The sequence below is a fragment of the Myxocyprinus asiaticus genome, chromosome 12 (genome assembly GCF_019703515.2).
Source record: "Myxocyprinus asiaticus isolate MX2 ecotype Aquarium Trade chromosome 12, UBuf_Myxa_2, whole genome shotgun sequence".
Classification (NCBI taxonomy): domain Eukaryota; kingdom Metazoa; phylum Chordata; class Actinopteri; order Cypriniformes; family Catostomidae; genus Myxocyprinus; species Myxocyprinus asiaticus.
In genome coordinates this window covers 47,628,815-47,772,993 of record NC_059355.1, presented here as the reverse complement: position 1 = coordinate 47,772,993, position 144,179 = coordinate 47,628,815, and the positions used below count along the sequence as shown (strand labels likewise).

At 37.0% G+C, this 144,179-nt stretch overlaps 5 protein-coding genes across 8 annotated transcripts in view; 3 read left to right on the top strand and 2 right to left on the bottom strand.

The window, feature by feature from the left end:
* Positions 1-2,426, top strand: part of LOC127448979 (U1 small nuclear ribonucleoprotein C) — a 4,182-nt gene extending 1,756 nt beyond the window's left edge. Inside the window, exons 5-6 of the mRNA XM_051712002.1 lie at positions 1,574-1,678; positions 1,896-2,426. Of these exons, the coding sequence (XP_051567962.1) occupies positions 1,574-1,678; positions 1,896-2,020 (230 nt within the window). The 3' untranslated portion in view covers positions 2,021-2,426. The remainder of the gene's footprint in view (positions 1-1,573; positions 1,679-1,895) is intronic.
* A 735-nt stretch (positions 2,427-3,161) lies between these two features.
* LOC127448957 (ankyrin repeat and SAM domain-containing protein 1A-like) lies at positions 3,162-48,154 on the bottom strand. The gene is made up of 15 exons (XM_051711956.1): positions 48,037-48,154; positions 47,733-47,945; positions 29,201-29,267; positions 24,573-24,688; positions 24,222-24,320; positions 23,511-23,657; positions 22,973-23,152; positions 22,719-22,889; positions 20,494-20,625; positions 19,827-19,898; positions 16,753-16,836; positions 16,515-16,652; positions 13,321-13,500; positions 6,938-7,065; positions 3,162-6,215 (listed from the first exon to the last, which is right to left on the bottom strand). The coding sequence occupies exons 1-15, from the start codon at positions 48,040-48,042 to the stop codon at positions 6,200-6,202; spliced, it is 1,749 nt and encodes a 582-aa protein (XP_051567916.1). The 5' UTR covers positions 48,043-48,154; the 3' UTR covers positions 3,162-6,199.
* A 3,878-nt stretch (positions 48,155-52,032) lies between these two features.
* On the top strand, positions 52,033-69,107 carry LOC127448971 (protein ILRUN-like). 2 transcript variants are annotated; one of them, XM_051711990.1, is made up of 5 exons: positions 52,033-52,313; positions 53,559-53,713; positions 53,949-54,146; positions 54,676-54,980; positions 68,956-69,107. In XM_051711990.1, the coding sequence occupies exons 1-5, from the start codon at positions 52,156-52,158 to the stop codon at positions 69,022-69,024; spliced, it is 885 nt and encodes a 294-aa protein (XP_051567950.1). In that variant the 5' UTR covers positions 52,033-52,155; the 3' UTR covers positions 69,025-69,107. The 2 variants fall into 2 exon arrangements, with proteins under 2 accessions (XP_051567950.1, XP_051567951.1); XM_051711991.1 differs by having other exon boundaries at positions 66,256-69,107.
* Positions 69,108-80,036: 10,929 nt separating this feature from the next.
* Positions 80,037-100,519, top strand: LOC127448969 (SAM pointed domain-containing Ets transcription factor-like). Its single transcript, XM_051711987.1, has 6 exons — positions 80,037-80,318; positions 90,608-91,070; positions 93,885-94,082; positions 94,207-94,254; positions 97,663-97,797; positions 98,665-100,519. Exons 2-6 carry the CDS (start codon positions 90,614-90,616, stop codon positions 98,841-98,843), a joined length of 1,017 nt encoding a protein of 338 aa, XP_051567947.1. The 5' UTR covers positions 80,037-80,318; positions 90,608-90,613; the 3' UTR covers positions 98,844-100,519.
* A 3,086-nt stretch (positions 100,520-103,605) lies between these two features.
* On the bottom strand, positions 103,606-142,791 carry LOC127448964 (protein kinase C and casein kinase substrate in neurons protein 1-like). 3 transcript variants are annotated; one of them, XM_051711972.1, is made up of 10 exons: positions 142,714-142,791; positions 115,758-115,880; positions 114,822-114,978; positions 112,880-113,115; positions 112,159-112,314; positions 109,610-109,785; positions 109,199-109,319; positions 107,738-107,865; positions 106,896-107,086; positions 103,606-105,524 (listed from the first exon to the last, which is right to left on the bottom strand). In XM_051711972.1, exons 2-10 carry the CDS (start codon positions 115,788-115,790, stop codon positions 105,415-105,417), a joined length of 1,308 nt encoding a protein of 435 aa, XP_051567932.1. In that variant the 5' UTR covers positions 115,791-115,880; positions 142,714-142,791; the 3' UTR covers positions 103,606-105,414. The 3 variants fall into 3 exon arrangements, with proteins under 3 accessions (XP_051567932.1, XP_051567933.1, XP_051567934.1); XM_051711973.1 differs by lacking the exon at positions 142,714-142,791 and adding an exon at positions 119,291-119,311; XM_051711974.1 differs by lacking the exon at positions 142,714-142,791 and adding an exon at positions 118,882-118,907.
* Positions 142,792-144,179: the final 1,388 nt, after the last annotated feature.

Below are 144,179 nucleotides of genomic sequence, written 5' to 3'. Positions count from 1 at the left end.
TTAGTTATACATATCTTTAAATGAGTTGGTTTAATTTAATAGGTGACAGTACAAGACTTAATTATCAGCCAGATTGATTAAGCGGCTGATATTTGGCCTTTTTTAACAATTCACATTGATCAACCACTAGGAACAGCCTATCACGTTACTCAAATTGACATTTTTTTTCGTTAAAGAATTGGATACATTTTAGTATTTTTTCAGGTCTTTTAAATTATTAAATAATACATAGAAAATGCGTTTCACACAACAAGACATGTCTATGAAGAATATGCTTTCAATTTCTGAGTTATAAGTAATTTTGATTTTTTTTTTCTTTTTTTCTGGGGCTTAAAGTCATAAATGTCATTTGTTAGCGTCTGGGCGGGGGGGGATCAGTGTCATTTAAAGCTGAAATTCTTAAAGCTAAATGTTTGTGTGAGTAGTGCTGAATAATCTGTCATTAGATATGTATATTGTGTGTGTGTGTGTGTGTGTGTGTATATATATATATATATATATATATATATATATATATATATATATATATATATATATATATAATTTTTTTAAATATATATATATAATATAAAATAATATTATTATTTTTTATTTATTTTTATAAATAAGCAGGGAAGCAATTTTATTTTTAAATTATTAATATAAGAAAAACTTTTGTCCACCAATTCAAAGTCATGTGGTGTAAAGAATATAAGCAGCCATTTTTTTTGTCATGTGTTGCTGTTTGTGAATTAATAATAATAATAATAATTTGGCGTCTTTTTTTTATTTTTTATTTTTATTTTTTTAAAGGAACATTTTGTTTAGGTCATATGGCGTAACCCGAAGAAAACGTCGTTATATTCTTTATTAAAAAATTCATGATATTTGTAAAAAATAATAATAATAATAATAATAATTTGAAAACTTAGTTTGAAAAGTTGTGTACACGTGTATTCAAGGTGCAAGGAAAGTGTTTTAATACCTTTTTCTTGGTGGTTACACCACATTAAATTTTTAGTCTTTTTTTTTTTTTTTAACGAAAATGCTGTAAATGGTTTTCAAAAATTGTGAAACCAACATGGGCTCGATTACATTCCTTCAAACTTGACACTTTTAAAACTAAAGTTTTTATCTTGTTTTTATCATCTTGGGCAACCTTATTTGTCAATGACCGATTTACCAGGATCAGAATTTAGCAGAGGCTATAGGGGTGAAAAAGCCTCTGCAGTTCAAAATGTGGGAGCAAAAAAAAAAAAAACACATCTTGGATATTTACTAATATTTTATTCTAGGCCAAGAAGAATTTTTCCAAGAAATGTTTATGTATATTTATGCCATACCAGTAATTCTGGATGTCAATTAGAGTAAATGGGCAAAAAGCCTTTTCACATATTTATGCATTTAAATATCAAACTCTATATGCGTGCCAAACGGTAGTTGTTTTGATTTTTAGCCAGTGTTGTAAAACCGAACCTCCCTCACAGTTGCAGTATAGTTATGCACTGCTGAAGACAACAGATCACTAATGTGTTGACGCATTTATTATGCTGTTGTTTTTAACTAACTTTATTTTCCCCATTTTAACCTGAAGCTGGACCTCCGAGACCTGGCATGTTACCAGCTCCACCAATGGGTGGCCCTCCGATGATGCCCATGATGGGTCCACCACCTCACGGCATGATCCCAGGAGGACCCGGTAAGTTTGCTTCTGATTGCTCAATCGCTGCACTCCACGGTTTAATATTTTTGTGTAATATCTGTACATCTGCAAATCAACATTTCATGTGCATTTTATATATTTGGTAAGTAACTAATACGTGGGATAATATACAGTCAGCCACTCAATATTGCAATGGACTTTTCCATATTGAAAACAATCTGGATTTAACGCTCTGTCCTCTTGCTTCTATAAGGCCCAGGTATGCGTCCGCCAATGGGTGGACCTATGCAAATGATGCCCGGGCCACATATGATGCGACCTCCCGCTCGGCCAATGATGCTGACTGTTAGACCTGGTATGGTGCGACCTGATCGATAAAACCACAGTGCCAAGATTTCACATCTACTCCTTTGAAATTCACCGGTCAAAGACTCGGCCAAATAACTACACTGGTTTTACAGTAGATTTAAAAGTTTTATTGCCCACTTTTTTTTTTCATTTTTTTTTTTTATAATGACGTGTGTGTCTGAAAATACACTTATGTCAGACCTTTGCTTCAAGATCATTTTATTTCCCCCCTCCCAAACTACATGAAAAATGGTTAAACTTAACCATAAATCTTCCATTGGCCTAGACAACATATTTATGACTGTGAGGGTGTTATGTAATGAATTTGTGTATAATGTGCATTTATTACAAGCAGGTGGTTTTTTAATTTTAATTTGCATTGGGATTGTTTGTCAGCATTTTCTCTTTTTTTGAGAAAATAAAATGATTCATTTTGGCTCATTTTGCTTTGGCCTGTTTGTACAACATTTTAAATAAAATGTATTCCCAAAACAATGTAATCAAACCAATTACAAAGCCAGCTGCTGGTGTAATTCATAAAATAAGATAGAAATATTGAATTGAATGAAAACCAAACATAGACAAATAAGCAGAGCAAAAATTCTATTTAAATTTATTGGGTCAGTGGCATTTAGATAAAATGATTGTTGCTTAGGTAATTGGAATGAACATACGGAATAGTATGAACATTCAGGGATAATAAAAGTAAATTGAATAGACATCTTTTAATCATAATTACTTTACCTTCTACATAGGCCAACAGTGGTAGTTTAACATGTGTTGTCAAGTGCAAGCATTCAGCCCTGATCCTGGTTTATTTCTGACATCCTCAAATACCCAACCAGGAAAAAATGAGGATAGTAATGATATTCATGTTAAATCATTTGTCAGTATTTGCCCAAACTATGGGAAGCTTAAAAGAAATTCAAGTGAAGTCCTGGGGAGAAGTGTTCCCAGAGGACTTTGTGGTTTTTTTTTTTTTTTTTTTTTTTAGCATATGTGCCAATATTCTTTTCAAACAACCTATGTGTAGAACTAAAATAATGTGATGATTAGACAGTTTGGCAATGCGATAGGTGAACAGAAAGTCACATTAAATCCAGCGTTTTGCTTCATATTGCAAATCAATAGCCTAAATATGCTACGTCTTTGCTATTTCACAGTATGATCATTGCATCAACCACTGATTTGATTTTAATTTTGCTTCATTCTTCACATACAGATATAAAATATTTTGGCTGATTTACATGAGAGTATCTCTTCTCAACCATAATGCCTCCATGTCTGTCCCATTTCTCTACCCCTTTTGTGTTAAACACCATAAAACTTCAAGCAATTCTAAAATCTACACAGAGCTCAAAAAAGATCAACCAACTTTCCTGTTTTTTTTTTTGTGGGGTGGGGGACATTGAACACGAAAATGTTACAATGTTCACACAGTGCTCAGTTTTCCATTTCTTCAGAAATTCGACAGTTCAGTTTTTTGCCTTTGGAAGTTAAACAACTTTGCTATTCAAAGCTATAAATGGGTGATTCTCACGAGAAATATATTTCACCCCAAAATCATTAGGAAAAGAATATTTTGCATAAAGAACAAAAGAGTCCTATTTGAAGGACCATTAAGATTTTTTGCATAGCCATTATTTTAATGAAAAGTAATTATTTCTCAGTACCATAATGCGTTAATGAATAATAATAATGGTATATTTATATTTATATATATATTTCTGGTCCTAAAATAGGTTTCTTTTATTTAGCAAAATATTTATTTTTTTCCTTTTGATTTTTGACTTGTGAAATATGACACATTTCTTCATGAGATTTACTCAAATTGACCATTAAGCTGATTCTGATTTTATATTTGATGTGTTTTGTTCATTTCCATATCACCGGTAAATCACTTTATCCGTTAAGTCATGTCTGGTCTTCAAGTTTTTTTTTTGTGTTTTTTTTTTGGACAGTCTGTCATTCGGCTGTTAAGTGCTAATTTAACATCTCTTCCTTTCCCACATACTCACTCCATTTCTTCCTCATTTGGACTCACAAATAAAGTTTCGCCTGATTCCCCTTCAACTCAAACCTTGGTGTCCGGAAACTTGAAAGGTGGAGTCAGCTACACAAGGAAAAATATACTCAAATTCAGAAATGGATGTTCTAAAATCCAAATCAAACTATTATATCGTCTGAGCCCAGATGGTACAGTGCTATAAAAATCATTTTTGAATATTGTTAAAATTTCAGATACATGAACACAGTGTCAAAAATACACAAAATTCATGTTACAGTATGCGATGGTTCAAGTGAAATGGAGATTGAGTTGGCCTCTTTGGCAATTTTCAGTAAGGAAATGTTGCAAAACAATGGCAAACAATGAGTTATTCATGAATGAAGATGCTTGATCGTGATGTTTGGATGCTGAGAATGTGCAACACAGTCACAGAGAAATTACCATAATTTTAACGATTAAATTTAGACCAGGACATGAGAGACAAACAGTAGCTCAAGAGTGAAAAACAACCAGAATCCAGTAAAAACCGAAACAGTCTTTTCTACACTGTGAGAAAAAAAAAAAAAACTGGCCACATACACACTGCATAGTTTCAGAGTGACAACCGCATTAAATTTAGAAGTGAATCCTCTAAATTATCATTCTATGTGTGTGCGGAATTTATGAGTCACTCCTGAACTCGCAATAGCTGACATAGTATTAACCATAGAAACGTTTTGGTGTTGCACGGCTGTAAACAAGAAATAAGATACTAACAGTTTGATGTTAGCTATTTTTTCCTGTATAAGTTCAGACAGGAAACTCTGAATAGCGCAAGCTTGTAGGTTTTTTGACCTTGTTATCTGTTAGCCAATCAGCTCAATCACATTGTTTAAGCTGATGAGTCCTTTGATGTGTAATTGGGTAGCCAATCAACTTGCGTACTCTCTCTTTGCCTAACATTTAAATTTGCTCAGTTTTGCAGATCAGCCAGTTTCACTGCAGCATGCTGCGAGAGTTTTCTCTATAAAAAGCTATTTGCTCAGGTGGTTACTGGGGCTTTGTCTTCTATTAGCTTGCACAGTAAGGTCTGCTTTTGGCCATGACACCTAGAAGTGTGTATTTATCAAAAGTAAGCCATAACGAAATCAGGCACTGGCACACACTCTCTTAGGTCATTAGTTTAAATAAATCCACACATAGCTAGGCTAAGCCACTAGTTAAATAGGCTCTGGGTGTTTCTGGTCCAGATACACATTATAAGTCAGGTCACTAGCCGTTAAAGCTTTTCGCCCAGGCTGGCCAAGGCACACCTAGGTTGCATAAACTGAGTGCACATGGCTCCTCAGAGCAGCAGCAGTACACAAGTCTTGGTGGTAGATCTGCTTGTTTGGGGTGTTGTGTCTTATGTTATACATTTGTGCAGCTTCCCTGCTTTGTTGGGGGATTGTATTTACGTCTACTTGTGCAGCAGCATGTCTTGTGTTTTTCTAACTGTGCAGCAGTAGCAGCATGACCACATGCTTCACATGTCTATGTATGCTCTAACAGTAGCAAGTCTCCATACTTGCTTTGCAGCACAGCAGATCTAGTCTGCCAAGAGTCCAAGAACAATATCCTATCAATATGTCATAGCCACATTAATATGCAAACTCTTTCTGAAAGTTGTCATGACTGAAATATTAGCATAAACAATATTTGTGGCTGGTGGAAGCAGATACAGTGGAGAGACGTTTGCGAATGAGTCAAGACACGTACACATGTTCTAGAACTAGATAAATGAACTAGTTGTTCAGTTCGATTTCATACACATTACATGGTTTTAATTTAATTTCAATTGACACTACTGAAATTCAATTTGACTCCTGTAAATAACTGAACCTCGTGTGAACAGTATGACAAGTGATCAGAAGTGGAGTGAAAGTTGAATTTAGCTGCAGTGCGTACACGGCCAATGAGACAAGACAAATAGAAACTTTCAAGAATGTAAATCGACTTTTAGCCAAAGTAAAACAGCAAATGTTGCATACAAAAATGTCTATCTTCTAATACACTGAATTAAAATATAATCAAATTCCTTCCCAAAACAATGAGAAAACAGGATAGGAATCTTGTTTTGGATATTCAATTTTCTTGTGGCTATATTCTAATTTGTAAATTGTATGCATTTGAAATCCCAGCGTACATTCGCTCTAAACAGACATGGTTTTCTTCTGCTGCCTTCAGATCTGCAAACGCCTGGTAAGACAAAAGGAAGCACTGGTTGAAATTTCAAAACCGATTCTTTTGAAAAGGACTGCAGTGGGAAAATGGGTTAAGCTAAGATCCAACTACAGGACAAAAGTGATCTAGTGCTACAGGGTTTGAGGAGTGCCAATGGAAAGTTATGTTGCATTCATGATCGTGAATGTATGTAAACATGAAAAACAGTATTGCTGTTGCAGTCAGAAAGTTCTTGAAATTACTAATTTCTAACAAAGTTCCGCCACTCGGATGAGGAGCTGTAGAAATGCTACAAGTGTCCAAGCTACTTGGTAGGACTTGGTGTATACACATCGGTTAGAGTTCAGAGGTTTTCTGACAGAGAGCCCTCTGATACGAGGGACTTGACCGTAAACATTCAGCGTAATGTATAAAAGAGGGAAGCTTTCTGAGGCGAGATCATCAAATCATGACGGAAGAGTTTGAGGAGGCTGGTTAGACAGCAAATCCGGGAATTCCATGAAAGCGCTCATCACTTAAGACGACAAGGAATGTGGATGGATTCTGCTCTCCGAGAGGGCAATGTAGGCAAGGACCAGGGTTGGGACTGGTGTGGGAAGTAGTCTTGCCCTGAGGAAGGCTACAAATCACAGTGAGAAGGCACAGGGCACTAGTTCTTGGGGTGTGGGGTTAAAACGGGGCAGCAGGCGGGATTGGACAAGGGCAGTGCGCTGCTTCAGAATATGGTGGTCTCATACTTGGTGCTACTTGAAGGTCTGGAGGAGTCCTGTGGTTCATAAAGCCAACTGGTGCTGCCCAGGGACTGCAGGTCCGTGTCCGGTTCCAGCGAGTCGATGTGTCGGGGAAGTAGTAGTGGAGAATGAGGCTGCAGGAGAGAAGGGTTGCCAACCCACATCACATAAGTGTTGAGATTGGTGTTGATCACCATGTAGGAGAAATCACCGAAGACAACAAAACAAACAACAAACCTAGTGGCTAGACCTGATTTTGGTTCTGCATGTAGCTATCCTACTGAGAAAAAAAAACCCATCTTCAACAAGCTGGTCTAGCTGGTCTCCCAGTCTGACCAGCAAACAAGTGCACCATTACCTCTAAATTCATCATATCAGACAAGACTGACCAAGCTAGGAGACCAGCTAAGACCAGCAAACCTGCTTAGGCTGTTTTTTAGCACAACTGCTGGCTAGTGCATTTAAAGACCCCATGAAATCAATCTGTCTCAATATGCTTGTGTAATCCTAAAAGTTTTAGCAGGTATACACATTTAAAATGTAGGAAAACTGACCAAAATGATTGATGACTCATCTTTTCCCAGGGGCATATAATAAAATGCCCTCTAATCAGAATGTCCCTCCCCCTAAATTTTAAATACCTCCTGTCTTGCCTAGCAATAGCAATTAGCTAATCATGGTTTAAGTCATTGGTTGCACTAGCATTGATAGTTTATTTCCGTTACCAACCATTAATTGGTTGCAAATAAAGTGTATGGAATTTATTTATTTTTAATGTGTCTTCATTACTTTGGTTTGTGGTACAAGCTGTAGAGGTCTTCTCGAGCCCAACAGGATCTGGCAAACAATCGGGTTTCGTGCCGGGCTCAGGTGAACTTTTCCAAGAATAACTTGGGTTTCGGGCTGAGTTTGGGTTTGTAATTAATACAAAAAATATATTATTATTATTATTTTAAATAATATATATTATATAAATAAATTACTATTTATATTATTATTATTAATTATAATAATTATATAAAAAAATGAAAATATATGTATCTAATATAATATAGGCTAAATTTATTTAATATATAATATTACAGTTTTATCACTTTAACGTAACTTGTTTCAGACTCAATCTCAATCAATCACAGATATGTGATGTAAATGTAAAAACAAAATTCCAATGTAAACACACGCTGGACAGATGTCTTTAACAATTGGACCACATCTTGCTGGGTTTTCAGATTATTACGCAGGAGCAGCATGTTTTTCTAGACACTGTGTCAAATTAAAAAGAACTTCAATTTTTTTTTTGTACAAGAACGTTGTAGGTCTGAAGGGCACCTTATAGTCAGAGTTTAGCAGAGCTGTGCACATGATTGTCACACAGATTCAACGTTCTGAAGAAGTTCAGGTTGCAAAGTGGACATGATGTGAATGTTACACGGTTACACATGATTCTAGATTGTTCTTTACCTACAGTAGCAACGTTTCAGTGTTTTTTTGCCTTTTGCTCTGGTGTGCAGAGGGGCCGCCATGTCTTTGTACGTTTTACTTTTACGAATGTTGCCTACAGTATGATGCTTAAATAAAATACAGCCTTTTCCAACAAATTTATTTGCTTGGAGAAGAAATTATAAAAAGTAAGTGATTTCAGGTTCGGGCTTAAAATTTGATGTTACCAGCAGGGTGGGCTCTAAAAAGCGATACTTTATTTATTTTTTTAATTCCTCTCAGTTACATTGTTAGGTGACACAAACTTTACTTTCCACTATATGTGAGAAGTTGTGTTCTAACACACTTGCAAAGACATCGCTCTAGGCAAGGCGAACCCTGCGTTGAAGAACCGTGTAACGATCCATGAAGTATAACTGTGGTCTGCTAACATATCAAGCACATCCTGCGGCCAAAACAAGAATTAAATAATGAACAACATCTCCTTTTCCTTGAATTACCCAGGATTGCAACCTTGAATGTTGAAATATCCTCCTGAATCTAACTGATTAGGCATATTTTTAAATTGTGACCTGTTGCTAATGTCAACAAAAAATGTGCATGGGGGGAAAAATAGGTGGATAACAGTGAAAGGAAAACGTAACAGGAAAATTAGTAAAGTGAATAAGTGGCAGGGAGGAGAAAGCTAAAGACGTAGCAGGACGAGAGTGCTGGAGAATGTGAGGAAGATAGAGAGAAGGAGAGTGCAGAACCTGAACTCCAGGGCTGACAGAGGGCAGCGGGAGGTAGGAGGGGCGGTGGGCGGAGCACGTGTGACAGTAACAGCAGCGGCATTCAAGCACAGGTTCACCCTGGGAAACGGGACCAGGCAAAAGTACAAAGACACAGATTACAGGCTTACAGCAGTAAACTAAACGCATACAGTTTTCTATCTACCAGGACTGGAGATGACATCTCTAAATCAACCTGATCTCATGAAAATTTTATGACTGTGGTGATATTTTTGCAAAATGATCTTACATGGTTCCTTACACGTATTGCGGCAGTTCTGAGGTGAAATGTCCACTGTGTGGCGCTAAAAGCGAGTTGAACAGATGAGGTTTTTAAGGTTAATGCTCTTTTAAATCAACAAAACCTACCTTCCTACCCTAAACCTTAAACCTAATTGATTGTATCAGAAAAAGCATAATGTGACATAAAAAGTACAATCGCTGAAGCAACAATGTCATTTTGTGGTGCTTCTATGACACTTTCGGCTCATGTTTCGACTAGCATGGTCTTCAGGACTCGTATTCCGGTCCTTTGCGTCATAAGTGCAATGCTCTATCGCACTTGAACAAGCTTATAAAAGTAGTTGTTTATGAATTGCAAACCTTAAAATGTATTGCCTTACAACAAGTCGTGTACTTTAGCAAAATTGTTTAGATGTCATAACATTGCTTTGTGTGCAGAACAGGGTGAAAAATAAACGTTTATGAACAGATAATCTGCCGTTTTACTTGTGACTTTTTCTGACACTATTGGTTAAGTCTAGGTTTAAGGTTTAGGGTAGGAAGGTAGGTTTTGTTAATTTCAGATCAGATCAGATCACTTTTCTTGTCACACAACCATATACACAAGTGCAATAGTGTGTGAAATTCTTGGGTGCAGTTCCGAGCAACATAGCAGTTGTGACAGTGATGAGACATATACCAATTTACAGTAAACTTCATATATACACAACACAATTTAAAATCTAATATACACATAATTACACACAACACAATATACAAATAATAATATACAATGTACATTATACAATACACACAATATAGAATACACATTATACAATAAAAAATCATATATATAGTATATATCAAATGTACAGTAGGTTGTATTGTACTGTAGTCAGTTGCCAGTGTGTTGTTAAGAGAGATAAAATTATGACAGTCCAGTGTGAGATAATAAGATTAATAAAGTGCAGTGCTGATGTATATTGATCGTGAGAGATCAAGAGTTCTAAAGTCTGATTGTTTGGGGGAAGAAGCTGTCATGTAGTCGGCTGGTACGGGTCCTGATGCTGCGATACCGCTTGCCTGATGGTAGCAGTGAGAGCAGCCCATGGCTCTGGTGGCTGGAGTCTTGATGATCCTCCAAGATTTTTTCACACACCACCTGGTATATATGTCCTGGAGGGAGGGAAGCTCACCTCCGATGATGTGTCTGGCAGTTCACATCACCCTTTGCAGGGCTTTGTGGTTGTGGGCTGTGCTATTGCCATACCAGGCGGAGATGCAGCCAGTCAGGATGCTCTCTGCAGTGCTGGTGTAGAACCGTGTGAGGATGTGGTGGTTCATTCCAAACTTCCTCAGCCATCTCAGGAAGAAGAGGCACTGATGAGCCTTCTTCACAACGGCCTCAGTGTGGACAGACCATGTGAGTTCCTCAGTGATGTGGACACCCAGGAATTTGAAGCTACTGACTCTCTCCACTGGTGCTCCATTGATGGTGATGGGGCTGTGTTCTCTTTCTCTTCTCCTGAAGTCCACCACAAGCTCCTTTGTCTTACTGATGTTGAAGGGAGAGCTTGTGCTCCTGACACCAGTGCATCAGATTGTGCATCTCCTCTCTGTAGGCTGGTTCATCATTGTCAGTGATCAGACCTACCACCGTCGTATCATCAGCAAACTTAATGATGGCATTGGAGCTGTGTGTTGCCACACAGTCATGTGTGTACAGGGAGTACAGGAGTGGGCTGAGAACACAGCCCTATGGGGCTCCAGTGTTGAGGGTCAGTGATGAGATGTTACTGCCCATTCTAACCACCTGGCGTCTGCTTGACAGGAAGTCCAGGATCCAGCTGCACAGTGAGCTGTTTAATCCCAGAGCCCGGAGTTTCACATAAAGCTTGGAGGGCACTATGGTGTTGAATGCTGAGCTGTAGTCTACAAACAGTATTCTCACATAAGTGTTCAATTTTTCCAGGTGGGAGAGAGCAATGTGTATTGTAGATGCAATGGCATCATCAGTGGAGCGGTTTTTGCAGTAAGCAAACTGCAATGGGTCCAGTGAGGGAGGCAGCACAGAGCAGATGTAATCTCTGATTAGTCTCTCAAAGCATTTGCTGATGATGGAGGTCAGAGCAACAGGACGCCAGTCATTTAAGCAAGTGATTTTGGATTGCTTTGGTACAGGCACAATGGTGGATGTTTTAAAGCATGTGGGGACTACAGACAAAGAGAGGGAAAGGTTGAAAATATCCGTAAAAACACCAGCCCGTTGGACCCGCGGTTTACGGATATTCACCCGTCGGAAGGATCGGGTTACATCCGCTACAGTGACGGAGAGTGAACTAACCTCTGTAGCTTCGGCCGCAAGAGCTCTCTCCGCGGGTTTCGGAGTGCATAATTGGCTTGTTTATGCTCCTCCGCTTTCCCGGAATTAAAAGCGGAGGTCCACGCATTAAGTGCCGCACGAACATCGCTATTAATCCAAGGTTTCTGGTTCGGGTAGAGCCGTATTGTTTTGGACAGAACAACATCCTCTACGCACTTTCAGATGAAACGTGACGCTATCAGCGTAAAGCTCAATGTCGTCATCAGAGGCAGACCAGAACATCTTCCGGTCCACGTGATGAAAATAGTCTTGTAGCGTAGAGTCTGATTGGTCCTACCAGCACTGAATCGTTCTGAGGGTGGGTGCTTCCTGTTTCAGTTTCTGCCTGTAAGCGGGCAGAAGCAGAATGGAAGAGTGGTCTGATTTGCCAATTGGTGGGTGGGGGAGGGATTTGTAGCCATCCTGGAAGGGAGAGTAGCAATTGTCCAAAACCCAGTTCCTTCGTGTGTTAAAACTGATGTGTTGGTGGTATTTTGGTGCGATTGATTTGAGATTGGCTTTGTTTAAGTCCCCGGTCACAATGAACGTGGCCTCAGGGTGCGCGGTTTCCTGCTTGCTTATAATCCCATACAGTTCCTTGAGTGCCCGGTCTGTGTCGGCTTGTGGTGGGATGTACACAGCTGTTATAATGACCGCTGTGAATTCCCTTGGTAGCCAGAATGGTCGACACAGAAACATGAGAAATTCCAGATCAGGAGAGCAGAAAGACTTGATAAAATGAACGTTCCTCTGATCACACCAGAATTTGTTGATCATAAAACATACACCACCGCCTCCGCTTTTATCTGAGAGGTCTTTCGCTCTGTCCACTCGGTGCATGGAGAACCAGGTGGGTTAGATGGCTGAATCTGGAATCTCAGCAGACATCCAAGTTTCTGTTAGGCAGATAATGCAGTCCCTCGTCTCTCGTTGGAAAGAGATCCGCGTTCACAGCTCGCAGAGCTTGTTGTCCAGAGACTGAACATTTGCCAGTAGAATACTGGGTAGCAGGGGTCAATTTGCATGACGTCTTACTCTGATGAGAACGGCGGCTCTGTTTCCCCTTTTCCTTCTGCGTTTCCGTGGCCGGGCTGCCCAGACAAAGGGCTCCGCTTGCGTGTTTGTAAACAGCAGGTCGGCACTGAGGAATTTGAAGTCCGGTTTACGGTGTGTAATTGCAGAACCAATGTCCAAAAGTGTTTGTCTGTTGTAGACAATAAGGCAGACAACATCCAAGACAAAAAACATAAGAATTGTAAACAAAACAAACCAAAAACTACAATGTTGTGTCGGAGCTCGCAAAGCAGCAGCCATACTCGGTGCCATCTTGAGTATTCATTTAAAAAGAGCATTAACATTAAAAACCTCATCTGTTTGGGAGAAAATGTAACTTGCTTTTAGCCCCACACAGTGGACATTTCACCTCGGAACTGCCGCGATATGCGTAATGAACCATGTAATATTATTTTACAAAAATGTCGCCACAGTCATGTAATTTTCATGAGACTGATTTCTGAATGTATGCATTAATGCATTTGTATTCCTCACTGATGGCAAGCTGACCACTTCTGTCTGTGTGATTAACTCATACTCACTGCAGAGCGACGTGCGCTGATGCGCGACTGTGACGTGGGTCTGCTGGTCTTGATTTCTATGTTTTCTGAGGCTTGACCTGCATATGAACTGTGACGACGGGCCTTCTGTGCCTGGAGAGCCATTTGATAGGCTACTTCAAATGCTTGTCCCAGAGTCAGGATGATCTCATAAGTCTGTGTCTGTACAGAGAACAGCCATTGGTTTATTAAACTGCTACACAATATGCATTTGTGAGGCTAGGAAAGCTATATAAAAGCAAAAAGGGACAGTTGCAACTACGTTGGACCGGACAGATAATCTACAAGCGTTCTTACTCATTTCAAATGTGAGAGGCTAGCCAGTTATAACAGAGACTAACATTCACATGTTAAATTCTTAAAGGTACAGTATTAAAACAGCCTTTTTAATACAGTTTTAATAGAAGATAACATTTACAGCATAACCATCGACAGCAGTTGTGACATTATGTTACAGCTAAATTAATTTCGACTCGTTTATAAAAAATAAAAAAGTAGTTACAATTAGGCACTTACAAAGAAAGTAAATGGGGCGAGTTGATAAACATTAAAATACACACTTCAAAAGTTTCAAATTAATTTCAAAGTATATTAGTATATTAAAAGTTTCAAAAGTATAGCCACAAGACATAAACATTATACATGTTAACATGACTTTAGTGTGATAAAATCGGTAACTAACTTTTCGGGTTAAAGTTATATCTAATGTTGCTTCTTCGTTGCCATTACGTTGCAATGGCGGTAAACACTGTAAGTGATTCAGTCAAACTAAAATAATGAGGAACAAAGATTTTATCACACTAACATCATGTTAACGTGTTGCTATACTTTTGAAACTGTCAAGGGCGTAGATTTGGCTTGAATCTTGGGGGGGCTGGGTTGGTTGCAATGTGAAGCATTTACATGTTTCCATTGATCGTGATATAAATATTGGGGGGTTGTACATGCTTGTTTTGATTATTGGGGGGGGGGGGGGGTTACCTCCTCTCATCCCCCCTGGAACCTACACCCCTGGAAACAGTGTGTTTAATGTTTATAAACTGGCCCTTTCACTTTCATTGTGTCTACTGTAACCACGTTGTTTGCTTTTTTTATGTAAATGAACAAGGGATGAGTCAAAATAATTTTTTGTGGTTATCAACATTATGCTACAAATGCTTTCGAGTTTCGATTGAGATACACTTGTTTTGAAACAGGAACATTCCTTTAATTGAAAAGGTTAGAGTGATGGTGGAAAATAGCCGTGAAAAATGTAATTGCAACCACTTATGTTAATTAATAAAAACCTTAAACTAAAAAACTAAAATCAGCATATGTTTACAATAAGGGGAAAATGTGGTGATAACAGATATAGGCCCTTTAAAGTCAATGTGAAATCAAAATTGATCCTATAACATTTATCTTGTTGAATATTGTTTCACTCTTTGTATATACAGTAAGTTTCATTCAAAAAATAATTGAAATATGGAAATATAAAAATATAAAATCCCATTTCACATTGACTAAATATTACATCCAAAATTCTGTTTGCTGGTAAATATGACTTATTTTTAGCCAGTGCTTGAAGTGGAAGAATAACAGTGCAGGTACTCTCCGTGTTAGTATTAAATTATATATATATATTATTTATTTTTTTGGTAAATGATATTCGGAGACCACTTTCGTTCACAACATATGTTTATTTAAAAATACATAAATAAATTTGGGGGTTATACGACAGGGCTCTTTAAATACTTTATAGATTATCCTAATGAATACTCAATGGGGGCCAAACATTTTTCCATATTTTTCTTACCTTACACTTTCATTGTAACTAACATGTTAACGTGAAAAACAAAACACTGTTTATAATGTGTGTTTGTTTACATTAAAATTGTCAGGGGTATTTAATTAATATTTTATTTTAAGGTCTGGCCATAAATTCCTTTTTAAGATCTGGCTAAAGAACAAAACTGACCTAACACCTTCAAATAACCAGTAGGTTTTGATTAACTTTACTTTTAAAATAAAAACATACAATGTAGGGTTATAGTTTATGAAAACAGAGGAAGAACATTTAGATCTGCTGAAGTCTGTATATCTTTGTCAATATTAACCCACATAAGAAAACAATGGCAATCTATCATAGAACTGTCTTTTTAGATAAAATAATGACAAAAATGCAATGCCTGTTCTTCCTTTTTCTCTCTTATCCTCCCATTTAGGAGGGAAAAATGAGCCTTTCCTAGTCCTGCACATATGGTGAATTTCTGCAGGAGACAGATATTTGTGCAGATAATTGGTAAGTGGAAAACAAACTGATTTGATGATGTTCGTGATTGAGAACTCTGACACACGTCTGATTATAGAACCGTACACAATCAGGATATATGCATGTATGCAGGTTTAATGACGCTTCACGTTATCACTTTTAACGAGCACAACTGACCCTGAACAGATGAAACACACCCGTTTAACACTTGAAGAGTTAAGGGGAAAAAAGCAAACGTTTATGTGTATTTTCTTTAAAGGTTCAGTTTTCATCATCGATTTATCTTTTGTTGAAAAATTTTGTGCATATGAACTGACATCACTTATTAACTGACACAGTATTTTTTAAGTCTGTAGTTTTTACTGCACCTGCTAGCTAAGCAATTTTCATAAATACATTTTAATTTAATAAGATGCAATAAAATGTGCTCACCTAAAAGTAGCTGGTTCATGTTTTCAAGAGCAGTGTAAATGAAGCCCAGACAAGCTTAAACATGTACGCTCCGCTGATGCTGTTGCATGTGCTGCCGAGTGTTGTAAACTCACTGCTGAGTTTTGCGCAGAGAGTGCTCAGATGTTTAGACTGTGACACTATTTTATCAAAATCCGTCAGAGGGTCAGAAAAATTGGCGAGCCGCATCAAATCATCCACTGTATTACTTTAAATAAAGAAATTACATCATGCCGGGAGACTCTGAGAAGTGGTGGTATGCAAGAATAACTGCTGGTACTCTGTTGACTAAATTAGAGAAGTGCATGTACTGCTTACTGGTGAGTACCCGCCCACTTCAAGCACTGTTTTTAGCATGATATTTCTCATAATTGTGTTTTTCCATCTCCAACAAGCTTAGAAGTTCAAACAACCGTACTCTGTTAACCGGTCTTGAACCGTTCCTCAACAAACGAGCAGAGAAAACATAACCTACCACTTCTACTGTGGTGAAGACATGGCAGAAGTGGTAACCAGACTTCAGGTCTTTTGTGATGTATGCAAACGTGCAAAGATCATCAGGATCCTGAGCTGCACACGAGATGTTCTGGATCTCATGCTCTGCAACTATTCCCTGCAAAGAGAGACAAAAAACTTAAAGAAAAACTCAGTTCTCCTGGTCCAATGTGTGTCCAATGTGTGTCCAAAATGGAGGGGGGGGGGGGGGCTCTTACCTTGGTGGCTGCATCAACAAACTTGACTCCTCTGTAGGTGATATTCAGGATTATTACAGGACCTTTTCTGTGATCCTTTGATTTCTGATGAACAGTAGAAGGGAGAAAAATTGCTTAGCCCTCCTGTTATGTTCGGGTCATTTTTGACCCGTTTAAGAGTTAAAAACAGTGAAAAACTAGACTTAATCTTAAATTTGGTCAAAATGCTTTTGCGTTATCCTCAACATTGACAAAATGAATATGTAAAAAAAAAAAGGTTTTTAAGTTTATATAATATTTGTTTATATTTATGGAATGTAAAACTTTTTGCCTACGCCTATTATGTTCGGGTCAAATCTGACCTGGGGGTAAATAATGCTGGTTTTTAATGCAGCTGTGAAGCTTCTTTTGAGTGAAGGGTGTCATAAGATCTCAATCTATCTATCTATCTCTCTCTCTCTCTCTCTCTCTCTCTCTCTCTCTCTCTTTCTCTTAAAGAGTTTATAAACATTGTTACTTTTAATTTGTCAAAAGCAGCAAAGATTTCACCTAAAAAGAACATGTGAATAAAAATATGAAGGCGATCATTTAGGCGACCATTTTTCAAGGTCTTCTACTTCCAGAAGTACAGAAACTTTTACCAGGTGGCAGTAGACATCTAATAAATTGCATACAAGAGGGTTTCAGCAAAGTATTTATCATGTTGATGATGTAGAGTTTTTAGAAAATCATTTATGAAATATGATACGCAGAGCTTTATAGAGTTAATATTTGTAGATATTATACACAGACCTACACATACTGCCAAAACTGTGTGTAGTGCACACACACACACACACACACACACACACACACACACATAGTTATTTGTAGATGTTCAACTGCATAATGTTGATCTGACAATGCTGGCAATGGATTTGCTGTACATTATAATGTTCTTTTTATTTTTTTCAATATTCCTATGGTTGTAATGTTGCAGATTATAAATCATGATTATGTTTTTCTTTTAGACTCATTCAATTTGTAAGTAATATGAGTATCAGCTTATTTTAATACTGCATTATTTTACTAATCCTTACAGTAAAGCTAAAGATTTACTGTATATCTTATTGTACATATGTAGTACCACGAATCACAAATAGGTGGCGCTCTTTCCAGTTCAAATGCTACTATAGAAGCCTTTATTCAGTGTGAAAACTTGTAGGTAAGCCAATGCCAATTTTCATGTTCATTATTTATAGATACTGTAAGTGGGCTGTAAATTTACTGAAAATCTACTGAACTCTATACGGGTCATTTTTGACCCGAACATCACGAGTGTCATTATTTTTAAACATAACAGAAAGGTTAGCAGACCAATGCACAGCCAGCGAGTTCAATAAACTACTGTACTGAATTTATAAATATATGGGTGTTTCTTCAACTTCGGGCACTTTTAGCACTGTGGACTTCTAGAGATCTCATTAAAACGTTTTTCACACTCTCTCTAGTTAATTCATTTTGTCTACTAATGTCCAACAGTTTAAGTACATGTATCACAGGAGATTTGTCTTTTTATTATTATTATTATTATTAAAAACAAGTAAATGAACTGTCATTTCCACAACTTCTCAAAATCTGTATTGTATTTAATAGAATTATGTTGTGGAATTGCCATTTTTTTTAATGTTTTTGAAATAAAATGGCTGAATCCTTTGTCTAGCTACAAGTTAATTGAATTGCTAAAATGTATGTATACTAAATACACACAATTAAATAACATTTTTAGAATGGTAATTTGGCAGAATTACATCTTGATTGAAAATGATGCCTAATAAAAATATTCTTAGAACAGTAACTTAAAAAAAATACAATAAAAAAAAGGTGGAAATGATGCCACAACTGTGGGACAGTCGTAATTTTTGAAAAAAGTATATAAATCATTTTATACAAAAAATACTGAAAGTGTTTCTTTTTATTTAATTATTTGTTAAAGGAATGTTCTGGGTTCAATACAAGTTAGGCTCAATCGACAGCATTTGTGGCATAATATTGATTAGCCCCAAAATGTATTTCGACTCGTCCCTCCTTTTCTTTAACAAAGCAAAAATTTGTTACAGTGAGGCACATACAATGGAAGTGAATGGGGCCAATTTTTGAACATTAAAATACTCACTGTTTCAAAAGTATAGCCACTAGACATAAACATTATGCATGTAAACATGATTTTAGTGTGATAAAATCACTTTTCTGATAAATAACCTTTTCTGTGTAAAATTATAGCCAATTTTACAACTTCGTTACCATGATGTTGTAATGTCAAAAAACCCTAAAACCCTAAAATGACTGTAGAAATGATGATTTAAACAACTGTGCAGCTCAAATAAGATGCTTTTGTAAAATTATAAGATTCACATTTCTGTCTTTAATCCCTCCAAGATTGGGTCCCATTCACTTCCATTGTAAAAGCCTCACTGTAACCTCGATTTTTGCATTTTTTTTTTTTTTTTTTAAAGAAAAGGAGGGATGAGTCGAAATTCATTTTTGTGGTAATCAACATTATGCCACAAATGCTGTCGACTGAGCTTAACTTGTATTGAACCCAGAATATTCCTTTAAAGTTATGATAGCTTTAAACATGTAATAATCTTTATTTTTATAATGTATTTTTATAGTTTAATATTGAAAGTCTGGGGCAAGGCTAAAACAGTCAAATCTGTACTTTAAAAGTGCCAAATATAAATGATGAAGGCCTGGTAAAAAGTTTCCAATTCAGTTTTAATGTGATCTTCATATAAAAAATAAAAAAAAGTTGAAATTTTTAAGAAAAATCAACCACTGGGACATGAAAGTGCCAGAAGTTGAAGAAACATCCATAAACTGAGTTACTTAAAGAGATAGTTCACTCAGAAATAAACACGATTTCAAGTCACTTAAAAGTATTTTTCGTGCAACACAAAAGGAGTTATCTAGCAGAATGTCCAGGTCTGTTTTCTATTCTCCAAAATGCCTGACAATAAAATGATGACAGAATTTAATTTCTGGGTGAACTACTCCATTAGTAATGATTAAAGGCAAGGAATAAATTACAGTTACGTATATTTACTAATACATACCCTTATTCTAGCGCACGCCTCCTGTGTAGACTCAATCCCCCGTAGGTCTCTAATGATCACAGAACCCAAATACTGGAGAAGAAAGATTGCAACAACATCATATAAATCCACTGGAAACAACATAATTCATAGATTGGTTACAAAAACAGAAATCAAACTTCCACATTTATATGAACATTTATTCATTTAGTGTACAGTTCTATCCAAAGCCATTTAACATAAGTTAGATCTGTGAGATGTAAACACAGACACAAATCATACTGATAAAAACAAATAACATCAGACTGATTCCATCAAAATGGACTGCTGTGACTGAATTGATTGTGCATAGCATCCTCTTGGTTTCATTCCAGGATTCACATTTTAAAAATAACAATGATGAATCAAAAGAGCTCTTTAATATTTAATGAGGTGTTAATTATTGGATCTGTCTTTGTGGTTTTGAATATTTATGACTTGAACCACAATCCTTTCAAAAACTATTCAGAGTTGGAGCCGTGGCCCATTGGTTGAGCCGTGGTGCTCATGGGGACACCATGAATTCGATTCGGACTCGTGCCATTTTTCCCGATTCCATTCCCTCATCATATCCTGTCATTCCTCTGCAATCCCTATCAATAAAAGTGGCTACTAAATACAATAACCAAGCCTCACATGAAAGACTTACTCTGGCCTCATAAATACAGGACTCTGTGATGAGCTTCTCAGGGTGATGGTGCCAGGTGGAGACAGTGGTGTATGTGGCAGAGTGGCTCGATGGACGAACATTTAGACGAGAATGCCGATCTGCATGACGATCCTAAAGGAAACACAACAAGTGAAATCTGTGACTCACAAACTGTGTATTGTTTAAAAATGCATGATATTATATTTTGGCACCAATTTTGGTGAATCATCAGAAAGCATAGCTGAGTTCTAATGTAACATGACAGAATATATACGTTTATTTATATGAAATACTTGATTCTGGTCAATTCAGTTCTTGAGTGTTTGGTTACATCCTTGTTTACAGCAAATGGGTGATTCCACTGTAATTTTTCCAAAGCAGCTGAGAAAAATGTGTAAAAAGAAAGCTTTGAGATTTGAGTTACATTTAAAGAAACTACATTTTTGCAGCATTTTACTATTCTTCAACACATTTCAGAGCGCAATGAGATTTAAATGATTAAAAATGCATAAAAATACTGTTTAGACAAGTTATAAATGATTTAAGTGTTTTGTGTTTTTAGACAGTTGTGTAATGCTGGTTACATCAAAAACATTAACACCAGAAACATGAGTGTAAACATTTATGACAAATTCATAAAGTCAAAGTCATATTTAATGTGCATACATTTTTATTTATAAATTATGAGTAAACTTTAATATTTAATAGTAAAATATTTTCAGCATTATTTTGGCCCAAAAAGTCCTGTGGAATTAAAATTTGTGTGATTAAATTAAGTTACTCCAAAGGTGTGGTTGATCTGTTAACATTAAACGCATAATTATATTACATTTTTAAAATATTATTCTTTATTGTCTTTTAATGATATTTTAATCAGATTTCAGACAAAAACATCTATCAGACCCTTCAAGGGCATTGAAGTTTCCTGTTAATTTGTATAACCTCTCCAAACAGAAAACAGATTTAAAGCTCTTTCTGATTATTTTTAAAGAGATGATATATCGTGTTACACCACGGACACTGAATTGTTGGACGAATTTAAAATTTAAGGGAATAATGTTTCTACTCTTTTAAAGATATTAATGAAATAAGTGTCCTGAGATATCTCACCGGTCTCTGTGACAGCTGTAGACTTTGTAAACAGCAAACAAAAATGTGTCCACGGACTGCGGACATTGGCGTTTTTCACCTGTCAATCATTTTGCTCGTTCTCATAGTGTTGTATTTGAAGCGGATCAGTGAGGATATGATTCATAATGTTTGTCAGTTGAGGGCGCTATTGTGCCACTGTTGAATTTGACAGCCTCAGGAACAATCAATGCTGCTCTTTTGCTCAGTTTTGGTCTCAAAATTATCTTTGGAGGGCGGGGTTTTAGAATGAGGGGGCGTGGCTAATTAAACGGCTCAGTCACGTGAAAGATTCAGAACGCTAAAATCGCTTACAGCACCTTTTAATAATAACATACGGTATAGGGGCACCACTGAAGCATGTTTATTGTATTTATTTTGAGTCCCTAACCCTACCCTTAAACCTAACCCTAACCCTAACCTCACCTTACAAAAATAAACCATGGTTTTACTACAGTAACAATAGTATCATCATGATATTTTGTAGTAAAATCATAGAGACCACAAAATTAAACATGGTTACAATATAAACACCATATTACTGTAGTAACACCATAATTAATTGCATTAAAACTATGGATTCTGCCTAAAAACATGGTTACAACAATATTACTATTGTAAAACCATGGTTAATTTTACCCAGATCAAGCTGTTCTCTCAACTCCTCGACTGTCACCATGACCAAATTACTGTGAGGGAATCAACCTTTATATTCATTTTTATTTTTTATTATACATATTATTAAAGGAACTATTAAGAGTGGAGACAGGAAACAGGATGGGAAAAAGTGGGACAAAAGGGGGAATCAAACACGGCTCATCAGCATGTATAAAAGCACATACACACAGTTTTTTTACACTCTACGCCACTGCAGCGACACTACGTTTGTTTTCAATTTCTGTGTTTCCAATGGACTATTGGAGTGCAAAAAGCCACGCTGTGTGGGAGGTGCTATTTACCCTAGTGCAAATAGTCACTCCATATATTTGAGTTTTCATTTATAAAATGTGGAATTGCTCGGCCATGCTTCCCAGCACATACTGAATGACCTAAATATTATGGATTGTTATGGAGTTATGTCACAGTTTATTCCTCACATGTGAACGTGATCTTTCACCAAAGGAGCGGAGGGAGATACTGCCGTCCTGGTCCAGCGCTCTGCTCTTCCTGCCCAATTCTCCCAGCGGTAGCAACATGTCCATTGAGCGACTGGTGTACGGATCCATATAACTGAGTGGTGAAGTGTTCTGAGACAACAGGTCCTGAATCTGTTAAACAAAAACATTGTTTATGGAACTTTAGAAATTTTGTATGCATGTTGTATCTTATTATTGAAATTTGCATTTATTACATTGATTGGGCAGATGGATATTGAGCTGTCTTGTGCTGTTTTCTGTTCTGCTAAATAAATCATGTCCGTCACCTTGAGTTGGGAAAATCGGTTGGATTTTGAAGGTGCTTCATCGTACGGTCTCTCTGCTATTGAGGCTATGATCCTTTTTCTGTGACCAAGAAGGCCAATTTTTAATACCTGCATAGAGAAGATATGATTAATCAATGTATGATTACATGAAGTACAACAATCACAGTGTCCTGCACTTAACAATTATCAATATACACATTAAAACTAGTAACACTAGAGTAAATTAATGTAGTCAACACTGGAAAAAATAAATTTTCTTAATCAGTATTTTTGTCTTGTTTTCCAGTAAAAAACAAAACAAAAATATTATATATTGTGCTATATAATATAATATAACAATTTTGGTTGTATATTTTTCTCATTTATCTTTAAAAAAAAAAAAAAAAAAAAAAAAAAAAAAATTGATAAATATAATGATTAAGAAAAATATTTTTGCATTGTTAATGAAGGCTAGAAACATAATTACATTGACAATTTCAAGCTCCCACAGGTTCTTCACACATTCCAGGGTGCGGTAGCCGCTGGACAGGAAGTTGTGCAGATACTCTCCAAGACCCAGAGTTTCTAACCATGAGGCCAGAGAGGTGCTGCCATCACATCCCAGAGCTTTTACCTGAAAGACGAGCACAACTCTAATGCTCTCTCAAAATAAACTGCAAAACAGTTTTATATAGCTTATATAATTCACTTGAGAAAAGCCCAGTGAGTTGTTTGGTCACCACTCTAAGAAATGTTCACTGCTAAATAAAGAAAACCATAGGAGAAGTGGTAAGCGAAAAATATTTGGACATTTAAGCCAAACGTAATAATGCGTGATTGAATTAAAATGTCATTGCATTAGATAATAAAATATAAAACTAATTGTCATCTCTGCTCAAATGCAGCTTGAGCTTTTCTCTGAGCTAACTTCACTTTTCTGAGCCAGTTTTTCAGTGGCGTTTATATAACTTATAAGTTAAATATAACGCATCTATATCTCTATATATCACACAGTATATTGTGTATATGTCAGTATATCTATTGTTTTATAATTTCAAACCTAACAAACTTCTGCCAATTGGTTTTTTATATTTAGTTGTATAATACAAAGACATTCATACATTTTAAGTGAGGCTTAAGTGTCCAAATACTTCTTGGAGCCACTGTATATTACTACTGGAGGAAAAAAGAGCATTACCTTCGGAAGGCTTTTTGCTGCATGAAGGATTTTCTTCCTGTGGCCTGGGTCTGTGATGCCAATTTCTTGAAGGTCCTCATCTTCCATTACATTACTCCCCTGAATGTATGTATGCAAATACACATGATTTACTAATTCAGAGACAGACAGACAGACTGACTGACTTTCAGACAGACAGACAGACTGACTAGCAGACAGACAAACAGACAGACTGGCAGACAGACATACAGAAAGTCAGAAAGACAGACAGACAGACAGATAAATAAACAGACAGACAGAAAACTCTCCCCAACTCTGAATAACTGCTGTGCCAATCAATGACCCCCTATCCGACATATAAAAGTCACTCACCATGAAGCGCAGGTCATCGAAGCCGTTGAGCACCAGTTTGCTCTCGTACTGAGGGAAGCCCACGTGTTCCAGCCACTCCCCCACCGACTGCTCCAGCACACGGCTCCCTGCTGCATCTGCCGACAAAGCATGCCGTTTGAGCAGTGAAAAACCGTTCAGCCTATAGCAGCGGCACTCGGAGGCCGAGATGTGGCATTGCCACATCATCTTTGGCCAGCAGAGTTGAGGGCAACAGCAGCAACAACAAGGCAGTGTTCAGGCTTGAGCAACGGGCCTCCACTAGAAGCAGCGGCCCAGAAATACAGACTAAACTAATGATGGAGATACCTCCACAAGCCCTCAGTGTTGCGGGGATGAGGGCCAAGGCTGAATGGGGTATGGAGGTAGACCTTGGCAGGTAGTCCTTTGAAGTATAGCGTCAAGTAAAAAAGTCCTGTTAATTGGGACAATTTGGCGTTACTCTTCAAGACGGGCAAAAAAATGAAGCAACAGTTTTCTTGTATTTAGGAAGATCTTATAAGTTCAACAAGAGCTTTTGGCTCACAGGAAAGTATCGATATACACAAAATGCTACTAGGAAGTTGCAGAAAAGTGAGCTTTGCATGCTTTGCCCCTACGAAACACAGTTTCCAACACAATGCAAGTCCTTAAAATGGGCAGCAAGACCCTTTTTTGAAGCCCTAAGAATTGTTTGGAAAATAAGAATAATGACAATGAGTTCACTATGAGTCAATGACCCTTAAACCCAACGACCCAACTCATTAATCAACGCTCCACCACAATGCCAGTTCTTCAACTTCAGAAGACTTGCGTGACGCCAACTCATCCTTTGAAATATCTTCATGGCACATTCACCCATTCCTTCTTTCTTCTGCTTCCAACTTGTTGATCAAGAATCCTTCCTACGATTCAAGAGTAGTCCAGCGTTCTGGTCACAGTAATCTAAGGATTGCTGGTATTTCCATGGCGCGTGCCATCAAAGCAAGGTAAAGCCAAGCCTTGATCCAGCGGAAATAATGTGAGCACGAGCAATGAACATATAACCCAATAAGAAAGCCCCTTTGATGGCTCAGTCTCTTTTCTTGCAGCTCAGCCCCCTATTCTGGTCACTCTGTTTCTCTAGCAAACGTTAATAAGGATCTTGCGGCCCCTGATCATGCAGCGTTCCAGTCACTGTAAACCAAGGACTGCTGGTCCTTCCGAGCTTCGATGCACCTCGCTGGGCTAGCATGCCAGAACAGAGTGCCCCATTAAAGCGAGGTAAAGCCAAGCCTTAATCCAGCGTAAATAAGGTGAGCTACAACAATGGACAGATAACCCCATAAGAATGCCCTGTTGGCGGCTATGTCTCACTTCTTGCAGCCAAGCCCCCTGTTCTGGTCGCTCCGTTCCTCTAGCAGATGTTCCTAAGGGTCTTGCGCTCGGGGGCAAGGTTTGCTTCATCCCTGATCCAGGAATGCTCAGTCACAGCCGTAGCTGCATTCAGCGCTCACAAAGCACAACATCCAGATGACATACTGTTTCTCCAGAAAGCCATCGGTAATGCATTGCTTTTATGGTTGCAGCTGGTAATCACCTTAAACATATCTTTCTCCTTCAGTTTTGCTTGGCATCATCTCTTTCTACTCTTCCTCTCTCTTTTTCCTCACTCACTTGCTTTCTATTCTTGATCTCATTGACAGAGTCCTCTCTATAAGCTCTGCAGGGCTGCCATATGCTGTCTGTTGCCGAGACCCGCTGCACGGCATATACGCTCTGCTCATTCTTCAATCCCCCTCCCTCCCCGTCTCTCTCTGCCTCTCTTTCTCTATCTGTCTCATATACACACACACTCTCTATTTGTGGCCATCAATCCCCCCTTTCTCTCTGCCTCTCTCTGTCTCTCTCTCTCTACCCCTCTATCTTTTCCCCACTCCCCGTACTGATTAAAATTGCACGCAGACTCTCTGATCTTGTTGGTGCAGAAAGGACACCATCAGAAGCAAAGTGACAAACCCAAATTTCATACTACTGTGCCAGGATCAGTCAGAGGAGGAATGAAGAGAGAAAACGTACAGGTTCCACTGTCCATCCCCCCCCATCCCCACCCCATATCCTCACCGCACTTAAGTGCTTCCAAAGCCTCTGCACTCTCACTATGAACAATTAAATCGCAGCCAAGCCACATACTACGGTAAATCATCAGAGGAATTAAATTTATTAACGTGTCACTGTACCATTTGGGGGGGGGGGGGGGGGGACAGGGGCTGCATGTTAAACGTTATGTCAGCGAAATGCACCGTGCACATGCTGCATTTAATGTAATCCCACCCGTTTCCCACCTTCACATTGGACACATACGAGTTGAATTGTCAACATTTGTGAGCTTTGCCAGATGTGATCAAGACCATTTTCATACGTTTGTGTCTTCCATACAGATGGTGTCATCTGCATTTCCATAACATAGAATGGCCTAATTCAGTGTCACACATGAGTGCTGCTGCATGCATGCATGGAAGGCATTTTCTGCATGCAGCTGAGAGCAGGGGAATCATATGGACTGTCAGCCTGCCAGGGCGTTATTGCAATTGCAAACACCCGCAGACTCGAAAGGACACTAACCTCTATAGGAGGGATAACTATCAGGACATCACAAACTTGTTAAGCACTGAGACTGAGAAAAGATTGTAGAGTTGGTGACTCACCTTGCTATTAATATCACTGATAAAAAGTGGTGTTACCATGGTTTTGTGCACATTTACATTTACATTTTTATTTGCAGATGGTTGTATTGAAAGCAACTTACAAAATGAGAAAAATACAAGCAATTTATCAAAAAGGAGCCAACAATGTTAGCAGTGCTGCAATATTGTCATTTTTTGGACATGGCACCATGGAAATACCCACGCAAAAAGTACTATGATGGTACTATGGTCACTTGACGTCACTTACAAAAAAGTACCCTCACAGTACCAAAAATACCATGGTACATGTCAAAGAAACCATGGTACTATTTTTTTTTTTTTTTGTAAGTGTGGTACTGAAAATCATGTATTTGCATGGTGTTTCAGGGTACTACTAAGGGTACTGCCATGATACATGTCCAAATAATCCATAAAAGTACCATGATACTAAAATGGATTAACACTTACCCTCATGGTATCACAGGCACCCTTCCAGTACTAAAAATACCATGGTCTACCATAGTATATATCCAAGAAACCATGGTACTACCAAGGTATTTTTATACTTCGAGAGTATTTTTTTGTAAGTGCCTTCTTCCAAAGTTCTTCTGTACACACCATTGTACTACTATGGTACATGTCCAGATAATGGCACTTTTTGGTACTTTTTTGTAACGCTTACAAAAAAGCACCCTCACAGTACTAAAAATGCAATGGTAGTACCGTGTTTTTGTATCATGGTAGTTGTTGTAAGAATCATGGTAGTTCAGTACTACCACAATTCTTACAACAAAAGTATCCTCACACTAAAAAAATACCATGGTACTACTATGATTCTTACATGCTATGATTCTTACTACTGTGCTAGCACCATGGTATTTTTGAACTGTGAGGGTCTTTTTATTGTAAGAATATTTAAGAATATTCTATTCTTATAATATCATATTACATTATATTTTAAATGTATTAAATTATTAATATTTATCATTATGAACTTATTCATATTTCTTATCTACTTCTTTTCTTTTGCCATGTAAAAGGATGACCCTAATTCCAAATGTTTGTCTGACTCCAGAATTTATCTTAAGAGCTCTCCAACTTTTTCAGTAAATGCATGATAATATTGTCTCTCAAGAAACACTGGCAATTTTCATTAACAAAAGCCAACAACTCAAGGAACATTTTTTATTACATACAGACTCCTGAGAGAATTTTGGGGACACTGGCTCACAGAACAATGTCTCCATCTGTTCTTTTGATGCGATTCTCTGCTGTACAATTTCTAAATGACTGTATCTCTCATGGCAAACGTACATTAAAACATAGTGATGTTCCTCCATATATAGCTATAACCTTGGGAGGCACTTTGCAAGAAGAGATAAATATCAAGTCCTAATTACTGAGTATCTGTGTCATGGCCACGGTAAATGGATCCTGATCTCATCTATTTAAAGTAGGTCCTCAGGGCCCACTGTGTACCAGAGGATGTCTGTGTCAAAATATCAGGTACAGAACATCAGACACAGACCAAATTGGGGTGGAAAGAGAGACTATGTGGTGAAGAGAGAGAATAGTTGGTTGTTAAAGATAGTGAAGTAGTTCTGACTCAAGGGATGATTCAACCAAAGCAATGCTTTTTTTGGAAATACACCATCACTCTTAATGGGCTGTCACAGTGGCTACTGCTAAAGGCATTGTTCTCCTAAAAATGAAATTCCTAATTCCTAACATCTCCTTTCGTGGTCCACAGAAGAAAGAACATCATAGGGATTTGGATTAAGATGAGGCCAACATGATGATGATGACAGAATTTTTAGGTGAACTATCCCTTTAACTTTGGCAGCCATACTTTAAAAACCACTTTACATTCAGCAGTTTCTTTTACTATCATTCATTGCTCTTATCGTACACAGCTGGAGAGAGACAGCCCATCTCTCCTCATTCATGTGCTGTTGTCATATTTACCTTCTAACGCTGGCTGATGCTCCTCAGAGATCTCGATTCTGGCAATTAGAGTCATAATCCTTTCAATCTAAGACACAACAACAAGAACAGAAGGGTTATAAAATGCAATAAAATATTTAATTTAACTGTAATCTGCCATGACAGGTTACCCTCCATCGGACTTCGTTAGAACTGATTTAAATTCATAATTCATATCTGTTGTTTGCCAAGACACACTTTTTGAATTCAGAACAACTGAAATGTAGAAAAGCAGAAAATGTTTAGGCTACAATACAACTCTTACTATTTCTACAGTATATAGAATGCATACTGTGCACAATATGCACATTTTCAGTATGCATGAAATACCTGGACGACCTACGACATATACCAAAAAGTGCTGAGCGCACTGTGCAGAATACTCTATCACACATTACAATGCACTCAACTTGACCTTCCATTTCCAGTGTGATGAACAAACAGGAATTAATTACAACCTCTTGAACCTCTTTTTTCTCATTATTTGATTGGATGTCCAAAAGTTAAGAAGTTTTAACACGGGAGGCCTGGGTAGCTCAGCCAGTAAAGACCCTGACTACCACACCTGGAGTCGCAAGTTCGAATCCAGGGCGTGCTGAGTGACTCCAGTCAGGCTTCCTAAGCAACCAATTGGCCCGTTTGTTAAGGTGGGTAGAGTCACATGGGGTAACCTCCTCGTGGTCGCAATAATGTGGTTCTCGCTCTCAGTGGGGCACGTGGTGAGTTGTGTGTGGATGCCACGGAGAATAGCGTGAAGCCTCCACATGCACTAGGTCTCCGCAGTAACGCACTCAACAAGCCACGTGATAAAATACGCAGATTAACGGTCTCAGATGCGGAGGCAACTGAAATTCGTCCTCTGCCACCCGGATTGAGGCGAGTCACTATGCCACCATGAGGACTTAGACCGCGTTGGGAATTGGGCATTCCAAATCGGGGAGAAAAGGGGAGAAAATCCAACAACAAAAAAAGAAGTTTTAACACAAAACTGAATAAAAAATGGAAAATTTATATATTTTTTGTCTAAGATGATAGATAACGAAACTCACATGCAATGTAAATCATTGAAATATTTATAGCACAATAACACCTATACTGTTTAATTTACTATTAAAAAAATTCCATTTTTTTACTTGCTTACTTATAAAGTAAAAAACATAGCAGCAGTGTTCAGCTTATGCTACACAGTATTCAGGAAATAGTAAGCTAGTATTGTATTCCAAACATTGCAATGAACAATTTGTTAAACATTCGCTGTGTTCGATATGAAATACTAGCTTACTAATAACATTATACTGTGCAGTGCATACTGTATAATGTTGAATTATTATTTTTTTATTGCATGTGAAATAGAACGCATTATACCAAACAATGGTTTAAACACTCGAATCCCGGTCATTGCATCGCAATTGCAACACTTGCAACACTCGGATGAGCTACACTGCAATTTGATCGTGCTCATACAATCTCATAAATGTAGAATGTTTATAATGCAAACATCAAAATGTACCACCTTACTAGTCATGCACTACAGTAAGTGTTTAGATGTCATAAGAAAGCACTGTGTGAGGAACAGGGTGAAAAGTAAATGTTTATGCACTGATAATCTGCCATTTTACTCGTGATTTATGTGAAAGGGAATAAAAGTCAATGTTGTTGTAGCACTCTAGTGTTCATTTCACCAGGAAACTGCTGTGAAACGCACAACGAGCCAAGTAAAAATAAAAACTTAGGTAATGTGATTCTATGGACCAGGTTGAAAAAAATATTAGGCAGTATGCAGCGCATAGTGCACAGAATTCAGTAAGTAGTAAGCAAGCATTACATTCTGAACACAGCCATCAACTATTTCCGGCGAAACTTTCAATCTGTGTAGGTTTAGAAGCAGCCAGAACTATAAAATAAATGGAGGCGGTATTCACATTAAAGAAATTCAATCGGATCAGTAACAGCCTAAAGGAATTTAATAACCCAGTTGCCACCAGCAATTAAAGAGCACATACTGTATATAAGAACTCCTTTCCTTTTCTGAATGAAAGCTTAGAGATTACTCGTCTCCAATCAATGAACTTTTAGGAGAGGCCTGAAATAGCAAAACGTTGGTTTTTGATGTAATATTTAAAGTCTGGAGAAGTAATCTGCTGTGTGCTTGTGGCATCAACGTGCTAGCAAGCCTCTGGATTCATTTAGCAGTCAGATGCCACGCTCCACGTGGTAGATGCCCTTTAGCGATACAGCCCTTCACTTTTTCCACTTTCAAGTAACCTACATACTAACTTACAGTGTACTACACACTCTCCATGTCAATCCATTATAGAATGCATATTACATCATCACACTCTCCCATGGTAGACCTCACAGTTCCCTGAGCTGACTATATAATGCACATTCCAGACTTCATCTGCCGTTATGTGTTCTGGAGTACAGTCAATTTATAGTTCATATGATGAATCTTAGCTCTATATAAATCTCTTGCTATATATCTAAATAAATGAATGCTGGTGGCTTGGAAACTCAAGACATTAAGTGACATTATTTATACTCAAAATTTACTGTATTGAAGACCAAAGTATACTTGGGTTTTCTGCATGCTGCTATGTCTTGCATACTGTGTGTTTTTAGTATTTTTCGTCTGTGCGAGACGTCTGCACATGCGCCTGGCATTGACTGGTGCAAAAGAGTATCACAAAGCAATTGTAGTCCACATGTGTCGAAAGCGTCCGTTCAGGCTCTCAGTCAAAAGAGTGTACTTTGAAAGGCAGATCACAGAACACATAACGACACGCCGAACAACAAAGTATACCCTAGCCTTTACTTTCTCAATACAAATTTCTGGACTAATTCATTTGTGCACGATTCATTGAGCGTTTTCCCAAAGTAAAGTAAAGTTTGTGTTTGCAATCTTCCATTGTAATGTAATAACTTGCTCCACCTCTAAAACAGCTGACATCCCTCTTATTTTTCAACCCCTCCCCTCCAACCACCTGTCCTTTAGATACAATCAAATCTCAATGGATAAAATCAAATCTACTTTCTTTTTTTTTTTTTTTTTTGCATTGATTATCCTCTTTTATTCAGAAATTCGTTGCATTACAGAAGTTACATTTGTTGCATTTGTTTATATCTTTATATGTTGGATAATTCATTTGATGTCGTTTATGTAAAAAGGCCATTACATTGTAAGACAATAGCTACTTTGTAAAAGTTACTTTAAATGTATAAAGACATATTCAGATGAGATCTAACAAGATTTTGAAATGAAATAATACATTTTATGAATAACTTTTCAAACTAACATGGACTGATGACTTCAACAGAAGCACCTACCATTGATTAATAACCTCAGAGCTCACTGTATACTGACTATAGGCTATCATTAAAGGGATATTTCACCCAAAAATGAAAATCTTTCTCCCATCATTTACTCACGCTCATGCCATCTCAGATATGTATTTGTAAATGTCTTTCTTCTACAGAACACAAATGAAGATTTTTAGAAAAACACATCAGCTCTGTAGGTCCATACAGTGCAAGTGAATGGTGGCCAGAACTTTGAAGCTCCAAAAAGCATACAAAGACATCAGAAAATTAATTCATATGACTCCAGTGGTTTAATCCATGTCTTCTGAAGCAATATGATAGGTGTCTCAATATTTAAGACCTTTTTTACTATAAATCTCCACCTTTTGACAAGCCCTGACCAGTAGGTAGCAATATGCATGAAGAATTCGAATCAACAACAACAAAAGAAGAAGAATGTGAAAGTGAAAGTTAAAGAGGAGATTTATAGTAAAAAAAAAAAAGGACTTAAAGGAATATTCCGGGTTCAATACAAGTTAAGATCAATTGACAGCATTTGTGGCATTATATTGATTACCACAAAGAATATTTTTGACTTGCCCCTCGTTTTCTAAAAAAAAGAAAAAAAAAAAAAAAGGAAAATCTGGGTTACAGTGAGGCACATACAATGGAAGTGAATGGGGGCCATTAAAATACTCATTATTTCAAAAGTATAGCCACAAGATGTAAACAATATGCGTGTAAACATGATTTTACTATGATAAAATTGCTTTCTAACCTTTTTTGTGTAAAGTTATAGCCAATTTTACAACTTCATTGCCATGACGATGTCAACAAACCATAAAACCCTAAAATGACTGTAAAATTTTAAAAAATTCAACTTTCCAGCTCAAATAATACACAAGTTTTAACAGAAAAATTAATGTAAGTGCTTTTATAAAATTATAAGCTTCACATTTCTGTTTAAACCCTACAGAAATTGGCCCCATTCACTTCCATTGTAAGTGCCTCACTGTAACCTAGATTTGTGCTTTTTTTTAAAGAAAAGGAGCTGCGGGTCTAAATACATTTTTGTGGTAATAAATGTTATGCCAGAAATGCTGTTGAGAGATTAACTTGAACTCTGAATTTTCCTTTAAATATTTATTTGTTTCTCACCCACACATCTATCATATCACTTCAGTAGACAAGGATTAAACCACTGGAGTTGTATGCACTACTTTTATGCTGCCTTTATATGATTTTTGGAAATTCAAAGTTTTGGCCACCATTCACTTGCATTGTATGGACCTACAGAGCTGAAATATTCTTCTAAAAATCTTCATTTGTGTTTGACAGAAGAAAGAAAGTCATGCACATCTGGGATGGCATGAGGGTGAGAAAACGATGAAAGAATTTTCATTTTGGGGTGAACTATCCTTTTAATAATCAATTCCTTTATGGAAAAAAAAATATGTTATTATTATTATTATTATTATTATTATTACTTCTGGAACCTGGCTGTTATGCTCTATTCTGTGACAGGACCTCATCCACAAAAACCATGAACAAATCTACACAAGGTAAAAGGAAATACAACCCAGACAGTATTGAATTACTAGCCAAGAGCATAAAGCCACAGGGAAACAAGAGACATTTATAAAGCACTACTAATAAACCCCTATTTTAAGGATATTTTTGTTTACTTTTGTGCTTTTGGTCATTTTGGTACTGTGCTGGGTCACCACTTGATGTCCGATGTAAAATCTGGGTCCTGAAGCAAAACCAGCTGATATCCACTGATCTAAAAATGTGCAGATTAGTAATATAGCTTTTGAGGAATATACTCAAGTGTAGTCTTTATATCACCACTGGAGAGACCAAGAGAGAGACAGAGAGAGTGACTAGAGTTATTGTGGTCTTCGTCTTAAGACATGGAGTTCCAGGGAAGTTCATGAAAAGTGAGCGGGTTCTTTCTACAGAGACAGCAATATGGAACATCACACAATGTCCAACCTAATGAGTGAATATGTAGAAGCCAGCGACTTGTGAGGTGGGGGATTAATGAAGATTTCATACAGCCCTGCCTCCTCCCATGTGCCAGAGTAGTAACACGATTACAGGCATCAAAGACCAGCTTCAATATACAGTGATGGAGTGATGGCAAAGACTTCAAGCCAGGACTGGAGTGAATCAGGGTGGGATAACATTGCCACCACAGTCTCAGTCTGGAGGCAACACATTTTGCCATTTACGATTCATAAGAGCTAGAATGCATAACGAAGATGTGCAAGCATCGGATACATCCAATATATTTGTGATAAATGTACTGTACATTCTGTAATACTTGAATATATACACTACTGGTCAAAAGTTTTGAAACACTTGACTGAAATGTTTCTCATGATCTTAAAAATCTTTTGATCTGAAGGCGTATGCTTAAATGTTTGAAATGAGTTTTGTAGACAAAAATATAATTGTGCCACCATATTCATTTATTTCATTATAAATCTAAAATGTAATAAATAAAAAAAAAAAAACAATGTTTTTGAAATTTATGACTTGGACCAAATAATAAAGAAAAGCAGCCAATAAGTGCCCAACATAGATGGGAACTCCTTCAATACTGTTTAAAAAGCATCCCAGGGTGATATCTCAAGAAGTTGGTTGAGAAAATGTCAAGAGTACATGTCTGCAAATTCTAGGCAAAGGGTGACTACTTTGAAGATGCTCAAATATAACACAGTTTTGATTTATTTTGGATTTTGTTTAGTCACAACATAATTCCCATAGTTCCATTTATGTTATTCCATAGTTTTGATGACTTTACTATTATTCTAAAATGTGAAAAAAATATATAATAAAGAATGAGTAAATGTTTCAAAACTTTTGAGCAGTAGTGTAGATACGGCATTTTTTTTATACATTTAGGACTATATTATATCTTGTTTGATTTTGAAAGTCCACATATATCTTGAACTATAACTATAAAACTTCTAAAGCTTTTCTTTGTCCCAGACCCAGACTTTCACTCTTAAAATATTAAAGTCCAGTACAGCAATATTAATTACTACATTTAAAAAACTATAATAATCTAACAAAGAGTGAACCTTTTCTATCCTTCTAACATTCCAATATTTATTGTGAGGATGATTTATCTTACATTTCGTACAAATTTTGACTGTGCTGCATGAAGAAAATAAATAAAAGTCAAGGTAAACATCACTGATTTGTATTGTGTGTCAATGCTGATAAAGCTATAATATTTTCAATTTATGCAAAAAGTGTGAGAATATTTCTTAGCCCAATTCTTGTATATTTAGGGTAAATAAAATGCAAGCTATGCATTAGTCTTAGTAAGACTAATGCATAGTGTCTCCCATTTTCTTCCAAAAAGTTTGAAATGTCATTTGCATCACCGGAAATATATAGCGTTTCGGAAAAAAAATCAAAATAAAAAAAAATCACAGAATTTTCCTGTGATGCATACATAGTGTATCCATTGTTTAATATAGTGTGTGCATTTTAAGAGAGTTTATCTTCTAAACTAAAAAAACAATGGCAAAAGTGCCCATAGCGGAATAAACACCCTTCTTTTTAACTCTTTCAAAAATGCAAAAACTGAACCCAAAGCTTGTAAAAACTCTAAAGCATCTAAAGCTTTTTAATACAGTTTTTATTTTCCAATAAATGTTTTTGTTGTATGCATTCATGTACTGATGCAAAGGCACGTAAAGTCTGATTTTGAGTGAAAAAGAGAACTGCCGATTGAGTGTTATTTGAAGCAGTGCTCCATGCACGTGCAGAGCTATAAGTGTTTGGAACGGGCCGTACAGTTACTGCAGCTTTCTGACAGGTGAAAGCATTTCCCACCCACTTCTTTTCCCCCGTGCACATCTTTCACTTGCCATCTGAAGACATGCTCCCCTGACATCTTCCGTTAGCGTATGAATTATGAAGAGACTTATATTCCCATCTGTGGAAGGCAGGATTGACCGCTCACTCAAACACGAAATTATTTTTAAACAGGTTTTCTGCAGAAGTGCTGAAACATTAACATGCTGAGCTATGGGGATCGTATAGGCACAGTGAATGCTTAAAATGTGCACTTCCTTTCTATTAATTCAAATATAAGCAATATTGTCATGGAATTGTTATTGACTCTTGACACTGACCAAAAGTTTGGAATAATGTACAGATTTTGCTGTTTCGGAAGGAAATTGGTACATTAATTCACCAAAGTGGCATTCAATTGATCACAAAATATACTCAGGACATTACTGATGTAAAAAACAGCGCCATCACTATTTGAAAAAAGTCATTTATGACCAAATCTAGACATCAGCCATCACTCCAACACCTTATCCTTGAGTAATCATGCTAAATTGCTAATTTGGTACTAGAAAATCACTTGCCATTATATCAAACACAGTTGAAAGCTATTTGGTTCGTTAAATGAAGCTTAACATTGTCTTTGTGTTTGTTTTGAGTTGCCACAGTATGCAATAGAATGGCATGTCTTAAGGTCAATATTAGGTCAAAAATGGCAAAAAAGGACAGAAAGAGATGTGGAAGGCCAGATGTACAGCTAAACAAGAGGATAAGTACATCAGAGTCTCTAGTTTGAGAAATAGACGCCTCACATGTCCTCAGCTGACAGCTTCATTGAATTCTACCCGCTCAACACCAGTTTCATGTACAACAGTAAAGAGAAGACTCAGGGGTGCAGGTCTTATGGGAAGAATTGCAAAGAAAAAGCCACTTTTGAAACAGAAAAACAAAAAGAAAAGGTTCGAGTGGGCAAAGAAACACAGACATTGGACAACAGATAATTGGAAAAGAGTGTTATGGATCTTAACCCCATTGAGCTTTTGTGGGATCAGCTAGACTGTAAGGTGTGTGAGAAGTGCCCGACAAGACAGTCACATCTATGGCAAGTGCTACAGGAAGTGTGGGGTGAAATGTCACCTGAGTATCTGGACAAACTGACAGCTAGAATAACAAGGATCTGCAAAGCTGTCATTGCTGTACATGGAGGATTTTTTGATGAGAACTCTCTGAAGTAGTTTAAGAAGTTCTGAACATTTTTTTCAAATTGTAATAGTAATTTTTCATGTTATTAATGTCCTGACTATACATTGCAATCAGTTGAATGCCACTTTGGTGAATAAAAGTACCAATTTCTTTCCATAAGAGCAAAATCTGTACATCTGTACATTAGTAATGAGTAAATTAATTTTGTATACCTTGGGTCCGTTAAATTAATGTAATTATTATTAAAACAGATGTGGTTTTGAAACGTCTTAGCGCAATGACCTATTTCTCATGAAAATAGCAAATTGAGCTTTGCGTTACTTCACTACCATACAATACACCCACGCCAACTTGCACTTTGCGCTGGCATGAAAATTTTGCTTAAAATTAGTGCTCACGGTCTTTGCACGCATACGAAAATAGAGCCCATTGTGTGATACCAATAAACAATCACAGAATATAAAGGTAAAATGTGTAATTTCTGAAAATATTATTTGAAACATTACAAGCTTCGCCTTTTAAGGGATGGATCACCCAAAGATGAAAGATCTGTCATCATTTACTTACCCTCATTCGAATGACTTTCACTCTTCAGTGGAACACAAAGATGATTTTCACCATTCATTTTTATTGTATGGAAAAAATATGCAATGAAAGTGAATGGTGACTGAGGCTAACATTCTGCTAAACATCTTTTGTGTTCCATGGTAGAAAAAAAGTCATACGGGTTTGGAGCAACATCAGGGTGCATAATATATGACAGAATTTTCATTTTTGGGTGAATTTTTCCTTTAATGTAAGTTCAGAAGTTACTATTGAGTCTGAGGAACGTGACCATTGGCTTATACATACGGTAAATGCTGATACAGCTGTTTTCCACCAGGATACTATATGAGTGCATACCAGCATGTTGGCTCTGTTTCACTGCACATTAGGGCCCTGCTCGGAGGTTGTTTTGTACTGGTGTGTGAACAGTAGCACCACATCATCCCCTGCCCGCCCTCCAGACAGTCATTTCTCCAGATGCTCTCCCTCACTCTCTCTTAGGCCTATAAATTTAATTCAAACATGATGGGAAATGCCATTAATGGACAAATGCAGAACAGGGTGTTCTTAAAGCGATAGTTAGCCAAAAAATGAAAATTCTGTCATCCCTCACCACTGTGTTTCACAAGAAGAAGAAAGTCATATGGGTATTCAACAACATGAGGGTGAGTAAAATATGTAAGAATTTTCATTTTTGCATGAACTATCCCTTTAAGAACAGGACACTCCACCCAGTTTGGCTTGAGCTCTGTACAGATGATCTACAGCAGTTTGGGTCTTTCCATTAAAGTGGTTTAAAGTACAGATTGAATGATGCTCCGAGATCCAATAATTGGATTATTCTATGCACTTTCTTAGACTCACAGTAGGCTACTGTTTTATAAAGCCTTGAGTATAAATGTGATCACCTCTAACATTTCCCTTTAAAAATTGGGCAGTGGTATAAAAAAGAATGTTCTGAAAGCATGAAGTGCTTCTCAAGCACTATGATGCATGCACCGTCAGCAGAGCTCACGCCAGAATCCAGCAAAAATATAAACAAACAGATATAAACTTTGATGGTGAATGCAAAGCTCTCCGGTTTCACTTTAATTTAACGATAGTGTAATAGTAAATGTTCCTGGTCATAGCAGGTTCATACACGCAGTGACACAGAGGAGACGCATGCTTACTCTATTTCTGTGGAGTGATAAAACAATGAAACGAAATCTAAAAGGTTTTGCCTCATGAGAAATAAGGGCTCCTGGGTTTAATCAGAGCATTAAAATAACATGTAAAAGTGAAGAAATTTGGACAGAAATATTTTACTATTGCATGATATAATATAATATAATATAATATAATATAATATAATATAATATTATATAATATAATATACATATTTTGTATTAATAAATAAAAAAAAGAGTTCTAAAAACAACAGTGTAAATGTAAAATTGACAAAAACTAAAGTTGACCAAAAGTGAGACCTATTTTAAGTATTTAGAATTTTTTGACATTTAAAACACAATTTCTCATGTCTTTCATATAGTTTTAAAGCCTTAAAAAGAAATCATATATCCCTATATTAACATTTGATTTATACTGCATATTTGAAGTTAATATGTAAAAGTGACTTCTTTAGCAGAACACAAACAAAGATTTTTAGAAGAATATCTCAGCTCTGTAGGTCCATACAATGGAAGTGAATGGTGATCAGACCTTTGTAGCTCCAAAAATCACATAAAGGAAACATAGAAGTAATCCATGACTCCAGTGTTTTAATCCATATCTTCAGAAGCAAGATATGTAAAACTCTTGCAAAATAATAGGTGTGGGTGAGAAACAGAACAATATTTAAGTCCTTTTTATACTCTAAATCTCCACTTTAACTTTAACTTTCAGATGTGAAAGTGAAACTAAACAGGCACTACATGTGTCAGATGTAAAAATAAAAGTGAAAGTGGAGATTTAGAGTAAAAAAGGACTTACATTTTGATCTGTTTCTCACCCACACTTATTCTATTGCTTCTGAAGACATGGATTTAAACACTGGAGTCATATGGATTACTTCTATGTTTCCTTTATGTGATTTTTGGAGCTACAAAATTCTGATCACCATTCACTTGCATTGTATGGACCTACAGAGCTGAGATATTCTTCTAAAAATCTTTGTTTGTGTTCTGCTAAAGAAAGAAAGTCATACACATCTGGGATGGCATGAGGGTGAGTAAATGATGAGAGAATTTTCATTTTTGGGTGAACTATCCCTTTAAGGTGAGTGAAGCACCTATAATGACATATGACAATTTATATGACAGTTAATTGTGAAAGCCCTAAGAGAAACAATGAATCATCATAGCCCTAAAACAGACAATTAATTGCCATAATTGCAATTGTTTGTTTGACGAATCGTCAGACAAATTTCATAATCGTGGCAGCCGCACCGGAGCATCATCTTGACATATCCCAATGGCAACATTTCGTTTTCGAAACTGTCATTATTTGCTATTACTGACATACCTTTTTTACTTTAATGTTCACAGGCATTGAATTGCTACGTTTTCTTATGTTGCCTTTTTTTTAATTTTTTTTTAATAAGCCTATTTTTTTATATAGTAATCAGTGTATTGCTGTAAATGTAAACAAGCTCAATGCCTCAGTAGTTATTTAGCCATTGGTTTACATTGACCACTAGCTGCACGACCTTAGTGACATCACCTGAAAAGTGTTTCAGATGTTTAAGAAAGATGTTTCAGAGGCGGGACAAGTTATTATATGTTGATGATAGATTATGAAGACAATATATCATCTATCTTCTTTGGAATAATGCACTGATGAATTATAAACAATAACACAACAGTAACAAGAAAGTAAATAGGGTCAAATTTGATTTAATGCTGACTTTGATGCATCAAACTTTGCTATGTTGCATATCAATCTTTAAAGGGCATGTTAATAAACTACTTGGCAAAATAACTTTTGTGTGTGTGTGTGTGTGTGTGATTATTTTATATGTTTTACTTACTTTACAGTAATTTTACCAAGCTTAAGGGGATTTTGGACAACAACAACACCCCTTAAAAGTAATGTACCGAGTTCAATACAAGTTAAGCTCAATCAACATCATTTGCTGCATAATGTTGATTACCATAAAAATGATTTAGACTTGTCCCTCTGTTATTTAAAAAACAAAAACAAATGCTGGTTACTGTGAGGCACATATGATGAAAGTGAATGGGGCCAGTTCATAAACCAATACATACTGTTTCAAAAGTACAGCCACAAGACATAAACATTATACATGTTAACATAATGTTTAGTGTAATAAAATCACTTACTAACCTTACCTGTGAAAAGTTATACCCAATATTGCAACTTTATTGTCATGACGATGTACTGTAAACCCTGTAAATCTGGTAAAACATTGTAATGCTTGTAAATACATGATTTTATTGCACTAAAATAATCTTAACACGTAAAATGTTTATATCTTGCAACTATAATTTTGAAACAGTTTGTATTTTAATGTTTATGGACTGGCCCCATTTAATTACATTGTAAGTGACTTACTGTAACCTTGATTTTTGCTTCTATTAAATAAATGAGGGAGGAGTCGAAACAAATGCATTTAATTGAGTTTAAATTGCTTTAAACCTGGAACATTCCTTTAACCAAGGTAAAATCACTGTAACAGACAGCCTTGAGTGGCCATATCACAAAAAATATTAACACATATGTCTCAAAAATAGCCTGCAAGATATCTTCACAAAAGAATCAGCTGATGGTTAGAATAAGCATGATCAATGATTTAATCAGCAAGTGTGTAATTGTCCCGAACACAAACTGCTAGTGGTGGGAAAATTAAGCTTTGTGAAGAAATGGGGGTTGCATTACAAATGTATAGAAATTGAGTCCATTACTTGAAGCTTCTGTAGACGGTTCAAATTACTGCCATCTGCTGGTCAAAAACATAAAGCGTTTATAGTTAAAAAGTTCTTTAATATTTATCTTTTTCGTACCAAAAGCAATCGTATCGTTTTAGAAGACTCATTTAACCGCTGCAATCATATGGCTGACCTTTATGCTGACTTTCTGTGATTTTTGGAGCGTCAAACGTCTGATCACCATCCACTTGCATTTTAAGGACCTACTGAGCTGAGATAGTTTTCTATTTTTCTTGAAATGTGTTCTGGTGAAGAAAGAAAGTCATACACACCTGAGATATCATGAGGGAGAGTAAATGAAGAGAGAATGTTATTTTAGGGTGAACTATCCCTTTAACTTGTATAGAATCCAGAATATTCCTTTAGGCTCCGATAAGCGCTTCAATGTGATATATGTTGTTGTTTTTTTCCACAAGCTTTGAATCTTCGATATCAAACGTCACATCACTACAAAATGCTGATTAAACATCATGAGGTGTGAAGGCAGCCGCAGCACCCATTCTGGTTATGACTAAAGCTCTCACGCACGGGGAGGGGTGCTGTTGTGTGTGCAGCGTGGGCTGACCCCTGGGAAGCTTACTGAGAAGATGCAGAGCGACAGTTCAGGCTCAATTAGCCCCATGTGCTGCAGCCAGCGTAGAGCAGCAGAAGGACTGATGGGTCTAGCCAAGCGTTCAGCCTTCAGCCACTGGCGCTAATACTGTCAAGCTCTTCCTACCTCTCTCTTCAACCTTACGTACTGCTATAGTTTCTATTCCACAACCAGTGGCAAGGAACGTTAATTTTAAAAACAAAGCACGCTATGATGTTGTGTTAAGCTGGCTCTACACTAGCAGACCCTGAACTACTCGAATTGGGTGGGAGGTTTCACACTTAATGACTGTTTTCGCTAATCTTGCCCTTCTAGTCAGTGAGCCTGTCTCATTTACCGATTAAAAAACGGAGGGAAGGTGTCACACTTAACGACTGCCTTTGACTTTGTTCTGTGCCTTATCACTGCAGCAGTAGTATAAATATTCATTACAACCTGGCTACTCATAACCGTTATTGTAGCGGTTCCTTACCATGTACATTGAGTTCAGCAGCTATCCCCGACCACTCTTTTTTCTTTTAATGGTCTGTCATGATATGACATATGAGATGTGTCATACAAACATGTGCTGACTCCAAAGAGCAATTAACTTCTCCTCCAAATGCACCGTCCATGAGCGCTTTCCAGACGGCATGCCATATACTTAATACATGAACTGCATTCATTGGTCACTGCCCTGGTGGCGTGTTCCCACCCCACCCACAGCCAGTGATAATTTCAAGCAAGCTGGATATGTATTACCAACTTTACATGAGTTGATTATAAATTAAGTATTCAACTTCACTACAGTTATTTTTCATCACAATTACAAAGTACAAAACAATACATAATATTTCTGAATATTTGGGACATTTTTTGGGAAGATGAAATCGGCAAGTTATAAGCGCTAAATCTGTTTATAAACTAAAACGCGCTGTGCGCGGCATGACGGAAGCCCGCAGGGCACAGCATAAACTGCCACCACTGTCCTCTCTTCTCTAGCTTCTCCAAGACTTTCTGCCCTGTCAATATACAAGAACTGTAATACTGTGGTTTTCTGCATATTTCATTTTATTCTGGAAAAGAGCTGTTCATTCAGGTACGAGGGAACCGTCTGAATACTTAACCACTGATCAAACTTCATTTGTTTTTAAGGTAGGCAATGTTTTAGCTGTGACAAACATTAACACAATGTTGCTACTATATGTCTAAAACAAACCTTTTAAATACCTTAGAAAGATACAATGCCAATAGTGTTTATTACATTAACGGGGCCAAAAAAAATGGAAAAACTCAAAATATGGGGGCCAAAAATGCCCACGTAACGAGTTCCTGTGTTTTATTAATAATATCTGATATAGTTACAATTACATACATTTGCGATCTTCTGTTGACTTTTCACTGAACATAATTTTTTTTCCCGCCATCTGGTTCCTCAGACACAGACAGGCTCTCCACTTCTTTCAATCACCATCAGTTCGGTATTGTACTCCAGCATTAAATTCCGTAAATATTCGCCCCTCTTGTTAAAAATAAACTGTCCTAGCGTGTAACACTCTCACTCACAGTGCTGTACTGTACTTCCCTGCCCTGTGCTGCTGTTTATCTGTCTGAAAAGCCTATCCCGCTAGAGGCCAAAAGTGTGCAAGGGATGGATGTTATATAAAGAAGGTATGAGCAATCACAAAACATAATGTAACCAAATGCTACAATTAATGAAATAATATCTCAATATGTTAAATAACCATAATGTTAATTAAGACTTTATTATTACAACTGTAATACAGTAATATATATACAGAACAACCACTTTTAGTGTTTGAATCAATCATATCTCTCACTAAACACTGTGTCAAATGTTTATTTTTGCCTTATTTTATTCAGTTGGCATGTAGTATTTGATAACAGTTTGCTTAATAATCTCATTCCATATCTGGATAATTGCTGCAGTATCATAGAGGAGAGATGTCCTCCTCTTTAATATTGCATTATATTAGTTTTGTTCAGTGTGTTAACTTAATAGCCAAAATACTTGGACATACGTGAATGAGAATAAACCTGAAATAGGAATGTGTTTCAGTCACAATGCACATTATGTAGTTTCAGGAGAAAATAGAATTTCAGGGGAAATGTGTTTCTTTTAGCCTACTGTTAAAACCAAAAATTAACTTGTAATTTCCGCATGGTATTGCAACCATTTTCAATTGTTCTAATAATAAGAACATTTTCTTGAGTACTAAATTAGCACTTTAGAATGCTTTTGTAAGAAACAGGTGACACAGTATATGTTTGCCATCACTGGTAAAGAAAAAACTATTTTTTCAAACCGTAATAATAAATTGCAATGAATGATTTTGGCAGTATTTTTGATCAATTTAATGCATCCTTGGTGAAAGGAAGCATACATTTCTTTCAAGAACAAAAATGTCTTTGTGTTCTAAAAATGGAAGCGTATATACTATATATAATTTTCATAAAGTAACTTGTAACGTAATTACTTTTTCAGCAAACTACTTATTTACTCAGTACTTCTACTTGAAATATTTCTTCAGTAGCAGTACTTTTACGTTTTTACAAAAATATTATTATTTTCTGTAGCCACGCACTGTTTGACCGACAGGCAGCCTATGTGTGTGCGCTTTGTAAGCACGTGTGAAAGTGAAAGTTTTGATGTTGCAAGATGTTGCAAGGTTAACATAGGAAATATTATATCACTTACTTACACATCTCTTCCCTAAGACGTTATTTACAGTAAAGCAGTTAAAGCACATTGTTTGTAAATATAATAAAAGCTTACACAATAATTGATACATTTTAACAAATTTAAAAGCTGACTAAGCTTAACCGGCTAGCTCATGACTGAGGAGAGCTGATATTTTGCTACTAGTTTACTAAAATACCTAATTCTACTACTGATTTGGTAACTGACCCTTCGCTAAGCCCCACCTTTAAAGCGCTTCTGACAATCCTGTCTTAGCAGCTGTCCTGGGCACTACCATCTCACAGGAACTGAAGTGGGAGACACACATTGACTCATTGTGAAAAAGGCCCAGCAGAGGTTGTACTTCCTTCGCCAGTTGAAGAAGTTCAACCTGCCACAGGCGCTGCTGATACAGTTTTACTCAGCAGTCATTGAGTCTGTCCTCTGCACTTCAATAACTGTCTGGTTTGGTTCAGCTATGAAATCAGACATCAGAAGAATACAAAAGACAGTTCTGACTGCTGAGCGGATTATTGGTTGCCCCCTGCCCTCCCTTCAAGAACTATACACTTCCAGAGTGAGGAAAAGGGCTGATAAAATCACTCTGGACCCCACTCACCCTGCCCTCTAACTTTTTTAATTGTTGCCTTCTGGCCAATTCTTCAGAGCTCTGAGCACCAGAACCGTCAGGCACAGGAACAGTTTTTTCCCTCAGGCCATCCATCTCATAAACAGTTAAAACTATACTATAATTGCATGCAATACACAGCTTAGTCTATTATATTATTTAACATATCCTACCTCTTCTGCGTTACATTCCCTTGCACTATATATAACAAATTTGTATTTGTACATACTATATGTATATTATTGTCTTATTGTGTATTTCTATATATACTTATATTTCTATTCGCTCTTTATTTTTATTCTATTTTTTTTTTTTTTCTCTCTCTGTCTTGTTGCTGTATTGTTTGTACACTGGAAGCTTCAGTCACCAAGAAAAATTCCTTGGATGTGTAAGCATACTTGGCAATAATGCTGATTCTGATTCTGAAAATGTCAGACTTGAAGTATAAATGGAACCAAATAAACCTGCCACTAAGTATGTTGATAATATTAATCAAACAACAATAACAAGAAAACAAATAAACAGTTATCTTATTGCTCTTAGCTGGGTCAATTTAGTAGCTTGAAAAAGTATTAATGGAATAAAATCAAACATTGAAGACCAATAGCTAGTCGTTTTATGTTACATTTAATTTCATTCTGATGTTTACTTGAAAACTTGATAGGCTACTGCTGTTAATTTTTTTTTTTTTAAAGCTGTTAAAAAAGCACTGTTTTCTTAATGTGAATTTTGATTGTTTTTCATTTGTTTCTATATATTGCATTTATTTCATTTTTATTCGTTTGTGTTTTGTTCATGATTACAGATTGTTGACTTGTCTTGGATAATTACTTGAGAACTTGAAACAATGCTTACATAATTAAAAAACGTAGTATTATTATTTGTTGTGGTTTTAAAACGGGCATAGAGAATCGTCAGATTTCACTACCAACTATGTCTATATTGTGTATGGTAGGTATGATAAATCTATAATAACATTATGAAATTTAAGTGTGAGCACCCCTGGTGTAGACTCGGTGTGAATTGCACAGATCATTTCAGAGACAAATCTCATTAAACAAAGTTTACTTAGTGCTTCAAAACAAAACTCTGTAGTATCAAAGACTTGATGCTACTAACCTAGAAAACTTTTGCAATCTTGTAGCTAATTAGTTCTTCCTCAAAAGTGCTAAGTGAAGCAGGCAAATAACTTGTAAACACTTTTTTTAGGTGGATTGTGCACCTTGCCGCATGGAATTTGTGTAAATCCAGCCAAACAGCAATTTTCGGCTAAAAATCCTTTTCTCCATTGACGGCCATTCAAAAGTAGCCATGTAGCGTTCTGATGATCAGATAACTCGTGAGGTTCCATGTCAGTTAGGATGCCGCCTGACACAGAAGGCAGCTGTCTATTAAGGCAGCATGGCAGCTCTCTAGGTTTTGGACCTGAACAATAGTGATCAAATGACATTTATAGTTCAAATGATTGGCTAAGGAAATCCTTTTTATATGAACTATGCACCTGATTCAAGTGAGGCAGCCACAGAAAAAAGCCTGAAATCATCACTGCTTCGAGTGTCAAGTTAATCAAGTCAGTGGAATCACTTAAACTAAAATGGTACAAAACGAGACCCCGCTCCTGTTATGCATCCACTGGCAAAGAGCTGCAATTTTTCTTGGTTTAACCAAAAAACATCAAAATAAAATACACCAATATAGCATTCACATTCATTGGATTTTAATCTACAATATTCCCTATTGGGTGTGAAAAGGGTGTTTAGATTTGGAAACCCTCCCCCAAGAACCCTCATTCCAGTCATACTCTGCCCTGTTAGTTTGTCAGTTCTTACCTCGTCCCATTCGGAGGCAAACGAGGGCATCTGCTCCATTTCCTTCCCTTCAGCTGCACAGTTGGAAAGGGATTCGCTTCGGTCAACTAGAGGCCCGTCTTCCTCACAATTAGGGGAAGCCATCAGGTCAGATTCGGATTTTGAGAGGTTGCACGTCAGCTTCAGATGCCCTGGTGTCTTCGTCCAAGCTTGGGTTGATGCTTCACTCTTAACCTGGATGCAATGGCCCGATGGGACATTCCTGGGTTAATGCTCTGGGTTTCTGTCTGGTTTCTGGACTCTGCTGTGAACCAAATCCTCTTACCTGCATTCACCAGACAGTTAGTCCACCTGGTATCAGTTAGTGTAAGCCTGTATTATCCATGGAATTAATCTCAAACTTATAGGCTCTGTTTGTCCTGATCTACAGCAGTTTTAACCACTGTTTAATGCACTCGTGGTAATATATTGTTTTAGAACTAAGTAGGGTGAGGGTGCCTAGTCATTGTCATAGCAGTCCACCCACAGTTTGTGTTCCTCTGCCCTCCCCTTGCCAAGAAACTCCACAGGGTTTTTAGAGATCATTTCCTTCCCTTCCCTCCCTGTCTGTTTCACTCACGCTCTCTGATATACGTGCCCCATTTCTGTGCTGTTAACTAAATAGCAGTTTAAAACAGCCTTAACACTAGTGAATGGGGCCAAATTATATTCAAGTAGCATGCTCTAAAATGTGCAAAATACTGCCTGAAATAACATAAGGGTTTCAAGGAGGATTCTTTAAAGGGTGTTAAAAACAAAACTAAACTAAACTAAACTAAAATAAAATAAATAAAATAAAGTAAAATCAAATAAAATTAAAGGTATATTTCAACCAAATGAAATGAAATTTAAACCTTAAAGGGATATTTCACCCAAAAATGAAAATCCTGTCATCCGTTTACTCTCCCTGTCTGAAATGAAAGTAATAGGTGTTAATAGGATGATTATATAAAGGTTTTTAATAAGGTTTGAAATAAAAATTAAATAAAATTATAAATAAACTTAAAGGTATATTTCAACCAAATTTAATTTAATTTAATTTGATTTTATTTTTAATTTCATTTAATTTCATTTAAAGAGATATTTCACCCACAAATAAAAATTCTGTCAGCCTTTACTCTTTCTGTCTTTAATAACAGTGATAGGTGTAAAATAATGACTCTATAAAGGACTTTAATCAGGTTTAAAATAAAATAAAATAAAGGGTTCATCCAAAAATGACAATTCTGTCATTATTTACTCACCCTCATGTTATTCCAAACCCTTGTGACTTATGACAGAATGACAGCCTCAGTCACCATTCATTTTCATTTTATGGGGAAAAAAACACAATGAACTTGAATGGTGACTGAGAATATTCTGCCTAACATCTTTTGTGTTTTACAAGAAGGAAAGTTTACTTACCCAACATGTGGGAATTCAATTTTGGGTGAACTATCCCTTAAAATGTTATTAACAGTTCAATGTACAATCATATCTAACAAATTTAGTTTATGCTGGAATGGTTCTTTGTGTTGGAGTTAAAGGTTCTGCTATTGTTATAGGACAAAGAACCCTATATTCGGCTATTCGGAACCATTTTTCTTAAAGAATACAAACTTAATCCAAATGTCCATCATAAAAGTTATTACATCATTGCATATTTTTGTACAAAAGTCTGTTATATGCTGTACATAGCAATGCAGTGTCTACATTAGCCCTGATCGGCAACTCTAAACCTGAATTTTAAATGTTGATTATCATAAGCAAACACACATGCATACATCTTAAGGAACTCACTTCATTGTGTCTCCTGTTGTGGTTAGTTCTCCCAATCTTCTTTATCATCTCACTCTAGCTGACACAGCGATGCTTTGGTCTTGTACCCTGGATCACAGGCCTGGCCTTATTACTAGTGACAGGCTGGCTAATCAGGTTACTGAAGCTCTCATACAGGCTGGTGGGTCTGGCTTTTCACGTTACATGAGGTTTGTCATGGGGTCAGCCTCAGTGAAAGTTTGGTCTTGTGGACAAAGTTCCTAAGCTGCCAGGTGATGCACTGCATATTGTATTGAACAGAGTGTGCAAAATGCATTTGACCAGTATCATACATATAGAACCAGGGGTGGACTGGGACTAAAAAGTGGCCCTGGACTTTCTGGCCCAGAGCGACGCACCAAACCCGGCCCGCAACACACAACACCGTAACACACCAGCTCATTGATTTCATTTTCCGGCTACATTTCAGATTTTTGTGTTAAAAAGAAAAAGACATTTCTATTGACTGCAAGTCATGACTATGGGCCCCACCAGTGCAAAAATTGTCATAACTTTAAAACATATAAAACTGGATTTTTTTTTTTTTTTAGAGAAAGCACTAAAAATTAGCACTTTATAGCTCACACAAATAACATGTCCGAAAACTTTTTTCCCAACATACAGATTCAGGTTAAAATGTACATGAAAGTGCAAGGGAAGATATGTATTTTATGTGCTGTGACATGTCAGCATTCTTCAAAGTTTTTAAAGCTCTTAATCACCTTTCAATTTTTATCTAGAAGTGCAACTAAACTAATGCCTTAGTTAATATGAGGTTGTGGAAACAACAAGTATAATAATAATACATTATATATGTACATATAGTTATAAAAGATCATAAAAGTATGTTTAAAATAGTTAGATGAAGAAAGTGTCACACAGCAGGACACTGATGACAATACTTAAAATGTAATGTAAAAATGTGTAAATGTTTATTTAAAAGAAATCAATGAAAACAAAGTTAGCAGAATATGTACATATATAATTATAAACAAATATAAATATACTGTATGTAAAAAATAAATAAAAATAAACATACCTCTTAAAGTGCAGATCTTTGCAGATATTTTGCAGATTAATTGCTCATATTTTCACTCTGTGTGAGTTTGTTGCATCTTTATATCTGCAGTTTTAATTCCTTCCACCAGATAATTCTTGAGAAAAAGTTAAAAGCTCAATGCTTTGACAAGCGCTGTTTCTGCTATCATTTAAACAAAGTAAGCCTCAAAGACTCAAATAGCTACAAAGTAATCTTATTTTCTGCATTTTTATCAGGCGTGAGCATTATTCAGCAAGCTGCACTTCAGCTCCCTGAGTTATGAATAAATTATGCAAATGACTATGCATTGCTCATATCTTTACTGTTTGCCAATTTTATTTACGCTGCTGTTATTGTATTTGTTTTAACTTGCAGTTATTTGCCATTTATACTTAATATGTTGTCTTTGGTTGTCACCATTATTGTGATTTGTATGTCAAAAAATGCGTCAGGCACAGATACAGAATTAATGCGCTCAAACAGGAATATGCTACAATGTGCATGAACTTTCCAAATAAAAGACATTGTTCCGGCTTTACCTTACAAAGGGGTCTGCATGAGCATGATGGAGCCCAGGGCGGCTGTCTATTTCATCTGTAGGACAGGCTGGTAATTGCCTAGAAACGGGCCAGCCCAAATTACCCAGCGGTCCACCGGGAAAACTCCCGGTGCTCCTGATGGCCAGTCCGCCCCTGTATAGAACAAGCGGAAAGCCATCTAATGGCCAGGGTAGGACCTACCTGTGAATAGGCATTGCATTTACAAACAACACATCTTTTTTTAAAGAAAATGAAAAAGTCCTATTTTTAATTAGTATCTTTGTCTTGTTTTCACATTAAACCTTCTAAACCTTCCCTAGCATTGTTAAAATGAATGAGATTATACATTTGAGATACATTATCTAAGTATAAAACATGCAGTTTTGCTTCTCGGGACAAGTGTACCTTTGTTTAAAGGATGCTTAGATGTTTTATTGGAAAACATGACATAGACACTAAGTGGATGAAAAAATGTAGAACTGAAAGCATATTTATACAACTTCTCACATTAACAAGGCTGTTGTTTTTTGGGGGGGATTTTTCAGCTTATTGGTATGGTAATATCATTTTGTCATGTACCATGGTAACATAATGTTATTCTTTTGGTACCCTGGCTGTAAATCCCATGGTACATGAATATTGCAATCATTAATACATATACAGTAAATAGCAGTAAATATTAAAGTACCATACCAACTGGTAAACTACAGTATATACAGTTTTGTTTTTTTTTGGGGGGGGGGGGGGTTACATCTACCATGACTATATACCATAGTACCACCACAATACTTTTTTGTAAGGGATGTAAATACCTTACTACTATTGTAGAGGGATTACACTGCAGACACACTCGAATAGCAACAGCTGACGTCGCCCCGCACCACAGTGACGTCGCGAGTGACGTCACTCCCCGCCCCGCCCGCAGCCATGCGTACTGAGCTTGTTGTCGGGTCGCTTGTTATGACTGGAGAAGGCCTCGGACTCAATTAAAACTTATACCCCGTTCCTGCCCCGGGACAGCCGTGTGCTCATGGAGGGCATGGACATAGACCTGGATCCGGAGCTCATGCAAAAATTCAGCTGCATGGGCACCACGGATAAAGATGTTCTCATTTCGGAGTTCCAGAGGCTGCTGGGCTTCCAGCTCAACCCGGCTGGCTGCGCCTTCTTCCTGGACATGACCAACTGGTGAGTCCGGGGATTGGACTGCGGCCTAGTGGGGAGTGCTGTGTCTTTTGTCAACATATAGAGTTTACTGCTGCGGTTTTCTTATTTTTAATCACTCAAATGTCAAAAAATAGCATTGAAATGACTGCTGTCGTGAGCTATGTTTAGTTTAAACGGATCTGAAGCGAAAGAGACAACAAGCTAATAGCTAGCTGAATATTTACAAAACCAGCAAATGTGCGCGTTTCGCTTAATATGAGGTATAAAAGTCATGTTTTAGATTAGTTAGCCATTTAAAAACATTCTGATAAAATATGTCGAAAATCACCTTGTTTATTTATATCAATTGATAACCATGTAGCTTCTCCGTAAAAGCAGTTAGCTACTACGTTGGCTGTGTCTCAAAACCTAGTGAGCGCCCTATCTAGGCAACATTTTTGGGCATCTTATGTCTGTTCTGCTGACTTGGAACGCGTCGTTGAGTCCCCAAAATGCTGGTTGCTTGAATCATGCTGTTTCAAAAGCGCTTACTATGCCCCAAAATGCGGTCTAGGTACAGAGTTCATTATGTTTTGAGACACGGACTTTGTCTAATGTTTTTTTAATGCCAGTGAGATGTCAATTTTATTATTAACTAACAATATTTTCAAGTGCTTAGATTGTAAGAAAAATACTTGTGTTTGTTTGCCTAAACGGTGTGTTTACTGACAAGGGGAGGGCTGTTGTAAAGTTTTTGCTCAAAGTTACGTAATACACGAGTGTACTTGCATCTCACACCAGGTCAACGCAAGTTTGTCCCTTAATAATGGAAAATGAGACGTGTACAAACTTGCTAAAAGAAGTTACATAATTAAATTCCATAAGAAATGTTTGAAAAACAAATTTGCACCCAGCCTTCCTAAAACAAAAAAGTACTGTGACGCAGGGGTGTAGATTCCAGGGGGGATGGGGGAGAGGTAACACACCCGCCCCCCTCCACCCCAATAATCAAAACAAGCAAGTACAACCCCCATTATTTTTACCATGATCAATGTAAACATGTAAATGCTTCATGCTGCAGCACCCCCAATGTTCACGCCAAATCTACGCCCTTGCTGTGATGGTGGTACCATGGTATGCATGCCATGTAACATAACCAAAAACCTTGGTACTTTGATATATGCCATGGCACTGAATGATTACCATATTCGTGCTACGGGCTTGGCACCATGCTCTTGATAATTCAATGTCATTAAACCTGCCTTGTTGATCTGTCTGTCTTATCAGGAACCTTCAAGCAGCTATTGGTGCATATTATGACTTTGAGAGTCCAAACATCAACACACCGTCGATGTCTTTTGTGGAAGATGTGACGATTGGAGAAGGGGAGTCAGTTCCTCCTAACACGCAGTTCACAAAGACATGGAGGATACAAAACACAGGTGTGTGTTTTCTAGGTGTCATCAAAAGCTGAAGTTTAACTAAGTAAAAGGTATGAGAGGCTGTGCTATATTGTTAATATAGTTATGCCTAAACGGTGTTATATTAACAGGCAAAATGAATACAGATTTTGAGAATATTGTCAAAATATGGGGTAGTACCACATCACTGCCCTGTATTTAAACTATGCTCTGCTCTGTCAAACTTTTATGTTTTTTTAATCTGTGTGCATTACAGGTACAGATTCGTGGCCGCCAGGTGTATGTCTGAAGTATGTTGGTGGGGATCAGTTTGGTCACGTGAACATGGTGATGGTGCGGTCTCTGGACCCTCAAGAGATCTCAGATGTGAGCGTGCAGATGCGCAGTCCAGCAGTACCAGGCATGTATCAGGGCCAGTGGAGAATGTGTACAGCCACCGGACTCTTCTACGGAGGTGAGGCGCTAATGATAAAAACAACAGTCAATGGGCCTTCTTCACGAATATCTTTTTAAATTTTACCTAAAAACAATTGGTGAGTGAATTGTCCCATTAAGTTGAATAGAAAGATTTGCATACTAACTCATAACAGACTAGATTATGGTCAAAATTTAATACTAGCTTTCTGCATACTGTGAGTGTATATTGTTTATTGCCTAGCACTGTATAAAAAAAATTGGATTTGAAAGAATAATTTTGCAATTTTGAATTCCATCAAATGTGATAGTTAAAAATTATGGTTGACATTATTTCCGGTTCATTCGTCACACCGGAGATACAATGGGACATGATCTCATGCAGTGTGCTGCGTTGTATGTTGTAAATTTTGGCAAAAGTAGTAGGGTATACCATGTATAATGAAAACTTCTCCACTGCGCAGAGTATTCATACTACATACTGCCAAAGTTGTATGAAATTCTGAACATACAACCATCTTTGCTGACTTGAAGGACACATTTCTCACCTAAGTCCTCCTGTTGTGCAGATGTGATCTGGGTGATTTTGAGTGTGGAGGAGGGAGGTCTGCTGGGCGTCACACAGCAGCTGTCCTCCTTCGAGACGGAGTTCAACACACAGCCACACCGCAGTCTGGAGGGAGACTTCAACCCCTTCGCCTCACCACAGAAGAACAAGCAGGACACCAATGAGGATCATCTAAAAGACCCTGGGGGCCCCTGGGTGGCCCCCCTGGACTCCATTCAGCAAGATCAAAATGGACTCAATCACAGCTCTGTAAATATTACACCAAATGGTCTCCAAAACAACTTATCAGTAGAGACTTACAGCCTGGTATGTATGCAGTTTTGAATATTTCATTGACTTGAATACCATGCATCTTGAGATATACTGTAGGTTATCATGAAAAAAAGAGAACGGGAGTGAGTAACGCTAAAAGATATATCTTAAATGTAATTTCTCAATATTTTTCAGCCTTGATATTAATTAACTCAGAAATGACTTAAAACGGTCAAATGTAATAAACTGTCAAACTCAGACAAAAATAATGTTTTAAGTATTGATTTTATATGTCTATTAGATATGATTAAACGGCAATATTTACCTACATAAAACCTTTTCTACGTGATAAATGCCTCTCTAGGACTTCCGTGAACATTTTTTGTGCGACGACTCAAAGGAATCAAATTGAATCAGTTTGACTGATTGAAGCATAACGTTTCAACTTTCAAACCCTCAAGCTTTTAAATTTCATTTGTGCTGTTGACTGTTTAACTGTTGAACTGTGAGGCAATTAAATTAAAACATCATCGCGTGACCAAGAGGGATTGTGTAGTGACCAACTCGTCTTATGATGCAGTCTTTAGCCAACCTTATGCTAACTAAAATGTTTGTTAAAATCATTGCAATGTTTGAGATGTTTCTTATTGTTATCACCAACAAAATCGTTGTTAATATTAGAGGTGTAAATTGGACATTTCATCATGATACGATCTTATATCGATTCTCTCTGCCTGCGATCCGATATTTGCCAATGCTTCAAAGTCTGCCGCGATACAATTTCGATTTGATTCAATTCAGGGCCCTACGATCGATATTCTGATATTATGTGCCTATTTTACACAATCAATTAAATTTTTTACCCTCAAATGCAACCAAAATATAATTTGATTATTTTATTGAGCTCTCTGAAAAATGCAAATGTAGTATCCACATTGGGACATCCACAACAAAATAAAGTACTTCAGATGTTGAAAAAAATTATACAGATAATAATATAAAAAATAACGTCACACACAAGTGATCATCCATCGTTTGATGACAGCTAATTTTTCAGTTTAATCCAGTTCAAAGTACTTGCATACCAATGACTTGTTTCCAACTATCCGTGCTATCTGCGGTTTTCTTGGCTACAACTCCCACAGTTGTAATGAAAAATTATGTTACAGTTACCTGGGATAAATGTAAGGAAGGGTGTTGATGTGTAGATGTGTAAAGTCTTATAACTGATGCTGGAGCTGAGCTGGTGTTTCTCTTTCCCTCGTTAGTGCTGTTCAGAATATCGGCGTTGTCAAGATGTTTCATATGGTTGAGCTGCTCCATGGTACTTTAAAATAGCAAATTCTCATGTAAAATTCAAATAGGCCGCATGTGCAACGATATCAAAAGAAGCCCGAATCACGAGAGCTCACATTTTAAGGAGCGCCCGGTTGACGCGTGCACTGATCCTGTCACTGGAGCTCGCGTTTCGCGGGAAGCTCAGTTGAGGTGCATGCACGCCGCATGGATAGCAGAGCGCAATTTGGCTTCAAAGACCCCGCACACATCCGTGTCCCACATGAAAAGCGTATTTAGCGCTCATAAAGTGAAATTAATGTAATAAGGTTGCTTCATCGCCTGACGGAAATGCGTATGGACGTGGCTGACATGAGAGTATTTAAATAAAGGTACATCTTAAAAAATGTCTATATCGATATTTGCGCGTTATATTGATAACATTGGATCGTTGGTTATTGAATCGATGAATCATTACACCCCTAGTCAATATGTAGTAAATATTCAATATATCACCTGGCCCTTGGTGGGAGCTATATTTCAGAATAATGAACAATTACTATTCACTGTCTCAACAGTCCACATTTGTTGATATGATACAAACAATTGGGCCTTTTTTTCCAAAGAAAAGTTAGGCCAAGATATGTGCCAGATTCAGTCCAGAAAACTACGTTTTTTCACCACCCTCTCAAATCTTCCTTTCATGCCAGAAGTCTACATTTGAAACCTCTCAGTGTGCTGACTACTGTGTAGTCGCACGTAGAAGGTCAAGGAAGGAAAGAAAGGCCCTTCCCTTTCCAACAACATGTCACCTTTTTGTTCCCTACCCTGTGTTTTGTGACAACTAACTTAAAAAAGCACAATGTGATGATTCACCGCATTTGGTTACACCTTTCCTCATTCCGTGCACATGTGACACAATAGCCATTTTTCATATTCCAGACCCAACCAGCTGCTTATTGTAGTACACTACCAGTCGAAAGTTTGGGTACACCTACGTATCCTTTATTAATACTGTTTTATATATTTTACTATGTACTAAGTTGATTACTAGATTTAAACATCAGCACAATTTATATTTGTCAACAAAGATCATTTCAAGCATTTCATCTTGAGCTTTTAAATCAAAAGATTTTTACGATCACGAGAAACGTAAATTAAGTCAAGTGTGTCCAAACTTTTGACAGTGGGTGTTTTTTGTTTTTTACCGGAGAATAGTGGAAACTAAGTTATGATCAGTACATTTCCATCTAGAACATTGAAAAGGTTGTATTGGCTCACTGCTTATATTATTAAACCAGCCTATATCATACAATTTGTTTTCAGAAGATATAAGCATTTGAAATCTACAGTCAGAAAAATGTATGACACAATTTACTGCAATAATTTTGTCCAGTCAAATGCTTTCTAGAACGAGAAGGCACCCTCCCCCTCGATCTGATCAGTGCGTCTAGCTGTGTTCTAACTGCCGCTGATCATGACTTTGCAGTTTACTTCAAAGGGAGCACAATCCATGCTGTAGGGTCGTTTTCCAATAAGGTTCACTTAAAAAGTACGTTGATAAATGACCGTTATCACTTTTCAGCTCTTTTGGGGCTTTTCCACTGCACGGTACGGCTCGACTCGACTCTCTGCTCGCTTTTTGGGGGTTTTCCACTGTGGATAGTACCTGGTACCTTTTTTAGTACCACCTCGGTTGAGGTTCCAAGCGAGCCGATACTACATGTGACTTCAAAACCCTGCAGATCACTGATTGGTCGAGAGAATCGTCACTACCAATGTCACTGGATTTGCGACACGGGACGTCAACCCGCTAGTTTTAAAGTTAGCAACAGCGATAGCAGTATCATTTGTTCACACAACTTTCAAATTGTAAAAAGAAATGGCTGTGCGCAAAACCACGCCGTGGTCAATAAACGAGGTGCAGACGTTCCTCTCGTTAGTAGCCGAGGAGAGGATCCAACGAGAGCTGGATGGGGTGACGCAACTATGACGATCAGCTTATAATCCCACCCATGTTGAGGCTGCACTAAACTGCAGTGGAAATGCAAGCTCAGAAAAGTAAAGCGAGCAGAGTCAAATCGAGTCGAACTGTAACGTGCAGTGGAAAAGTGCCATTAGAAGCTTTCACAGTGGAGGGTCTTTAAGGTCTGTAAAACAACAAAGGACCTCTTCACACCATTTCTGTTGCCAATATGAAATAAAATCACATGTAGAAGTAGGACTGGGTGCTGTGATATTTTCAACATATTTGCAATGATTTTGCTGGTGATATAAAATTGAAAATATAACAAAAGCCTGCACACTGTTATTCTGAAGAAGAAAAAAAAAAGAACATCCACCACTATATGTGAGAGAAATTGGCTTGGAAAACATTTTGTTCACAGATGACCTTCCTCAATGCCTGATTCTTCTTATTATTATTAATAAAATTATAATAATTATTATTATTTTTGTGATTATTTTAATAAGCTTTTTATTTGTCCATTTAAGTTTCCTAACGACATGTCATTAGATGGATTTTGCGTTCAGTTCCTGTAGGAATTACTGTAATAACGAGATGACGATTGGGAGATTGAACTCTGTGCTGTTTACGTTTTCGGGCTGAGAAATTATTTGTTTCTATGGCAAGATCCAGAATGCTAAAACGAATGCTTATGTGGCTGTGTTGTTTATGACAGAAAAATATTTACACTCTACATGAATTCATTATTTCACCTCAATATATGTTCACAATGTTTAATGGAAAAGAAAGAGCTTCAGGTAACACTGGCTATAATAAAATGGCAGATAAGAAAAAAGGGTTAACTACATTTCAGTTGAGGCCGCTAAAATATTGGCTCTTTTTACATGTTATAATGACTGTGAAGTCGAAGCTTTCAAATAATTTTGAGTTAACAACTTGTACTTACAAGTTCTATGAAGACGTGAACTTTTTGTACAAGTCGCAATCACATAATTACTGTAATTCCAACTAGAGCTAGGTGAATATATTGATTATTCACAATATAATCGGGATGATTCTGCTGACAATATTAAATGAAGCAATATTGAGAATATCACGATAATTTTAATGCACCTTTTTATTTGACTACTGCATTTCCTAAAGAGCACATTATTGCACATTTCACAATCCTTCATGGCTGTACAGTTGATCAAAATAACATCAGAATCACAATGTAGTGATGTTGATACTTAAAGGGTTACTTCACCTAAAAGTGAATATCATGATATCCCAGGTGTGTGACTTTCTTTCTTCAGCAGAACACATTTGAAGAAAAATAGAAAAATATCTTAGCTCAGCAGGTCCTAAAAATACAAGTGGATGGTGATCAGACTTTTGAAGCTCCAAAAATCACAGACAGTCAGCATAAACTTCATTCATATGACTCCAGCTGTTAAATGAATGTCTTCTAAAGTGACACGATCACTTTTGGTGTGAAAAGAGAAATTTTTAAGTACATTTTAACCATTAACCATCGCTTCCAGTCAGCAGCGGTATGCGTGACATAATCGCGTTGGCATGTTCACGCGAGAACTGAAGCACGTGCGACACACCCGGAATAGCAGTGCTGTTTACAACTGAGTAGGAGGAACAGAAGCTTAGTTGGGTTTGATTTAGATCTGTATTTGTATCTGTATGTTTTTTACTATGGTGCATTTGTGTGTTTAGCCTGGATGTCTTAACCGAGAGAAAAACGTGAGATTACGTCCGTAACATGCCAACACGAATTCGTCACACGAGGGACCATGTGAACTCAGCACTCTCGTGAATGCGTATACTGCTGCTGACCGCAAACGTTGGTTTATAGTTAAAAAGTACTTAAATATTGATCTATTATGCATCAAAAGCAATTGTGTCACTTTAGAAGACTAATTCATTTAACCGCTGGAGTCGTATGGATGACGTTTATGCTGACTGTCTGTCATTTTTGGAGCTTCAAAAGTCGGATCACCATCCATTATCCCTTAAACTACAAAAGTCTGTCTTTGGGCTGTGACCAATGAATACATGGTCTGTGCGCACTTAAGGGAGAGTGGGTAACATGATGCACTGCTCTGTGTGAGCTCGCATGATGGGCTGTTTTCAGAGTGGTTCGTGTGTATTGTGAAAGCAAAGTTTTGCAGGTTCACACAATCACGCAATTCCAAACATTTGTAACCTCTACAAGTTAGTATATAAATAAAAAAACACGACACAGTATTACAGAAAAAGAAGGAAATCACAGTGTCCCAACACATTTGTAACGAGGAATACCGTAAACTGTCAAATGCACACTGACACTGCAGTACACTTTCAGTTTTCTGCCAAAATAAAAGCTTAAGGTAAAATATGACAAACACATAAATCAAATCTAATCCTCAAAATAGTTGTAATAATATATAAATAGTAATAATAGTAATTATTATTTAAAATGTGCCTTCGTTATTGTAACTAGATTTTTACTTCATGCATTACAAAAAAAAAGAAACTATTTTTTTTAGCCATTTCAGAGCAAATAAATAAATATCGAATATCGTCAATTGGCTAAAAAATCTCGATGTAATTTTTGCAGCCATTTCGACTAGTGGTCGATGCCAATATACAGAGAGCAGGGTGGCCAAAAGGCTGATACAATGCCGATATATCACACAGTTTAATATAGTAAATAACATAAACATAAAATTGCTAAAAAAAATAATAAACTCTTATTTAGCACTATATTTACTCAATTTCACACTTTAACTTTGTAAAGAAGAATATAAAAAAATTATATTGTATTTTAAAAGGTAGATAGCAGTTTCTTCTGATTTCTGTTTAATCATAAAATGTTGTCATTTATTTGCACATGAAGAAATTAATATATTAGGAAGAAGGAAATGACAGTACACACAGTAGTCCAGCAAGCATGTCCACGTTAGCAATCGCATTTTCCCAAAAAATACAGAATCAAATCAACTGCACATACAGTGCATAGTGAATATGACATTTACTTATAGCACATGTGAAGCGCTTTTACTTTGAAGTTGCTCTCACGCGCTCGTGCGGATCCATCTCCTGACAGTTTAAACAGCCTGGATCACCTGCTTGGATTGTCACAGAGTGACCGTCATGATTTGTGAATCAGAGGAACTTTTTCAGAGGATCCTGATCCTGAAGGTTTTGATTCTGGCTGATAGAATGCGCGCTTCAGAGGAAGATATTAGATGAGCGCTCGGCGGGAAGAAAACGCTGGATGTTCGTGAATTTTGAGTTTAAATGAGATATCTGCATATTTGCAAACAGTATATAATAGAAGATTTATTGATATTTGCCTTTTATCATTAGAATAGAAAGTTAAAATTTACAGGGAACTGCTGAGGAGATGCTGATAGAATATATGCTTTAAAGGTAAATAAATGAGCGCTGCACAGGATTATGGCTGCAACTAATGATTATTTTGATAATTGATTAACGATTATTGCAATCATTAGCTCTTAACCGATTATTCAGCTTGTGCCCGACTTTGTATTAAATGTGCTCACTAACAATAAAGAGGACAAAATCATCTTTTAAAAATACCTCTAAATGACATTCACTGAATTAAAGGAAAAAAATACTTTTTAAGTTTAATTCAGTAAAGAAATTCACTGCAAAACATCTTGCCTTGTTTTCCATTTAAAATTGTCTAAAAATCCTTAAAACAAGATACATTTACTTGAGAAGCAACATATAAGATATTCAGACTTTAACAGAATGTATCTTAAATGTAAGTGTATTTTGTATATAATTATTATTTTTTACTTGGTTATACTTCTGTGAGTGCAGTAAAGACAAAATATACTTATATTCAAGACCTGTTCTCTAAAAGCAAGTTTAAATATCTTATATGCTGCTTCTCAGGTGAATGCATCTTTTTTTAAAGGATTTTTAGACAATTTTTAAATATTTGTATTTTTAATATTATATTCAACATTCTCAGATAACAATTTTTTCTTCTGCAGTATAGCTGCTAAAGTAAATGTACGTTGTTTTAAAGGAGTTTTAGATATTTATATTGGAAAACAAGCCAAAACAAAAACAAATCAAAAACAGTATTTTGTTGCCGTGTATAATGGGGCGAAGACTACCCTCTCTCACCTTTTTGTTCACTTCGAACCATCTTTAACTCTCAAAAAAACAAACTCTCTCTTATTAATAAAGCTGCGTATTGCCAGTTTTCTTCACGATAAGAAATGCACAGTGACACATATATTATGATTCAATAAGTCGCGAGCCATCACGTTATAATCTAGCTGCATTAAGCATGTGCGCTCGTGGGATGAGCATCCCCGTGACAGAGTGTGCATCAGCCGGGTACAGTTTCAATCTCCCCCCCCCTTAGATTGGGTTATTCGCGCAACTCATAGAAGAAGCGCTGACTACACAGAGAAATTCCAGTTTCGGAGTTTGTAGTTATTTACATGATCTGCTTCCGTATTATTTGAACTTTAATAAAGCTATAATGCGTTAAAGATGTAACGCCGGCTTGTTTCCTTTAAAGACGCTCAACATGCAAGTTTTGCTTCAGCGGTGCGGCAGCTCCAGCTCCACTTATTCCATAACGAGAGTGCTTCTGTATTTAATTATGTTGTATTTTTGCATTATTATTCCCTCATTCTTTGCGATCTACACCACCTGAAGCTGTTTGGAAAGTTTAGAGTGCATTTGGACTGTGATCTGTGTAATTCTTCCTCTCCTCAATCAGACGCGAACTGCAGTGCTGCTCTCACATCATCATTAGAGTTTAATGTGATCTCATGTTACGTTAAATGAGATCAAACGACTATTCAACAAAGAAAATTTTTGTCGACAATTTTTATTGTCAATGTTTTCGATAATGTCGACTAATCGTTTCATCCCTACACAGGATGCTGGATCTGCTCAAGTTTTGAGAGGTTTGTTTATTACATCTGTTTAAACGAGATATGCGCATATTTGCAGACAGCATATGATATTAGTTTTATTGATATTTACCTTTTTATCATTAGACAAGTCAGTTAAAAGTTACAGGGAACATGAAGTGAGACAAGGAGAATGAATCAGGCAAGCACTTTAACATTACCGCGGCTCTGATATGCAGACCATTTAAATGAGACTTTGTTGCTCACTGGTCTATTATTGTAACAAAGTGGCACGTAACAACAAAATGAACCGTGACTGGTCGTTTACATGTCTCAGTTGCTTCACATGCAAGCAGCCGATTTTCGGTGCCCTCAATAAACAAATCAGCCAAACGGGAAAATGTATTGGATTTATCGGCCTCTGCGATATACAGTTGAAGTCAGAAGTTTACATACATTTAGGTTGAAGTCTTTAAAACTCATTTTTTAACCACTCCACAGATTTAATATTAGCAAACTATAGGTTTGGCAATTCATTTAGGACATCTACTTTGTGCATGACACAAGTCATTTTTCCAACAATTGTTTACAGACAGATTGTTTCACTTTTAATTGACTATATCACAATTCCAGTGGGACAGAAGTTTACATACACTAAGTTAACTGTGCCTTTAAGCAGCTTGGAAAATTCCAGAAAATGATGTCAAGCCTTTAGACAATTAGCTTCTGAAAGGAGGTGTACCTGTGGATGTATTTTAAGGCCTACCTTCAAACTCGGTGCCTCTTTACTTGACGTCATGGGAAAATCAAAAGTAATCAGCCAGACCTCAGAAAAAAAGGTGTAAACCTCCACAAGTCTGGTTCATCCTTGGGAGCAATTTCCAAATGCCTGAAAGTACCACGTTCATCTGTACAAACAATAGTACGCAAGTATAAACACCAAGGGACCATGCATCCATCATACCGCTCAGGATGGAGACGCATTCTGTCTCCTAAAGATGAACGTAGTTTGGTGTGAAAAGTGCAAATCAATCCTAGAACAACAGCAAAGGACCTTGTGAAGATACTGGAAGAAACGGGTTGACAAGTATCTATATCCACAGTAAAACGAGTCCTATATTGACATCCTGAGGCTTCTCAGCAAGAAGAAGCCACTGCTCCAAAACCGGCATAAAAAAGCCAGACTACAATTTGCAAATGCACATGGGACAAATATCTTACTTTTTGTAGAAATGTCCTCTGATCTAGTGAAACAAAACTTGAACTGTTTGGCCATAATGACCATCGTTATATTTGGAGGAAAAGGGTGAGGCTTGCAAGCCAAAGAACACCATCCCAACCGTGAAGGATGGGGGTGGCAGCATCATGTTGTGGGGGTGCTTTGCTGCAGGAGGGACTGGTGCACTTCTCAAAATAGATGGCATCATGAAGAAGGAAAATTATGTGGATATATTGAAGCAACATCTCAAAACATCTGCCAGAAAGTTAAAGCTCGGTCGCAAATGGGTCTTCCAAATGGACAATGACCCCAAGCATACCTCCAAAGCTGTGGCAAAATGGCTTAAGGACAACAAAGTCAAGGTTTTGGAGTGGCCATCACAAAGCCCTGACCTCAATCTAATAGAAGATTTGTGGGCAGAACAGAAAAAGCGTGTGCGAGCAAGGAGACCTACAAACCTGACTCAGTTACACCAGTTCTGTCTGGAGGAATGGGCCAAAATTCCAGCAACTTATTGTGAGAAGCTTGTGGAAGGCTACCCAAACCATCTGACCCAACTTAAACCATTTAAAGGCAATGCTGCCAAATACTAACAAAGTGTATGCAAACTTCTGACCCACTGGGAATGTGATGAAAGGAATAAAAGCTGAAATAAATCATTTTCTCTACTATTATTCTGACATTTCACATTCTTAAAATAAAGTAGTGATCCTAACTAACATAAGACAGGGAATGTTTTCTACGATTAAATGTCAGGAATTGTGAAAAACTGATTTTAAATGTATTTGACTAAGGTGTATGTAAACTTCTGACTTCAACTCTATTGGTTGACCACTAATTTAAAAATATATATGTATGTGTATATATATATATATATATATATATATACACTGATCAGCCACAACATTAAAACTACCTGCCTAATATTGTGTAGCTCCCCCTCGTGCCACCAAAACAGCACCAAGTTGCATCTCAGAATAGCATTCTGTACAATTGTGGTAAGAAGAATAGCATCTCAGAATGTTATTCTGAGATGCAGTTTGGCGCTGTTTTGGCGGCATGAGGGGGACCTACACAATATTAGGCAGGTGGTTTTAATGTTGTGGCTGATCGGTGTATATTGTTCAAAAGTTGAAAATATTGTTATTCATAGTTTTTTAACTATATCGCCCAGCCCTATATAGAAGTATGCCATCCTGAGTTTGTCTTTGGGATGTGAAGTCTGTAACTGGCATTGCAGTGATTGTTGAAGAGGCTGGTAAGAGAGATGACCTCTCACCACAAGATGGAGTACCATGCAAACGTGTGAGCTAAAAATGTAGAAGTGTGATTAACCAGCGAAAAGAGTCACTGTTGATTTGCCACAAATAAATGACAGCAAACTCGTTGAAAAAATCTGTTCTCTCTAGTGTAACCTTAAAATTCCAAGTCTTATTTTAAGTTGCAGACTATTTGAGGTAACAGTAACCTGAGGGGCAAATATTTATGTAAAACTGGATGGTGTTAGTGGAGCTTGCAAAGTAAAGCATCACCATTACTGTTGCTCATACTTGTTTAGGGTGTAATTCATCCCACACCGTTTGTACCACAGACATGAATGACTCTAATCATGCAGTTTCTTAGCTATCATATTTAGGATTTTCACCTTGCAGCTGATAAAATCCCATTTCTAGAAACCTAAATATCATACTTGTGTGGTCTCTTATGACTTGGTAGCAACCATCTCAATATCCCTAGCAACCACGTAGCAACATGCAAAATAAACATGAAAAACCAAAAAACACTCAGAACTTCTTAAGCAACTTCATAGCAATGCTCTGGCAACCACCCCACAACACCCTAACATCATGATGACGAATTTTGCACAGGCAATCACGACTTTTGTTTTTTGTTTTTTGCAGAAAATGTCAAAATCCAGTTACAAAGAATCTAGTGTTTGTTTTGTTTGTTTTTACATTAGTTCTTTATCTCACTCTTTCTCATTATCCACAGGGCATTAATGGACCCTTCCCGTTCGGGCAGTCTTAAAGAACAGAATCCACCTGGTAGCTCATCGGAACTGCTGCATTTGCCCTTTTCTGGGGTTCAGTGAGAGGAGGAACAGATTTATTCTAAAGACTTGGTGACCCTCCCTCCCCCCTGATGCATCACAACATCACATTAAAGTGTGGACAGATCTGTTTGGCTCCAAAATCACTATTCAACCAACACTGACACCCGAGTTACGCATGTGTGAATGCTAGATTTAGATGAGTGCTAGAAATCCTAAAGAGATATGAATAATACACCATTTTTGATCTATATTGTCACATTGCAGCAGTAAATTCAGAGGTATGTGTGGGTGAATGGATGAATGAATGAATCTCACGAAGAAAATAAAGGGGCGGGGGGGTTATATTTTGCTTTAGAAAATGAAGCCTATTGAGGACCAATAAGATTATTTGCATTGTAATAATATTTTATGACATTTAAACATTTTTCAATTTTTGTTTTATTAAACTACCTAATTTGAGCCTGATGTTTTACTTTTTGTTGTTGTTGTAATTCTATATAATATGGTTTTACTGTTTTACAGTAAATAATACTGCAGTACCATGTTTATTTTAAAAATTAAAACCAGTACAACAAAAACTAGCAGGATTTATAAATACTTCACAGTGTTCATCTGTCATGAAAATAATGTCACAAAGCAAAACATTTTAATATTCATAAATATACTGTAGGCTTCATTTTCTTTACGCAAAATATTCTTTCTTGTTTCTTTTGATTTTGAGGTGAAATATGACTGGGACATGGTCTTGACAGGTTTTGTGAGATATACCCAAATATGTGTGCGTGCGAGTGTTTCAACCATGCGCAAAAGCCATCAACAAAGATTAAATGCCTGTTAAGTAGTTTTATAATTTAGATCAATATTCTTTGACTTTACAAACTCAACAATTTCAAGTAAATAAAGGTCAACATGCCTACTTGGAGGTTTAATTGTGTAATTGGTAGATTTCAAATTCTCTGCCATCCACTACAAAATTGTTCTTGAAATCTGCATTTGGATCAGTAAAAATCCACATCAACCAGTACTGCATACAGGAGCACATTACGTTTCATTTTATTGCAATATACAACTGTACTGCCATCACACAAGTCAAATGATAGCTGTTGTCAGAGATGCCCTCACTATCTTGTTGCTGTTTTCATATTTGTTTACATTTATGTTTTTCTGCAGCGTTATTGAGTGCTGATGTTGGTTTCCATTCATAATAATTCATCAGAGATAATAGCAAGCTGGAGATGTGGCTTTGGTTCCCTTGTTTACTGGCCTAAGAGTCCATAAGCACATCATTGAAATATTTTCCCAGTCATTCACATAGACCTAAGATGGTAGTTGTATTAAATGAAGGTTGAGCTGAGGGTGTTTTAATGTGGGAGAGAGTAGGAATAGGTCCATTTACAGGAATATTCCATGTTAAATAGAAGTTAAGATCTATCAAAAATACTGGTGACACAGAAAATAGTTTTGACTTAGTTTGTAAAAACTCACACATGCGCTGTCAGTTATGAACTTGAAATGGAAGTCTAAGGGGGCAACCGCTTGCCCCATAGATGTCCATTGTTAGTCCATTTCTCATCACCTTTTTTTTTTTTTTTACTGTCTAAATTATTTTCTGTGGTCACAGATACTGACGAAAGAGCTTAACTTGCATTTAACCCAGAATACTCTTTTAATTTGAATTCTCTTGAGTAATAACTGAATGTAAGAAATTGTCAATTTTGAGCTCAAAAGCTTCAAATATTTTAATGCGTGAAGAAAAATTGTGGAATTATTTTGGTTTAAATAGTGCCTCTGTGTTGATGGAAAGCTTCTTGGATGTTTATATCTTGCTAAATATATCTGAAAGGCCATTTTTCCTGTCTTACCGTAAAGTTTAAAGTCTTTATAAAACATAAACGAAACAAATCAAATCTTAAAAAATAGTCCCCCATAATGTTTTTATTTTTATTTGTCCATTTAATAAGATACAAGTTGGGTCATGCAATTCAAAGATAAAAGTTTTTAAACAAATCACCTGGTAACCTAAAGCAGAATGCAAATCAAGGACTGACATTATTATTTCAAGGCATAAGAGATTAGTGTCATCATGTCCTGTGAATCTAATAGTCTGACTTTTTTTTTTTTTTTTTTTTTTTTTTTTTTGGTCAAAGTCCCCCGAGTTCTATGCACTTGGAAGGTTTTGCCATTAACAACACCAACATTGCGTCCAGATTTTTTTAATTACTGTGTGGCTTCATATGTACATTGCGACAAATCTATGCAGTGTTTTAAGGGACAGTCCCTTCTATATTCCAAAAAGTTGCACTCAGTTAAAGCATAAAAGTGGTAAATGCTCTTGAGGCTGGTCGCCATATTACATTGCCGTAAGGACTGACGAAGACTCTTCACTTAGAGCTCGGCCCATAGACAGCTCTTTGGATGATGTTATAGATTTATCAGTCAAGTCTTTGAACTTTTCATTTTGAATGTCCTCATCCCAAGCACTGCACACTTCATAGCCTTCTTCCAATTTATAATTACACTCTGGAAAACGCTCTTTTTATTTCTATTTTTTGTGTTGCTTATGCATGTGAGAAGTGTGATTGATTCATTACTGCATTATTGTCTTTTTTTTCTTTCTGATTTCTCTTTTTTTCTGTTAGATCTGTTGGGTTTTCTGCACCGTGGCATGGTGTATGATTGAGATGAGAGTTTGCATAGTCCTATGCTAGCACAGTGAAAAAGAAGATATGAAAAGCCTTTTCCTGTATGTACAATTGAACATTTGTATGATTAAATTAACACTGAAACAAAAGAGTATTTTGTTTGAATGTCTTTTGCCACATATGTGAGGGGTATGATTGTTAAAGGAATAGCTCACCCAAAAATGAAAATTCTGTCCTCATTTACTCACCCTCATGCAATCCCAGATGTGTATGACTTTCTTTCTAATGCAGAATACAAATTAAGATTTTTAGAAGAATATCTCTGTTCTGTAGGCCCTCAAGGCCAAATATACTTAGCACGTCCGTGTTGCTGATCACTCCACGCACTGTATGCGTGACATAAATTTCATCATAATCCAGTTCGCGCAGCCTGACCGCGCACTGGACAGATTTTCTAGACCTTTGGACGCGGTCATCGTCGGCGCCGGCCATTGACTCTACTAAAAGAGTTTCACAAAAAAGTTGTGGTGGGCATGCATCAAACGCATTCATATTCGCTCGTGGTCAGAAGAGTATACTCACAAAGGCAATGTGGTCGGTCAGAGACACCAGATTTGGCAGGATGGTTCCAATTCCCCCCACTACTCAGGCGCCCAAACACAAATCTGTCAGACACTAGGTGGTGCAAACTTATGTTTTTTGCTGCCCAGATGCTTTTAGTGCAGAATAATAATAATAATAAATATAGCCGCAAGCGGCAATTATCGGGGGCCAAGCACATGGAAAAATTAAAAAAATAATCAGATTTGACAGGAAAGATCCTGAGGAACCCTAACCCTTACCCTTATTGCCTTAATCACAGTAGCACAAATAGGACATTAAGTTATTGCGTGCCTTAGCATCACAAATTGATAAAATTATGCATGTGAATAACTCAAACCCTAACCCTAAATCAAACCCTAACTCGTAACCCTAAGAAGTATACCTGGGCCTTCACAATGCAAGTGAATGGGTTCCAAGATTTTTACACTACAAAAATCACATTAAGGCAGCATAAAATTAATCCACATGACTCCAGTGGATATATCCATGAAATGATAAGTGTGGGTGAGAAACAGATCAATATTTAAGTAAATGTTTGCTAAAAATTCTCGTAGGGGAAGTATGCATGAAGAATGTGAATCACCAAAAACACAAGAAATGAAAGTGGAGATTGACTGAGCAGGGAGGAGAATTTATAATAAAAATGGACTTAAATATTGATCTATTTCTCACACACACCTATCATATTGCTTCTGAAGACATTAATTTAACCACTGAAGTTGTATGGATTACTTTTATGCTGACTTATGTGATTTTTGGAGCATCAAAATGTTGGCACCCATTCACTTGCATTGTATGGACCTACAGAGCTGAAATATTCTTCAAAAAATCTTAGTTTGTGTTCAGCAGAAGAAAGAAAGGCATACACATCTGGGATGGCATGAGGGTGAGTAAATGAAGGAATAGTTCAACACAAAATGAAAATTGTTATCATTAACTCTTCCATGGAACACAAAAGGAGTTGTTTTAGTTTTTAAATTTAGCATGCAAGTCTTGGACTGCTTTTATGGTGTGTTTTTGTCCTTTTTTTGAGGTTGATAGCACCTGATCACTGTTTTAATTGTATGGAAATAAGCAGCATGGGCATTGCTCTGCTTAACATTTCCTTTTGTGTTAAGCAAAAATAAAGCAAAAATAAATAAAAATCAGGCTTAGAACATGAGGTTGAAGGTGATTTATTTGAGGTGAACTCTCCTTTTAAGAGGCCACTTATTCAGTTTATTATTTGCTGCATCTTTTTGTTTAAACCTTCAAAAATGTATCGGTAGTAAATTGCCTGTATGTCAAGACATGATTTTCAATTTCTAGGCCTGCATCATCTACATAAACTACCCTACTATCACACATTCTGGGAGTTACCCATTGTAGAGCCTTTTGATATGAAAATAGTGTAGTGTTAGTAACAAAGCCGTTTTTCTACCTAGCTTTATAAAGATGGGGAGCTGTACCTTTAAAGGAATGTTCTGTGTTCAATACAAATTAAGCTCAATCGACAGCATTTGTGGCATAAGGTTGATCAACTCCAAATTAATTTTGACTTGTCCCTCCTTTTCTTAAAAAAAAAAAAGCAAAAGTCTGGGTTACAGTGAGGCACTTACAATGGAAGTGAATGGGGGCCAATCCATAAACGTTAAAATGCTATTTCGATGTAACGCTGTAAACTCTAAAACACTAAAACAAACATAAAAATTTCAATTTATACAACTTTACAGCTCAAATAATACACAAGCTTTAACAGAGGATGTAAGTGCTTTTATAAAATTATAAGCTTCACATTTCTGCCTTTTAAACTGTTTTATGCCCCCATTCACTTCCATTGTAAGTGCCTAACTCTAACCTCGATTTTTTTGTTTTTTTTAAAGGAAGGAAGATTTGAATGATTTTTTGTGGTAATCTGCCACAAATGTTGTCGATTGAGTTTAAGTTGTATTGGACCTGGAATATTCAGTCAATGGTTGAATCTCACAAAAAATGTCAAGAACACATCAGTGTCGTGTTTCATCCCAAAATCAGAAGAAAAAATGAGAAAAAAAGATTTTGCTCAAAAGAAAATAGTCTAATTTTGGACCATCAACACTTTTTGCATTGTGATGACAACTGAGCACTCCCACTCCCATATGAAGGGACAAATTACAAAAATTAAATAATTAAATATTTAGATATGTAAATATATCGAATTAAATACATAATGCTTAAAAACACTATAAAATCATTAAATTAATTATTAAATCACTAAATAAATCAATACATTCCCCATGAATTTCATTTAAGCACTAGTTTGCATTAATTTTTATTTAAGCGCTGTCTTTGGGTTGATTTTTCATTTAAGCACAAGCTTTGTGTCTTTATTTTCAGGGTTATGGTTATCGGCACATCACCATAAATATATGAAATATACTTTAAATATTAAACATTTATTTAAAGATTTATTTTGAGTAATTTGGCAATCCATACTTCCATTTTATTACTGTAATGGTGAAAAAAAAAAAAAAAAAAAAAAAAAAATATATATATATATATATATATATATATATATATATATATAATAAAAGTTTTACAACATTTATAATATCCCTTTAATTTATGCAGATTTAAAAAATGTGTATTACAAACGAACTTAAAAATAGATAGATAGATAGATATTGTGTGTAGAATATGATCCAGAGTTTCACTTGTCAAGGCTAAACAGTTTTTGTGTGCTTTTTGTGACCAAAACCATGTAATTATGTCTTGTCCTTATCATTATCTGAATTCCAGTACAACACAAGGCAACCCTGATATGCTATAGCCCTTTGGCAAGAACATAACTTTAAACTAATTACCTGGGCTGGGTTGTGTTGATCTGTAGTGAGGAGACTATATCTAAGCAAATATTTGCTCACATCTCAGGTCTTGTGCAACTTGCCTTGGCACTACCGCAATATAACCCACCTGACAAACACATATGATCGTCGAAAGCCCTTAAACAAATGCAAAGCATTTCCTCTTGGTTTGACAGCTGCTCTTCTCCCAGACCCGCAACCACTTGTGTAGACTAATGGGAATTTTGAAGCGGCAGGCAAATTCTGTGGTATCAGGGTGATTTTAATAGGATCTTGTATGAAAACACTGATTTGAGCTAAACTGAGTACTGAGTATTTTTCCTTCCTATGCTTAAACTCTTAGTGCAACATTAGGATTCCAGAGGTAAAAACTACGATTTTCACCATAGAGAAATTGATTTTTATTGAATAAAGACAGACCTCCAATAAGCTTCAAAGCTGTTAGGTGAAGTGTGTAATTTCTGCACCACAAACGGCACTAAACAGAATTGCAAAAGTAATGTTTTTATGTAGTTGTCCCTGCACATTAAACTGGGATGGTAAAAAGTGTTTTAACATCAAGAAAATGTCACACTTTACCTTTAAGCCACAAGTCAGTGTGATTTCAACATCATTTTTTAAAAACCATGTTGAATTGCTGAATTCCCAGTGAAGAACTACACTACCCATGATGCTGAAAAGAGATCCACCAATCCGAGAAGTCACATTAAAAAAATGGAAGTGAATGGGGCAAATGTTTGAAGGGTATAAAGGCAGAAACATGAAGCTAGTAATTTTATAAAAGCACATACATGAATGCATTTTCATTGATGATTCCCTTGTGTGGGGGGTAAACACACACATCTGTATTGACACAGTTGGGTGTAACAGTGTATTGGTATGGTAAGTAATTTTGTCGTGCACTCTTAAGTTCAAATGGCTGGCAGCCCAAATTATGTTTTTTGGCATCCTAGCACAGTTAGCTAAAAAGGTTATATCTTATAGACTTTTTAAAATGTTTTAGCAACATACTAGTGATAAATAAGAACAGTTCTTAAGTTTTGTCGATGCTTTGTCCAATACTGATCCTAACTCCTCAAACGAACATGCCTTCAGTTCGCCAGCGTCTTTTTTGGCGCCAGTTGAAAAGAGCCCATAATATAACTTTTTTGTGGTTATTAAACCCCTGTGAGCAAGCTGAAGGCGACTGTGGCAAGGAACACAAAACTCCATAAGATGATGTTTAATGGAGAAAAATGACCTTGGGAGAAACCAGACTCACTGTGGGGGCCAGTTCCCCTCTGGCTAAACAGCATGAGTATAATGCCAATATTAGTTATATGTGTGCAGTGCAGGTCATGGTTTAAAATGTAAAAATTAAGCAGGCATTAAGGTCCAGTGTTTTAAATATAAAAATAAAATATTATGAACTTTAAGATTAATGTCTTTGAAGTCCATCCTGGATTAACTGCAGAAGTTCACATAGATGCAGCTTGATTCTGGAGAACTGGCTAATTACACACAGATTTCAAATCTACCATTTATGTCGAAAATACTAGAAAAGGTAGTGTCCTCCCATCTATGTTCATTTCTACAGAGAAATGGAATATATGAACAATTTCAGTCAGGATTTAGGCCCCATCACAGTACAGAGACTGGGATCAGTTTTAGGTCCTCTGCTTTTTTTCTTATACATGCTTTCCCTGGGAGATATTATCAGGAATCATGGAATAAGTTTCCACTGTTATGCCGATGATACCAAACTTAATATTTCTTCTAAACCCAATGAAAATTCAATATTCTCCAAATTAGCAGAGTGTATCAATGAAATAAAAGATTGGATGACCATAAATTTCCTTCTACTCAATTCTGACAAAACAGAGGTACTACTTATTGGACCAAAAACCTCAAAAAATAAGAAACTAAAATATAATTTGACTCTCGATGGATGTACTGTATGTCATCTTCTTCTGCAAAGAACTTAGATGTTATATTTGATACCAATCTGTCCTTGGTTTCCAATGTTTGTAGAACAGCATTCTTCCATCTGAGAAATATTGCTAAATTACGACACATGCCCTCTGTTACTGATGCCGAAAAATTTATTCATGCATTCATAACCTCAAGACTAGATTATTGTAATGCATTACTGGGAGGATGTCCAGCAAGTTCAGTAAATAAACTTCAATTGGTTCAAAATGCAGCTGCCAGAGTGCTGACTAGAACCAAGAAATATGATCATATTAGCCCAATTGTTTTCGTCGTTACACTGGCTACCTGTTAAATTTCGTATTAATTTTAAAATTCTGTTAACTACATACAAAGCTTTGAATGGTCTAGCTCCACAGTACTAAAGTGACCTTCTGACATGCTATATTCCATCACGTTCATTATGATCACAAAATTCTGGCTTGTTAATAGTTCCTATAATATCACAATCCACAAAAGGAGGTAGATCCTTTTCATACTTGGCTCCTAAACTATGGAATAGCCTCCCTAACAGCTTTTAGTGCCTGTCCGTAGCTACAGACACTATCCTTCCATGCACCACGAAATACCTCTAATTTTGTATTCTTCCACTTGCGCTCCATTTTCCGAGCTGCTCTCTTGAGAGCATGAGTGTGATCATTTTACTATGGTGCGAGGCTTTTTTCTTTAATTTTCTTTAATCGAAGTGGGCGACACTATCAAGAGTGCTAGAGAAGACTGTATTTATATTTCTGTTATAAGCAATAATTTATAAGTTCTTCTAGACTTTTTGGCTTACTGAGTATGTGAGACAATTCTGGAAGATTATTAGTGGAGCTATCTTTAGTGGTCGAAAGAAAAGTTCTAACTGAGCGATAGCATGGTGTTGATTGAATGACATTAGCTGATCGCAACAAACAGGGACGAGATAATGATCTGAGATGTCATCGCTCTGCTGTAAAATGTCTATAGAATCAACATCAACTCCATATGACAGAATTAAATCTAGCATATGATTATGGTGATGAGTTGGTCCTGTCACATTTTGTCTGACTCCAAGAGAGTTAAAAATATCGATAAATGCTAATCCCAATGTGTCACTTTCATTATCTATGTGAATGTTGAAGTCACCAACAATTAAAGCTCTGTCTACAGTAACTACTAGATCAGATATAAAATCTGCAAATTCACCAAGGAATCCAGAGTGAGGCCCGGGTGATTTATATACTGTAGCAAGGGTAAAAAACGACAGAGATTTTTTATTTATATCTGACGGTGTCATATTAAGCATTATTAGTTCAAAAGACTTAAACTTATATCCTGTCCACTGAGTAACACCGCAAACGTCACTGTAAATTGTAGCAACACCTTCTCCTCGACCCTTCAGATGAGGCTCATGTTTATAACAATAACCTGAGGGAGTAGATTCATTTAAACTAACATATTCATCCGGTTTAAGCCAGGTTTCAGTCAAACAGAGTGCATCCAAACTATGATCTGTAATAATTTCATTTATAATTAGTGCTTTGGTAGAAAGAGATCTAATGTTTAGTAGCCCTACCTTTATATGATGTTTATCTTCAATTATTATTATTATTATTTTTTTCAAGTTTGACCATGATCACATTTTTTCTAAATGATTTAGTGAGAGTTCTGTGTTTGGTTGTTCAGGGAACAGACACAGTCTCTATATGATATCTAGGTGATACAGTTTCTATGTGTTGTAGTTTACGTGACCTATGTGACGTCTCAAGGCAGCTAGCAGATGTTTGGATTAACTAGTTTGTCTGCTTCCTGACCTGGGCCCCAGTTAGTCAGATACTATCATTATTAAGACTATGAGCCAAATTACTAGAGAGGAGAGTGGCACCTTTCCTGGAGGGATGGAGTCCATCTCTCTTTAGCAGGTCAGGTCTACCCCAAAAACACTTCCAATTGTCTACAAATCCTATGCTATTCTCCAGACAGCACTCAGACATCCAGCCATTCAGTGACACTAATCTACTATAAATCTCATCACCACGACGAGGAGGGAGGGGGCCCGAGCATATTACAGTGTCTGACATCGTTTTTGCAAGTTCACACACTTCTTTAACATTATCTCTAGTGATCTCCGACTGGCGAAGCTGGACATCATTAGTGCCAACATGAATAACAATTTTAGAAAATCTAAGCTTAGAATTAGCCAGCACTTGTAAATTTGAAATGATGTCAGATGCCCGAGCCCCCAAAATGCATTTAACAATGTTGGCTGGAGTCTCTATTTCCACGTTCCTTACAATAGAATCACCAATTATTAGGGCTCTTTCAACATGATTCTCAGTGGGTGCATCACTGAGTGGCGAGAATCTATTGGAAACCCTAACAGGAACGGGAGAGTGGTGTCGCTTTGCTGAGCGAGTATGCCGCCGAGACAGGAGACAGGAGAGCACTTGCCAATCGCCCTGCTGTGGGGGCTCTAGAGCCGGAACCACAGTGTGTGTGTTGCTTGCTGCAAAGAAATGGGTGCACGTGGTATAATAAAAAACACAAAATCATTCACATTTTTTGAAACAAATTTGAGAAATGCAAATAAAACTATTTTACAAGAACTTGTTTAAACGAAAACTTACAAAAACTCGAAGCACGCGGTAAAATGGCAAAGGGAAAAACATTGAACGTATAAGAATAAGCAATGCTAAGCAGGCTAGCAAGCTACTAACACACGTACAGCGTGCCATCAGCAACAGGATTCATACTTTGAATCAATAGCGGCATCTCGTCACTACCTTATTGTACACTGCTATGGTACACTGCTATGGTTAATTTACTATGAGAAGCCTTGTTGTGTCACCTTAGATGATCTTGCATGACTCATCGATGTGGCCTATCTGTAGCAACAGGTTTTGCTTAACCTACTTTAGAGGCAACATTATGTGATTGTTCAAATTGTAGTACTACATTTAGTCCTATTGAACTCAAACTGATTAAGGCTGTATGGTTTTATCCAAGCCTGAATATGGGGTTGCATCCTTCTGTGTACTCATAAACGCTTGTTCTTGCTAATCGAGGGCTTGTTGTGGAGGTACCGATAAATAAATAAACTTTAACTTCATGCATAAAAGGCACTATTCCCTCATGTTTTCATCATCCATCATGGGGAAGTTTGATGGATAATGGATTGAACCCAACTCAAACTCCAAGGATTTCAAGTCCATAAAGTCACAATGAACCACTGACAGCATCAACTGAGATCTGCTTCCATTCTGGTAAATGGCTTAACTGAACTTCATCTTAAACAGTCACCTTTAGCGGTGGCAATAACCTTTCTGTTCATAAATGGTAATCTAGTGCATGAGAATGCTGTTTCAAAGTAAGACGTTGAAAAGAGCACATCTTAAACATGCAGTCTTTCTAACTGCCATGCAAATGAACCCCCTCTGGGAAGTGTGCTAGACAAACACAAATTTCAGAGGAGCGTAAAGTAAACCTTTGTTTGGAGCAAGACGTTCCCCATGATTCCTAATTCTGATCTGAACAGTGCATCTCTTTGTAGACTGGGAAAAACATTCAAAATAGTATTACACTATAACAAGAAATATTCCAGAATCATATCATGCAGCAAAATATATAGTTAGCAAAACAGAGTTCCAAAATATAGTACAGAAAGATAAAAAAAAATAAAAATACAAATAATTAGTATCTCTGTCTTGTTTTCCAGTTAAATCTCTATATCTAAACATTCTTAAATCCAAATAAATTTACATGAGAAGCAAAATTGCATAAGAAATTAAGACTTGTTTTCAGAGAAAGTATCTTCCATCCATCCATCTTCTATAGCCACTTGTCCTATGCAGGGTCGCAGGTAGTGCTGGAGCCTATCCCAGCTGTCTCGGGACGAAGGCAGGGAAACATCCTGGACAGGTGGCCAGTTCATCACAGTGCAACAGACGTAGGAATAGCTTAAAATGACAGATTGACGTACAATCATTCTCACTCGCCCTTTTTACTTTCTATTTTCAATTAAGTCTGTGTTAAATGTGTGTATGGTTTGCACTGGTGTGTCTGTTTCACTGTGCAAACACTGCACCACACTGAGTGCTTGTAGACAAATTATCAGCACATTGACGCAAGCACAACTCTCACACACTCAAATGCACATAAATATCTAGAAATGAATTTTATGTCCTACATAATGATTTGTTACAGGCAGAAATGTCTTTGAACACAGCAAGACTTCGGAACTGAACATTTGCATACTAATGAGGTTTAATGACTATATAAAACCAACTTATTTCTTAAAAAAAAAAAAAAAAAAAAAACATATATATATACACTATATGGACAAAAGTATTGGGACACCTACACATTACACCTACAGGAGCTTTTATGACATCCCATTCTAAATCCATAGGCATTAATATCGAGTTGGTCCCCCCTTTGCTGCTATAACAGCTTCCACTCTTCTGGGAAGGCTTTCTACAAGATTTTGGAGTGTGTCTGTTGGAATTTTTGCCCATTCTTCCAGAAGAGCATTTGTGAGGTCAGACACGGATGTTGGACGAGAGGGCCTGGCTCACAATCTCCGTTCTAGTTCATCCCAAAGGTGTTCGATAGGGTTGAGGTCAGGGCTCTGTGCGGGCCAGTCAAGTTCTCCCACACCAAACTCATCTAACCATGCCTTAATGGACCTTGTTTTGTGCACTGGGGCACAGTCATGCTGGAACAGAAAAGGGCCTTCCCCAAACTGTTTCCACAAAGTTGGAAGCATAGAATTTTCCAAAATGTCTTGGTAAGCTGAGGCATTAACATTTTGGAAAATTCTATGCTTCCAACTTTGTGGCCAAAGCTATTTTTTTGAGCGTACGCACCTGATTTTATTTACTTTACAATTGGTGTTTTGCACTGACGCATCTTTTTGGATTTTGCCTTTTATTTATAACATTTTGGAAAACAAAAACAACAAACTAAAAACTTTTAGCTATTTATTTGAATCATGAAAGTTCACTTAATTACGAAGTATATTTACTCATTAAAATTACAAGTGCACCTTGTGAAAATATGCATGAATGCATAAATTATTAATGTCACAAATGGTTTAAGCATAAACTGATCGAAATGTGTCGATTTTTGCCCATTACCCCTTTTTCAAGTTGCATGTAAACACCTTTACCAGAGTTACCGGTTTATCCAATATGCACAAGTGTTGTGCGTATGCCTGTTTACGTTTTGACATCAAAAGCAGAGAATAATCCCTTGATTTCAAATCTCACATAAACACGTTTTTCTTGCGTTGTTGGTTTTTTGATAGCTATTAGCAGATTTTTGGTAGTTATCAGCGTATTGGTGTGCATGTAAACATGCTCTATTTGGGTATTTAAAATGTCATAAAACAACCCCATCTACATCTCTTAACACCAAAGAGTAGTTTAGAAAGGCCGTCATCAAACTATTGATCATGCACATTTCTTTCAATAGTTTTCATTTGAGATTAAAAAACACAATCTCAGACATTTCAACAGGCAATTCCTCTGAAAATGTTTTCTTTTTCCTCTTCTGCATGGGGGGTTAGTGGTCCACAACAACAGACTGGCATGTCAGACGCCTTTAGGCTGGGAATGGGGCACTGAGACAATGTTTACACAGCTTAATAAGGCTTGTGTATAAAAGTGAGACCTGGAGTCAGTGAAGCAGGCATTCCTTCATTAACTTCAAGTCTTGTGCACACCCACATCAGGTACACACACACACACAGAGGCCAATGAAGGTTGTCAGTGGCAGTATTAGTCATTGAGGTTAGTAATGTGGCACACCACAACTGCAGCTTGTTGCATTCCCTCCTTTTATGATAGAACTGTCACATTCGATAGCGTGTTGAGTCTGAAGGAGAAACAAGAGGCCTAGAATTAATCCCTGCACCTGCAGACCTGCAGACCTGCACATCTGAAACGACAGGAGACAGGAGAGCACTTCCCTCTCGCACCTGCAACACTGTCTTTACCTGGACAGGTAAGTCTGCACTCATCTTGTATATTGATATCGACCCACTGTCAAGGGTATAGCACCTAAGATTAAACCATAAATGTATTTTATGTCTATTAAAGTAAGACACGCTTGATTGAATGCATGTAATCTTCATTTAGAAAGATAAAGTGGTATGTGTCACCGAAAATGAAAAGGTGCAAAGCTCCAAGGTTCTAATCTGGCCTGCTTCCAGAACAACACCGGCAAACTGCAAATTACTGTTTTTTCCCCCGAAGGCAAAAGTGCAAGTGACTTTTATATGGATCACAGATGTTAAGTTAGCTCACAGCAAACTGTTCACCCAAAAAAATGAAATAATGAAAAATAATTTATTTAGCTGTTTACTCGTTCCAAACCTGTATGACTTTCTTCCTTGGAACACAAAAGGAGAAATCTTGCAGGATGTAAAAGCTTCTATTTTCCCATTCAATGAAAGTGGACAATGATTTTTGCTGTCAAACATGTGTGCTATATTTAAAATCTTCTGATTGCGTGAGAAACCCACCAAAATTTATATCATTATTCACTAAACATTCTTAGCTCTCAAATCTCATTTGTACTTCTGCATATTCTAACTTGGCCTGACGCATAAGATAACTAATCACATTTGGATTTATTGAAGTTAAAAATTGGTCCAATGCATCTTCACACGGCATATTTGAATATATGCAATTGCGACAATATGGGCTTTATATGAAAACGTACAACTTTTATTCCCATAGTGATCATCCAATAAACAAATAGAATTTCAAATCGATAAAATATAGGCATCAAATTTTAGCTAGCCACCTATCCAACAATTTATTAGGTTTAGGGTTTGGGCTAGGTGTTAAACTTTGGAAAAATTGTAATGACATCATTCTTTGGTTCATTTATTTTTTAAAGTCCTATGTTTTTGTACGAGCCAACTCATACGATTTCTTACGGTTTTGCCATCTCGTACTACTATTACGTCTTGTAATGAGACCTGAGTTTGACTGTGAATGAGATTTGAAAGCTGTTGCAGAGGGTACAATTTTCATCTCTCACACAAAGCTATGGTATTAGTGCACGGAATACTTTTAAGACCCCCTGCACACTTCCTACAAAATCAAAGAAAAAATGACGTCATTTAGAACAAAATCTGACCAAAAAGGTGTTTTTGAGTTCATTGTGGTGGTTCGTAAAAGCTTGCCAGGGTAAACTTTCAGGGCACCTTCTTCCCGACTTAACTCCTTCTTACTGCCATTGGTCCACGTCGTCAGTAGGTTTGACCTGGAGCTCCACCTACTTTGAGGCCGATTACTTGAACACACTGGCATGCAGAGTTATTTGCGAGCTGGTGCAGATGTACCTACATCTGTACGATCGTTTGCATAGAGACATTTTCCAAGAACATGTCATGTGATTTCTTTTTTTAATTAGTCTACACAAAAGGAATCGAATCTACTCAAATACTCGTATGTGCTCATTCACTCATGTGCCTTCTGTAGCCAAAAGCCATTCACATCTGCCCAAAGTGAGATATGCCTATCATCATTGTTTTGTGTACAGTATATTCTGACCATTAACACTGTTTTATACACCCATCTTTGCAGTAGTACCAGAGTCATCATAAATTACAATAACAGAGTGTAATAGGCACAAATTTTGGCTGTGTATAACATGTTAGCACATTAGCGCCATGAATGCAAATGGTAAACATTACAAATTACACACTATCTTTTCAGTGGTTAAAAACAGCTTCTTTTACTGATCTCATGTCAATTATATTCATAGAATGAGACACGTAATCATTGATAATACATTTTAATGCCATAATAGTTGATGCTTTACATCAATTAATATACATCTTCATAGTATGAATGTTTGCAAACAGTATGTCGTTGCTCAGCTGTTGCGAACTTCCTTTTGGCTCTGAGCAAAGAACAAAGAATTACTTCGCTGTGAGTGTGTCAGGGCCATAAAAGTGCTTGTACAGTGCTTTTCTTTGTTTTGTTTTTTTGTTTTTATTTTGGAGCCTAAAATACCATCCACTTTCTTTATATGAAAAAAAGCAGCTCAAAAGTTTTCCAAGATATATTGACTTCTGTGAAATGTTAGAAACAAAACCACACAGTTTTAAAACAACATGAGGGTGAGTAAATGATGACAGAATTTTAATATTTGGGTGAACTATCCCTTCAAAGATTGAATCTCAATCTTTTGTTCCCTGATGGTGACATGAGAAGATTAACAAGAAGATAAGGTCAGCTTCATAAAACACAAGCCTGAGAAAACCTGGCACAAGTGCATCACACCTGCTTCAGACGTTGAGGAAGTAGACAGAACACATTCACAAAAAAGAACAAATGCAATCTTGAATAATAATAAAAAGTCCCCGTTCGACCACACTTGGGCCTAAAGCTCACAGAATGCATCAGAGATTTTGATCAAAACGCAACTGTCATCGGTTGAATGACTTAATATGACAATTTGCATATTACCATGCCATGCCTGTTTTTGTTCAAGCAGCTTTGTGGGTTGTGTTTGTTAAGACATTACTGCAAAAGTTTGAAAGTTTTTACAGCGTCAACACTAATGGATTACAAAAGATGGACGGGGGCTTTAGTAAACATAGAAATGTAGGAGTATATTTCTGAACAATGCAACAAACTGGCATTTTAATTTCAAATCAGTGAAAGTCAAGCTGTAACTTCCCTGATCTAAAATCAGTATTTCCTTACTATTGCTATAGTACTATTGCTTACTATTGAAGCATGTTCATTTTAATTCAGCAAAGTGGCCGGAAAAGGTATTTGGACTTTTAAGACACACATAAAAATGTCTTAAGGTCATTATATTAGATACAAAATGTGTCCAAATCGTTTTTTTTTTTTTTTTTTGGCCACTGTTCGCATGTTCAGGCAATCTAACCAAGCTGTTTTGACCTTGAATATTGTTGACGATTGTTGAGTCAGCCAATCGTTGTGTGACACCTCACTTAAACTCAGTCATGTGGTAGGGGAGCCACTGCACTAATTGCTTGTAATGATTGCCAAAGAGTTTATGTCTTTACAATGTGAATAAGCCGAGTATTGTGCAGAAGTTGTTGAAACCATGGAGTCGATGAAGCATTTCTTCCAGTAAGAGAGAAATTTACTAATATTGTACCATCACTTGTGCACACTGATACTGAATCTCGCTCATTCAGTGGAGAGACTTGTTATTAATTAGTAGTCTTTTTCCATTGCACTCAGCTGTGCTTGTTGCTATGCTGGGCGAAATTCCACCATATAATGAAACAATGCACAGTGATCCTTTTATGAGGAGATTTTTGTATTTATTTGCTGAACATGTCACACCTGACTAAGACATGGAATATGGATATGAATAAAACAAATAAAAAAATATTTTCTTATTTTCAATGGGTGTGAGGTTTGTAAAGAGAGAAGTTGTTTGATGGTTATCTATACACGCTAACTTTACCGTAACGCATGTCTCTGACAGCAAAGAACAAGAAATTAGGTTGTCATAAAGTTAGTCATATTGTCCATTGTTTGTGTAAGGTTAATGACCAACTTTGATCAAGAACCATTTTTAATGTATAGGGTTTTTGAGTATATATATATATATATATGAATGTGACTTGATATATGACATATTGATATATTTAGATTTTTGGTTGCACCTCCTCTTTAGTTGGCTGAGCACCATTTTTCAACGTTTTTGTTAGTCATATATAAATAAATAAATGTGTGTATATATATATATATATATATATATATATATATATATCAGTATATTCACACACATACAGAACTATGCATACTATATATATAATTTTTTGCCGATAAAAAATCTCATAAATGTGAATGTGAATGTCCAGGTCACATTTCAGCCCAAAATTAAAGAGGAAAAAAAAGAAAGAAAAGAAAAAGAACATGCAAAATATATTGCATGAAGCCTGTTTTGAGGACAAATAGCTTTATTGCATTGTGATTTTTTTAAATGAACATTTACTGTATATTTTTGTAAAGCAATTACTGTAATACAATATTTGTATTATTATTATTAAAACATCATATATTAAAGGCAGTACAACAAATACTACCGCGATGAACACATTAATTGTATTTATTAATTTGTTGATATGTTCATTTATATACAGTATATATATAAATATATTAATAACATGTTACATTATATGTAATAGTAATATGTTATAGTAATATGACTAGGACATGTTGTCTTTACATGTTTTGTGAGATTCAGCTTTGTGATGTTACATCATTGGTTCTTTAGATCAGTGTATTGGTTTCTGGGTTCTTTCAAGCACCAGTACAAGAATCGTTTTCTAAAAAAACTTTAAGGTTCTTCTATGACATCAGACTGAACAGCCATTTTGGAACTGTTATTTTGGTGACTGCGACTCTATTCTTTTTAAAGTGCACCGTGCATAAATAAAGCAACATGAATAAAACACGAATAAGGCAATCTGACTGCTGGGAATGTCCTACCTTGTGTCTTTTGCCGTGAGAGGCTGATAAACACTCATTCTTTAGCAATGAATGCCGCTGACCTGGCAAATGGAGCATCTCTTAACCCTCCTGAAATGAATTTTAGAGTCTTTAACCAAACTCATTTAAGGATCAGTCACGGGCCTAATCCCGCGCCTGGAGAGCGTGTTTGCATCTCCTCAACACTGCTTTCTCTCTGCTGGCCGGAGTCAATATAGACTAAACGCGTCTGTCTAATGGGCTTATCACAAGCTGTTGCGAGCAAGAGTGGACACTAGGTTACAGACTGAAACTAAGCTGGGCGCAGATGGATTGAAAAGCACGCTCCATCTTTTCCTTGGAGGATGGGGGTGGGGTGAGTTTGGGAATGAAAACAGGTATTCTTTAAAGAAGGATAGCTTCATTTCCTTTCGGGTTTATCCCAGGGTAGCTTCAAAGACACTATCCGGGCCTTCTGTTTGTGTTCGCATACAGAAACGTGAAAGAAGTAGAGACAAATGGCTTGAACTTTGACCTCCCCGTCCATTCCACTGCTGCATCCAATATGACTGATGCAGCAGCCCTGCAGTGTAGTCATTGAATCATGGGTAATTCTTCAGTTAGGACACTTTTGACTGCTTGAAATCCTAAAACATTAAACTTCTCTATTCATAAGGTGGCAGCATCATTATTTTATTTGTATACAGAGATTGGTATGTCCTTTACTGAAATCAGTTGACTTCAGTACCCTTTGTTGTAACCCCTTTTTGTGTTGTTTTTCCAAAGTTGAAGTGCCTTCAACTCCAGAAGTATTACAGATATCTTAAAAAGCTTTTAGATTGTGGTTCTGAATAAACTTTCCTTTTTGTATCTTCATTTTAAAAGCCCTATATGGTTGAATCCCAGAGATACGAATCTCTCAGTCTGGCCCCATCCGTAAATTGTTAAATTTGACCCATTTTCAATGGTCGAAAATCAAATGTAGTTTACATGATATGAAGCTAGTTTTTCTTAGATTTAAAGTGCAAAAATGTTGAAACTTTAAATGTACCTTTGTTTATTCACATAAAAGCAATAATGTCAAAATTAAAAATGTTGGGAGTCCAAGTGAGCCCTAGCTTTATTTAGTTTTTGAATTTTAACATTTTACTTATGGAGCCACATTAAGACCCTAATATCTCTGGGTTTTAACAATATATGGCCTTACAAGTGCAGATACAAAAATAAAAGTTTGTTCTGAACCATATTCTAAAAGGATATTAAGATATATTTAATACTTCTGGAGTTATAAACACAAAATGAGACAAAAACAATGTTTTTTTCATTTTTGGACTAACATCATTGGCATACAATGCAACAAAGGCTGCTGAAGTCAACTGATGTTTGTAATAGACCTACCTATCTCTGTGTAAAACTAAAATAATCACACTGTCACCTTTCAAAGATTATATTTTGACTCCACTTTGGCTCCAAACTCATGGGTGAAAATTGCCAGTTTGTCCCCCCTCTATAAAATAATGCATTACTAAATATTGATCCATGGTATTTAATGTTTTGGCTTTCATCATCATCATTTATGTTCATCTTTCACCAGTAAAAAAACTAAAAACTAAATAAAAACTAAACTAAAATAATATTTTGAGCTGGGAACCTCTGGTTGAGTTGAAACGGAATGACGTTAAGTTAAAACAAGTATCATATGTCCTGGACATATCTCGACAGATCTGATACTTCAAGCGTATTTCGATGTAGTGTGTGATGGTGTGGATTTTTAAAACTGTGTCTGATGGTAATCTACCTTTTCTAAAGTAGAATTATTGTGTAATAATACCTCATTTCCTCCACTATCACTGGGTGTGTTACAATCACATGATTTTATGAATGACGGCGACGGTGTGTCCAAACAAACAGAGGTTGTCTGAGAACATGTGGTAGACGAGGAAAGGGCTGTAGACATACGCTCTAAAATGATGACAAATGACCAAATCTTTCTTATTCTCCATCTGTGCTGCGTTCTTTAAATCAGATGATTATGGGCATATATTTACTTATGATGACATGAGCAGAGGGGACTGCTCAACAAATACCCTCACAGACTCTATTTATGGGGAATTTATGGCAACTAATAAAACATACATTACCCAAAAGACTCCAAGGTCACTTTTTTGGCCTTTTTGCTAATTTTCTTTATACCACAGTTGAAGAACAACAGGAATTGGCAATGAGAAAAGGGGGAAACAGGATCAGGAAACACATATTAGTGGTGTTTGCTAGGGCAATCATCACTGTTACTACTGCTCATACTTGGAGTTAGTGATTTCAACAAAGCTCTACCCTAAGTATTAAACTTTGGTACATAACTTTCCCTGCACTGTTAGTGCTACGTACATGAAAGATTCCTCAAACTTTGATATAAACTTGCATTAAAGTAGAGACTTGAGCCATATCTATGGAAAAGAATATCAGAGAGACTTGAGGATGTACTCTTTTGTTGGACCAGTGAGCAACCACCTAGCAACCCCCCAGAACACCTTAGCAACCGTATAGTAACGGTCTAAAATCATTTAGAATAATAAGCATTTAAAGTACTTTGGCTGAAAATTGTCTGGGCAGTATATATATATATATATATATATATATAAATTAAGAGACCACTGCAAAATGATCAGTTTCTCTGGATTGACTATTTTATAGGTGTGTGTTTGTATATAATGAACATTTTTGTTTTATTCTATAAAGTACTGACAACATTTCTCCCAAATTCCAAATTTTTTTTTTTTGTCATTTATAGCATTTATTTGCAGAAAATGACAACTGGTCAAAATAACAAAAAAGATGCAATGTTTTCAGACCTCGAATAATGATCTGGGGGTGCTTCAGCAAGGCTGGAATTGGGCAGATTCATCTTGTGAGGGATGTATGAATCAAGCCACTTTCAAGGTTATCCAGGAAGAAAACTTGCTTCCTTCTGCTCTCACAATGTTCCCCAACTCTGAGGATTGTTTTTTCCAGCAGGACAATGCTCCATGCCACACAGCCAGGTCAATCAATGTGTGGATGGAGGACCACTGGCACCGGATCAAGACCCTGTCATGGTCAGCCCAATCTCCAGACCTGAACCCCATTGAAAACCTCTGGAATGTGATCAAGAGGAAGATGGATGGCCACAAGCCATCAAACAAAGCCGAGCCGCTTGAATTTTTGTGTCAGGAGTGACCTAAAGTCACCCAACAGCAATGTGAAAGACTGGTAGAGAGCATGCCAAGATGCATGAAATCTGTGATTGAAAATCAGGGTTATTCCACCAAATATTGATTTCTGAACTCTTCCTAAGTTAAAACATTAGTATTGTGTTGTTTAAAAATGAATATGAACTTGTTTTCTTTGCATTATTTGAGGTTTGAAAACACTGCATCTTTTTTTGTTATTTTGACCAGTTGTCATTTTCTGCAAATAAATGCTCTAAATTATAATATTTTTATTTGGAATTTGGGAGAAATGTTGTCAGTACTTTATAGAATAATAATAATAATAATAATAAATAATTTTACTCAAACACACACCTATAAATAGTCAGTCCAGAGAAACTGATAATTTTGCAGTGGTCTCTTAATTTTTTCCAGTATATATTATATAAAAAAATTGGATTTTTATAGAGAACAAAATAAACGTTGAATACATAATGAAATTGTAAAACAAATTATAATAATAATAAAAAAATATAAAATCATGAAATTAATCATTACATCACTAAATAAATCAATAACTATCCCTTGAATTTGATTTTTGCACTAGTTTGCATACATTTTCATTCTAACATTATCTTTGGATTGATTTTTAATTTAAGCACAATCTTTGTGTCTTTTAATTTTCAGGGTTACAGTTACCCTGTACCTTCACTAAACGACAGTGGGTGTCAATAGATTTCTGTATGGATATGTTAAAATAAAAAGTAAACATACAAAATATAAATGTTTATGACTCTAACTTGATGGATCGGCACACACTCTACATTTATCAATATCATCTCTATTTTTGACTTGATTCAGACCACAATTTTTTATTCATCCATGAAAATATCTGCGGTTTGCACTTTTACAAATGCAACAGTTTCATATTTGAAAGTTTAATATGTCAAAATGACATGTGTTTACATGATCTGTGTTGGCACAAAAAGCACACTTTATTCTTTCCCGACAACACTTCATGGGTTGCCTGTGATATTCTTCACGTAATGTCGAGGCCCAGACAAGATCTTCATGATTTATGATAGTCCTTGTTTCTGTCACATGTAATATTTTACAGCCCTTTTGCATTTCTGTTTTTCAGAAACTGTTTTTCAGTCGCCCCCATGATACCACAAGATACTGCAGTAGACAGATTTTAATATTACACAGTCTTTTCTTAAAGAAAAATTATATATTTAGTTCAGAATATAAAAAGAATATTCATACAAAAATGAAAATTCTGTCATTATTCACTCTCCCTCATGTCGTTCCAAACCCATACGACTTACTTTCTTCTGTGCATGGAACATTAAAGATGTTAGGCAGAATATTTAGTCACTATTCAATTTCATTGCACCTCTTTTCCATACAATGAAAGTAAATGGTGACTGGGGCTGTCATTCTGTCCAACATCTCAGTTTTTGACTTGGGCCAATGAGCAACCACAAAGAGCACCCTACCAACCACAAAGCAACACATTAGAAACCACTTTGAATACCTGAGAAACCACATAGCAACATGCTAGAAACCAATTATTTGGAACACCCTTACAACCGCATATCAACATGTTAGAAACCACTTAGAACACCGTAGAAACTGCATAGCAACGCCCTGGCAACCACCCTAGCATTATGGTGGTGACTTCTGCACATGCAAGCACCACTCACATTTTTTTCAGAAATCGTACAAATCTAGTTTGTATTGATGTTTGTCTTTGCTCATGTTTCTAATACTGATGTGACCACCCATAATGTCTTGACTGCTTGTTAAACTAGTGTTCAGGTTGTCGTCTTTGTTCTATTTCTTGTTTCGCCTTGCAATACATTATTTTATTTCACTTTAAGGCATGTTTGCTTTCATAGTTGACAGTTTAAAGAGACAGGTCCTCAAGGCTCTTTGAGGAAACTCTTGCATTTTTAACAGCATTTTAAACAGACGGCTCTTGAAGGCTAATTTGTTTTTACACTGAAAGCGTAATTGTTTTCAAGTGAACTTGTAATCTGAGCTGCCACTTTCTTTCAATCAATCTTCCCACTTTTAACTTTGTATATCTTTCTTCTGGCCATTGGAGATGGTTATCAGTTCCAACCCCACCTCCTCCTGTTATCCTACATTTGAAGCATCTTTTCCTCCTCTCAATCTTCCCTCAATTTGATTAAAAACTCATGCTGGCACAGGAGACAGGAGACTGGGGACGGCACCTTGAAAAGCAGGCCTCAAAACTGCTGCTTTACTCCAATGACACTCGCCATTCTGTACAAGTGACCCATGAGTAAGTGACTCAAATCCATTTTGCTGGCCCCATGCTGCACTGTGACTTACTTTGAGGCCAAACAGCCATTCCCAATTGTCCTGGTACCCTTAAAACAGAAACAGCATCACCTAGGCTCAGTCATTTCTAGAGACAGTTTGTGTTGGTTGTCTTGAGTTTGCAATGGAACACCATAACTTTGTTGAAGAACCAACAGGAGCACTCTTGTGTACGGCAGCTCTGTTATGCTCATTTATTCACAAAACCCAAGGCAAAGATCTCACAATTTGTTTTCTTGTGTCTCTTCCATGTATAACCTCTTCTCTTGATCCTCTACAGGAGACAATGGCCAGTCCAGTTCAGATCCAGACAGATAACCCCATTCTTCAGACGCCACGTCCAGGTTTTGCAGATACCTTGCTGGCTCTTTTTAAGAGAGAAGATGGCATAGTGCAGACCACGGAGCTGGTCGACCACAAACCCCGTCTAGATGGCTCGGACCGTGGACATTCTGGACTCTATCTGTCCTGCTTCGACATGCCCTTCACTGAGGATGCCGCCTGGCTGGTGAGGGTGTCGGATTCCTCCACATCCGTGGGGGCTGCCGGGCCCCGACTGGAATCGTGTCAGGAACCAGAGCAGTGTCCTGTCATTGACAGCCCCGGGCTGGGAACCTCGCCGCTGTCGCCTACCCTGGAACAACAGGTGGAGGAGAGATCTTTGGAGCAGGTACAAAGTCTGGTGGTGGGAGAAGTTCTGAAGGACATTGAAACAGCTTGTAAACTTCTAAACATCACACCAGGTGAGACATTTTTTTTTTTTTATCACTCTCTTCAGAACCATTTTTCCATAAAAAATATTGGTTGAAGGAATATTTGGGGATTAATACAAGTTAAGCTCAATCGACAGCATTTGTGACATAATGTTGATTACCACAAAAAATTATTTCAGCTTCATTTATGCGACTCAAAGTCCATAAATGCTCAAATATACATAGTTTAGCCACAAGTATAGCCACAAGACATAAACATTAAAAATGTTAACATGAATTTAGTCAAAATCGCTTACTAACCTTATGTGAGTAAAGTTAATTCCAGTACCGGGATTTAGTTGTCATGACAGCGAAGTTATAATATTAAATATAACTTTATACAGTTATATAGATCAAGTTCATGTCTTTAAAGTGTTTAACATTTATTTAGAGACAGTCCCACATTTATACCATTCTGTATAACAGTTATACAGCTAGTTCACATTAGAATCAGATTAGAATTCAGATTATGATTATATGCATATCCAAATAAAGAGGTTGTGCTATTACTGCATTAATTAGAAATGATAAAGTTTCAATACTTATGCAAAATCCTGTCAAATAAGGCATTTAGGCAAGAGAAAATGAGTACATGTCTCAACTTAACACAATTATACCGGCACAAGCAAGTGGGAGCTGGGATTCACTTCAGATTCAGATTTTATGCATTACACAAAAGAGAAGTCAAGTGATTAATGCATTTCATTTGTGTCAATTTGATTCAACTGCAAAAGCTCCTAAATGTACTGCATAGTGGAAAGATACTTCAGGTGACATATCCCATTACAGCTTCAAGTGACACATCCTGTCAAAAGCTACAAACATAACATACTGATGATTTCATGACACTTATTCAAATGAACACCTCATCATTCATCACTCACGTTAAATATGAGCGACAGACAGCTCTGAGTTATGATCGAGCCCGTGCAAACATTCATAATGAAACTGTTGAAAAGGCCTTTGACTCAAATATCCCTGAAGGCAGTTGAAAATGTATATAACAGGATCTGCCTAATCCTCTGGAGTTTCACTAATAGTATCTGAGCTTTGTTGCACTAACTTTCCTTACGGACTTCTGAGCCCCTCCCCTGTAACGATGATGCTCCCTACAAAAGCAAACACTCCGATATGTCTTGCACGTTGTACATATTGGGTTTTAATATGTGTGCGTCTTTAAAAAATACTTTTACTGTTTTTATGCTACTCTTAATCAGTATTTTTGTTTTCTAGTAAAATATCTAAACATCCTTAAAACAAGATACTTTTACTTGAGAAACAAAACTGTGTAAGATGATACGACTTGTGTTTATTTTTCTTAACCCATTATAAAACTAAATGTTATGAGATTTATGTTTAAGGCAAGAAAAAACTATTTGCCAATAGGGAAATAAAAATTCAAGATACACTCAAAAAAATTATTTTAACATTTACACATTTTCATTTTCTTACCAAAGTTCATTCAAATTGAATCTTTAACAAAAAAAAAATAAAAAATAAAAAAAAATAAAAAAACTGAAATATTATTTATTTAATTTAGTTAAAAAATACACAATTCAATTTGATGGAATTTTGTTATAAAAATTGAAATGTGTAAATCTAAAAAAAAAAAAAAAAAAGTTTTCTCTTAAAACATATCTCATGCAATTTTGCTTAAAGTTAGTATTTATCTTGTTTTAAGGAGGTTTGGGTATTTTTACTAGAAAACAATATACAAATACTGATAACAAGGTCCCTGTGGTCATGGAAAACCTGGAAATTTTAAAATTGTGATTTACAAGCCAAGAAAAGTCATGGAATAATAAAATTTTTCTAGTTTTTCCTCAACAATCCGACATGTCTTGCACATTGTAAATATTGGGGTTTAATGCATCTGTGTCTTCAAAAAAGTCTATTTTCTCATGAAACTATCTAAACATCCATACATTCACAATAAATCTTGATTTAAGTTTATTTTTCCTAACCTATTACCTCACTAAATTTTGTTAGATTTAAATTTAAGACAGTTTATCAATAGGGTAATACAAAATAATCTTAATTCAAGATATATTCCCTAGAAACGAAGTCTTAATATCATTTGCAATTTTGCTTCAAGTTAAAGTAAAAAATAAAAGTATCTTTGTTTTAAGAACATTTGGGTATTTTACTAGAAAACACAACAAAAATACTGATTACAGGGTTTCCATGTTAGTCTTTATTTTGAATGATTTTTAAGCCTGAAAAATCCATTCAAATGTAAAAAATTGGAAACAGTTATGGAAATTTCTATTGTGAATATATATTTTTCTCATCTTTAATTGGCTTGAAATTGCTCTTCGTGATATATTTAAATGATTTTTAAAATCATGAATGACTAGAAAAGTCACGTGAAGGTCATGGAAAATCATTCATCAAAAAAGTGTGCAAACCCTGTAACTAAGAAAATGTTTTTTTGCAGTATGAATTTCTTTAGTCCTCTTCTCATCAATTATAATGTCAATGTATTTTCTGTCACGTTGTATTACTATTGATTTATTGAATTGAACTTATTTAACAGCACGCTCCTCCAATTTGTGGTGTCATGCCAAATTTTGTCCCTTTAAAATGTCACACCACCTTGCGTAAACACCCATCCCCTATGTTTGCACTTTTGAATAGTGCTCTACCTCACTAACTCTCTTTAAGACATTACAAAACATTTGGAGTCTATCCAAACCAAACGGAATCTGAGCGGCATGGAAATATAGTGTGGTTTGTCAAAGGTGGTTAGCTGCTCCAGACAGATGGCTGGTCAAGATGAATGAAACATCTTATGTCATCTTACAGACCCAGTGGAGTGGAATTGTGGGAATGTACAGAAGTGGTTACTATGGACTGAGCATCTTTACAGGCTTCCGCAGGTGGGCAAGGCCTTCCAAGACCTGGATGGGAAAGATTTATGTTCCATGAGTGAGGAAGACTTCCGACAGCGGTCGCCACAGTGCAGTGAAACCTTACATGCACATCTGGATATATGGAAATCAGGTGAAATAAATGAGTGTTACCCCAACAATCTTGCACAAATTCATGCAGAAACACACTCAAATATAAAAAAAAACTTCATCATGATATATTTCATACTATATTTTGCATTCCCTTGTGTGTTTAGCTGCCTGGATGAAGGAAAGGTGTTCAGTTGGAGAGAGCAGGATAAGAGGTATGTCACAGGCACATGTCAGTCTGAAAATATACAATTACACAACATTAAAAACTCCCCTTACAGAAAAGTGCCATGGTTTTACCATAAAAATATACCAAAGAGAAGTCATGCACTTTTCATCAGTTTCAAGAAATGTATAACTCTACCCAAAATACTGTGGTGGCAACATGATACAGTGATGGTATCAGATGGTAATAATGGTACTTTGATATATGTACCATGGTAGGCTACTGAATGATTACCGTATTCATATACCATGGTATTACCATGGTAAATGTCCCAAAATAACGGTAATGCCATGGTACCTTTTGCAAGTGTAAGCAGTGGTCAACACTACACGTTTTTAGACGTACAGCTGACAAACTTGGTATGACTTTCTTCTTATTTTCTAACTTTAAAAAAAATGTAAGAATAGTTTGTATTCCCACAACGATTTCTTCTTAAGAATTTCTTATTTTTTTCTTAAATCGTCAACGTTTATGGCTAGATACCTTCTAAGAAACATTTTATAAATTAAGAACTTCTTTTTTTCTTAAGAAGTCCGGCTCGGATTTGATGAGTTATGTTTGAAGACATTAAACAATGGATATCCACAGTTCCCTATCTGTCACTCACTTGACGTTGTGTCGATGTAGTGACACTAGGGGTCACTCTTGGGAGCCCAAAACACCTCTGCTTTTTTGAAAAAAGGCCAATGAGAATTGGCGAGTGGAATTTGCATGCCACTCCCCCGGACATACGGGTATAAAAGGAGCTGGTATGCAACCACTCATTCAGATTTTCTCTTCGGAGCCGAGCGGTTGTATTCAGTGCACTGAATTCAATTCCCTCCAAAGACGCACCTCAAAACTGCTGGATTTACGGCGCATTTCAGCAGTTTCTCCCCCTCTGCACCCATGGAGTGCAGAGAACGCCCCGGGCTCTCGGACGAGACCGCCGGCTCGTCTCAGGGTGAGTTCAACCTCTCGTTCGGAGCTCGGGAAGACGCTGAGTTATCGAGCGCAGCATTGGAGAGCAGGCTCGTCCAGTCTGACGCAGAGGCTTCGGCTGGGCTTCCTCCTTCGGGAATGGCCGCCTAGTCTCAGCGCCACCTTTGGCTCAACTTGGTCGAGATGGGAGAGGCGGACAAGGCATGGTTCCTTGACGCCCCCATTTCCCAGGTTGGCCTGTTTGGCGACACCGTCAAGGACTTTGCCCAGCAGTTCTCGGCAGTGAAGAAGCAGAAGCAGGCCTTACAACATATCCTGCCCCGGCGCGGCTTAAGACCCTGCACCTTGTCTGCTCATCACCAAGGGCATCCTCCTGCAGCAACAACACCGGCTCTGCCGCAGCCCGCCCACATGCTCCACATGTGCTGGTTCCCCGAAGGCGACCTCATGTGATATCTTCCACAAGATCGTTTCCCTGTCAGTAAATTGCGTCTTCCTTGGGCAGAGACCCCTCTGCCCCCGGTCGCCATGCCTTGTAGAAACTCCTCCCCCTTAGGGTAGGACCTACCATGGGACCTCTCCACATGACATACTTCCGACAAGACTCGGTAAGACCACGTGACGTATTCCACTCAAAATACCCCCCCGTCTTGGGCGGGGTGTGGTCTCCGCGGTGTCCTCCCCTTGGGAAGAACACCCCCCGACGTAGACACTTATGGCTCCCAGTCGGTTAACAAATTCCACTCTTTTTGGGGAGAAAAGAGAGGAAAAGAGGCCTCGGCTGGGCTAGCCTGTCCCTATGGTTGGGCAGTCGACTTGTTCCTGAAGGACCGTTCGACGCTCATAAGAGTGTTGGGAGAGGTTACATGATGGCCTAGTGTGCTGGCTATGGTCTGCCCATCACACACCGCCAGTTCACGTAACACAGTTCAGATAGTTGTGGCGTTTTGTATAAGGACCCCTAGTGTCACTACATCGACACAACTTGTCATGGTTACTTTCGTAACCTCCGTTCCCTGATGGAGGGAACGAGACATTGTGTCCCTCTTGCCACAACACTGAACTACCCGCTGAAAAAGCCGGGACCTGGCACAAAACCTGAATGAGTGGTTTCATACCAGCTCCTTTTATACCTGTATGTCCGGGGGAGTGGCATGCAAATTCCACTCACCAATTCTCATTGGCCTTTTTTCAAAAAAGCACAGGTGTTTGGGGCTCCCAAGAGTGACCACTAGTGTCACTACATCAACACAACGTCTCGTTCCCTCCATCAGGGAACGGAGGTTACGAAAGTAACCATGACGTTTTCCTGACCAACCACTGGGCGATGCCGTGATGATTGTGATTGCCACTGGACCGTTTTCTGGGCCCGGCCTTTATAAGAGCAATGTAAAAACTACTAAAACGAGCGTTCCAGACGGAAAACAGCAACCATTTTAAGTGTTAATGATATCAACATAACTAACCACGGGCCTTCGCTTCACCCCACTCAGGTTAGGCAGTTTCAAAAGATGTTATTGCGACTGTAATGTTACAAATTTAATATACTATATCCTTAAAAAAATATACTCCGATGCGAGTGAAAACAACGGAGACCGGAAAAAGAAAACAGGCTTCCATTATAAATCCTTGAACACTACCGCAATGGGTAAAAAGGTGGATATACACACACTTATGACCGCAAATCAGTGCTAAGTTAATACGTTGCTTGGCAACCGGCCTACAGTTATGCTAATGAATTATACTACATGTCGGAAGAATTGTTTGTTGCACCCATTATTACTATAATTACATTTACTTACTTATTCATATTACTGTTTTTTCAGTAAAATCACTGTAGTGATTTTATAATTACAGTATTATTCTTTTTCTGGCTAGGAGTCTATGGCAGCCCATAGAACCCTTTGGAGGAAAGTGGTGAAATTTGGCACACTGATAGGGAAGTATCTGAACATCAACTAAAGTAAATTTTAAGTCTCTAAATCAAACCATCTAGCGCCACCAACAGTTCAAAGTTGCACTTATGTTTATGCTAATACATTTTGAACCGTGAAACAACCGTGAAACTAAATTTCACACAAAATTTGGCATGCATCATCTGGGGACTGCTGAACTGTTCTCATATAATGCATCAAAACAATTGGCAAAAGGGCACCACACCGGATTCTATGCAATATCTTGGCAACGCTTTGGCCTGTTAAAATGAAACTTGGTATTTCATCTCATGACCATGTCCTGAAGTTCCATGTAAATTTTCAGGACAGTGCCACCTACTGCTAAAAATCCATAAAAATGGTTATATCTACAAATAACCTTCAAACTGCTTGATTAGATATGATGAATTTGGTCTCATTGGGTTATTTGGCTATACTTGCTTAGCTGCTTACTCTGCTGTTTAAGTGCTTATCCCCAATAACAGCTATATTTGAATTGATGATTGTTTTAATGACATGTATTTACATGTGTTGTCCATCAGAACCAGAGGAAATTTGGTCAGAGGCAGATTCATCATGCTCTGGTCAGCCGATCCACCTGTGGCAGTTCCTTAGAGAACTCCTCCTGAAACCTCACAGTTATGGACGCTGCATCCGCTGGCTAAACAAAGAGAAAGGTGAGAACACAATTGTTGGACACTTGAAGTTTGTAATATGAAGTTTGTAATTTTTCCAAGTATCCCAGCTTAATATGCAGAGTAAACTATAAGTAAGACATTTGTAGGTTGACTTTGTGATAAACACTGTATCTGTGGAGCTATCAAAATATTGTTCTGTTTGTTTAACATGATCATATGGAAAATTGACATGCTGCTTGCGAATGTTCATGTACTCTGAAATCGACCCCATATTGCCAAATTACTGACAAGCAGCATCCCCTATCAGATATTTTTGCTTTAGTTCAAACATGTTTACCTTTCCCTGTGCTGCTACTGATAGCGTGTTGCGCAAGCAATCTCCAAGACACTGGTTCTGGTCCCGTGGAAACCAGGACCTACTCGTGTTTACATAAACAATGAGGTTGCATGTTTGCTCTAATATTACATTTTTACCTTTGGGGGGTTTGGGAAACCCGCTTGAAAACAGTCATTGTTTTCACAATTCTTTCTGGTTTTGCTAGTCCCACCTTTAACAATCTAACTAAATACAGACATCAAATAATCCATCATCAATAGCATTATTAAACTGCCTTTCTTTATCTGTATTTTTAGAGAAAGATTAAAGTATTGTAGCCATACCATTTTACAGTCATGGTATCAGATGGTAATACCATGGTACTCAGTAACTAACATATTTATATACAGTAGTAGTATGGTATTCACAAAGTGCTAAAGTACTTAAAAAAATACTGTTATATACTGTGGTTGCATGTTCAAAACAAGGCAGTGCTCTGGTAGGCCTACTATTTTTACTTTTTGTTTTGCTTGTTAGTTATCTGTGTAATGCCATAACTGAAGTGTGTTTCTGTGTGTGTGTCTTTGCAGGGATTTTCAAAATTGAAGATTCGGCTCACGTTGCACGTCTCTGGGGTTTGAGGAAGAACCGGCCAGCTATGAACTATGACAAACTCAGCCGCTCCATTCGGCAGTACTATAAAAAGGGCATTATACGCAAGCCAGATGTCTCTCAAAGACTCGTCTATCAGTTTGTGTATCCTGTTTAAAGAGATAATGGTTTGATCCTCCAAATCAGAAGATGGGCTCAAACTTTATGAACTGATGAGCCCTCCTAAACATTTCTATCTACTTTGGATCCTGAGTTTTGCACAACAGCGAAACCAAGAAAAATGTCCCAAGATTTTAATTATTTTCTATACATAACATGTAAATGTGCTTGAAAATGTCAAATGAATTGTTTCTTATACTTGCACTGCTATAAAAACACTTGTGTTCCACTTCAACACTGACAAATGGACCTGGATTCCATTAAAAATGGTATCAGTTATGGCACTTTTACTTTCTGTTACTTCAAAAGCCTGTCAACTGCACCACGAGTCAAAATTGTGGACATGCCTTACAGCCTACATTTTTCGCAAGATCTTAAAAATGTTTTGATCTAAAGGCTAATGCTTAAATGGCGAAACCAGTTTTGTAGACAAATTTAAGTTGTGTCTATGTATGTACTTCATTATGAAGCACCTAGGCCTGCCAATCATATCCAAGGACATATAAGTGGCTACTTCCCTCATGCTGGTTTCTTTCGGCCTTCCACCTCCCCAACTCCATTTTTATGTTTCATAATGCATATACTATCTATTATTTGTTTTAATTGTCTTTCTATTTCTGGCTAGATGGTCCTTCGGGGGGGGGGCAGGGGCTTTCGTGCCCCTTCGTTAAAGACGGCACGCCAATAAGTTTATATTAATATGCTCCAGGACTATATGAACCAGTGAACTCATGAAACAAGTGACCAGCATGCATGTGAACTCCTTCAACTGTTTAAAAATATGCTGAAATATACAATAGTTTTGATTTGCTTAACATATTTTTGGTCACTATATAATTCCCATACTTCCATTTGTGTTATTTCATAGTTTTGAAGTCTTTACTAATAGTCTAAAATGTGGAAATTAGTAATAATAAAGACTGAGTGGGTGTGTCCAGACTTTTGACTGATAGTGTAAATTGTTTAACAAGGTTAAAAATAAGAGCGAGTCAGTAAACTCTTTAAAGCATGTTACAAAGAAAAAAGCCAAAACTCGCAAGATCTGCCTGTCAACTTACACTTTAACCCATAAAAACTAACTTACACTAATAAGGTGTAAGCATTTCTTTGTGGACTCAAGCACCTTTATGTACATTAAGATGAGTGTACATTGTTCTAAGCCAGCTTTCATATTCACATCACCGTGTGAATACTGCCAGCATGTGTAGTGGAAAGGATGCCAGTTTGGTTTAATCTCTGGCTTGCACTCAACAAACATCACTTTTTTTTTCCTGGTTTGTGACTAATAGCACTGCAAACCTTTCATGTGGACTTACAAAGGACAGTTACTTCAGTTCACCTGACTCATAAATTATCGTCCACCGTTTCACACACCTCACTGCTCACGTCATGTTTTATGCTACTGATGCAAAAGAGGGCTTACCGGCGGCCCATGGATTTTGTTATAATAGTTGTATATGTCACTTATGTTGTGAAGGTTGACACAGGTTTATGTAAGATACCAGTCAGAAAGGCTTGTATTATTGAAATCTCAATTGTAAACTCTAATCTAGAAGAGTGGTCGTGAGTTTGCATTGGAACAATCGTTCCAATAACAACAAAAACAACCATTTCACTTTAACGTTGGCATTACTAAATATTATTCATACTTTTGCAGCTTTATGTACATTATGGTCTAATGTTATTGTTCTTGCATCTTGCAAACTCCTTTATTAAAATATACTTTTTTTTTTTATTTAGTCGTCACCTTTTTATTTGAAGTTACATTTCTGTCATCATCATTGTATCATTATAGAATTATGGAATACCAGCACAACTGTATAGTGGGCTATACACACAAAAAAAAAAAAAAAGTACAAAAAGTCCTATGGTATTAGCGGTATTACCATGGCATTTTTTCTTTGGATATTTTCCAAGGAGAGTAAATGACAGTTGGTGAACTATCCCTTTAACATCTGATACCATTACTGTACCATTTTACCACCCTAGTTTTATTTGTAAGGATATGTACTATATTATGTACACTCGAAAAAATATTTTAGCCTATTTTTAATATTTATACATTCCAGTTTCATTACAAAATTCAATTAACCCTTGTGCGTCAATAAAAATAAATTACTCGGCAGTCCTTAGAGGACAAAAATGTCCACATCAAAAAACTGCCATAATAATATTATATATTATTTTCCACTTTCAATTAGTTTTTTTTTTTAACCAACATCAGTCCTGATCATAACTACCAAATATTCATTCATTTTCAGGATTTTAACCCTTTAAATGCCAGTTTGTTTACATAATGCCACTGTTGTTGTTTTTTTTTTTTTACACACACACACACATACAAAACACACTCTGATATCCATACCAACACACCCACACAATTTTAGCTGCATCATTTATTCAATTGGCCTGCAGTGCTCTATAATACAGCAAACAGAAAATAGGAAAAAAACATGTATTTGCTCCATAGGCTAAACATGAGAAAATTGGCATCATCTGGTGGAAAATATTAAAAATGTACATTTTGAAGCCAGGGCTCCAGAATGAAAGCATAATATCATAAAATTCATGATGTTATGCTTTAATGTCACTGGGATTAAATATTGCAGTTTTAATAGGGACATTTTTGTCCTGAAGGTCCTGAGTGTAACTATTTTGTGTACACAGTGTATTCTAGATATATTTTAGGAACAGAGGTTGAAATATTTAAATTCCCCCCAAAATACACACCTTTGGCTAAATTTATGCCATTGGCATTAACACAGCCAAAATGATAAAAAAAATTTTTTTTAAAAATGAGTTGCACAAGGGTTAAACTGAATTAAGCGATCTTTAAATTAATTTGATAAAACTTGAATAAAGTAAAAATAAAAATAAATACAAAAGTTTAGATTACTCAACTGAATTTGATGGAATTTTTTTATGAAATTGAAATGTGTAAACAAGGACGTAGCCAGGGAATGGCTACAGAAATGGATAGGCCAAATTTTTCTTTACCAAATTTTCATTAACAACAGAGAAGTGGCACATTTAAACAGTTCTTTCATACTTTCAGAATTTATGCATTTTTTTTTTTTTTTTTTTTTAACTATTTTATAAATATATATTTGAAGTCAAAGAACAATCCCAAATATTCTGGGTGAGCCTGGTCTAATTTGGGTGGATCCAGGCCCACCCCGGCCCACCCTTGGCTACGCCACTGTGTGTAAATATACAGGTGCATCTCAATAAATTAGAATGTCGTGGAAAAGTTCATTTATTTCAGTAATTCAACTCAAATTGTGAAACTCGTGTATTAAATAAATTCAATGCACACAGACTGAAGTAGTTTAAGTCTTTGGTTCTTTTAATTGTGATGATTTTGGCTCACATTTAACAAAAACCCACCAATTCACTATCTCAAAAAATTAGAATATGGTGACATGCCAATCAGCTAATCAACTCAAAACACCTGCAAAGGTTTCCTGAGCCTTCAAAATGGTCTCTCAGTTTGGTTCACTAGGCTACACAATCATGGGGAAGACTGCTGATCTGACAGTTGTCCAGAAGATAATCATTGACACCCTTCACAAGGAGGATAAGCCACAAACATTCATTGCCAAAGAAGCTGGCTGTTCACAGAGTGCTGTATCCAAGCATGTTAACAGAAAGTTGAGTGGAAGGAAAAAGTGTGGAAGAAAAAGATGCACAACCAACCGAGAGAACCGCAGCCTTATGATTGTCAAGCAAAATCGATTCAAGAATTTGGGTGAACTTCACAAGGAATGGACTGAGGCTGGGGTCAAGGCATCAAGAGCCACCACACACAGATGTGTCAAGGAATTTGGCTACAGTTGTCATATTCCTCTTGTTAAGCCACTCCTGAACCACAGACAATGTCAGAGGCGTCTTACCTGGGCTAAGGAGAAGAAGAACTGGACTGTTGCCCAGTGGTCCAAATCCTCTTTTCAGATGAGAGCAAGTTTTGTATTTCATTTGGAAACCAAGGTCCTAGAGTCTGGAGGAAGGGTGGAGAAGCTCATAGCCCAAGTTGCTTGAAGTCCAGTGTTAAGTTTCCACAGTCTGTGATGATTTGGGGTGCAATGTCATCTGCTGGTGTTGGTCCATTGTGTTTTTTGAAAACCAAAGTCACTGCACCCGTTTACCAATTTTGGAGCACTTCATGCTTCCTTCTGCTGACCAGCTTTTTAAAGATGCTGATTTCATTTTCCAGCAGGATTTGGCACCTGCCCACACTGCCAAAAGCACCAAAAGTTGGTTAAATGACCATGGTGTTGGTGTGCTTGACTGGCCAGCAAACTCACCAGACCTGAACTCCATAGAGAATCTATGGGGTATTGTCAAGAGGAAAATGAGAAACAAGAGACCAAAAAATGCAGATGAGCTGAAGGCCACTGTCAAAGAAACCTGGGCTTCCATACCACCTCGGCAGTGCCACAAACTGATCACCTCCATGCCACGCCGAATTGAGGCAGTAATTAAAGCAATAGGAGCCCCTACCAAGTATTGAGTACATATACAGTAAATGAACATACTTTCCAGAAGGCCAACAATTCACTAAAAATGTTTTTTTTTATTGGTCTTATGATGTATTCTAATTTGTTGAGATAGTGAATTGGTGGGTTTTTGTTAAATGTGAGCCAAAATCATCACAATTAAAAGAACCAAAGACTTAAACTACTTCAGTCTGTGTGCATTGAATTTATTTAATACACGAGTTTCACAATTTGAGTCGAATTACTGAAATGAACTTTTCCACGACATTCTAATTTATTGAGATGCACCTGTATATAAAAAGGCTAAACCGTTTAGGCTAAAATACTGATTTAGACAAAAGGTAAACACTAACACACTCTAACAGTATTTAAAAGCTTTACAAAGCACTATAACTTTTCTAATTGTTAAGATTTGAGGTTTAAATGTACATATTGTTTGAGAAAATTTGTGTGTATAATTTCCTGTCTCCTTCTCCAGTTTCCTTATAATAAAAGCAAACAATGGCAAAAATATCACTAAAAGAGAGGAAAAAAAAAACAAATTTACTTGGCATATCACACCAGCTGTCACTGCATCACGTGGTCAACTACCTGCAAGAGACTTCTGCAAAGCTGACCTCCAGTGGTGACTCCAAGCTTTGCATTGTCAACATCCAGCACTTGTCTCGGTTTCATAAGTTTTATTGTGAACTTGAATGGAACATTTGCTACAATGACATGAGTAGAACATATCAGTCTGTTCTAAACATACAGTATAAACAGTTCATAATGACAATGAGCAGTTTGCAAACTGAATCAGTTATGGGTTGCACGTTAAGACATTCCCAATCTTATAACAGACCAAAAGGCAATGACGGATTCAAATGCATTTGAACACACTTTAAATAGCTTTACATGTGTCCAGATATCACTTTGAACCACAGTTCAACGGTCATAAAATCATAACTAATTCTTTAGTCAAAATGTCCTAAAGGAATTTTTTTTTTCTCTCATTCTTCAGTTTATCCAGTCAGATTTTTAAGGGACTCTTACTTAATCCCCTTTCAAATTATGATAGAAATTCCATTAACATTCCTTTAGAATTTTATTACAAGGGATATTACAAAATACAAGCCAGGGAGAAGTTTTGTTATTGATTGGAACAGTCTCTCACCTAAAATTTTAAAATTTGTTCAAAGGCTTTACATTTTGTTAAAATGGATTTTAAAATAGGTATAGAAAACACTCGAAGAAGTGCATTTAATTTACATTTGTATTGAGGCATAACAAAATCATTTGCTCTTTGTGTGTAAAAAAGAAAAAAAGGAAAATTTGTTATGCATCCCACAGCAGTCTCTGTATTGAAGTCAACATGAAATAAAAATGTACCCTATTTACTTTTTAATACATGTTACTGGTCTTATTGTGCATTACCCCATGCCAGCTTTTCACAATCCAATCAATTCCCCCTTACCTTTATTTTTCTTTGGATACCATGTTTTACTTGGAAAATATGTCATATACAGTACATAAGAAAAATGGCTTGCGAATGCGTTTCATGTTGACTTTAAAAAATACACGAAAACCACTGAGATTCCCTACTTTCATTGGAGAGCTTAGAAACACCCATACCGGTTTGAAAATGCCCACAGATTTGAAAACACCCATTAATGTTCTGCAGAGACCTATACTTGGGAAAAGGGGCCACTAGTAGATTTAGCATTGAACACTACACTTCAAAATAAGTCTAATATACACATTGCATAGCTCATTTTCGCTATACTATGCTTCATGGACGTCATGACTCATGACATTACTATTGTAACAGTAGACCATACGTGTACATGTGTCAGCAGCACAATAATTCATACTGAACATGGCTACATGGACGTACAGAACCGTTCCCTTGCTGGGGTAAGAGGGAAATTATGTGTTTTGGGTACTGTAGATTTCTTGTTGTGGATTTAAGGAAATACAGCTTGAAGCAAAATCAGTCAGGCAAGGAAATTGTTGCTCTAATATCTCAGATTCAAGCAGTGTGGAAAAAAGTCTTTAAGGCCTTCTTCACAAAAGACTATCCACCGCAGAAGGCAACTAAATGGGCTCAACGTAGTTAGCCGGGTACAAGCCAACCTGACCGTTATTCAAACGCCCTTTACACCAACCCTGCTCGTCCTCGTCTTCCAGTTTGGTGAGTTCAACTCCTGTAAAAAGATATAGATCATATATTTCAAGGAGTTGGCTACATACTGACTCAGAACCACCTTTATTTAACAAACACAGCAAAAACATGCTATGTTCTGATTTTTTTTATTATATATATATATACACATACATATACATACATACATACACATATATATATATATATATATAAATTATTATATATATATATATAATAATTTAAGTCCTTTTTCTATAAATCTCCACTTTTAATTTTACTTTTGTTTTTGGTGATTTGCATTCTTCATGCATATCACCACCTACTGGGCAGGGAGGAGATTTATAGTTAAATTACTTAAATATTGATCTGTTTCTCACCCACACCTATCATATCGCTTCAGAAGACATGGATTTAACCACTGGAGTCTTATGGATTACTTTTATGCTGCCTTTATGTGCTTTTTGGGGCTTCAAAGTTCTGGCCACCATTCACTTACATTGTGTGAACCTACAGAGCTGAAATGTTCTTCTAAAAATCTTAATTTGTGTTCTGCTGAAGAAAGTCATACACATCTGGGATGGCATTAGGGTGAGTAAATGATGAGAGAATTTTCATCTTTGAGTGAACTGTTCCCTTTAATACAAATTAAGATAAGAAACTGTTTTTCTAAGAAAGATGTCTTTATATATCATTCTACACAAATGTAAAAAAAGCTAGATATTGCAACGTTCCCACAAATTAAAATGACATGTTTAGAAAATGTTTTTAAGAAATAGATTTGATAGATAATTTCTCTCTCTCACACAGTGTCTTCTCCTGTTTATATGTGTTGATCTTTAAGTAATCAGGATAGGACGCTGGCTACCACCCCTGGAGTTCACTAGTTCGAATCCCAGGGTGTGCCGAGTGACTCCAGCCAGGTCTCCTAAGCAACCAAATTGGCCCGGTTGCTAGGGAGGGTAGAGTCTCATGGGGTAACCTCTTTGTGGTCGCTATAATGTGGTTTGTTCTCGGTGGGGCGCGTGGTGAGTTGAACGTGGTTGCCGCGGTGGATGGCGTGAAGCCTCCACACACACTATGTCTCCGTGGCAGCACGCTCAACAAGCCACGTGATAAGATGCGCGGGTTGATGGTCTCAGACACGGAGGCAACTGGGATTCGTCCTCTTCCACCCGAACTGAGGCGAATCACTACGCAACCACGAGGACTTAAAAGCGCATTGGGAATTGGGCATTCCAAATTGGGAGAAAAAGATATATCAGGATAGTTAATCCTAGCCAGTAGCTCTATTATTTATACTGCCATCATGTATCCATCTTAGAGGATAAACACTGTAAAAGGAGATAAGCAGAATACTTTCTAGTAGTCTATTATGGTCTAAAAATTCCAAGTGTTTTGGCTTTAGACTCACCTGCTTTAAAGGTGAGCTCATCTTGTTCTTGGCCATCATAGTCGTACAGCGCTCTCACTCGCACTCCTTTACTTTCTTCATCGAATTGATTTGCGGCGCCATTCGTTTCGCTGGCAGGTTGGGCAGCAGGAGGTTGCTCGTCATCAGACCATTCTGCAGAATAATGCTGGTTCTTCTCGTAACTGCTCACGCTGAAGAGAACACAGATACAAGACGATCAGGTTAAAAGAACAGGATACTACTGACTGTAGTCCTTAAAGGGATAGCTCACCCAAAAATGAAAATTCTGTCATCACCCTCATGTTGTTCCAAACCCACGTGACTTTCTTCAGGCAGATGTTAGGCAGGATGACAGCCTCAGTCACCATTCACTTGTTTCATTACATTGTTTTCCATACAATAAAAGTGAATGGTGACCGAGTCATTCTGCTTAACATCTGCCTGAAGAAAGTAATGTGGGTTTGGAGCAACATGAGGGTGAATAAATGACAGAATATTTTGGGGGTGGGGGGGGGGGGGTTGAATTATCCATTTAACCAATGTATATCCCATTTAAGTCAAATGACAAAAGAAAGTCAATTAATCATTTCCAATCTATATGCATTTGTCTCTTTTAAATAATTTATTAACTACTGTATACATGGATTGAAATTAGGGAACAGAAAGAGATTTCAGACACTCTAGAATTACTCTAGTTAATCAACCAACAAGTGACTGTCTGCAGTCAAACCAGTAAACAACAATTCATTTAAACTGGGTAAGGGTTGATGCTATATTTCCAAAACAAACAAAGGGCTTACAAGCTCTAAATACGTTGCAAATAAGGGAATAAAAGTCTGTACCTGCCCCGGTCTCCAGTGTGTAGTGTGCCCTGATCTCCACCGTGTGTGACTTGAGTTAAAGTCACTCCATCATGATTCTTCACTTTCTCTTTCTTATTGATGGAGTGACTGAGATCTGGATTGAACTCCTGATTCATAGTCAGAAATGAATTCATAATAAATATAAGACAACTGTTAAATAACAATGGAAGCCAATAGTCTGTCTTTTACAAAGAGGTATCGGCACAATGTTGGTATCAGATGCTAATACTAAGATGCTAATATTTTGATAAATACCACATTGCTTAATGATTATAACAATCATATACCATGGTGTTTACATAACACTCAGAGGGTACCAAAAATAATGCCATGGTTTGAACATGGTACATTTCTAAAAAATCATGGTATGGTATGATCATGGAGTCTACACTGAACTACACTGAAGCTGTTTAACGAAGAAAAAAAATAAAGAAAAAATTGGCCCCTCATTCACTTCCATTGTAAGTGCCTCAGTGTAACCCAGATTTTAGCATTTCGTAAAGAAAAGGAAGGGCAAGTCAACATTATTTTGTGGTAATCAATATTATGTCACAAATGCTGTCGATTGAGCTTAACCTGTATTGAACCCGGAATATTCCTTTAAGCTCAATCGACACCATTTGTGGCACAATTGAGAACAACAAAAAATGTATTTTTGAGTCATAGAAGTCAAAGCTTTTCTTAAAAAAGCAAAAAATCTGTGTTACAGTGAGGCACTTACAATGGAAGTCAATGGGACCAATCCATAAACATTAAAATACTCACTGTTTCAAAAGTATAGCCACAAGACAAACAATATGGGTGTAAACATGATTTTAGTGTGATAAAATCACTAACCATTTCTGTGTAGTCATATTAAATTTAAAACTTCGTTGCCATGATGACATAACGTTGGTGACAAATAACTCAAAGTTCATCCACTTAGAACAGTTGTCCGCCGCAAAACGACGATTTAAAACAACATGAGTTTTAACAGAAGAATTAATGTGTGCTTTTATGAATTTATAAGCTTCACATTTCAGCCTAAACCTCAAAAATTGGCCCCATTCACTTCCATTGTAAGTGCCTCAATGTCACCTCGATTTTTGCTTTTTTTAAAGGAGGGACTATTCAAAATTCATTTTTGTGGTAATCAACATTATCCCACAGATGCTGTCGATTGAGCTTAACTTGTATTGAACCTGGAATATTCCTTTAAACTAATGAAACTAAAAAAACACCATATTTTGTATAACCAGGGTGATATATATAGTGGTAGTTGTCTTAAAATAAATAAATAAATAAAAAGAAGACAGTGACTTCTGGTAAAGTCCCTTTAAGGCTGCACGGGGACTCAAGTGAATTAGTGAATCATTCATGCGAATGAGTTCATTTACATGAACTGTTTGAACAAACCAGCTCACTAAAATGAACTGGAGCTTCCTACTGATGGTGCTTTACCTCAAACCGTGGCCAGTTCATGTGCATGCCAGGGCCGTGGACATTGCTAAACCACTTGAGGTCTTCTTGAGCGCTGGCTGAGCTGATGGTGTGCTCCAGTTCTCTGTAAACCGTGGCATAGCTGTGGGTAGAGTTTCGGAATTAGAGATTATTAAGAGATTTAAGTCCAAATAAAATGGTTTAGCAAATCACAAAAAACTTTAACAAGTACACTAGCCTATATATGACAAAGCTTACGGACATGGACTAAAAGCAGCAAAACTTCAAATCTGATTTGTGTTTATGAATGCAGTATGCTCATTTAGGAAGCTCCAATCAATCACAGCTGAGACCCATATGGTCTCTCTACTCCAATCGAGGCTGCTATTCAGTATCCTACACTGAAGACCAAATGCGTGTTTTGTAGCTGACCTTTGGCTCTCGGCAAGGTGGAGGTGTCGTTTGAGATCCAGAAGCACCTCCCTGAGGAAGTTCAACCTCTTTTCCTCAAACTGCTGGCACAGATCAAACACTGTCTCCATGTTCTCAATGTACTGCGGCGTGCACTTACTCAGCTCATCCAGGCTCTTCTCATATTTTTCTTTGGCCTGTAACACCAAACACACACCATCTAAAATGACTTGTAGCTTTTAATATGTGATCATTTGTAAATAAACATCTGGAGAGCTTGGCCAATCATAACAGAGTATATTTATATAACAGTCTTTAAAAAACCAAAAAAAAAAAAAAAAGAAAACCTGTGTTTCTAAGGGTCAGAGAGAGTTTTAATGTAAACTTGAACTTACATTAAATTGCATAATTAAGGTAATGAGAATTTCAGGGCTAAATATTCTTAATTAACATGAAAATGATGACACAATGCGTTAAACCTTAATGATCTTAAAAGTAGAGTGGGGGCCTGTGTAGCTCAGCGAGTAAAGACGCTGACTACCACCCAAGGAGTCACGAGTTTGAATCCAGGGCGTGCTGAGTGACTCCAGCCAGGTCTCCTAAACAACCAAATTGGCGCGGTTGCTAGGGAGGGTAGAGTCACATGGGGTAACCTCCTCATGGTCGTTATAATGTGGTTCTCGCTCTCGGTGGGGCATGTGGTTAGTTGTGCGTGGATGCCGTGGAGAATAGCGAAGCCTCCACACACGCTATGTCTCCACGGTAACGTGCTCAACAAGCCACGTGATAAGATGTGCGGATTGACGGTCTCAGACGTGGAGGCAACTGAGATTCATCCTCCGCCACCCAGATTGAGGTGAGCCACTACGCCACCATGAGGACTTAGAGCACATTGGGCATTCCAACTTGGGGAGAAGACAAGAGAAAAATCACAAAAGATCTTAAAAGTAGACTTTTTAAAGCAAAAAATAATTAAATAACTTTTTGGGTTTTTTCTTTTGATTTTGGGTGGAAAAGTAAAAACAAATACAAAGAGAATTGATATGATCCCTTTAAACCTATATTTGGATGAATCTCACAATACCTTTAAAGAGCATTACTCTTGGGAAAAAAAAGAAAAAAGTAAAAAGAAAAGGCAAATCACTATGGAAAATGAGAATTACAACCAAAAATAGAGACAAAAGTGAGATTAAGGCTAATACAATGTCAAAACGCATTACCCTAATGAGAATTTTGAGGAGAAATGTGCTTAATTGACATGGAAATCATGTAAAATTGCTCACACACACAAAAAAAATTATGATCTTAAAAAGGTAGGCTTTAAGCAAAAAACAAAAAAAAAAAAAAAAGAACAATTATTTTGAGGTGAAAAATAATTAATTCAATTTGATGGAATTTTGCTATGAAATTGAAATGCATAAATCTTAAAACCATTGTTTTTTGAGCATATGATCCCTTAAAACCTATATGTAGACAAACCTCACAAAAATATATAAGAACATATATATATATAAAAATTACAATTGAGAATCACCATCGAGAAAATAAGAATTACAGCAAAGGGGATAAAAGCATTACGTAATAAGAATTTTGGGGAGAAATGTGCAAAAATCTTAAATGATCTTAAAATAGGATGCAATATTCAAAAATATAAGTTCTTTTGTCTTTTCTTTGGATTTTGGGGTAAAATGTGATTTGGACATGATTTCATGAGATTCACCCATTCAGCCCTTAATTAATTAACTTAGACTTCTTTTCTTCCAAAACACAACCTTAGAACATATTCATTCTTTCCTAATTGAATAATACCATCATATAGGATTGTTTTATGGGTCATAAGGGATAGTTTTACAGCTACATTACAGATAACTACAGCCATAACTCAAATGTCCATCTTTTCCATTGTGGCTGGTTCAAGCCTAATGTTCCCATTCAGGTCTGGCACAGCTCATTCCACTGGGACTCTAGGTTAAGTGCTTATAATGGATTCTGGGAATGGATTCTAATGAATTGGCTGTACAGTGTGTTAGAGGGCCATTTATTGAACATATTTGTGTTCCTTCATATTAAGTGGTCCAGCGGTAGAGCGGCACTATGAAAGAAAGCTCTGGGGATTTTAACTAGCTGGTTTAATGAATAGTAGATGACATTTCTTGAGGATATTTCAGTGAGCAACTGCCTGTCCATTTTTTTTTTTTTTTTTTTTTTTTGGGTGCACAAAAAGGTTACCCTGCTAAATAAATTAAAATAAATAGATAAAATAAATTCTTGGTTTTTGCAAAAAATTTAATTTAATAACATTGATATATTTTGAAGTGCGGCTTAAGTGTACAAATACTTTGGGCTTAAGTAAATATTTACAATAATTGATTATTTGCACACAATTAAATTATTATTTAAAATGTATAAATTATGTATTAATATATTATTATTTTAATTAAAATTATTATTTTTATAATTAAAATAATTGTTTAACAAATACAATTGTTATTGCAAATAAAAGCTTGATATAAAAAATTAATATGAATTATTATTCAAAATAAATAGCAGAATGGATTTTCTTGGCTGACCTTCTGAACGTCGTTTTTGCATTTGTCCACCTTCTCCTGGAGCTTCTTCTGTTGGTCAGATGTCACTGATGCATCTGCTTTACTGTTGGCTTCTCTTATAGATGCTATTTTCTCTTCCTTGCAGGCCATATGGTATGTTTTCTTTGCTGTTTCCAACTACAGTTCCAAGAGAAGATATTCCAGTCAGGTTTTTGTCAAACACGGTAAGCTAAACATTTAGGCATGTAAAAACAAAGCAAAGTCAGCTAAATAATTTCATAGTGTCTAAGTGGGTGGTTCTTGGCCAGAATAAGCTGCAGTTTGGACTTTATGACGATGTAGTCAAAGAGTAAAACATTCTTCAACTCATTTGACTGTACATCATTTTAAAGACATTTCTCGTACTATTCAGGTGTAAAACGTTTTGTACCTTTAAGAAAATGTTTTGGAGAGGCTTTTAGTGGAAATGTGTCACAAATTAAGGGGCTGTTCACACCAAACATTGAATTAAAAAAAGCTAGATGCAGCGCAACATATAGGGGAAAAAAATGCAGGTGTCTCGAGACGCGTTTTCAAAGTTCAAGTTCTTTTAACTTGACACACAGTCTAAAAAAATATGGTGCTCCTGCACGAGACGCTGAGAAAAACAGTGAGACATGACACAATGTTCAAAGACATCCATCTAGTGCATGTTTACATAGGAAAACAATTGAAAAACACATTCTATGTGACAGCCCCTCACCTCTTTGAGTTTTTTGGCCCAGGGTTTCTGGGCTTTTCTGAATCCCTCCTCCGCTTCTTTGGTCTCCTTGAAGCCGCCCATCATCTGTTTGTGGTAGGAATCTTTCTGCCAGTTCTTCACTTTCTCCAAGTCTTCGTTCAGCAGGCTGTTTTTCACCTCCTGGTGCAGCTCGCTTACCTTTTCTGCCTCCGTCGTCACAGCTAACCAGGCTCTCTCCAGAGAGTTGTACTGCGGCCCTGCCAGACAGACAACATGCCAATAAACAACAACGACATTGATTGAGTGAGAAATAGAGAGAAATGCATGCTTATTTAGAATGAAAGGTTGAGAGAAGCAATAAAACATTTGCTTTCCAGATGGTCACTTCACTTAAGGACTTTTAACAGTGAAGTGCACAAATGCAGTTAAAAAAAAAACGTCAGGCTAGTTTTAATGGAATATTATGGGTTCATTGAAAAATTAGCTCAAATCAACAGCATTTGTGGCATAATATTGATTACCACAATTTATTTTGACTCATCCCTCCTTTTAAGAAAGCAAAATTCTAGGTTACAGTGAGGCACTTACAACGGAAGTGAATGGGGCCAATTTTTGGAGGGTTTAAAAGGCAGAAATGTCAAGCTTATGATTTATAAAAGCACTTCCATTAATTCTAAATAAATTCGATTTACCATATACTATATTGAAAACACTTCAACAACACATTCTTTGATGTTTTACCTTGTGAATTTAACTTTATATACACTAATTTCGATCAGATGATTGCAACACGCTCCAAAAAAAGTTGGGACAGTCGAGTGTTTACCACTGTGTAACATCACCATTTCTTCTAATAACACTTAAGCATTTGGGCACTGAAGATACAAGTTTGTTCATTTTAGCAAGCAGAATTTTCCCCCATTCATCCATTATGCAGGTCTTCAGCTGTGCAATTGTTCAGGGTCTTCACTGCTATATTTTGCGCTTCATAATGCATCACACATTCTCAATTGGAGCAAGTCAGGACTGCAGGCACGCACTTGTAATCCGGGCAGTATGTAGTTTGGCGTTGGGCTGCTGGAAAATGCAGGGACGTCCCTGGAAAAGACCATGTCTGGATAGCAGCATATATGTTACTCCAAAATGTGTACATATCTTTCTGCATTAATGGTGCCCTCACAGATGTTTAAGTTACTCATGCCATGCGCACTGACACACCCCAATACCATTACAGACACTGGCTTTTGGACCTGATGCTGATACCGGCTTGGATGGTCCTTTTCCTCTTTGGCCCAGAGAACACAACGGCTGTTTTTACCAAAAACGATTTGAAATGTGGACTCGGCGGACCACAAAACACGATTCCACTGTTCTACTTTCCATCTCAGGTGAAACAGAGCACAGAGAAGTCGCCGGCGCTTCTGGACAGTGTTGATGTATGGCTTCTCCTTTGCATAGTAAAGCCTTAACTTGCATCTGTGGATGCTGCGACGAATGGTGTTGACTAACAAAGGTTTACCAAAGTTATTCTAAGCCCATTTCAAGACGTCAATTACAGAAAACTGATTTTTTTTTTTTTTTTAAGACAGTGAGATTATTATTATTATTCACAAATGTAAAACATCAAGTAACTTGTTGTTGTTGTTGTTGTGCATTAAATATAGCACAGGGTGAATCAAATTTACAATAATCACTCCTTTTTGCTTTTATTAGCATTTCTCATACTGTCCCAACCTAAAATTCTTCAAATGACATGGACGAAATGAGACACAAATAAGACAATTGTTGACATACAGTATGTTGAGATCTCTTCTGATATTTTAGGGGAGACAAAAGTGAGATTAAGGCTATTTTTCTAGAAAATATGGGAAGCATGAAAGAGGTATTGAAGGGATCTCATTTGTGATTTTCCTTTCCAATGGGGTTCTCCGTTGCTTCCCCATAAATCATGTGGTTCCAGTACCTCTCTCTACCAGCTGTCTCCACCTCTTAGACCAGTCAGTAAGTTGCTGTGCGTAGGCCTTCTCTATTTTGGCACGCTCCTGTATGCAGTTCATCATGTCATTGCAGAGCCGATGACCATCCTCAATTCGCTTTACTGTACGCTTGTAATTCCCAACCTGAGAAACATGGACAGTCTTTATGGACATTGCATTGAAATGTATAGCCAGTGAATCAACTACAGTGAGACTTATAACTCTGTTAAAACCATACTAATCCAAGTAATGTCTGGTTGAGCTTTAGAATGACTTACTTCCAAATGAGACAGAGTATTAAAAGTCAACCAGTCAATAAGATAAAATAACAAGTGGCATGCCAGGACATGTCATACAACACTGGCAAACCTCAATTATCTGACATCCAATTATGTTGTCTAGACAAAGCCAACATGCTGTTATTCTACAGACTTTGGTTAGGGTTTTTCAAAAATCCCAAAACCAAGACCAAAATTATAATTGTAATTCATCCTAGAGAAATTCAGACTGTTCTATCTGTCTGTCTGTCTGTCCATCTTTTCCATCCATCCATCCATCCATGAATAATTACAGTAGTTATAAATAGGTAAAACGAATTATGCAATAATTATGTTTTGTCGCAAAACTTGTGTTGGATTAAAAAAAATTTCTGTTGTGTGACTTTTGAATTTCTTAGAATTCCAATTTAGTAAATTCCTCTTCCTGTCATTCCAATTCAACATCCTGTGGGGCGTGGCCAATTACATGTAAATTCAAACTTCAACCCGAATTCCAACTACTTAAATAGGAGGCAATTTAAACATTCTGAATTTGTACAACTCTGGTAGTCTATACAAATAAGACTTTATATTCATCATTAATTATATAATTTTTTTTCTTGGAACATTTCCAGAACAGCAATTAATATGATTTTTTTGCCTGACCTCCCAGAAGCTGTCCGTGGTCTCGTCAGACATGGCGATCTCATCTTAGATAACAAACATGCTGGGAGATTTGGCAGAGCAGGACTGAAGCTACAGATGCTAACAAATGGAATTCACCATGCACTGCAGAACAGAGAAAATGACAAAAGTGATAAGATCATATTAATGGTCATATTTGGTAAGACTTGAGATAAAAAGGTCAGACAAGAAGCCAGCTATATGGTATCGATACCCCTACTTCAAATTCTAATTATATATTTTATTTAATTAATCAATTTAGCCTTTATTTAATCAGAAAACCCCATTGACATTGCAACTCCCCCTTATTTTTTTATTTTATTTTTGGCCTTTGCCAAGTGCCACAGAGCATGTGCACCAGCCACCAGGTGACGTCTCCACCATCAGTTTCTCTTCAAAGTGGGACATGGTTAGCAACTGATACAAAAACAAAATTTAATCCACAACAGCCACTTAAAATGACCTGCTGAAGGGGAAATAAAAACCTTGCAATGACCTTACAGTAACACTTCCTTACAAGGGTAATAAATCGTCACATTGGACAATGCATTTTAAGAGCTGTGTGATGAAACGGTTGTTCCTTGTGCATGACCACATGACCAAGAAAGTCTTTGTAAACAAATATATATAAAGATCTAACCCTTCAATTTTTGTATTAAACAATGGTCGAATAGTGACTTGGCATGACTTAGGCTACCGTATGTGATCTTTACACTGCAAAAGAGTCTATCAAAAAATATATATTTTGTGTTATTTTCTGGTAAAAATATATAAACATCCTTAAAAGAAAAGAAAAATACTTAGGAAACAGAATGGCATAAGATATTAAGTCTCGTTTGTAGAGAAATCGGACACAATTTGGTGTGGTTTATGCTTAAAACAAGAAAAAAAATATTTGCCAATGGGGTATGAGAAATGTACTTGTTTTAACTTTGAAACAAGGTTTATTTTCTTAACCCACTGTCAAATAGTTTCTTGTTCTAAGCATAAACGTTACTAAATTTTGTTAGATTTCTCTGGAAAGACGACAATAGTTTTTAAAAATGTTACGATATTTTTACTGGAAAACAAGACAAACACTCATCAAGAAAATGATTTTTTTGCAGTGTAGTTGATGTGTGTTAGTTTTATGCATGTCTAATGTAGTTTTCTGAGCATTCAGGACTAGTTTCTCTCTCTGAGCAGTTTTTAATCATTTAGAGGCGGTGTATGGCTCATTACCAACTTGAAATTCTAAGAAAGGAAACTATTCAGCATAAAAATTTAGCCCTTTTGCTTAATTATTGACAAATAGAAAACAAGGTAGGGCCCAAAACAGAACCTTGGGGGACTCCTATAGCAATTACGTGCAAACGAAGTCTTTTGTTTTGAAAAAGCCCATCTTAAGATGGATCTGCAAGGTAATTTTCACTAATTCAATATTGCTGTGAGCAGTGGTTCATGATAAAGAATGTAACTGAACCTGAATCAAAACAGAGCGGCCATCTGACAAAGCAGGTTGTTGCTCTTTCCTAGGAAGAATTGTAATTGAAAGAACATGAAGTAATCTTGCCTCTGCAAATGTACAATTTCTTAAGCTAATGTGACATTAATATGACAACAGTTACTTACATTTAAAGAATCTCTTCTCTTTGATAAGACTTTTAAAAAGGCAAATCTCCATCACTTTGTATCATATACAGGTTAAAGTCTTGAACTAAACATTATTTAGTGTTCCTATAAATGTGATTTTTAGTTAAGCTAAGCTTAATTCACGCTGAAGAAACCAAAATACTTCTCTCAAACCTAATGTTAGTTCAGTTGTCATCTCTAAATCCCAATACTGAATTTATAATTCTCACTCAGAGAAAGCCACTTATAGGGCATTGTTGGAAGGGGGCTGAAGAATTTGGGTCAGTTGAAACCAATAAATGGAAACACACTTTAGAGAGACAAAAACAATTAATAAAATGTCACAAATTTGACAAAATCAACAAAAAAAAGTGTGAAATGTTAAATAAATTATCGTGTAAGTTGCTAAATAAGCAATATAAAGGGGTCTTTGGCCTCAATTCAGGTGCCATGTTCAGTTAATCCATTCAAATGTCTGGGGATGGCGCTGGGTGGGGTTTTAATCATTGCACATGACACTCTCTGGTATGTCCGACTAAAGAACTGTAAAAGTGGAAGGGCATCCCATCATATTGATTAGCAACAGTTTCTTTCCTGTTGTGCATCAGATAATAAAGATCTTATCCACACATGCAGAAAGCATGCGGTTTAAAACCATTGCATTCACATTAAAATTATTAACTCTGGCCATTTTCTATATTTAGACCAAACCTAATATCTAATAACTTATGATTTGCACGGATACACTGCAAAAAAAAAAAAGAAAAAAGATGCTTAACTTTGCATCAGACTATAAAGATCATATGCCAAATACAGAAACTGTTTAAAATCATTGTATGCAGTTAAGATCATGAACCCCTTTCTATAATTAGATTAAACCAGATATCCTATAGCTCATGATTTGCATGGATACACTGCAAAAATCCTTTTCTTGGTGAGTATTTTCCAGTTAAGATATCTAAACATCCTTTTAAAAAAAAAAGTAATATATAGAATATATCATGAGTATATTATTTTTGCTAATTGTTTTTAAGCATAAATATAAAAATTTAACAATTTGTAAAAAAGTGAGGTTTATGCTTAAAACATGAAAAAGTGCCAATTAATGAGATGTACTCAAAAAATATTCTTGGCAAAAGCAAGATTTCATCAAATGGCTTGAATTAGATTTATTTAAATATGCTTAACTTTGCCTAGTATAAAATTAGTTCACTTAATGCCAAAACAAATTAAGTTGCTTTCCCATTTATGAAATTGTATTGTTTAAAATGAATTTTGAATGAATTGTGTATACTAGATTTTAAAAGTTCATACTCCTAATTAATTGTAATTATTGTAATACTTCTCATTTATTTTGAAATCAAAATATTCACAATTAATATTCAACACAATTTTGCTTCAAGTAAATTTATCTTGTTTTTAAAGATGTTTCAATATTGTCTTTGGAAAAACGTGACAAAAATACTGTTCAAAAAAATGATTTTTGCAGCCTTACCTTGATAATTAATGCCGTTTATCTCAGCCAGTATCATTCAAATTATATTACAATATTTAATGCAACCACAACAAATACAATCAATACACCAATAGAATAAAAGGTCATTCCAGGAATGAATGCACTTAAAATAAATAAAACACACACACACACACACACACACACACACACACACACAAAAGGCAAAGACTCCAGTCAGTTGCATATGAGCATATGTAAAGGTGAGTCAGACAGCCCACATACACAGTCCACCTCTCTCCATTACTCACACCAGCACAACAAACCCCCACACTTCACACAAACAAAGCTCAGAACATCCACACACACCCATCATCTCCTCCATACTGATGGAGAATGCTGCAAAAAGTCCAATCCTGCTGCAACAAAAGAGAAGCAACAAAAGGCTTACCCGATCCCCTGCGTTCAACCGTAGCACAGCTGCGTTCAGAGCCCAAGCACATGGGAGCCCTCCGCCCCCAAACACCAATCACAGCTCCTCTCTTTCTCTCCCACTCGACACTTGTTCTATTTCAACTCTCTTACTCTCTTGTTTGGTTTAGCTTTAGAAAGTTCTTTAAGGGAAGATGTAGACTAACTCGCCCTTAGATGTTGGGGAGATACAGTGCCTTCTCGATGCACAAAGTGGTTGCTTGCAGCAGTGTGTGTGTGTGTGTGTGTGTGTGTGTGAGACTTGACTTGAATTATTCTGACAGTGGTGGAGGGCTGAAGGGGGGTTGGTGAATTCAGCTTTAAGGCTTCTGTTTATTTTGGAAGACAACAGCACTGAGGACACATTATTTGCTGTTATTCTTCAATTGATTTCTTTTTCCATAATTAGAGCTATTGCATTTTGCAGTTATGCAACAATAATAGACCGAGAAGATATAACATGGTGCGCTCAATAAATTATAAATAATCTCATAGATACTGTACATAGTTTTAGTTGAGTATTTTTAATTGATGTAACTTATTTTTCCAAATTACACAAAAAGTGTGAAATTGTAATTTTGAAACTGTGTATAGTTAGGATACATACAATGTTAGCTATGAAATTAGGCTTAGGAAGACAAAGTAGGTGCCACTTTATTTAATTTTTTTTTTCTAAAATGTAATTTCCTTCACTGTCATTTCCACCACGGAAATCTATTAAACATTACAGAATTTGAGATGTGCTGGAAATGACACTGTGTATATACATATATATATTATATATATATATGTATAAAAAAAAAAAATACACATTTACATACTACTGTTCAACAGTTTAGGGTCATTTACTCTTTTTTTCACATTTTAGAATAATAGTTATGTCATCACAACTATGGGAATAATAGAAATGGAAATATGGGAATTATGTTGTAAAACTATGTTATATTTTAGCATCTTCAAAGTGGCCACACATTGCCTATAAATGTTATATATATATATATGTGTGTGTGTTTTATATATCACACACACACACACACGCACTGTATATAACATTTTTGAACAAGCACAATTGCTCAAGTCTGCAATGCAAAATGAAAACAATTGTTCATTAGAGTACCTGTATACTTTAAGACTAAAGACAAGAATAATGAAGTACTATTCTGCCTTCACTGGGTTATAAGAACATTTAAAAAATTCGAACATTAATTTTAATCACTAAGTTTGTGTAGTATGTATTGACTTAATTAACATTAATAACAATGTGAGATGTTAAATTGTGAATTGATAGAGATTTTGATTCTGATTGAGCTGTTCATATCATTGGACAATTTGAATTTGAGGGGAGGAGCCTCAATTATAAAAGAACATCTAGTGTTTGGAGGGGGGGGAAGAAGGGGGGGGGGACGTTTGTTCCTATAACAGAAGACTGCTGGACTATTGCCAGGGAAATTGTTGCCTTAGAGATTTGCAAAATCAGATTTTTTATTTTACACACACAGTTTTTTTTAATATTACCTTAATATACTTTTTTTTATACTTCTCCCGTTTAATTGTTTGGTTGGATTCTGTCCGTGACAAATCTCTTTTTGGAGCAATTTTCTGTCTTGTGACTTCTCTGCTGATATTTTGGGTCACAACCCCAACTACCTTCCTGTATACTGTATTAAATGAACATTTGAAGTTCCTGAGACCTTTTAACATTCACGTCTAAAGACCAATGCACTGATGTGATAAAGACTAGAGAAGTTGAAATTCCAAAACATTCTATTCCAAATATTTTTCGATGTTAAGTATTAATTACAACATAGTTATTGATCAATAAATATATCTTATTATATAAAAAATTTAGACAATATTGAGTGAGTATCATGTTGACAACAACATATCAACCTAAACAAAACAAGCCTGTTTTACCAGCTCAGCATAGATTTTTTATTTGAGCAGGCCAGTAATAGTCATGCTTCAAGTTGTAGGTAATAACAGTCCAACCGGCTCTGTTGTTTTATCAATATGGAAAATGTAATCAAAGGATTGATTTTATTGTACAATAAATATACTTTGGGACAGAGCAAAAAGACCCTTTGAAAAAATCTATAGTCAAAAGACTATATATTAGATATATTTGAAACAAAAATTTTACTATAAGTTTACATTTCTTTCTGGAAAACAAAGGCTAATATCAGAACAGAGGACCAGTCTGATTTTGTTTCAATGAGACAAAAAACAAACCATAAACATGAAACTAATTTCAGCACTTCTACAGAATTACCTAATTAAAAGTGCAGTTGACAAGCCAAAACCGAAAGCAGTGATAAAGGGAATCTGACATCACAGATGCTCAAAGGAATGCTGCAACGTCATGTGCTTGTTAAAATAACTTATCGCAAACTTCACAAAAGCTGTTCAAAGTCTGAAGGTCCAATATGGTTATTTATGCATGTTGATTTTGATCTTTAAATCCACAAAAATTAAAAAAAAAAAAAAAAAAAAAAACAGCCAGATTAAATTCTAGCTATGAATCGAAATGACCTAAAGGGTCAAAGGACCCCAAAATGAAGGCCAGTCTCCAAAGTAGTAACTAACATTAGTTGCAGAAACCAGAGACAGATAGTTACTGAGCTACACATAACATATAAGCTACACTTAAGCTACACATATATTTTCTTCACAGCTTACATAATTTTACTTGTACGCCCAAATGACAATAGTAACATCATACATGTTACACTTGCTATAGTTTACTTCCATGTTGCTCCAAGTCAATCACTGAAATATCAGCACCACCCTGAGTAACAAATGCATGCATTCACACATTTCGAATACTGATAGTTCACCTTTGTCACACAGAAAATCAATGTGATTTGAATGAATACTCATTTGTCTTATTAATGTGTATAAATATGAAATAATCATAAAAATAATCATGATGGCACCACGGATGGCTGCCTCGTTGTGGAGCTCCTCGGTTCTTTTGTTATTTTTGTTTGTCCTGTGTGTTTAGTAAACTTTTTCCAGTCAGTTTTAACAGAGACGAACTGCTGAACATTCAACAGCATGTACCAGACAATCTTTTCCCGGTTTTCGAATATTCAGACGTTTTGCTAGACATTTTAGTTGGAGGCGCAGCTCTGCTGTTCAAGAGACGCAGGCGAGGGAGACGAGCCGGTGCGCTGGTCAAAATCCGTCGGCACGGATTTCGAACAGCGCTGCAGAGTATTCACTTAGCGAATCTTCCTAACAAAACGGATAAACTACATCTCCTCACCCACACAAACAAGGACTTTAACCTTTGCTGCCTTGTGCTTCACAGAAACCTGGCTGAGTGAAGCCATTCCGGACAGCACGTTACATCTGCCGGGCTTCCAGCTGTTCAGAGCGGATCGCGGAGTTAACGGGGAAAACGAGAGGCGGTGGAACATGCTTTTATATCAATGAAAGTTGGTGTATAGATGTAACAACATTAAAGAGGATGTGCTGTCCTAATTTGTAAGCGCTCTTTATTAACTGTAAGCCTTTCTACTCGCCACGGGTGTTTTCCTCGTTTATTCTGGTGAGTGTGTATCGCACCAAACGCGTGTTTGAACACAGCGCTGCAACAGCTGGCTGATCAATCACAGGACACGGAACAACAATACCCAGACTCAGTTATTATTATTCTTGGGGATTTTAACAAAGCAAATCTCACAAGTGAACTGCCCAAATACAAACAGCACTTCACATGCCCCACCAGAGACAGGAACATACTGGATCATTGTTACACAACAATAAAGGTGCATATCGCTCTGTCCCTAGAGCAGCTTTGGGACTCTCTGATCACTGTCTGGTTCATCTTCTTCCAAACTACAGGCAGAAATTAAAATCAACCAAGCCAGTAGTAAGGACTGTAAAGAGATGGACCAATGAAGCAGAGCGGGAACTACAAGCCTGCTTCGATTGCACGGATTGGAGTGTTTTTGAGGCTGCAGCCACAGACCTGGATGAGCTCACAGATACCGTTACATCATATATCAGTTATATCAGACGCGGCTCACATCATCTTCACAGATCTTAAGTGCAGGCTGAGTAGCAGGAGGGGGGTTGCAGGAGGTGTTTGTGTGAATTGAAGGTCAGAGTGGGTGTGAGATTGGGCCTTTCAAATCTGCAGTAGAACACATTCAGGTCATCAGCCAGTTGTTGGTTCCCTACAGGGTTGGGGGTAGGAGTCCTGTAATTTGTGAGTTGTTTCATTCTAAACAGCACTGTGGCAACAGTGGAGTCATTCAGGTTCCTGGGCACTACCATCTCACAGGACCTGAAGTGGGAGACCCACATTGACTCCATTGTGAAAAAGGCCCAGCAGAGGTTGTACTTCCTTCACCAGCTGAGGAAATTCAACATGCCTCAGGTGCTGCTGATACAGTTTTACTCAGCAGTCATAGAGTCTGTCCTCTGCACTTCAATAACTGTCTGGTTTGGTTCAGCTACGAAATCAGACATCAGAAGACTACAAAAGGACAGTTTGGACTGCTGAGAGGATTATTGGTTGCCCCCTGCCCCCCCCCTTCAAGAACTATACACTTCCAGAGTGAGGAAAAAGGCTGGAAAAATCACTCTGGACCCCACTCACCCTGCCTACTACCTTTTTGAACTGTTGCCTTCTGGCTGATGCTTCAGAGCTCTGAGCACCAGAACTGTCAGGCACAGGAACAGTTTTTTCCCCTCAGGCCATCCATCTCATGAACAGTTAAATTGCCCCATTGAGCAATAACTAAGTGCAATACACAGTTTAGTCTCTTATATTTATCCAACACATCCAACCTCTTTTGCCATTTCATTCCTCTGGAAAAAAAAAACACTTGCACTGTACATAACAGACTTGTATTTGCACTGTTCATAACAGATTGTATTAGATCTGCTTTTCACTGGGCGAACAAAGTGCATATAAATGCATATTGATAAACAGTATCTGATACTCCGCAATCCTTAAAGCAGACGTTGTGATAGCTAAACTGTATGATAATTTAATATCATTATACATACAGTGGTGTGAAAAAGTGTTTGCCCCCTTGCTGATTTCTTATTAACACAATAAGATAACACAAGTAAACACAAAATGCAGTTTTTAAATGAAGGTTATTATTAGGGGAAAACAAAATCCAAACCTACATGGCCCTGTGTGAAAAAGTGTTTGCCCCACCTGTTAAAACATAACTTAACTGTGGTTTATCACACCTGAGTTCAATTTCTCTAGCCACACCCAGGCCTGATTACTGCCACACCTGTTCTCAATCAAGAAATCACTTAAATAGGACCTGCCTGACAAAGTGAAGTAGTCCAAAAGATCTTCAAAAGCTAGACATCATGCCGAGATCCAAAGAAATTCAGGAACAAATGAGAAAGTAATTGAGATCTATCAGTCTGGAAAAGGTTATAAAGCCATTTCTAAAGCTCTGGGACTCCAGAGAACCACAGTGAGAGCCATTATCCACAAATGGCGAAAACATGGAACAGTGGTGAACCTTCCCAGGAGTGGCCGGCCGACCAAAATTACCCAAAGAGCGCAGCGACGACTCATCCAAGAGGTCACAAAAGACCCCACAACAACATCCAAAGAATTGCAGGCCTCACTTGCCTCAGTTAAGGTCAGTGTTCATGACTCCACCATAAGAAAGAGACTGGGCAAATATGGCCTGCATGGCAGAGTTCCAAGACGAAAACCACTGCTGAGCAAAAAGAACATTAAGGCTAGTCTCATTTTTGCCAGAAAACATCTTGATGATCCCCAAGACTTTTGGGAAAATACTCTGTGGGCTGACGAGACAAAAGTTGAACTTTTTGGAAGGTGTGTATCCCATTACATCTGGCGTAAAAGTAACACCGCATTTCAGAAAAAGAACATCATACCAACAGTAAAATATGGTGGTGGTAGTGTGATGGTCTGGGGCTGTTTTGCTGCTTCAGGACCTGGAAGACTTGCTGTGATAAATGGAACCATGAATTCTGCTGTCTACCAAAAAATCCTGAAGGAGAATGTCCGGCCATCTGTTCGTGACCTCAAGCTGAAGCGAACTTGGGTTCTGTAGCAGGACAATGATCCAAAACACACCAGCAAGTCCACCTCTGAATGGCTGAAGAAAAACAAAATGAAGACTTTGGAGTGGCCTAGTCAAAGTCCTGACCTGAATCCTATTGAGATGCTGTGGCATGACCTTAAAAAGGCAGTTCATGCTCGAAAACCCTCCAATGTGGCTGAATTACAACAATTCTGCAAAGATGAGTGGGCCAAAATTCCTCCACAGCGCTGTAAAAGACTCATTGCAAGTTATCGCAAACGCTTGATTGCAGTTGTTGCTGCTAAAAGGTGGCCCAACCAGTTATTAGGTTTAGGGGGCAATCACTTTTTCACACAGGGCCATGTAGGTTTGGATTTTGTTTTCCCTTAATAATAACAACCTTCATTTAAAAACTGCATTTTGTGTTTACTTGTGTTATCTTTGACTAATATTTAAACTTGTTTGATGATCTGAAACATTTAAGTGTGACAAACATGCAAAAAAATAAGAAATCAGGAAGGGGGCAAACACTTTCACACCACTGTACATCAGAGAGAGAAGGAAAAATGTCAACTTGCTGCTGTGCACAAAAATGGTCATCTTCATCCTTGTCTCCTCTTCATCTCTGACACCCAAGGGCACTCTCGCCCGCACCACACGTTGTGTAGCATTGCTGTTACCGTTATCACTTTTGGGAGTAAAGAGCAGTCCTCCCTTTGATTGGTGAATGTCCCTAAAGCGCAGCTTCCACGCATCTCCTTATTTTGCGCTCCGCAATATCGGTGAACCTCGTTATATTCAATTAATGCTCGTCATTGGCAGGACCATACACAGGGCCTCCGCTGTCTTCACTGATCCTGGAAACTTTCATCTCGACCAACAGAGAAATTTGTGAAAAAGAAATATTAAAATTGAACACCTGATGAACGAAGCAGTGATTGTGTAAAATAAATAGATCGTTCTACACAATTTCAAAAAAATATGTAATTGTGTAATTAGGTTAAATGTGTTTAAACACGTCCAGAAAGGTAAATTACAAAAGTTTATAAAGTTACGCACAAATATAATGAAGTTACACTGACAAGCAGCACTATACGGTCACATTTCAGAACCTTGCACATGGGCAGCGACTCAAGAAGCACTTAAAAGCACATCCTTGAGTGTTTATGTTAAGCTCCATTAGATCTGCAGTGGCTGTGAGGCTGCAGTGCCCTTCTACTGCAGCACTCATGAGACCTACAGATCAATACAGCCAAGGACACTCAACACTGCATCCGTTTTTGTATGAAAAACATGCAAGACACTCAACAGAAAACACCCTTAAAGCACAATAAGCGTAGTCCATGTGACTCATGCACTATATTCAAATTCTTCTCAAGCCATGTGATAGCTTTGTGTGAGAAAAAGACTGAAATTTAAGCCGTTATTCAATTAAAAGCTCCCCCTCCACCTCAGCTCTCAGAATTTGAGCGAACTGTTCCTTTAAATGCATTCCACCCTCCAAACCATCAGATTTTGTGTTGACCTGCTAATGACAAACTTTTCGCTGGATCAAGCTACCTCCAGATTTCTTGGAGTAATCTACTTAACTGGCCTAATTCTCCATTTATAAACATCTAAATGACATAGTTTGGCCATTATGTCCCATGTTTAAGAGGTTTTGCTGCTCCTGAAAATGCAAGAGTTGCAGGATTATGATCAGCTGAGCCCAGGGTTGATAAATAATTCAGATCTTTCAGTTAACGGATCAGAGTAGCAAATGATCCTCGGTGCCCGCATACAAATATACGTCACATGTAGTATAACTTGAGCCATGCTTAAATGCTGCATCATGCATTTGTTTTGTGATTTAAAGGGACAGTACACCCAAAAAATGAATTTCTCTCATGATGTTGTTCCAAGCCTGTATGAAACCTGTATTTATTTCTTTAGTGGAACACAAAAGATGATGTTAAGCAGAATGACAGCCTCATTCATCATACACTTTCAGTGTATGGACAAAAGATGCAATGAAAGTGAATGGTGACTGAGGCTAACATTCTGCTGAACACCTCCTTTTATGTTCCACAGAGGAAAGAAAGTAATATGGGTTTAGAACAATATGAGGGTGAGTAAATTATGACAGAAATGTTAATTTTTGGGTGAACTATCCCTTTAAGAGGGTGCAAAATCTCTCCAGTTTCTCTGTAAAGTCCTCAAAGATGCTATATGCAATAGCATACACTTTTTCTGCTAATTAGGTTTTAAAATTTGAGTTGCAGATGATGTGGCAACACATAACTCCCAGACCAAACCTTTTCAGGCCTATTCAGAGCAAATGCAGGATATTAAAAACACCACACAAAAGATACTTTTATTTTCCATCACCACCCATATGAAACGGGCTATAAATGAATCATATAAGATGGACATTACAAGTCATTTACAGTAGATCTACCTCCTTTGTCAACAGTAGATTTGTTAATGTTCTGCTATACAGTTGTGCTCAAAAGTTTGCATACCCTTGGAGAACTGGTAATATGTGTACAATTTTTAAAGAAAACATAAGTGAACATTTCTTTTATTTCTTATGGGATTCATATTCAGCTGTAGGTTATAACAGAATGGCACAATCATAAAACAAAACATGGCAACAAAGAAAAAAATGAAATGACCCCTGTTCAAAAGTCTGCATACCCTTAGTTCTTAATACTGTGTATTGCCCCCTTTAGCATCAATGACAGCGTGCAGTCTTTTGTAATAGTTGTCTATGAGGCCCCAAATTCTTGCAGGTGGTATAGCTGCCCATTCGTCTTGGCAAAATGCCTCCAGGTCACGCAAAGTCTTTGTCGTCTTGCATGAACCGCACATTTGAGATCTCCCCAGAGTGGCTCGATGATATAAAGGTCAGGAGATTGTGATGGCCAAGTTGACCCTCCAGTGGTTACAGCAGGATAAAGGTGAAGGTTCTGGAGTGGCCTTGTGCTTAGGGTTATTGTCGTGCTGGAAAGCCCAAGAGCATCCCATGCACAGCTTTCGTGCAGAATGCAAATTGTCTGCCAGTATTTTCTGATAACATTTATTCATCTTTCCATCAGTTCTCACAAGATTCCCCGTGCCTTTAGAGCTCACACCCCCTCAAAACATCAGTGAGCCACCACCATGCTTCACAGTGGGGATGGTATTCTTTTCACTATAGGCCTTGTTGACCCCTCTCCAAACATAGCGCTTATGGTTGTGAACATAAAGCTCTATTTTGGTCTCGTCACTCCAAATTACAGTGTGCCAGAAGCTGTGAGGCGTGTCAAGGTGTTGTCAGGCATATTGTAACCAGGCTTTTTTGTGGCACTGGCAGAGTAAAGGCTTCTTTTTGGCAACTCGACCATGCAGCTCATTTTTGTTCAAGTATTGTGGAGCACAATCAAGTATTGTGCTCCTTGAAACAACCACACTGTCTTTTTCCAGAGCAGCCTGTATTTCTCCTGAGGTTACCTGTGGGTTTTTCTTTGTATCCTGAACAATTCTTCTGGCAGTTGTGGCTGAAATCTTTCTTGGTCTACCTGACCTTGGCTTGGTATCAAGAGATCCCTGAATTTTCCACTTAATAAGTGATTGAACAGTACTGATTGGCATTTAAGGCTTTGGATATCTTTTTATATCCATTTCCATATTTATAAAAGTTCCATTACCTTGTTACACAGGTCTTTTGACAGTTCTTTTGTGTTCCCCATGGCTCAGTATCTAGCCTGCTCAGCGCATCCACGTGAGAGCTAACAAACTCACTGACTATTTATACACAGGCACTAATTGCAATTTAAAAAGCCACAGGTGTGGGAAATTAACCTTTAATTGCCATTTAAACCTGTGTGTGTCACCCTGTGTGTCTGTAACAAGGACAAACATTCAAGGGTATGTAAACTTTTGATCAGGGCCATTTGGGTGATTTCTGTTATCATTATGATTTAAAAAGGAGCCAAAACAACTATGTGATGATAAATGGCTTCATATGATCACTATCCTTAAATAAAAGACTTTTTGCATGATCAGTCATATTTTCAAAATCAATGCCAAAATTTCACAATTTCTGCCAGGGTATGTAAACTTTTGAACACAACTGTATATCTCATAATGTACTGTAGGTTTCATGATTAAAACCACTCAGAACACCTTAACAACCTAGCAGTGCCCTGACAACCACCCACAACATGCTAACATTGTGGCTCACATTCACATTTTCTTAAAATCTGGCATATTATTTAATTATAGATACAATCCAAACCATGTTATGTATCCTAGAAGTTTTTGGCTGATTCTTGGGGGCTGTTAAGATCGAATGTGTTGCGATACTATAACAAAAAAAAACAAACAAAAAAAAAAGCTAGACGCAGCACAACAGAACAGAACGTAGATGTGTTGAGAAGCAGCTTTTAAAAGTAAAATTTCTTTTTTTTTTTTTTAAACTTGACAGTATCTAAAAAAATCTTTACAAAAGCAGTTGTAGACATTCACCAAGAATGTTTACATTAAAAAACTATTTACGCAAAAGCATGTTAGGTCTGGACGGTCACTTAAGGCTGAAACCTGCTCTACGCAAGTACGTGAACGAAGACCCTTTTAGCTATACAAGCTCGATTTCATGCGTAGTTGCATTCCACAATGCATTCCCAGTGTTAGCTAGTTTAATGTGAACTGTTCGCATTTACATTCTCTTTCAAGTCAACTACTGTCATGGCCGCACAACAGTTTCAAGAGAAAATTGCTGAGCAAGTAAGGTAAAGTTAATATATTTATAGCACCTTACCAGAAAAACACCACATCCAGATACTTAAGTAACTCTATCGCCCCTTTGAGTACTGAGGTTTGTTCCCGCCACGATAATACAATTACACACCTTAAGCATATTCAACCGGCCATCGGTTTGGCCAAGCACTCGCATCTGCACTCACGCACTTGCGCAGAGTATGTTTTAGCCTTCATAAGCAGTTTAGACCGAACATGTTCTTGCGTTACATTCGAAAAAAAAGCTAGCCGCAGCACAATAAATATAACAGAATGCTGATGTATCGAGACATGCTAATAGTTTTATTTTCCAGCCTTTCAATAAGGAGCATATAACCTAAATAAGTGCGAACTCCGAGTGGTGTACCTCAGTGTAGTCATCGACACTCATCTATTCGAAGTCAGTCTACTCGACTGTCTTCACCCGTTCCATAAAATGTGCGTCCATAGACAAGATCCACGCAATCCATTTGACACTAAATAATGTCTTTTGATATACTTTGTTCTTTTCTTTTCTTTTTTTTTCAATTTGAAATGCCCAATTCCCACTACTTAGTAGGTCCTTGTAGTGGCACAGTTACTCAACTCAATCTGGGTGGTGGAGGACAAGTCTCAGTTGCCTCCGCTTCTGAGAGTCAATCCATGCATCTTATTACGTGGCTCGCTGTGCATGACACCGTGGAGACTCCCAGCATGTGGAGACTCATGCTACTCTCCGCAATCCATGCACAACTTACCACACGCCCCATTGAGAGCGAGAACCCCTAAATGCGACCACAAGGAGGTTGCCTCGTGTGACTCTACCCTCCCTAGCAACCGGGCCAATTTGGTCGCTTAGGATACCTGGCTGGAGTCACTCAGCACGCCCTAGATTCAAACTCGTGACTCCAGGAGTGGTACTCAGCGTCAATACTCACTGAGCTACCCAGGCCCCATTATACTTTGTCCTTTACTGTCAGTTGATGATCAAAAACAACACTGCACGGATGCCATTCGACCAAAACATTTGAACAAGAGACAGTACTCTTATATCACTTGTTCTACATATTAAATGTAAATTTGTATTTAAAATTAGGTATGTAAAACGACAAACATGTAACAACTAAAACATGAAACACTTGTTCACCTAGCTACTGTTTATATCATGGCACAGCGTCAGCACCCAAACTCAATGATGCTGTGTCAGGCTGGTTGGGATGCTCAGACAACAGAAAAATGTTCTGAAAGTGCAACAGAGTCACAGTGTGTACACTTTTCAGAGAAACCAACCTACAAATGGCTTACTTATAGTTGTCTCTGCTAAATTGAGATAGGAGAAAGTATTTTAACTCACTTCTAATAAAGGTAAAGAATTTTGCTAGATGCTAAGGATCACATGCACAAACACAAACACATGGGTATTAATATTTGTCCCAAAAGAAATTTCTAAAAGAAGGGGGATATGTTCCTACTAGTTATACTCATGGCTACACCCTTGTTCGATACTGTGGTCAGGCAAGGGGCCAAATGCCTTTTAAAAGCTGCTCAGCAAACAGTGAACTGGCTCCCACCCACCGCAGGAATGAATCCATACCATTGATCAGGCTGATGAAAATTAAACAGTCTGAGGCCAGCAGATATCAGTAGCTGAAATGATCAATGCTGAGGCTCATACCTGAATGGCTACTGTTAGCAAGCCTAGTATTAATAAATACAATCTTAAAGTGGCACCAATGCAATGATGTTGCATATGATTCTATTCTATTCTGATCTGTTATCTTCTGTTGCGTTCTGTTATATATCACTCTATTCTGTTCTGTTCTATTCTATTCCCTTCTGGTCTGTTCTATTCCATGTTTTATTTCCTATTTTATTTGTTCTGCTCTATTCTATTCAGTTCTATTCTATTCTACTATATTCTATTCTATTGTACCCTATCATTGTCTTCACTGTTCTTTTCTGTTCTCTTCTGTTCTATTCCTTTCTTTGCTATTCTAATCCATTGTACTCTGTGCTGCTCTATTCTGTTCTAATCCATGTTATTCTATTCTTCTCTTCTCTGTTCTATTTTATTGTATCCTATCTGTTCTACTTTCTTCTTGTCTTCACTGTTCTGTTCTATTCTAATCTATTCTGCTCTTTTAATTATATTCTATTCAATTCTGTTCTGTTATACTATTCTAATCTATTCGGGTCTGTTCCATCATGTTCAATTTAATTCTGTTCTATTCTATTCCATCTGTTCTCTTCTGCTCTATACTATTCAGTTCTATTCTACTCTACTCTGTTCTATATTCTACTGTATCTGTTGTACTCTATTCTAGTCTTCACTGTTCGATTATATTCCATTCTGTGCCATTTTAATCCATTCTGCTCTGTTATTCTGTTCTTCTCTGTTCTATTCTATTTTATCCTATCTGTTCTACTCTCTACTAGTCTTCACTGTTCTGTTCTATTATAATCAATTCTCCTCTATTTTGTTCTTTTATTCTATTTAATGATATTATTTTCTATTCTATTCTATTTTATTCTTCTCTGCTCTGTTCTATTCTATTGTATCCTATCTGTTGTATATTTTAGACTGTTCTTTTCTATTTTTTTCTCTGTTCTAATCTATTCTGTTCTGATCTGTTCTCTTCCATTTCATTCTATTCCATTCAGTTATATTCCTTTCTGTTCTATTCTGTTGTTTTATTCCACTATTCTATTCTTCTATTCTATTCCATTCTGGTCTGTTCTATCATGTTCTGTTCTATTCATCACTATTCTGTTCTGTTCCATTCTATTCATCTCTGCTCTGTTATATTCTACTTTATCCAATCTGTTGACTATTTTGGTCTTCAGTGTTCTGTTCTATTCTATTTTTCTCTGATCTATACTATTTTGTTCTGTTATCTTCCATTTTATTCTTTTTGTTATTAATAGAATATTATATACACCTCACACTGCATATAACCACATTCAATAGATATTTGACAAAGGTTTGCATTTGATTTTAACTTTCAGGCAGTTTGATAGCTATCTCTATCCTATGAATCTAGCTCAGCACCATTTAATTACACTGACTAATTTCCAAAAGATGAGCATCAGCGATTTACTTTGCTAATGTCTTTCCAGTTTCACATGAGTTCAAACTCAGTTCACACTAACAGTGGCCTTTTTCTTTACTCTTTGAAGTCCAATTTTCCCCCATGACCTGAAGAAAAATTCAAAGGGCCCTCTTCTCTTCAGTGCCTAAATAACCATATTAACGTTTGGTTGCTTTTCCTGTCTCTCACAGCAGGCTCATTGATCAGAGGGAGTCATTTCAAACCGAAAACGTAGTCTTAGAGCAGCTCACTGCAAACCACATACTAATGAAACTATAATAAATGAACCATACCACCATAAAATGAGCAGTCAGCATCAACCAACAAATTAGCTTTAAGGCCTTTAGATTATTTTCAGGTTCTTTTATGTATAATGGACCCTTATATTTCACTCACACTTTCACTTGTGCATCTATACATCACAAATATCCACAACAAATTTCTTTGTTCTAGTTCAGTGCATCCATGTGTGAAATACAGAGGATGAGGCAGCAAAAAGCATCCATTTCAAAAACTGCATTCAAACACACCCACACACATGGCTATGAGTGTAGTGCTAATAGTGGCAAAGTGACAGGATCTGTCATTTATTTATTTATTCAAATAAAAAACATTTATCACAGAGTGTTGTTATCTATCTTTTAAATCTTCCTTGACTTGAAGGGATTTACTCACTCTCATGTTGTTCCAAACCTGTGACTGACGTGGAACACAACAAGAAAGACATTAGACACATTGTTAGCCTTAGTCACCATTCTTTTTCATTGCCTCACCTTTCCATACAATGAAAGGGAATGTAAATGAGACTGTTTGTGTTTGGAACAACATGAGGCGAGTAAAAAATGACAGAATTTGTATTTTTGGGTGAACTATCCATTTAAATGTGAAGTTTCATAACTGCTAAGGTATAATTTTTATTTATCTATTTTATTAAAAATTAAATTAAAGATGGTCACACACTGGACATCATACTGCAGCTTAGAAAGGATTCCTAACTCATTTATATCTTGGAGGCAAGCATTCCCACAGGCAAAGGTCCAACTATATTCCGAATATTCACCAATACAGCTTAATCTTAAGTCATTAAGTCATCAACCAGCCAAGATTTACTCTAAATCTCAGCTCAGTATACTACAGAGGAACGTTTAATTGCTCAGAGGTTGCGCTTTCATAGCTCATGAGATTTAGGGCCCCATTTTAAGAGTGCTAGCACTAAGCATAGTGCTATGTGATCCGTCATGTGTGCAAAGTCAGTGGGCATGCCCATGAAGTTTTGGTATTTTCGTGCAAGCATGCGCCAAGTCTAGGCGCAAGTGGGTTTGGAGAAATTGCACGTGCAAAACACTAATGGGCTGGGTCAAGTGCAATTTCATTCTGAGGTTGGTAGTGTAAATGGAGCACAAACACCTAACCCCCCTGACAGAAATATCTAATAATCTGCATTAAGCTTCAAATAATGTCCCACTCGACATCATTTCATTATTCCTGAGGCAAAGCTATACATTTTCGGAGATTGAGAAACTGAAGCTGGTTTATTTATAGCAGATCTTTGTAGACTCAGTATTTCATTGCCATCTTACTCTCTCAAACACTTAGCCTCAATCAATACGTCCTACTATCCAAGTCTTCAATTTCTTTGCCTCCATCTCACAGACAAACAGAAACTTGGGCAAGATTGCATGAATGATCAATGCAGGGTCTGTGTGTATGAGGATTTGTATGTGTGGTTGGTAAGGTCACACAGCAGATGAAATCCACACTAGCTCAGACACACATGAGAATCTGTTCAAAAAGCCAGCCAGCCTCCTGGTAATACGACACTGGAGAGCTGCAGCAGATGAGATCTTGTTGCATGGATTCTCTGAGACTTCGAAGAACAGCGTATCTATGAGCTACAGGAACCCATGGGTAAAGCAGTTCTTCACCAGGAATTCTGCTATTAAACATTTTTTTAATTAAGTAGAAATTGATCAATTAAGTTTTAATCGATAAACCATTGATCAACTACCTCAGAGCTCGCTGTAGATCTGTCCTCAAAGGTGTATAAATTATCATTAAAAATCAATTAATCTATGGAGAAAATGAATAGGATTTTAACCAGAACCAGACTGTTGCACTCTATTGGTAGTCAGACAAAGGTGGTATTAAGGAGAGGGTCATTCTCATTCAAGAGAGCATTTTATTGGACAAAAATTTGCAAATGCCCCAAACGAGTGCAAGATGAGTCATCTATATATTTATGGTCTGTTTTCCTGGAAAAGAAAGACTGTAAAAGAAATGTGTCTCTCTGCTAAAAGCACAACCCAATTGCAAAAAAGTTGGGACAGTATGGAAAATGCTAATAAAAAGTGTTTTTTAAATTCGATTCACCATCTACTATATCGAAAGCACTACAACACATTATTTGATGTTGTACCTTGTGAATTTAAAATGTACACACACACACACTCTTCAAATCAGATGATTGCAACACGCTCCAAAAAAAGTTGAGACGGGCAATTTAGGACTGAAAACAATCTGAAAATTTGAAATAAGGTGATGTGAAACAGGAGATTTTAAACAGGTGAGGCAATCATGTTAGTGTATATAAGGAGCCTCCCTAAAAAAAGCCTAGTCCTTCAAGGGCAAAGATGTGTCGAGGCTCAACAGATGCATCAGCAAATAATCCAGTGCTTTGAGAACAATGTTCACCAAAGATAAATTGGAAGGATTTTGGGCATTTCACCCTCTACAGTGCACAATATAGTTAAAACATTCAAGGAATCTGGTCAAACTTGGTGCATAAAGGGAAAGGCCAAAAACCACTTCTGAATATGCGTGATATATGGTCCCTCAGATGTCTTAAACCGCCATGCGTTTGTAATGGATATCATGGGCACGGGAATACTTCTGTAAACCTTTGTCAGTCAACACCATTTGCCGTAGCATCCACAGATGCAAGTTAAGGCTTTACCATGCAAAAGAAGAAGCCATACATCAACACTGTCCAGAAGCACTGGCGACTTCTCTGGGGTCGGTTTCATCTGAGATGGAAAGTAGAACAGTGGAATCGTGTTTTGTGGTCTGACGAGTCCACATTTCAAATAGTTTTTGGTAAAAACGGCCGTTGTGTTCTCCGGGCCAAAGAGGAAAAGGACCAACCAAGCTGTTATCAGCGTCAGGTCCAAAAGCCAGTGTCTGTATGGGCCAGGGTTGTGTCAGTGCCCATGGCATGGGTAACTTAAACATCTGTGAGGGCACCATTAATGCAGAAAGATATGTACAAATTTTGGAGCAACATATGCTGCAATGCAGGCACTGTCTTTGTCCCTGCATTTTCCAGTAGGACAACTTCAAACCACATACTGGCCGGATTACAAGAGCATGGTTGGGTAAGCAGTAGGGTTGCTCCGATACCAGAATTTTGGCTTCAGTACGATATCAGTGCTGGTAACTCGGTATCGATACTAAATTGATACTATAAATAAACAAATAAAAAGCCTCAGATTTTTGATGAAATTACACAGAAACATTTAATACTACATAATTGTTATTATGAGTATTATTGCTACTTTTTGAATATTATATTTTTATACAGTAGTTATGTTTTTCTGTCTTCAATTTCACGCAACCATTTGAAGAGCTTTCACGTTAGTGGGATTTTTATTTTGACAGACCTTTGAGTTCTTCCTGTTTTGACGGGTTATTTATATCAAGCTTCCCATTAATGTTGGGATAATCCCGTCACGACCTTCGATCTGAAATATCAGAGCTGCACCCGTGGACTTCATTTAAGTGTTAACAGCCATTTATACTCTTAACACACTGCATGACAATTAAGCACCAGCAGTGTATGTTGCGTTTGTGCGAGTGTGTGCACATGCGTGCGTCCGTGTGTAGGAATCATATGACAGAGCATAGCGGCACCTCTTGTTCATTCTGTAGCGTGCAGCTCATGTGACTGTATATTATTTAATTAAATTACATCCTTCTGCTGTTTAATGATCACACTTGACCATATCCAGAGGTTTTTTTATATATTTTTTTTTTTTCCAAATTGTCATTGATTTCATCTCAAATTTGTCACATCTCATATCATTTTGTTAACGACAGCATACTATAATATGGTTTCTAAATTAGTAACAAGATGATATTGTTCCATTTTAATTTTTTGGGTATCGCGATACTTTTTTGGTACCGGTAAACTGTGAAACCCTAGTAAGCAGAGAGTGCGGGTGCTAGATTGGCCTGCCTGCAGTCCTGGCCCGTCTCCAATCCTAAATTTACCAGCAGCCATATTACCCTGTAGCTCAAGACTGGTTACCCAATGAAGCGAAGCAGCGTTGAGCCTGGTCGGTACCTGGATGGGAGACCTGGGAAAACTAAGGTTGCTGTTGGAAGAGGTATTAGTGAGTCTAGCAGGGGGTGCTCACCCTGTGATGTGTGATCCCCAGTGATGGGGACACTATACTGAAAAAAGGCACTGTCTTTCGAATGAGGTGTTAAACTGAGGTCCTAACTCTTTGTGGTCATTAAAAATCCCAGGGCACTTCTTGTAAAGAGTAGGGGTGTAATCCTGGTGTCCTGGCCAAATTCCCCCATTGGACTTTATCAATCATGGCCTCCTAATAATCCCCATCCATTAATTGGCTCTAGAACTCTCCTGTCCATCGATAACTGGTGTGTGGCGAGTGTACTGGTGCACTATGGCTGCCGTCGCATCATCCAGGTGGATGCTGCTCACTGGTGATGGTGGAGGAGATTCCCCCTATACTATGTAAAGTGCTTTTAGTGTTATGTCAGGAAAAGTGCTATATAAATCAAACATACATTTATTCAAAATATAACATTCATTCAATTGAGAATGTGTGGTGCATTACGAATGCAAAATACAGCAACAAAGACCCTGTACAATTGCACAGCAGAAGACCTACATAATGGATGAATGGGGAAAAAAAAATAAATTCCACTTACTAAACTTAACAGATTTGTGTCTTCAGTGCCCAAACTCTTAAGTGTTTAGATGTTAGGTAATGTCACACAGTGGTAAACACTTGACCCAACTTTCTGGAGCGTGTTGCAATCATCGGATTACAATGAGTGTATATTTAAAAAAATATATTAAATTCACAAGGTAAAACATAAAATATTGTGTTGTAGTGCTTTCAATATAACACAGGGTGAATCGAATTTACAAATCACTCCTTTTTGTTTTTAATAGCATTTTCCCAACTGTCCCAACTTTTTCGGTACACTAGCATATCAATGGCCTCAAAGCTAACAGCTTTGGTCTAAAAGCCACAACACACCAGTTTTGATTTCATGGGGTCTTTAAGCATATGAACGCTAACACTTCTGGGACCTACAACAAATGCTTATCTCCATCTGACAGGTTTCCAAAACTAACAACAGAAGCGTCTGATGAATTAAAAGAACAGGGATTTGTATTATTATGAGGTTACTGGTTGGAATCCCATGAGGGCAGTAAAGGGGTGAAAGGAATGAGTAACTCGGGTGATAACATTTCCACCCTTTAGCATTACTCTTGACCCCAATTAGCTTAAAGTGAGCAATGACATGCAGCAATGACCCTTCCCAACCCCAGTTCATCCTTCACAATGAACTTGCCTAGATTGATAAAATACAAATGGTTCAATCTGGGTTATCCAATCCAACCAACACAGTTGTTCAAAATGTAGTACCAGCATGCTATACTGCATACTACTGTATGACTGCTTACTGTTTTTCAAAGTATGTGAAAAAGTATGCAATATTCAACAATAAATGTTACAAACTATAACGCTACAACATTGTTGTCTCAAGACCTCACTTCGTTTCGTGTTTAATTCAGCGTATAGGGTCCAGTTATAAAATTCACAAATAAATATGGTTATTTTTGTTTTTCCTAATCCAAGTTTGAGTAAAAAAAAAAAATGCCCTTTGACCATTTTTGGCAGTCCAAATCACATTTGTCACACTGGAAATGGAAGGTAAATGTGTTGATGTTTTGTCAGGTAACCTAAAAATGTGCTTCACGTGGTAACAAAATAAAAATGGTTTTAAAAATGCTATTTAATCTAAATAAATCCAACTAACAAATTAGGTTACACCAAAAAAAGTTGATCAATCAAGCAGGTTTTTTTTTTTTTTCAGTGTAGGTTTTTTGGGTATCCATGCATAAAGAATTAAAATACTACGTATATACACTGTAAAAACAGTTCGAATATGCCATTGCGAAAAGAGCCTATAACATAGACTGTCAGAACAACTCCATGGGTGAGCGATGTACCCAGTCATAGCGATAAAACCACAAAAGCAATCTGTTCATCTAAAAATTAAAATACATTTCCCATTCTTGCCTGAAAATGGCTAACTTCAGCATAGTTTGAAATTTAAATGTATCCTCAGAAGTCTACTGCTTCTGAGATCCTTATCACACTGATGCCAGGAAGTGTTCAGAGCATGAGGATTCTGTATGTACCTTCAGTTCGGTTAAAAGCCTTTTAGGACACACTCTCCTTGGGTGTCAGTCACCATCTGGAGTTAAGAAAGCTTTAGGAGGACAGATATGAGATTCAGAATAAAATATTTCACCACTATCAAGGGGAGCGAGTCCTACACAGTCCAATGAGATACACTAACTGCCTTTATTGAATAAAATGATTGCAAGAACAATAACCCTATAGGTTAAATTCACTTCAAGGAATATTCCAGGTTAAATACAAGTTAAGCTCAATCGACAGCATTTGTGGCATATTGTTGATTACCAAATCTTGTCCCTCCTTTTCTTAAATTTAAATAAGAATTCTGGGTAACAGTGAGGCACTTAAATTGGATGTGAAGGGGACCAATCTGTAAACATTAAAATACATTTCAAAAGAAGGCCTTGGTAGCTCAGCGAGTAAAGATGCTGACTACCACCCCTGGAGTCACAAGTTTGAATCGGTGTACCAAGTGACTCCAGCCAGGTCTCCCAAGCAACCAAATTGGCCCGGTTGCTAGGGAGGGTAGATTCACATGCGGTAACCTCCTCGTGGTCGCTATAATGTGGTTTGCTCTCGGTGGGGCGTGTGGTGAGTTGTGCGTGGATGCGCTACGTCTCCATGGTAACGTGCTCAACAAGCCACATTATAACATGTGCGGATTGACGCAACTGAGATTCGTCCAAGCCACCCAGATTGAGGCGAGTCACTACACCACCATGAGGACCTAGAGCGCCTTGGGAATTGGGCATTCCAAATTGGGGAGAAAAAGGAAGAAAAAAAAATTCAAAAGTATAGCCACAATACTTAAACAATGTGTGTGTTGACATCACTAACCTTCTGTTTAAAGCTATATCCAAATTTACAACTTCATTGCCATGACGACGTAACACTGTGTACTCTAAAAATGATGATTTAAACAACTTTGCAGCTCAAATAATACACAGAATTAATAGAAGTGCTTTGTAAAGCTTTTATAATTTCTGCGTTTAAACCCTCCAGAAATTTGCCCCATTCACTTCCATTGTAAGTGCCTCACTGTAACCTCAATTTTTGCTTTTTCTAAAGACTAGGAACATTTTGTAATTATTTCTTGTGGTAATCATCATTATGCCACAAATGCTGTTGATTGAGCTTAACTTGTATTGAACTTGGAATATTCCTTTAAGAAGCAAACATTCAGTAGGTATTAAGACTTTAATTTCTCTTTAATATCTTATTTAGATAATTGATCTTTCAAGTGGGGGTATCATGGTGGCTCATAGGGTAGCGCTGTCACCTCACAACAAGAAGGTCCCTGGTTTGAGTCCCAGCTCAACCAGGGCCCTTCTGTGTGTAGTTTGCATGTTCTCCCAGTGTTTGCGTAGGTTTCCTCCAGGTGCTCCAGTTTCCCCCCCAGTCCAAAACACATGCAGGTTAAGTGAACTGAAAACTCTAAATTGCCCGAAGCTGTGATTGAGAGTGTGAATGTATGTCTGTGTGTGTTGCCCTGTGATGGACTGGCCACCTGTATACTGATAAAATGTATAGCTTTCCTTGAATGCACTAAGTAAAGCATCCAAGTCAAATATAAAAAAAGAATAAATATCTCAGAGATAAATACTAACATCAGGGGGCTTTATAGAATCTATAACACAAGGAATGCTTGTATTCCCCATTAAACTAAACACAGAAATCAGAACGTTGTCCCTGCGGATGACAGTTAAAATAACAGATCACCCAGTACTATAGAGGACATGAAGGGACATGAATTCAGGACCTTGGACAGTTCAAGACCCTCCAAGGGGAGGATTTCACCTTTGACTTCTGCTAAAGTAGTATAAAGGACATCTGTGAATAAACAGTTAATTTAACAGTGTAGTTGGGATTTAGACTTACACACTTATGTGGATATATGCTGTTGGTGGAGACAGCTGGCACACCAATGCACGATCAAACTAAATGATAGTGAGACAACCACTAGGCATTTAATCAAATAGCACACTAGGTGTAATGATTAATCTACTTTACTGCTACTGGGTTATTAAAACAATCCTTTTACGTTTATCATGCAAGGACATTGTGAAGTTACCCAGAACTCCCCGGGGAACAACAGTGATTGCCTTCACTAAAATAGTCCATTGTGAGGTCTGCGTTGCGGTAACAGGTGTCCTAAATTGGCTTCCTAATTCACATGCTCATTGAAATGCTGCTGGAGACAGTAGTGGTTAACACTTCTCCAATGCATTTTGTATTTCTTAAAGAAATATAACGTACACTTAGCCTTACAAAAAAGCACTGTGGTGGTACCATGGTACAATGAAAGCATCAGATGAATACACGTATTGAAATGATTAGTCATACAGTACTGTATTCACCATGGTATTTACATCGGTACTAAAAGGTACTTGACAGAATACAATGGTAATACTATAGTACATGTTCGGTAGTATATGAGATCAGGCTGCAACCTACTGTGATTGTTACAATTATGGTATCAGATAATACCATTTTGATTTATATGATGCTCCAAGGTATTTTAAAGAATACCATTATACTACCATGGTACTTTTTGGTAGATTTTGTTAATGGTAGGACTCAATTATGAAATAAACTATATTCATGTACTTATATATGGTGATAGTGGATTTATATGGTCCTCTAAAGTGCTTAAAAGAATATGATGGAAAAAGGGTATTAACAGCATACTTTTTCACACTTTAGTATTTAAGTAAAGAAACCTGCACCACATTCAAAAACTTTTTTGTTTGTCTTATTATTCTATACATGAATGATTTATAGCCTATTCTATAAACAAACATTAGCCAAACATTAAAGCAGTTCAAGTCACTGTAATATGGCTTAATCTCAATGTTTAACTATAAATAGCCTTTTAAGAAGTTAAACAATTCCAGTGCATTATAATTTGCCATATGCACATAACGCAACAGATGTGTCATATGAAGAATGCAACTGAACCACATGCATATTAAGAAGACTGTAAGAAGAACCGTAGCGTGCATTTAAATGACATTACCCGACACAAAACATGTCAATTCACATTTAGGCTATTCGATAATACCAAAGCCAAACATTGAGACATACCAAAGAGAGATTTGAATGAGAATCCACGCTCCTCTGAGATCTACACGGTTCCTCCACTTAAGTGAAGCTCAAGAACGTTGGGATGAGAAGTCCGATTCGTTTGAGCGAGTCGGTTCCTTTGAACAGGTTCATTTCATCGAGCCGATTCAGAAGCGTCAGCGTTTGACTCGCTTCACAGAGAGGGCAGCACTGTACGTGTTGTTTTTCTGTAATAAAACAAATATAGGGTTAAATGTATTTAGTTCATTGTTATGTTTTCCAATACGCTGTGTCAAATGTTCTCTATTACAGTGGAGTGATTTACAAATGCTTGCGAATCGGTTCAACTGAATCATCACAAACGGTTTCAAAAGAACGATTCATACGCAAATCTGACATCAGTAAGAAAAAAGGTATCGGATGAACACAGTCAGTGTTTGTGTTGTGGGTGTATCGAATGGGGGATGGTCAGTCAGGAGACTCATGTTACATATTAAATGACCTTTACTGAAGCACCAGTAACAGAAATGGCATACTAAGAGTAAGGATTAGGTGACCCATGCATTTTTATTTTTTAATATTTTTTACTATTTGAATTTACATTCAGCAAGCAAATTCTCATGAAAGACGTGCAGTTGACAACTTTTCATCTAAACTGGCAACTTTTATATACATATAACATTTTCTGAAAGATAGTCTACTTTGAGGTACCTTGGCATTACCATACACTGTAAATCAGATGAGTTCCTTAAAAAGTATTAAAAGGCTATGAAAGAGAACTATTTAGAAGCGTTCTGGGCATAAAGACAAATGTAGTGTATTCCACTACAGTTACAGTTTAAATCATTGGTAATCAGAATACAGTTACATTCAAAAAGTACTTTGATTACTGAAGAGATTACTTTGCATTTCATTGTCATTTGTTTCATTTAATATTTAGTCCTTTCAGATGGAAAACATTTATACATATAAATGATGTGATCCAAAGTGCATTTGACCAGCGGTGAAACACTTTCTTATGATGCATTACATTCATACGAGCAGACAGAGAAGTAAGTTTGAAGTAAGTTTGGAGCAGAAGAAATAGAAATAAAACTTGTGTAAATTGTCAGATTTACACTAAGATAAAATGCTATTTCTAGCCTTTTTACATGCACATGTTACCAGTCACGATTATATTTTTTTTTTTATCAAGAATTCACATTGGATCATAATTTATTTTTTTCTAGTAAGACCTTTGATATTAGGGCAAAAATCATATTCTTGATAATTTTTGTATCGTTTTCCTGTAAAAATATCTAAAAATCGTTAAAACGCGATCAGTTTGATTTATCTTGTTTTAGAAACAACACTGCATAAGATATTTCGGTTTTTCAGAGAATGTATTTTTAACATGTGTATTTTGTCTTACTGTACTGGCAGAGTTTTTATAGTCAAAACAAGTGAACAAATATACCAGTGCTGAAGAAGTAATCCAAAGTATTTAG

Bases quoted from the DNA above. Each gene is read 5' to 3' on its own strand.
- LOC127448957 (XM_051711956.1), bottom strand. The intron at 24,689-29,200 runs GTAAATATGACA...CTTTGTCGGCAG, and splicing joins GCATCAGCCAGCGTTAGAAG to ATGCAGCAGGGAGCCGTGTG. The intron at 7,066-13,320 runs GTGAGTATGAGT...TCTCTCCTGCAG, and splicing joins TCAGCGCACGTCGCTCTGCA to CCTCATTCTCCACTACTACT.
- LOC127448971 (XM_051711990.1), top strand. From the start codon at position 52,156: ATGGAGGGCATGGACATAGACCTGGATCCGGAGCTCATGCAAAAATTC. The intron at 52,314-53,558 runs GTGAGTCCGGGG...CTGTCTTATCAG, and splicing joins TTCCTGGACATGACCAACTG to GAACCTTCAAGCAGCTATTG. The intron at 54,981-68,955 runs GTATGTATGCAG...TTTTTCTGTTAG, and splicing joins CAGTAGAGACTTACAGCCTG to ATCTGTTGGGTTTTCTGCAC.
- LOC127448969 (XM_051711987.1), top strand. From the start codon at position 90,614: ATGGCCAGTCCAGTTCAGATCCAGACAGATAACCCCATTCTTCAGACG. The intron at 94,083-94,206 runs GTGAAATAAATG...TTGTGTGTTTAG, and splicing joins TCTGGATATATGGAAATCAG to CTGCCTGGATGAAGGAAAGG. The intron at 97,798-98,664 runs GTGAGAACACAA...GTGTCTTTGCAG, and splicing joins CTGGCTAAACAAAGAGAAAG to GGATTTTCAAAATTGAAGAT.
- LOC127448964 (XM_051711972.1), bottom strand. From the start codon at position 115,790: ATGTCTGACGAGACCACGGACAGCTTCTGGGAG. The intron at 114,979-115,757 runs GTCAGGCAAAAA...CATGTTTCTCAG, and splicing joins CCACGGACAGCTTCTGGGAG to GTTGGGAATTACAAGCGTAC. The intron at 109,320-109,609 runs GTCAGCTACAAA...CTCTACCCACAG, and splicing joins CACCTTGCCGAGAGCCAAAG to CTATGCCACGGTTTACAGAG.